The sequence below is a fragment of the Orbicella faveolata genome, unplaced genomic scaffold (assembly GCF_042242905.1).
Source record: "Orbicella faveolata isolate gen_17 unplaced genomic scaffold, um_ofav_v1 contig_24, whole genome shotgun sequence".
NCBI lineage: Eukaryota > Metazoa > Cnidaria > Anthozoa > Scleractinia > Merulinidae > Orbicella > Orbicella faveolata.
The window spans coordinates 4,637,755-4,780,000 of record NW_028301552.1 but is presented as its reverse complement, the minus strand read 5'-3'; the positions used below and the strand labels follow the sequence as shown (position 1 = coordinate 4,780,000).

Sequence of the window (142,246 nt, the reverse complement as noted above, 5' to 3'; positions counted from 1 at the left end):
TAAGTGGCCACTCTTCCACCTTTCATGCTAGTCATGATTTCTCGGTACACCGAGGGAGTCACTCTCACTTGAGACAGGAACAATCTCACTTTCACGTCAGCTTCAGTCAGTCTGAGAGTATCGGCACCGGCCCATCGGATGGTCCACATATCTGGGGTATTGAAGTATATGTCAATCTGGATCTGCACGCCAGGTACAAGTAACTTGCTGAGATGAAACACTTCCAGGTAAGGTTTGAACCTCAAAGTCAGGGCTTCTCCATCTAGAAACTGGGCTCGTCCCAGGACTATGTTCTTGAGATCTTGTGGTAAAGCAGTATAATCATTGTGAGGAGTACCAAAATCAAGCTTATTGGCCGTCAATTCATCAGCGTCTCCGTCGTCGGGTACACCGAGACAGTTGTATCAACCATGAGGTGTCAGGATCGTTTCACCGTCGTCTCGGTCGTGGTTCAACAGTGTCTCTATGTAGGCTTTGAGGTGGTAAGTGTCAGTCTGTGGGCTGATGAGAGTACCATTCAATCTCACATTGATCTGTTTGAAGAGGGTGTGGGCCAGATTATTGGCGAGTCCAATGACATCCGCTGTCAGCAGATTCGTGTTGTTACTTTTCTTGACAGCAATTCCACTTCGAAGAAACTCTCGTTCAAGTCGATAAAGTCTTCTTGAGGATCGACTTGGAAGGTCACTGGGTTGATCCCCGTATTGAACGGATTGATTCTCACCACACGTCGAGACGACATGCTGACATCCGTGGGAGGGGTGCTGAACATGTTCAGGCGAGGGTTACGAACCCCCGCCGACCTGGCATGAGCCACAATGTCCGTCATCGTCGTCTACGTCGTCGTCTTCGTCTCCTTCTCAGTGCGGACTGCACCCAACGATAGTTTGGACGTTTTGATGGTGTTGGGAAGATCGAACCGTCTTTATACGTTCGTCGTATTGGGATACGTCTCACGCGCCCCGAGTAAATGGGAATCATACTCCAAATAGGTCTTTTCTCACTCTTTTTGACAACGCGCGTTTAATCTCTTGCGTCGCTTTACGTTTCACGGCTCGTGTCGCTCCTCTCTTGACCCCGGCGAGTCCACCTCTCCAATTGGGCTTTTTCCTTTGCCGCCCGCATTTAAACCTTTCAGACCCTCCATGGCCGTCTCGGTCATAACGTCTCTGAGAATGCCTGGACCTCGTTTCTTGATACCTCTCCAGGCCGCACCGAATCCGTCTCCGGATTGATTAATTTTATCGGGATGAAATCGTACTAGCGTTCCGCCGATCATGATTTCTTAAAGTGTAACGTCAAGATCGTATTGCCGGCTCCAAATGTCGTCAGTTCTCCAGTTGTCTCAGCCACTTGCACTTCTATAATGTCTATGAGGTCTTTGCGCACGGAAATATATTGAATGTGGTAAGGTTCGAAATACTGAACACCAGCACCTCTTCGAATCAAGTTGACCTCTCTCAGTAAATCCGTGACTTGATTCCCCACCACGCTACTTCCTCCCACGTCGGAGTAGACGAACAAGGAACGCGAACTGCTTCCCACCACCACCTCGAAAGCTTTGTTCAGGTTCAGAAATCTCCAATTGCAGTAGATGCTGAGTTTCAAGAAAGAGTATCCAGATGAATATTCGGAGACAGTCCAAAAAACAGGTAATCCATCCTTGTCATGTATGTCCGCGAGGACGCTAATGTCAGGAATTTCATCTTTGAATAATTCGAGCTGCAAGTTAGGTCCCAGTTCGTAACCACTATCATTCTTCTTGATCCACCCCATTTTCGTAGCTAGGTCGGAATTGATGTGTAATGCCGGGAAATCCTTGATAGGACGTAAGGTGTCTTCGTTGTTTGTGACCAATTCTTCACCTTCCCACTTGAAATCGATGTAGGTTCTTTTACCAGCATCCGTGACATATTTTGCGCCTAGTTTGGGTCCAGAGTCGAAGATGCGTTGTCGCTCGAAAAAGGCGATCATGGATTTCATGAATCCAGCTCCATCCACGTTGTGGAACACCTCTTTGAGATGACCCGTATCAAAGTAAGCTCCTCCAATATCATATCTACCTCCTGCAAGGCGTTGCCATGCGTAATAGGCCCAGGTGATACTTTGATTCACTGTGCTGGTCTTCGTAATTGGAGGAAGCGTCACGTGAGCATCCGGCATGGCGATGCTACTCATTCCCACTTTCCATCCTCCGCCTCTATCCAGACGTATTGGATGGGGTAACCTGATCTTGAAATGGTTCGCCTTGTTCTCCGGAAACTCGCTCTTACTACTGTGATTGGGTAAGCTGACGTAAAAATCACTCATCCTTTCTTTTGAAATGCAACGTGATCGTGGTCACACCCGAAGCAAAGTTCACCAGTTGTCCGTCGTTCTCCGACACTTGTGTCTCAACAATGTCCAAGACGGCTGTGCGCACCGGTAGATATAGGATGTGTCTAGGTTGAAGGTCGACCACCTCCGGATCGTAACGAACTTGTTTCAACAGATCCGTGACTTGATTTCCCGTTGTCATACTCTGTCCCACATTCGAATACACGAACAAAGAACGACGATTGTGACCAAACGCTTCTTCGTAACTACGATCCAGGTCCGTGAAAACCCAATTGATGTAACAACTCAGATGTAATGCGTCCGGGTCGATCTTGTAAAATATCTCGTTCCCAGAAGGAAGGGGTTTGACCAAGTCCAAGGCCGTGGGCACGACTTCCTGGGGATATTCTTTTCTCAAGTTGGGTCCCAAGACGTAACCCTGTTGACCGTTATCCAGCATTCCCATCTTGACCCATTTCATCTTCTTGGCCAATTCGATTCCAATGGACATTTGTGGAAAGACGCGTTTACCGTTGATGTCGAAGGTGCTGCACGTTCTCGAGTTGTCGAGGACGCATTCTCCATTCTCGGCCCGACGCATGACCGTGTACAGCAATTCGGTGGGATCGTCGGGTTTGCTCTTTTTCTTGTACATCGTCGCGTCGACGGACGCTCGTAAACTCATCCTCCACATGTATCGATCTCGTATCATGTTCAGTAACTCGGTACCGGTCCTCGGCGTGAATTCCAAATCGCCTTCTCTTGTCACTCCAGAGACCAGAGAGTATATTTCTAGGGTTGGGTCCACGATCTCGATCCACCAGATTTCAAACAGAATAGAATCTTTCAAGTCCATCTTACGAACAGCGGACGGAAAAGAGAGGTCGCTGATACCCACTTTCCATCCCGATTCTCTCAACTGTAACGGGTTCGGCAAACGATTCTTGAAACTGTTGGCCTTGTTGTCCGGAAACTCGCTCGTGCTGGCGTTGCTCGGCAACTGCACGTAAAAGTCATCGGGAGACTTATTCATCCTTAAAGTGTAATGTCACCGAGGTCACGCCCGATTCAAAGTCTACCAGTCTTCCGTCGTTCTCGGCCAATTGCATCTCCACTATATCCAAAACATTGCTGCGTACAGGTTTATATTGAATCTGAGACGGTTCGTACGTCGTCTTGATAGGGTCGTGGGGTACTTGTCTCAATAGGTCCGTCACTCGATTCCCAGTGATCGTGCTACGACCTACATTCGAATACAAGTACATGGGACTGTGAGGAGGAGGGAGATCCGGATGGCTGCCGACTCCACGATAGACCTTGGCGTATTCCTCGTCCAGGTAACTGAATCGCCAGTTGCAATAGGGACTGAGCTGTAACACCCCGGCGCTGCTCAAATCCCAAAAGTTATGAGTGCGAGTGGCGTCATGGTTGGCCCAGTCTTTCTTGAAATCAGCCGGGACGGTGTCGTTTTGGAACATTTTGATCATATTCATAATTAAGTGAACGGAGTAATACGATTCCTCGTTAATCAAACCCAACGTCTTGACCAGTTTAGGACCAAAAAACACTCTGGGACGATCTCTGTCTCCGGATGCGTTGAGGAACGTGTCGGTGTTGTCCAGAATCAAATCATTCCCCTCCCATCGAAACACGGGGTAGTATTTTTTTCCGTCCGGCGCTCGTAGACTTTCATTCGCGCGATCCATATAATGATACATTCTTTCGTGAAAACGATTGATGAGGTATTGCATGAGAGATCTACCACTCGTCACTTTGTGTCGGTCACGGTTCAGTTCCTTCCCGGTGACTTGAAATGGTACGCGGTAACGCCCCGGAAGCCACGACCCATCGGATTGCCTGAGAAACGTTTCAATGGTCCACTCAAGACCAAACACATAATCGGCATCGTCAAAGTCGTGCGCTTGAGGGACTGGTACTTGATGCGGTCGTGACGGAGGAATCGGGTAAGAAACGCCCGCCAATCCCACTTTCCATTCCTTGTCGGTGTCAAACATGAGAGGGTAAGGCAGACGATTCTTGAAACTGTTGGCCTTGTTGTCCGGGAACTCGCTCGTGCTGGCGTTGCTCAGCAACTGCACGTAAAAGTCTTTCATTTTTTCGTCTTTTTCACGAGCACGTCTTTTTTATCCACCCAACTGTCGTACTTGACTGGCCAACCTTTCCAACGCACCAAGACTTTATCCCCTTTTCGTTTGACGATCTTGTCGATACGGAACAGATCGTCGTCTTCCACGGTCACCTTTTGCAAATCTCGCGCGTAAAACGTGCCATCGACCGACGTCCCATCCCATTCTTCCACTTTGTACGTGGGAACCTTACCAGGACGCACCCTACGTATCACAAACATCTCTTCGGTCCAACCGGGTAAATACCCTTTCTTGAACTGTGTGAACGTCTTGTTCAGTGTCACACGATCACCGACTTTGAGTCGAGGTTTTCTTGATTTTTTCCCTTTTTTCTTCCCGTAAAGAGTCTCCCACACGTCCTCGCTATTGGTCAAAGTCACTTGATCGGGAGCCATCTTGATAATGCGATGATACGATCGATTGTACCCTTTGACCAGATCTTGTAACACGGGTACAAACTTCAACGTATTCTGCACGGTGAAGTACCGGTACAAACGTTCTTTCAAGGTCCGATTGAAACGTTCCACTACACTGGCTTTCGTATCACCATGGGTCGAAAAATGATGAATGCCCTTCTGCTTCATCAAATCCTGAAACGTCTTGTTGTAGAATTCCTTCCCGTCGTCCGTCTGAAGATTGATGGGTTTTCTACCTCCTTTCAAGATCTTAGCCATGGCTTCCGTCACCGCTTTACCCGTCTTGCTTTTCAAGGGTTGGACCCAGGCGTGCTTGCAAAACACGTCCACCACCGTCAAGAGATAACGATACCCTCGATTGTACTTGGCGATATTGATCACCTCGATCAGGTCGGCCGTCCACTGCTCGTCGATTCCGAATACCACGACCGGTACCGTGGGAAACCGACGACGTCTGGGTTTGTGCAACGAGTACCCCAAATCCCGTTGCAAGACCTCGCGAGCACGTCGTACCGAGATCTTATTGGCCTTGGCGAATCGCGTCAGACCACCCAGACTACCGGGTCTGGAAGGATCCCGATACCGTCCCAGTAACGTCCCGGTCGAAAGCGCCTTCTTCTTTTGACTTTTCCTTTTCTTCATAATCGCCAAAGTTTGTAAACGCACTGTCTCCACAACTCGAAACGTTGCTCACGTACATCGAGATACTTCTTAAATGAATCAGGTTGCTGTTTCAACCACAAGATATAAGCGACAAAACGCATCACGTTGGGTTCGACGTCGGTATAGGCAAATACCTCCAAGGGCGATTCACTGAAAGTGTAGGGGATGGGTTCACCTTCACCGTATCGCGCATAGACTCTAGCGCACTTGGAACACAAGGAGATCCAACTCCATCGATCGGCCATGGTCGCACACACTCTCGAGATCAACCAACTCAATGCTTGAGACATAATAAAAAATGATTCAACCCAATTTTATTTCAACTTTCTTATAGTACAAAAACGTCGTGCCTGATTGGTTCTTACGAAAAAACAAATCTGATTGGATATCGAAAAGAAGGCGAAAGACTACTGATTAGTATTACACACTTCGTCGTCCTCGGATGAGAATCCTGACGTGTTGTCAGGCAGTTCCATGTTCTTACAATCTTGGCGATACTCCTCATCATAGTCTTCCTCGAAGGAATCCATGGCATAGTATCTACAATTTTTCCAAAAACAATCCCCTTTACCGGGTCTCCATTTCAGGGCTTCCTCTTCATCTCCCTTCACATAGAATGCCTGACGCATACTCTCTTTACAAACACCACAGAGTTCAGCATCCTCATCAGCGTTAATGGCACGAAAGAAAAACCGATCCTTCCACAGATCACGCTGACGCATGATATCATTGATCAACTCCTCTAACTTCAGACAAGTTTCCTTGTGATCACTCTTGTTGAAAGTCAGTAACGACTTCACCCTGAGACTCTCGTCTGCCTCCAACACCCGTCGTAATATGTCACGAGCGAACCGTAAGGGTTCAAAGAGATCACGGATGGCCTCACTCATCATGTACGTGATGTTATTGGTGGCAATCAAACAGGAACGCTCTGCGTCCAGGGCAGGATCACGACAATGAATAAATCTGAAATGGTTGGTACAACTTCTATACAGCACACGACACCACTCACCAAAGAACAGATACACCCTTTCATTCTTCTTCATTAACTCCAAAATCGTACCACCCCAGTCAGGACGACGTCTCATCAAGAGATCAAAAGACCACGTACATTCGGGTATTTTCCCTAACGGTTCGAAGAGATTGTCAAAAATGTACACGTTCACTTTCGCGTTCGGAATGGCATCGAGATCTCTCAAAGTTTCTACCTTCTCATCCACAGTCCGATTCACTAGTTCCCGAATCTGGTTAGAGTTGCTGTAGTAAGTCATCTGGCCTCGTTGAACTTCTTTCTTTCTTGATACGACAAATCAGGATGGTTCCTTCGCTCGCCCCAATCAATCAAGTGCCTCCGAAGCCTACAGTACAAAGGGGAGACAACGTGTAAATCTAGGTCAAATAGCTTCACATGTAACGGTCTTTCGCCTTCTTCTATTTCCTCCAAAACCTCAGAAGCTCGATTCAAATGATGTCTCAAATCTTGCACGATCTCTGCGACACTTCTATCATTCATAACCCTAATCAGCTGGGTCATCACTGCACCACGAGCAAGTCGAGAATGATTCACCTCGTCAAGCGTGCTCCTTTTATACCCGCGGCGCACCTCCACTTTCACTCAGTACACGTACTTTCACTGATCACGCGTCATTTTTACTCCGCCAATCAGAATGAAGACCATCACATGATCCCATCACACGACACGTCTCCGATTGGTCGTAAAAACCGTCTATAAAGTCGAACCACGCATTCCATCACGAGTCATTTCGCAGGCGCCATGGATTCACTCGTCGAACCCGATAAGAAAAGAAAATTATCCAAAAAGAAGGAGGCTCGTAAGAAACTGAAACTGGTCATCCCCAAGAGAGGAGAAGAAGGTAAACTACAATCCACCTTAGATAGATGGCTATTAAAAAAACCTCGTTCTAGACTACGTTTCAAAGAACGCGTACTCCTCAAAGAGATCACACCGGACTCTGTCAGTTGGACCACCGTACCTCTCAAAGGCTTCTCGGAACCATGGAGCGCCTTTACAATCAAACGTCAAGAATGCCGAAGCGAAATGAAAAGTAACCATCGACGTCGAAGACTAAGACTGACCCCCAAAAACGTGCGAAAAACCAGACACATCCTAGAAACAATGCTACGAGAAAACACGTTGTTGGGATAGTAACTTATCTCTCTTCCTCATAGACTCAAAGTTACCTGCCATTCAAGGCGGATGCCTGACAGTGATAGGAGAATCACCTCCAACCGCCATTCAAGTCCTGGAACCGATAGGACTTGACAAATTCAAGAAAGACAACGTCATAGAATTACCACCTAAAGTGGACGACAAAGGAGAATTCACCGAAGTACAAGTGTTGCATGAATTCGACCCTGATCAGTTCCTGAATCAACTGAAAACACAAGATCACACCTGCCCGCGTTGTTTGGTACCCATGAAATTCGGGAGTGTACAAACCCCCGACGGTAGCACCTGGGAGTATTACCGATGCCCCTCCTCCAGATTCTTCACCAAGTGTTATGTGACCTGTGGTGCTAGTGAAGTGAGCACCTACTTGCAACGCGTCGACGAACAGACCCACCCCTACTACAAAACCATCGACCCAGCCCGTTTCCGATGTCTATGCAACAAGTCCCTGGTCTTAGCCACCTCCCACTCCGCTGCTAACCCAGACAGGCTCTATCTCAAGTGCCCCAAGCGCACCTGCAAGTTCTTTCAATGGATCAACGAACCCCCACGTGGGGTCGCCGAAGCTAAACTGATCAATGGACAGAACCCAAACTAAGAAAGAGACACAGACACATTTTTTTAAAAAAACACTCTGTTATTTATTTTCATATTTTTTTACACGTTGGGTAGTTTATCTTCTGCATCGATCATCGATCGCATTGTTTTTTGAGTACATTGGTTGAAAACGCTATAATAAAAGTTTAGGACATTCATGTAGCGTTTCGCCGTGTTCTTTTGTCTCTGAGTCCAGTGGGTCTGGAACGGCTCAAATTGATAGCAAAACATAAGTCTGTGAAAAGTGATCCTGTCGACAGGCGGCTTCACTTTCAGTTCCCACACAAGGTTCCTTCGAATGGCCAGGATCGCATTGAACAAGGTTCTACCAAACACTTTCTCTATGATGCGGTACTGGCGCTGGCTTCTGGTCCAGTTCTCGCGCTGCTCATCCATAAAGAAGAGGATCTGGTGTAGCATCACCTCCAACTGGCTCGAGTCTTTGAACCGTATAAGCCAACGGCGGCCCGTCAACAAATCCCGGATTGGGAAATTCATATCCTCATAAAATCGAACCCAGTCTTCATCCATTCTATCGATGGCCTCTTCATAGGTGGTCTCAGGCTTTCTCGGCACATGGTTCTGCAGATGAATCTCTCTCAAGGCCATGGTAGCGCTCAATACAAGTTTCAAAAACTCAGAGTGAAGAGCGGACGACGCCGATTCGCTTTATGCAGATCCGTCGAGCCAATCACAGATCAAGCTGAAGTCACGTGTGCCTATAGACCCAGGGGATAGGGGGTATCCCCCTACCACGCCCCTCATGGTCGTAGACTGGACCCCGTTTTACCGGGTGTATAAAACAAGCGAGTCGGACCGTTCACTTTCACTCTGAGTTTTAGTGAAACTTGTATGAGCGCTAACAAAAGACTGTGGTTGTTGCTGTTGATATTGCTGTTGCTGTTGGATTTCAAGTGAGTATAGCATGGAAGTGTTAGAGCGTTGTAATGCAGAGTTGACTACCTTGGGAAAGCGGGTGCGAGAGTGGATGAAGGATGAAGAAGAGAATCGCGAGACCCCTTTGTACAGGGACCTAGAAAACCTTTTAGGTTTCATCGGGGTGGCCCTGGACGAGATAGACTTACTATTCCTAGAAGAGATGATGGAGGTTGCTGAAGAAGACGAGATTAATGATTTAGTAATCGATGTGGACTGGGCTCTCAACGCCTACAAACAACTATTTTAATTTTTAGAATGGAAAATAGCTGTTGTTATGTCTGTAAGCAATCAAGACCATGCTGCCGCAGACCTATCTTAGAATTGGGTAAACAAGGGACCCACGACAACTTCGTCCACACAGTCTCGGGACCGCTGAGAGAAGCCTGGGGACTAGGGTGCGTCTGGGCAACCTGTTGCGGGGCCATCTATTGCATGTACCACAATAAGGAGACCGCCCGTTACGATCCCGTCTTCCTGGGAAACCATTATGAAGAGGCGCTGAACAGAGTCAATCATGTCAAATCTTTTCTTTTTTATGATGAAGAAGAAAAAAAAGAGGGCGCCGGTCATTAGGATCGTGCACACGTCCCACCCTGTAATGAACAAGTGTGGTGTCCAATAAAAAATGTTTTTTTTGTTCTATTTTTCAGACTCATGTCATTTCCTAACCGAAAATGTATGTGGTGTAAGGAAGGATTCACCCCCAATCACAGCATCAACGACTTCTTCCTGACCACGTGTTGCCACCAATTCTATCACGGAAGCTGTAAAGCCCTCCACAATTGGTGGGTGCACCCTACCCAAAGACTCTGCCCTCATTGTAAAACCGTGAATTTCGGAGAACCTCACCATGACATCCCCCAAACCAAGTCCTAAAGAGGTAAGCGCTTCGATGGTCTAATGGTTACGACCTTGAGTTGTCGCCTCAAAGACCCAGGTTCGATTCCTGGTCGGGGCATTCATTTTTTTCATCTCTTTTTCCATAGAGACCCCTGGCCTGTAAAATCTATTTGGACGAACCCCACACAGACGAAGATGTCATGCTCCTCTTCCTCACCCAACATTTTCCCCACCCGTGGTACCTGAGAAGAGACCTCTCCGATGTCTGGCCCTTCCGACGCGTTTTCGAATCCTCCTCAGGCTTTCACGGAGAATTTCTCACCCCCCAGACCACGATGTTATCCCTTGTGCACCTGGGAACCAATGACGTGCAAGCACTCAAGATGATGCAAAAAATCACACAACAAACCATGTACATTCTCTCGTTAAAGGATCTTTATTAGTTTTTGTTACAGGCATTATTAAAAATCTTGTGTTTTTTCACTCTGGTGGTGGTGACGTCATCGTTTTGATAAATGCTTGGTAAGCCAACTCTTCTCTGTTGTCCCAACCGCTCCTCCACTCTTTCCCTCCGGCCTCAAAACTATCCGGCAACCTCTCCAAACACACGGGGTCCTTATCCGACAGAGACTCGTCACCAAGCATCCTCGTAGACATGGCTTGTCTGAACTTAATCACGTCATCGGCCAGCTTCGTCATTTCTTTCTTCAGGATGTAATCCGTACTGTCACTAACGGCGCCTTTCATAATCTTTCCAAGAAGATTATCCTTCACAGCCTTCAACACTCTCGCCGCAAATTGATCTCTCGGAATCTCCACCACCTCCACCGTCGGCGTCTTCTTGTTCTCCTCCGAGGCCATCTTCTTGTCGATCTCGAAACAACAATACCAACTCTACACCCACACCACCTTTTTATTCACACCCGAACCATCTCTCATTGGTTCGCGTCTTATTTGACCAGGCACGTGACGCCCTCGATTTCATGCATTGACTCTCGCCTTATTTGGACATGCGCGCGATGACGTCATACCCCTGCTTCTGCGCATGCGCATTTTCAATGCGCCATCTTGGATTTGAAATTTTAAGAGAATGTATGGGAAATTTCTGGTCACGTGGTATAATCCGTGCACGCTGATTGGTTACGGCCCCTAAGAGCGTCCTTTACTACTTGGTAGCATTGATCGTCGAAATATAACTGAAGTCCTGGAAACTGTTGCCAGCCGCGTTAAGTCAACTTGTTTCTTATACCCCGTTCATACCAACAAGTTAAACATGAACTAAACAAGGTTAAAAATTAGTTGCTCGTACCGTACACATTTCGCAACTTTTAGAAACAAGCTAAAAACCTGCTAAGTGAATAAAGATGGTGAAACCTGTCTGGACAAAAAATGTCAGCAAGGCGGTTTGAAATTTTGTTTTCTCAAAATGACTACAACTAGATCAGATTGGAGAAACTTAAACCTGATTTAGTTAAACTAGTTTAATTGTTGTGAATAGGGTATTAGAGTGTAACACACTCGGTCGTGACAAAATTTAACGCAAATTTCCGCAGGTTCATCTCATTTGTATAACTTACTTATGACACACACAAAGCCGAATCTTCGCACTAACACGCGAATTGTAGATCCTCGGAATAAATCTCTCAAATAGATTGACTTGGTCTTTCACTTCAATCACCTTCGCATTTAAAACATCAGCTACCATCAAGAAGTCTTTTTTACCTGCAAATCAAGAGAGAAAAACAACGTAAACCGTTACTGCCAATATACCACAAAATTCTAATGAGCCCTGGGCTTCTTTGTTATTGAAAAATCATTTTGTAGCCTACGAGTAAGATCTCTTAGAGTACTCTATACTGCAAGAAAACTGGGCTCGGCGTAAGCTACCATTTTCAATGGGCCTATTGGATTTGGAAGGGATTTTAATTTACGTCAGGCTGCTAGCAGTTTGTATTTTCTCGACTGCCGGATCCTAGAACGTTCAATAAGACAAAACAAGTTCTATACCGTTTCTCACTGAGATAACAATTAGATTATGAGTTCGCTATTTTCTTCTAGTGATAGTTGACGTGGGCGCAGCTCGGTAACCTGTCGTTTAGCCCTCAAGTCGATAATTAGCCCCTAACCGTTTAGCCCCTAACCAGGAGGCGATTAGCCCCCAACCAGACTGGTTAAAAACACTGTCTACTTCTCGTTCTTTAAGGGTGAATCGAGGCTAGTCGACTTCTGGTTGGGGGCAAACTGGCCTATTGGGTCTAATCTACTTAGGGGTTAAACGACAGGTAACCCGTAGCCCAAGCCATCTGCGGACTCATCAACTATCGCGCATACAATTTGAGAGCGAATAATCTAATTGTTTAAGTATAAATCTACGTATCTTTCAAAACTTTATCTTAATCCTCTTCACAGAATTTCCAAAACGCAAAGAAGTGACCGTCATATTGTTACTGTTGTAGAGAGTGAGTAGCGTAGCCAATAAGAGCACGGCATTTGTGATAGAACGTTAGTACATTTGTACTAAGGTAGGCGAGATGAGCTCAAAACTTCACGTACAGATGAAAGAGAGTTCAGTGATCTGGTTTCCTTCCTAAGTACAATTTTCATGCAGTCGAAACTCCGGTTGCGAGCACCTCTCGTGAGCGACCACCTTTCCAGAATGCCAAAAGCTTTACTGTCAAATCCCTATATTTGGAACCCTTGTAAGCGACCGCCTCGTAGGCGACCGCGACCACTTTTTAGAGCTATGAGTTTGAAATTTCCTTTTGTTTTTAACCTCCCGTAAGCGACCACTCGACAGATGATAGAGCGTAAATTGGATAAAAAGGTGTTGTAACATTATCGTACTCGTGGGTAGTACAAGAAACGGAGATTTCTTTATAGGAAAAAGCGAATTTTTTTTCTTGAAATTGACTTTTCAAATGAATAAAACATTGCATCGGCATTGACGCATGGGGGAAGTCTATGCAGTTACCGTGTATTCTAATGAGGAAAAATGTTGGCCCAATATGGTCTAAACTCTCGTAAGCGAGCACCTCTCGTAATTAAGGACGTTCGCGCTAATTGTTTCTGCGCGTCCTTACTGCGCACGCAAATTCAAACGCCACGTCATGCATTGAGCGCGCGCGCTAAATACTTAAATGAACAATGATAGGACAGATGGCCATTGCTATAGCTTTGCCTGGATTTAACGATCTTGGATGTTCGGTGACCCCTACTTTTCTTTCCAGAAACAGATTTTATTTACAATTATCTCCACATTATCAAAAATATGAACAAAAAATCAATGTGGGAAGTTAAAAAAAATTCACGATTTCTGTCCACGGGACATCGAATCCTCTCATCTTGCGGCTGGAAGGCGTGTGAAATTATGGTCGCTAAATGCGAACTTGTTCTCTAAGGAACCTGACCAGTTGACTAAATTCACCTAATAGGTCCACTTAAACAATATTTGGTAGAGGACATTTCACTTCAAAGATCTAATTGCAATATTTTTGGGCTTACAGACACTGTGGCCTTATTCGCTAACTAAGCCCGATTTTTTCAGATTTAGGGTGTTCTTCCGGGCATGTTCTCTCCAAAACAAAGTCGGTGACCCCCCATTTTTTTACATGTCTGACATAACTAACTCATCATCGCACAGTGGTAAAAGTCTCAGAAAAAAAAAATCAATGTCGGAAAATTTTCGCGCAAACGTCCTCAAGCGACCACCGAGGTCTGACATTTTGGGTAGTCTCTTACGGGAGTTTGGACTGTAGCTAAGAATGTATTCACTTGCATAATATTCTCTTGCATTCTTCATCATCTACGGGTATAATACAAACTCACAACGTGACCAGTTCCCAGCTGGCTTGATAGCTCAGTTGGTAGAACACTGCACTAGTATCGCAGAGGTCATGGGTTCGAATCTCATTCAAGCATGAATTTATTTTTCAGGCTTGAATTTCACAACTGCTTAAGTTGTGTGTGTAACTGCGATGATCAATGAATCATGTCTTCAGATCTTTCTCCACAGTTCAATTATATGATCTTTCATATATTCACTAGTCAGTCATACCTATCTTACCGTCACTGTCATCATCTAGAACTTGCCACGACAGAGCAACTATGGCCGGACTCCAACGTGGACACACCTCCTTCATTAGAATTAACCACCTGTTCTGGGTGATCACCCACTTCTCGTTACTCCAGACTTTCAACACGTCAAACGCTTGCTTCAGTTGTCTGCGTTTACGGTAAACTGACGCGCCGATTTCAGTTTAATGTGGGTCTGTTTGGCTGACCAAATACTCCTGTAATATCTTAGCCTGAATAGGATGATTCCTCTTACATATAACAACTTTATTTACATCAGACATTTGACCCAAAAGATTCCAAACTGTTGACGTAGCTCTACAGGGATTAATGTCTCCGGTTTCTTAGTACTTAGTTGAAATTTTGTGTACAGGTAACAGCGAATCAAAGGCACTCTGTAGAGCTACCTATATGTCATCAGTGTAGAATTAATGTGTGAGTTAGAATCTCAGACAGGGCTTGGGTCTTGTTTTCTTGGTGCACCTGTAAACTAGCTGGTGAGTCTGGTAGACTACTTATCAAGTCTACGAGACACACCATTATTACCATGGCTGAGTGTGCAACCAAGAAAAATACATAATCTCTGTCTGTTGCTATGTCTATGATTGAAGAATTCAGCTTGCATATACAAATGGCATTTCAATCTGTTTTCTCAGGCTAGTGAATACATACACATGCTTCTCAGCTGTGCTTATGAAACGTGCTAGATACATTGCACACTGTACAAAATGTTTATTGTCAATAATTCATCAAGTTTTAACAAGTGAAATCACGGCCAGAAACAAACGACACCATGACTGTGATGGTGTTTGAATATCTGATCTTAATTAGCATAGGTTCTACGATTTTATTTCTCTATTTTCCTTAGCTTTAATTTGACTGAGAAGATATATCAAACACTCCAGATGGTGTTTGACCACATTTCCAAACGCCTCAAAATGCGTCAAAAATACTACACTGCGCATCGCATTTTCAACTCTCTTCTCGGTGTTTGGAAATCTGGTCATTAACACAGTCTTTCGTGAAATTGATGTTAAGTAACTATTAGATTATGAGCTCGAGATCGAATAATCTAATTGTTTTTGTAGAATTCTAACCTGAATTAATGTAAATAATGGTTTCCAATAATTTTTCGACGTATTACTGAACTTTACGCTTTAACAAAATCGCAAGTATTGAATTGCCCTTAGTAAGTTTGCAGTTGTTTACGCGCGTGTACCGGTTTTTCAATAATTTCAAGTTTTTAAAGTCAAGAATCCGTTTATGTCCTTCTTTTAGTCTTCTCAGGAATTTAAATATCCATTTACATCTAAACTCTCTTCCAAAACTTCGAAAAAACGATAAAAACGTCGCATTTCGTGGACGACCGACAGCTACTGCATTCTAATTAACTATTAGACCCTTCGCCCGCAAGGGCTACGGGTCAATAGCCCGTGAGGCGAAGCCGTTTTAGTATCACCCAACTAGTCGGACAGATAAGGTAATAATAAAGTTAGCAAATGCAAGTTGAAGAAATATTTATTTGGGAATAAAACGAAAGAAAACGTCACGCTCGATGGCGCCAATTTCGCTACTCGAGGACTATTACTAATAGTCCCCTAGTAGCGTAGCCAATCAAAATGCAGGATTTGCATTAGTCCACTAGTTGGGTGATACTAATGGCTGATAGTGTACGAGTAGCTCAGCCAATCAGATTGCAGCATTTGCATTAGTATACTAGTAGAATTGTACTAATATTACTTTCTACAAACATACGTTGTTAACCATTTTAGGAATCCATCAGGTGGGAGGTTTCAACCCAGCGACATGGCTGATTGTTTCTACTTTCTGTTTGAATGATCATTTTGTTTCACACTGTCATTACTCTCAGACATATTGGTCAACAGTTTTTCTTTTTGTTTCACTCCACACTGACAGTCTATTGGAAACTGTTTTGAATATTTCAAGGCACAAGGTGCTTCAAAGAAGGTGAGCTCTTGAGTACAGTAAAAATCCGCGTGTAAGAACCTATATTTTAAGTCTAGCAAAACAGGTTCTTGTATTTTGGGGCAGTTATTGGCAATTTAGGCTAAGTAGGTGCTTAATTAGCGTGTTAATTTCTATTGAGGAGATATGGTTGTTGATTACCAGAAACAATAAATAAACGTGGTATTGGTCCTTGAATATGCGCTATTATTTTATTCACAACTTTAAGTTTATTCTCCTAACTTGGTTGAAATGTTTATCATAATTTAACTGTAATCCACGTATACAAGAACGTGCGTGATCTTGCTTGGCTATGCAGGTTCTTATATTTTTGGGTATTAAAATGGCAGATTTCTGCTAGCAGGTTCTTAAACCACAAGGTTCTTACATGCAGGTTTTTACTGTACTTGAGAGAGGGCAAAATAAGGCTAAAAGGTTGTAAATTGAGGAGAGGTGGGAAAACAATTCTCAAACACAATACCTCTACTTTCAGATAAACATATTAATGGTTTGGCCTCAGAATATTGCATTAACAACTGCGTCGCGAAAATGAAGGTTGAGTGCCTGAGACATCCAGGAGCTTCCACTATTGGCAGCCAGCTCCTAGATGAAGACTGCTCCCACGGCTGGCAAATCCTGGTAACCGAACCATGAGCCCCCACGCGGTAAGAGGAACAGGCACCCGTCACACTGTTGAAACAGTGGAAAGAGTGAGGGAAAGGGGTGGGAGGGGAACTGCCTGGGCAATGAGCTGCCACACTACAAAAAACGCCAGGAAACGCCTCCTGTACGTAGGCCACGCTACGATCCACGAACCCGTGGAATTCCGACACATACGCATATGTGTCGACACCGCAGACTACCAGGGGAGCGCAAGCGCTCTTTGTTGTTAACTCCGTTTAATTGCATTTAACTGCATTCATTCTTTCTTTTATACTTTACTACAGGGTTGTGGAGGTGGTTGATTCAGTGAAGGCGAGACTAACTGATCCGTGTATTACATGCCATTGGAGCAGTGTCGGCTTTGATACAACTACATTAGCGACTATTCACATCACATCTCCAGAGGTTGGACATCTTGCAAGGTTGGAAGTCTCTTGGGACCATATTAGTTGAACTCAGCTCTGGTTAAAACACTCATTATTAATTAACTAACTGCACTCCACATATTAAGATGATTTCCTGCAGAACAATAATGGCAAACATAAAGTTACCAAAAAAACCACATAGCATGGTAATGTTTTGAATAAAGGTAAGAAGAATTTATCGAGACTTAAGCTCTCAAGCTGATCCCGCGAGAAAATTGAACTTGAAGTTATCTATAATTTATTTCAATTGAAACAGACGTCTCGCGTTAGTTGAAAACACAATAACACACGCATTAAGCATTCTTACGAGGTTTGACATGAACTTTTTCGAGAATGCTTGAGAATTTAATTGCGGGGTCACTAGGAGAAATTAATTAAAGTGAGATGTTTTAGATAGTATTCAAAAAGTTACCGCGCTATGAGTAGATTTTAAGTAAATAATTTTTGCACTTTTATTGCTCGAACTTTGAGCGGAATCCATCTTAACCTGGGTTCCCAGCCAACACAACATACATACTTCATCACACCTTCTCAATGGGGCTTTTCAAGAACAGTATTTACTATAAGAAAGGGATAATTTAACTTTTTACATGAACTTAAGTATTTAAAAGAAGTTAAAAAGGTGAAAAATATTTCCATTTGGTTAATTGAAAACCTAGAATACAGGACTTTATAAAGGAAATCAGTCCTAAATGAAATAAAAATTGAGATGATTAGAGTTATTCTTCTAAGAACTTTCAATTCAATTTGCCACAATTTTGCAGAGTTTTCAAGTAGACTCTAAAGAGTTCCAGAAATTAACATTTCGATTTTAAGAAGTTCCCGTTGTCTTCCATGTCTTAAAAATATATATATATATTTGGATACGAAGAAAAGCAGACTAGAGAACAAACCCTCTGCTGTTAGCCTACAAGTCGAATAACATAGGCTTTGTTAGGTATCTACTATTTGGTCATCCTTTATCACATTAAATTACCTCTAAAGAAGGCTTTAAGTGACAGTTAACTCCTCCAACTTGAAGTTGATAGTTAACTCATTGTCTTCACTTGTCGCCGACACAAGACACCTAATCCACTGATCTCGCTATAACAGAGGTCAGCTGCAAAACAAAACAAAACATTAATGCAAAATGATGGAAACCCAGGAAGAGCAAAGGTAACTCTGCCTCTGATTAAGAATAAAATTCTCCTAAAGGAATTAGAAAAGATGTAAGAAACACAGTGTCGAGAATCTTGATGTTAATCAAAGGATGTGATTTGTTATTAACAGATCATCATTTCAGCTGCATGTGGGAGTACGAGATATACATGTTGTCAATGGTGATGGCGAGAGTTTGGACTTGTCCACTCACGCTCAAGATTTCGAAGATTTCATTCTTAGTCAGGTGCGCTTAAAACATTTATCTTGGCTTTAGAACTGGTAATCATTGGTCAACATAATCTTTCACTACTAGAAGTCATTATATTGTTGTTTGTGGACTGAACTCACGTGAGATTTTCATAATTCTGATTTTACAGGTCTGCTATCATCGCTTGTCAGTAGCACACTCGCTGGTACAGGGCCTGGGCTGGCACGTGATCCACTATTGGTAGTTTTCAGTGTCACGCAATTCAAAATAGATCAAAATAAAAATCAAAACCGGTCAATAGATAAAGTCCAGAACCTGGGAAATGAAAGAAGGTAAATATGCAAAGACTCTCGCCAAAATTCTGGTCACAGCAATTTTTCTTATGTGAGATATGCGGAGAAATTTTTTACCCAAATTTATAGAGATTTGTATGGAGACGCCATGTTGGTGCCCATCCGTATGGGCACCAACATTGCGGCCGGAAACCAACAGAAACATCTGTCACTGAGTTTTGCTACAAAAGCGTGAATTTATCCCCCGTGGAACTCTAAAACATTAAAATAAGACGTTTTCTAAGACATGAACCGTTCAGATTGCCAAGTTCCCCGAAATAAGTAACTTTTTTAACCATCATGACAGCTCTCTAGGCCGTCATGTAAATTCCGCGTCACGCAAAAGCTTAGAAATTCAAGCGTAGTGTATCACAAAACCAAGAACCCATTCGGAGCGAAAATTTGTATGAATATTAGTTTTCAACTGCTCTAGTACATCATTTAAGTAAAATCTCAGGAAGATCAATAGTTTTGTAGTTCGAATTTTGGTGACGTCATGTGAAAACCAGCTATAGCCGTCACGTGGGCACTGGACCAAAAGAACGGCAGGGTCACGTGGGTGGATTGATGGTCAAATCTCCAAATGGCTCCAAGTAAGAATGAAATAAGTTTAACCATTTTTTTAGTCATGTATTTGACAAATAAACCGTTCCCGCATTCCAACAAACAATGGGGCCCAGTCGAGGCTAAGGGTGGACAAAAATACAACAAAAAAATGTCCATTCTAACCTCGCTCTGATGCTATTGTTCTTATGCACTGAAGTGGATTGCTGGAAAGGTCTATTTAGCTTACATGTTCTTTCACTTGTCATGATCAGTAAGGTATACCAGACGGTTTCTTTCTGTCTACTTGTGGGACCCTCCTATATTAAATATGCGCATTCTGGTCAGGCGCCCTCAAGTCCCTCATGGAGTGGCGCCAGAGTTACTAGGGAGCATGAACTGGGAGAGCTTAGGTGAAGATTTCATTGAAGTACACTGGTCTAAAATGCCAGGAAGAACCTTTGTACAGAAACTGTTTTTATTGTTGGCAATAGAAATGTACTGATCACACTTGTGAGGAATATCTCCTCTCTATGTGTGATAAAATAATGCTACAACAAGAAGAAGAAGAAGAAGAATGACTACAGGTTTAATGCTGTAAATCGTTAGACACATAACGGATAGCTGGAAACATACATGTACAACACGCACACATAAACACACTTCCTGTCGAGCGCAAAATACGTGCTGCGCGAGAAAACACGCGTGACTCACTCGTAACCCGCGTGACGTGCCTAAAGGCTCCCAATGGTAAAGATGAAGATTGGTGAGTTTATAATCTTCCTGGAGCAAAACAGTAATGCTATCACATGTATTTTTATATTAAATTATAGGAAAAAGAAGTCATTAAATTTATCGAAATATTGTCTGAATTTCGTAGTTGTTTTAACTGCACAATTCCAGTGTCCAGCTTGATCCGTCTGTTCTAATTGTACAGGATTCTTGAAATGGGGTTACCCTGGCAGCAATACACGTGGTTGGAGAGGAATTGTGACACGGTTTAAAGTGTCTTGCCCAAGAAAACAGTTTGGTTTGTAGACAAACACACTGTGAGGCGACCTCGCCATCCGCATTGGAGTGCTAAACCGAAACCTGTAATGTAACAGAAATAAGTACCGTATCGTAATTTTCTCAGGTTTTACGGGAGTTTTTCGATTTGCTAAAAATAGTGTGTATTGCTCATTTTACACTCCTCAACCTCGACCCCAGGGCTTTTCCCTCACCCTCTAGGGAAAAGCCCTGGGGACGAGGTTGACATTTCCTTGGAAAAAAAATCGTTCATGGACTACAGCCAAAAATTATATCAAAGACACTCGTAGTTGTGTGAGAAAACAAAAACAAAGGTAAAAATGGCTTTCGCATGTCCAGAGGTATTTTTCAGGTGAAATTTTGTCTCAATTATAAAACTGGTTATTTACAGCTGAATATTGATCAGTTACCTTGCAAGTTTCTAACACAGTTTTTAGATTCAAAATTACAGTATTCTTTATCGAGGTTCCAACGTAGATATTGCGGGATGCGGGATGAGAGTAAAAATGGATGCGGGACGCAGGATGGAAAACCGAGAATCACACAGGGAACACGAAGAACCTTCACTCCAATCAGGCGGGATCGTGATGAACATCCTGAGTGGGGCGGGATTGCGGAATTGATCCCAAAATACTGGCGAGATGCGGGATTCAAAAAGTTATTTTGTACCCACCTTTGTCGTTTTACCTTTTTAGATGAACTTTTTTTAGATGAACCGCGCTTTATCAGCCGTGACAACGTTTAGGTCTCACACGGAGGGAACCTCTTGCGTAGCATTAGCCAAAAACAAAGCCATTAAAGCCCAATTCTCGACGCTTAACTCCGGTTTCTGCAGCATGAAGTGGATAGGAACATTGCGTTTCAACCTGGATGGGACGCTAGTTCATGGCAGGTTAACTCTTTCTTCAACGCCCTTCCCCCCAGCATTTGAAACACTGTAAGAGTAAAGCGTTTCGCGCAAGAACACAATACAACAGCCTGGGTCCCCGTAAAACTGCTCTTGCGCTGTATTACTGGTACTTTTTAAAGGATGAGCGTTTAGTTTCCACTCAACATTAATGATAGCAAGACTTTGGTAATGTCCAATTAGACATTGAAAAATATGAACTTGTTGGTTTTGCACTGAGACGCCATTGCTCTCTTCTGGACATGGAGGGCCGGAGGGTAGTACTGATGAAAAAAATTCATTTTATCATATTTCTAACTCTGGATTTTGAATATGCGGCCCAAACAAAAATCTAAAACCGTACATGCTGAAAATCAAGTGAAATCTAAAAACCAACCGCTAAAACAGAAATCAGTCTTAAATCTAACTACCAAAAACTGTGTGAAATGCAGAAACTGAAATCTATAGCTGCATGCCGAAACTGAAATCCAAAACCTAAATGTGTAAATAAAAACATTGTCCAAGGCGATAAAACAAAACCGAATCAAAGCTGAGGATGTTCTATAACTTCCACTTGGCCGGAGAAGAACACTGATTGCTTAGTAATCGCTCACAGAGTTTGAGAGACTTCAACAGAAAGAGTCGACGATAAAAACTTTGTTAAAGTAAGTCATATTTTAATAAGCTGTTATTATAATATTGGTAATACATTGCTCACCAATGGCAGAAGAATTGAAACGTATGTCATTAGGTGTTGTGTGATACAGCATGTCCATTGTTATCGGTGCAGAAAGCCGAATGTTAATCATAGAACCGGATTTTGGAACTTATAAACGAAAGTTACAATGCAAGTTAGGGTGTAATTACTAATAATTAATTAAATTTTAGCCTGATGGAATTCGGTTGAATAAAGCTTCCACTTGATTTCAAAGCTCCCACTTTAATGAGTGGACACATCGAAGGCCATATTTATCATCTAACTCAGATCCACTACGGTTAAGCAAAGGGGAGACCTGGTAACGTTGGATTGCGAATATGCACAAGGGCATGTAGCGTTGGACACATCTTTGTGTGAGATAAGGCCCCTGCTAATCAAAAAAGTTTGTTAATCTGGAGTGAGGTATATTAATCACTACAAAACCGTCGCTAAATGGATCGTGTTTCTCAGTTTAGTTATTTTGACCATTCTCACCTTATGCTTTTTTGACTGCAAATAAGATAACAGTTCTTCATCTGGCTCAATATAAATATGATTGAATTTTGGACGGCAGTTGGCTTTATCAACATACTAGTGATACTACAACATTGCTATGGAAAATTGACCTTTTTTAAGTTGAACAAAATATATGACACGACCAAAACACAGCAGCTCGGTCCGTCAATTCTTGTTTTTTATTGCAAGAAGTCAGTGTTTATTAGCGCAGTAGCCAGACGCGGTCAGTGACACAGTAATCAGTTTCACCAGACGTTTTTAGCAGCCCGGCGTTTTTTGGTGTTGGAAAAGTTAGCTTGTTGCATGAGTTCGGTTAGTTGAGGATCAGCGCAGAAAAACAACGAGAGAAAATGTGGGTGGGGTGTGGAACGCGGGGAAAGCATACCCCTCCCTCATCTCTAGGCGTTTTTGCGCTGCTCCCCAAATAATTTAACCGAACCGTCTAGAGCAGCTTCTTATAAAACTTGCTCGATCCAGTTATAGAAATATCAACCGAGCTCATTAATGTACCTCAGCACCATGTGCAGCTAAAGAGAAGAACATTTCTTTTTGTGCCTCGTGCTTGTTCACACAATGTATTTATTTCTATCAGTTGAACAGAGGGAAGAAAGGAGAGACTTTATATTCGCTGGAGATTATTTACCCAGCTACACTAGCTTGAAGGTGAGTGAGTAGTTTCTGTCAGTCTATTGGATAGCGATAGATATAGCGCTATATGAATAAAGTATTAATTTTATTGTTATTATTATTATTATTTATATTATTATTATTACTATTGTTATTATTATTATTATTATTAAAGAGATTAAGCATGACGTTACGTCAAACGGCAAACGGCAAAAATGAAACTTTTGCCGTCTGTCTTCAGCTGTCTGTACAGGAGAGTGAAAATATTTGTATTTGCGGTGAATAGTAGGAGGCATTTTTCTATTTTTGTGTGCTTTATTTAAGGATTACAAGAAAAGAATAAAAAATCAGAGGTAATCTTTGCCGTTTGCCGTTTGACGTAACGTCATGCTTAATCTCTCTATTATTATTATTATTATTTTTAAAATTCAACAGAAAAGTTGCTTTCAAAGCAATATCATAGAGGAAAACAATAAACACGCTATTTTATATATTTTCCGTTGTTGGTCGGTCCGTTTTGCGAAAAACTGTGTCCTCGGTCTGATTACGGCCCGAGACCGCAAGGCGAGGGCCGTATTCAAAACCTGGGGCACAGATTTTCCCAATGCAGAACTCCCGGCCGGCAAATAACATATAAGTATCTCTACGTCATGTTCACGCGATATATCATTTCCATCTCAGAGAGAAGACGAAAGCAAATACTGCATTTGCTCAAGATTCATTACCCGTGAACACCAGTTTAAAGGTGAGTGAGTAGTCTCTCTTAGTTTAGCAACTGAGAAATGACTATTTATTGATTGAAGTTATGAAAACATGACCTAATGACTGAGGTGTTGGACTGTGAATTGCAATGAATTAACGTGTCAGTTCAGTTATGTTTAAAAGAACTGATTGCGAACAGTCAAAATCTTATTACGAAATCTCGAAAACGAAAGTTACGAAGCTCGCCAAAAATTGATATCCTAAAATTTGTATCTTTTAATAATCCTGACGAGGAAAAGAAGGAAGCCATTCATAATGGTCACGAAAAGACGTGAATCAAGTCAGAAACAGAAAGAAAATTAGCAACCGAAAGATAACTCACGGTCTCTTCTGACAGTCAACAGCATTCAATCATTCAATATGTAAAGAATTGTAACTCAAAGGAAATTTCTAGAATATCTTTTTTTATACAAGTCTGGAAAGTTTTATATTCCCTAACCCAAACATATGTTTTATTACCGGAGTTCACTCAGCTCGCAGTTATACTTTTAATCTCGCGTACTCTGAATAAATTCTGGATAAGTCTCCGTGGAGTGTCAGTTCTGTACAAAAAACCTGGAGCATCCGAGATTTGAACACGCTACACCCCAGGCTAGTCAATGTTTTTACCTCTGGCTACAAAATCGCTCATATTATAGGTTAAAATATCCCCATCAAATGAAGCGTTAGGCGGAGAAATGTGAGATAAACCAGGCCGGATCAGGAAAATGATTCCGAGTAGGACACATGCGCGTGGTACCGAAATTGTTATAGTGCGGGATACGGGCCAGTTGAAAATCCTAGTTTAATTTGGACGGTTCATAAATCAGTTTTTTTCCATATCTGATTTTCAGCAAGACCTACTATTGGCGGTTTACCTAGAAACACCGAGACTCAGTCAATGATTTCGCTGTCTGAAAAAATAATATAACAGCGAAAACAATTTCATGAATTTTAGTAATATTTGAACTTCTTGTTGAATAGCAGACTGATTAAGGATCCGCTTATTCAGTGGATAATACTATTTTTTTGCGCGATACTGCATGGTAGAGAATTATTAACATGAATGAGGCTTAGGCCTGAAAAGTTTAGGCCAGTGTTACAAATTATATATAGCAGGATTATATTGGAGATATTTCTACCCTGCGGTGCAGAAAGCCGTCGGGGAAAATTCGGGACAATAATTCTTCCTGTATTATATACAACATAGATTTCCTTAAGTTTTGGACCGCTTGGAAGATTGTCCTTTGCCTAGCTAAACTGGAAAATTAATTGATTTATTTTTACAAACAAATATTAATGAATATTAGTGAATATTAATGAATATTACTCACAGCAGCTAAAGACATGCATTTTTGCTGTTACACCAGTCAGTCAAATTGTTGTGTTAATATCGAACTGCAATGCTTGAACGTAACCGAACCTAATTCCTTTCAAAAGCTTAAAATTTAACAATTACAGATGACCTGACTTATAACAAGAACTGACTTTTTGCCAGTTTCGATATATTAAAATTCAGCCTAACCCAATAGACCTCAGCACGAGGCTCTGGGCCGATAAACCCCACAAACTCTGTATTCATTCCCATGCGGAGCCTCGTATTGAGGTCTATTGTTTTAGGCTGAATTTTAATATACCGAAATTAGTCTATTACCTAACTATTATTCCATTTTCTAGTATTTCGGCTACTAGTTAGCTTTTGAAATAAATCCTGCATCATCTGAAAATCTTACCGATCGCATAAGGAGCGTGCGAATGGCGAAAACAAAATACATCTCTACAGTGCAATACTGGCTCTTATCTATAGACAGGAGCTTTTCCCTTGAAAATGCACTACTCGTAAAATTCACACGAATTTTCCATTTCCTCACTAGTAGAAAATAATCTATTAGTGAGGATATCACGCCTTTGCATTGCGCGGCCACTCGGCCAAACTTTGCCAAATACTGGTGTAAAGATGGTGAGCGATAGAGATGCTAAAATCACGGAAGCCGACATAAAACCGTTCACTAATTAAGGAGCACGAGAATGCCAAAAATGCCAAAATGAAGAAAGAAACTTCATGTGGTTTAAAACTGTTCAAGGAGTTTCTTCAAAGTAAACCAAAGGAGAGATATTCGAGATTTTACGGCCGCCAAGCTGCAGTCCACATACGGTTTGTGCTTTCGATTCGCTTCTGCAGTTTTTGTCTATATATTAAAAGAAACATTACACGTGGGAACAAAGATATGAATTTTATGTTCCTGTGACAAAAGCAAATGAAAATTATTTTTCTTTTTGCCACTTGAAAATAAAATTCATATCCGTCTCGCTATTAGAATAATATATGATAATGTATGCTGTTTGGTAAGCTGCTCCTTCGTACTGGTTGACTTTGCTGACGCAATAGCGTTTTGGTTTGTGCGTAGCCATGTGTTATGTTGTTCTGTTTCGTTCATCACTACGTGATACACATGATACAGTTGTTTGATTAGCTATTCCTAAAGTCAGTGGTCTTGTAGTGCTGTAAACGGATCCTTTAATCACTCGCCACCGTGTAATATCCTCTACACTATTTTGCGCGTTCTCTTCACCTAAAATGGTAAAAGTGGCATCATAGTGGAATAATATAAAATATGTGAAATTTCGTGTTTCTTGAAAAGACGAACCTTTTGTCAAAAGTTATAATTAATTATGAAATCTGGAAAATGAAAGTTCCAAGTTGGCTAAAAATGATACGCTAAAATTTAAGTCTTTTGGTACTAATGGGAAAAAAAGGACAAGCTGAATTAAGCGTTCACGGTATTTACGAAAATATACAAATGCAGGAGCTCATTAGTAATGGGCTCCTGACAAATGCATACAGATCCCCCAGATGTCGAAAAACCGAATCTTAATGGCTGAAAGGAAGAAAGAAAGGAATTACCAACCTTGAGTTACTATATACCCTCTTCTAATTTTGAATAGTGTTAAAAAATTATACACCATCTCGAAGGGAATTTGGTCACTGTTTTCTTTTAGAAAGTTGGAAAGTTTATTGGTTACTCCGTAGCGACACAATTTCTACCATAAAAGGACCTTTTGCAGAACAGCGTTCTTGCGGAGAATCTGAAAGAAAACGTGTTTCACTTGCCATGCTTTCGACCAGTTACTCAGCTCACGGTTTTCAAGCACTCTGTATAAATTCTACGTTATTCTTCGTGGAATTAAGGTGGCTCGATCGGATGTTTCAGTAATGATACCGTTCAACTTTGAATGACTAGAACACCAGCGTTATTAATCAGAAACTCGAACGCTATTAGTGTGCTAGAGAAAGAGGAAAGTTTCAAATGACTTACGTTTTACCATGATCTGAGGTACCATGCCAACGGTATGACGTCATATCCTATTTTACATGAGACCGAAGAATTTATCATTAAGAGATAATTTTGGATATAAGACGTCAGGATTTACGACCTGACATAGTTGTCTAAACGATCGCAAAATTTTAAAAACATTTATGACAGAGTTTTTGGAAAAACTGCGGGTGGAGTTTCAAGGTGTCAAAATACATCAAACACAAATTTGTTTTAAGTTTTATGGCGAACTATATAGCTACAAGACTTGAATAAAAGGCAACTCGGCCTTAATTGAGTCTCACAAGATCCAATTGCCTCGAGTGAACATCCCAGACAAATCACCATGACTGATTTTTAGAACCATTGGCTGGATATCAACTGGTGTGGTCGACCCTAGAATTGCTAAATAGGGCGGGACTTGAAAAATAAAAGTCGACCAATATTTTGTTAAACTTGGCCTTTGATGAGGTCAATCAACATTCAAGGTAATCCCTGGGGCTTTAAATTTTTTGAAACATTGAAAGACCGCTAATTTCAATCCTCGACTTAGGAAAATGTACATTGGGCTAATTTTCACTCATGTTGTTTGTTGTCTGGGTCACCTTTTTTTGTCTCGAATCACGATGCCACTGTACAGTTCTTTATAATATGAACTCATAGAGCGCGTGATGGCTTTTCGACGACTTTCCATAGGCCAGCTAAAATCTAGGTGGCGAGATAACAAGATTGCCAGGCTTTCAGGTGACAAAAGTTTAAGGCTCTTACTCCTAATTGTAACGATATGAGAAAGTAAGATTCTTAGGTAAGGTTGTAAAGTTGCAAGGAAAACCAGTAAGGCTGCCTGCTGTAATGATTTTCAGCCGCTATAAATACGCAAGGCTGTAATGTGTGGCTGTGAAGTGCACGGCTATAATTTTATAAATCTGTAACGTTAGAAGCTGTAACGTGAAATGCTTTAACTATGCAAGAATGCAAGGCTGAATAACTGATAACCTGTCAGGGCTCTAACATTGATATACTGTATATATGAGGGACTGTATGCGCTGCTGCAAGGCTTTCCTATATTAAAGGTACAAGATCTCAAAAGTGCATACTAAGCTAGTTGTTCAATTTTTGACTTTAAATCGTACAGAAATGGAAGCAAGAACAACCGATGCAATAAATCACCAACTGCGACATCTTAGCATTGCTGAAGAGATGAGGGACAGGGCTGCAGAAGGACGTGCCTATAACAATCTTGGAATTGCTTATCGCAGCATCGGTGATTTCAAACAAGCCATAGAGTACCACATGCTCCATCTTACCATTGCCAAAGAAGTGGGAGACAGGGCTGGAGAAGGAGGTGTCTACGGCAATCTTGGCAATGCTTATCAAAGTCTCGGTGATTTCAAACAAGCCATAGAGTACCACATGCTCCATCTTACCATTGCCAAAGAAGTGGGAGACAGGGCTGGAGAAGGACGTGCCTACGGCAATCTTGGCAATGCTTATCGCTGTCTCGGTGATTTCAAACAAGCCATAGAGTACCACATGCTCCGTCTTACCATTGCCAAAGAAGTGGGAGACAGGGCTGGAGAAGGAGGTGCCTACGGCAATCTTGGCAATGCTTATCGCTGTCTCGGTGATTTCAAACAAGCCATAGAGTACCACATGCTCGATCTTACCATTGCCAAAGAAGTGGGAGACAGGGCTGGAGAAGGAGGTGCCTACGGCAATCTTGGCAATGCTTATCAAAGTCTCGGTGATTTCAAACAAGCCATAGAGTACCACATGCTCCATCTTACCATTGCCAAAGAAGTGGGAGACAGGGCTGGAGAAGGAGGTGCCTACGGCAATCTTGGCAATGCTTATCGCTGTCTCGGTGATTTCAAACAAGCCATAGAGTACCACATGCTCCGTCTTACCATTGCCAAAGAAGTGGGAGACAGGGCTGGAGAAGGAGGTGCCTACGGCAATCTTGGCAATGCTTATCAAAGTCTCAGTGATTTCAAACAAGCCATAGAGTACCACATGCTCCATCTTACCATTGCCAAAGAAGTGGGAGACAGGGCTGGAGAAGGACGTGCCTACGGCAATCTTGGCAATGCTTATCAAAGTCTCGGTGATTTCAAACAAGCCATAGAGTACCACATGCTCGATCTTACCATTGCCAAAGAAGTGGGAGACAGGGCTGGAGAAGGACGTGCCTACGGCAATCTTGGCAATGCTTATGACAGTCTCGGTGATTTCAAACAAGCCATAGAGTACCACATGCTCCATCTTACCATTGCCAAAGAAGTGGGAGACAGGGCTGGAGAAGGAGGTGCCTACGGCAATCTTGGCAATGCTTATCAAAGTCTCGGTGATTTCAAACAAGCCATAGAGTACCACATGCTCGATCTTACCATTGCCAAAGAAGTGGGAGACAGGGCTGGAGAAGGAGGTGCCTACGGCAATCTTGGCAATGCTTATCGCTGTCTCGGTGATTTCAAACAAGCCATAGAGTACCACATGCTCCGTCTTACCATTGCCAAAGAAGTGGGAGACAGGGCTGGAGAAGGACGTGCCTACGGCAATCTTGGCAATGCTTATGACAGTCTCGGTGATTTCAAACAAGCCATAGAGTACCACATGCTCGATCTTACCATTGCCAAAGAAGTGGGAGACAGGGCTGGAGAAGGAGGTGCCTACGGCAATCTTGGCAATGCTTATCGCTGTCTCGGTGATTTCAAACAAGCCATAGAGTACCACATGCTCCGTCTTACCATTGCCAAAGAAGTGGGAGACAGGGCTGGAGAAGGACGTGCCTACGGCAATCTTGGCAATGCTTATGACAGTCTCGGTGATTTCAAACAAGCCATAGAGTACCACATGCTCCATCTTACCATTGCCAAAGAAGTGGGAGACAGGGCTGGAGAAGGAGGTGCCTACGGCAATCTTGGCAATGCTTATCAAAGTCTCGGTGATTTCAAACAAGCCATAGAGTTCCACATGCTCCATCTTACCATTGCCAAAGAAGTGGGAGACAGGGCTGGAGAAGGAGGTGCCTACGGCAATCTTGGCAATGCTTATCGCTGTCTCGGTGATTTCAAACAAGCCATAGAGTACCACATGCTCCGTCTTACCATTGCCAAAGAAGTGGGAGACAGGGCTGGAGAAGGACGTGCCTACGGCAATCTTGGCAATGCTTATCAAAGTCTCGGTGATTTCAAACAAGCCATAGAGTACCACATGCTCGATCTTACCATTGCCAAAGAAGTGGGAGACAGGGCTGGAGAAGGAGGTGCCTACGGCAATCTTGGCAATGCTTATCGCTGTCTCGGTGATTTCAAACAAGCCATAGAGTACCACATGCTCCGTCTTACCATTGCCAAAGAAGTGGGAGACAGGGCTGGAGAAGGACGTGCCTACGGCAATCTTGGCAATGCTTATGACAGTCTCGGTGATTTCAAACAAGCCATAGAGTACCACATGCTCCATCTTACCATTGCCAAAGAAGTGGGAGACAGGGCTGGAGAAGGAGGTGCCTACGGCAATCTTGGCAATGCTTATCAAAGTCTCGGTGATTTCAAACAAGCCATAGAGTTCCACATGCTCCATCTTACCATTGCCAAAGAAGTGGGAGACAGGGCTGGAGAAGGAGGTGCCTACGGCAATCTTGGCAATGCTTATGACAGTCTCGGTGATTTCAAACAAGCCATAGAGTACCACATGCTCGATCTTACCATTGCCAAAGAAGTGGGAGACAGGGCTGGAGAAGGAGGTGCCTACTATAACCTCGCCACTGCTTACACAAGTCTCTGTAATTTCAGAAAAGCTACGGAGTATTGTATGCAATTTCTTCACATCTCAAAAGAAGCTGGAAATAAGCATTCAGAAGGAACTGCATACGACCTTCTTGGCTCAATTCGCTTAGGTCTCGGTGATTTGAAAGGAAGCGTAAATTACTGCCTTCAATCTCTGAGTATCGCTGAAGAAGTTGGTGACAAGATTGGAGAGGGATGTTCGTGTTGTAAACTTGGTACTGCTTATCGACGAATGGGTAGTATAAAGCTTGGTGTAGAATACCACAAGCGGCATCTTAACATTGCTAAGGAAGTTGGAGACAGATGCGGAGAGGCATGTGCGTGTTACGCGCTCGGTTGTGACTATGAGGTTTCAGGTTGTTTGCACGAGGCTCTGGATTTTTATCGTTCCAGTGTAAAGGTTTATAACAATGTGAGACATCTTCAAGTCGAAGATAATTTCAAATTGAGCTTCCGCGATACGCACCAACATCCGTACACCGCCCTGTACAAAGCTCTGGTGAGGCTTTCGAAGATTGATGAGGCTTTGTGTGCCGCCGAGCAAAGAAGAGCACAGGCCTTACTAGATCTTATGAAGTTACGCTTTGGCCTGCAATCACCATCTTCGGAGATTCCTGATGCTAGAGAAGTTATTTCAGGCGTGATAAGCTGCTTGTCTACTAATATGGTTTTTGTGTCACTTGAACACAACACGATCAGTCTATGGGCGCTCTCTAAAGGAAACAATGTTCAGTTTAGACAAACGCTTGTACAAAATAAAAATGCAGTCCGCTTTGTAGAGCGGTTAAGGCAAGATTGTCTGAAAGAAAATCACATTGGTGGCCGTTGTGTGAATAAGCTGAGAGTGGAATTGCCACCCCGCAGTGAATCTGATGAAATGGGACAGTCAGCGCGTTGTACAAATAGTTCTTTGAGGCTTTTGTACAGTTGCATTTTTGGACCCATTGAGAGTGTGCTAGATGGTGATGAAGTGCTCATTGTCCCCGATGGTCCACTGTGGCTTGCTCCGTTTGCTGCTTTTGTGGATAAAGCTGGAAGGTACCTAAGTGAATCTACCAGGATCCGTTTAATTCCCTCGCTGACAAGTTTAAAGCTCCTCGAAGACCTTGGTGAATGCTACCACAGTACGACTGGGGCGTTGCTCGTGGGAGATCCATGTTTGGAGCAAGTTACAAACATCTTTGGTAAACCCATTTTACCACAGCTACCACACGCCATAGAAGAGGTAAAGATGGTTGGCGAGATTCTAAACACTGCACCTCTAACGGGAAGGGAAGCAACTAAGGAGGAGGTGCTAAAAAGAATCACTTCTGTTGCTTTGGTAAGTAAATGAGTGAGTGGGAGAGTGAGTAATTGAGTAAAGTCTTTAGTGAAAGAGGGTTTACACTAAGTAGCCAAAGTTAATAAATTTGTGGCCCTCTACAATACTCGTAATACAATTCTCAATTACATTAAGCAGAAAATACCATACAATAAATATACAAGATATACCCACATATCAGCCGAAATCTAAACTTATTATTACAGTAAAAGAATGTATTAAGCGGACACCCTCTATTGGGCGGACAGCAGCGCAAGTCCCATTTTTCTCCTGCCAGATTTACCCTGAATAAACACCTGTATTCAATGGACACCTCTATTAAGCGGTCGTGGACACCTAAAACTTAACTTTCATGGTCATTTCTCTTGTTAAAAACTTTCTTAAACGGACCATGGAAAAAGAATACATGTTACTTGTCCACGAATAAATAGATCGGCCATTTAACTTTGCCAACAGAAGAACTGTTAGATCTAAAACAAAGGAAATGCTGTCTCTCATCTGTTTCAACAAAGGGTGATCAAATTAGTACTACGTACGTAACCACACCGACAAAACATTTATGTGGCAAACAGGAAATTCGTATTTGTACCTAAAGTCTGTAAAACTAATGACCTAATAAATCCTTCATTCATCAAATGATCACATACAGTTACTTGTCATTGTTTATGGAAATGCGGTACCATAGAAGTCCGAAAGTAACGGTACCCGTTGCTTTCGGATTTACCGGGGAAAAGGGCCGCTACTTTCGGGTAACCGTTACTTTCCGATGGTTAAAAAACGTTTGTATGTTTTAGACAAAGTGGACACGTAACATGAAATTAAAAGTTCCGTTTATGTATGTTACTAAATTTACCCATATAAACAAAGTAGACTGTATAACGAAAACGGCCCTCAATAATGGTATTGTAGGGCAAAAGTACAATGGTCGCATCTATATCATAATGTCGTACTGTATCATTTGTGACCCTGCTACCAAACAAGAACAGCTTATAATCAGAGTTTCAAGATAGATTCGGATGAAATTCGATATAAAACCACAAATTAATAACTCTTTAAGTTGTTCAGCCTTGCAGTCAGGCGGATCCATTGGCTGGATCCATTGGTTGATCTCTATTGCGCATGAGATCAGAGTTTCTCTTCCAGTGACTTCTTTAAAGGGCCGCTACTTTCAGGTGCGCCGTTACTTTTAGGGTTCAATAGGAAGGTAAAAAAATAACGTTACTTTCGGGGAGCCGTTATTTTTGGGGGCCGTTACTTTAAGAATTCTACGGTAGGTAAAGTCTGCATACGAGCCAGTGGCCCACCAGGCCCGAGCTTATCCCGGTTTCCGTAGCATGAAGCGACTAGGAGTATTTCTACTCCCCCCCTGGATGGAATGCTAGTCCATCGCAGGGTTACCCCCAGCATTAAGTTCGCCTTTACCCATTTATACATCTGGGTGGAGAGAGGCACTGTGAGAGTAAAGTGCCTTGCCCAAGAACACAACACAATGTCCCCCGCCAGGGCTCGAACCCGGATCGCTCGATCTGGAGACGAGCTCACTAACCATGAGGCCACCGCGCCTCCCTTTTTTTTACTTTAGAAATTTTACGGTATTCCAAAGTTATTGTACGTTTAGGGCAATGGTATTTGACCCTTTCAGTATTAATATATTAATATCACCCTTTTAAGACGAATGCTTAAGGAACCTGTCTTCAGCGGACTCACTGTATTAAGTGGACACTAGCAAGGATCCCCAAAGTGTCTGCTCAATACAGGTTTGACTGTAGTAAAAATAACGAAATGACATTGTCTATTTGAAATAGTTGAGCGAGTCCCTTTGTCTTAAAAAGGGTGGTAAACTGTTCCACGTTTTACATGTCCCGGTGGAAACCTCAGACTGGCGATTAAATATCGGGGCAATGAAATTAACATTAGAATACCAAGTCTGTCTAGAGTGAACATGCTGTTTAACGTAAGTAAATCGTTAAATTACATGGGCACTTCAACTCTCCATCACCTCGTAGTCGCTTATAAGCAATGATACACTTAGATATCAAAGTGTCTTTATAGAATGACAACCATTTCAGGTCCACATCGCAGCACATGGCGATAGCGAACATGGTGAAATTGCTTTAGCTCCAAATTCAACACAGAAGTATATCAGTCCAGCGGAGTACGAGAAGCATCACATGCTGAAAATAGCCGACGTGCAAGCTGTTCAGGTACGAGCAAGGCTTGTTGTTCTTAGCTGTTGCCATAGTGGCCAAGGAGAGATCAAAGCTGAGGGTGTGGTCGGTATCGCTCGGGCTTTCCTGGGTGCTGGAGCTCGTTCTGTTCTAGTGTCTCTCTGGGCAATAGATGACGAGGCCACTATGATGTTTATGAAAATCTTCTACCGACACCTGAGTAAAGGGAGAAGCGCCAGCGTGTCTCTTAACCGAGCTATGAAATTTCTTCGAGAGTCTACAAAGTTTAGTGCGGTGAAGTATTGGGCCCCTTTTGTACTAATTGGCGATGACGTTACACTGGATTTAGGAGCACTGTAAGTGAAAACATTTGAACGTTTAAGTACTCTTAACCCCATTTATTAGAAACATGCATTTTTTTCTTTATTCGAAACTAGAATGCGAATGCCTTGATTTAATAACACATAACGTCCTCCAAGTTGGACGTTTTGAACATTTCGGTTTACATGTTTACTAATACATTGCTGATCTAGTTGTTAGATGGATGTACATGTGTAAGTGACCATACCGCACATAAACAATGCGGTGATTACTCTTTTTCTTTGGCCATCGTAGCTTAATAACAAATAACACGCGCGCAAACTGCGGTGATAAACATGGCATTAAAACGCATGTTGAAAAACAAAGTTCATTTACTCGACGTTTCGTATGTTTCAACATACATCTTCAGAAGTGACCGTTAGGAATAGAAGTAACACCTAAATTTCAATTTAAAATAAGTAACTAATTAACAATAACAATGACAGAAGCTGAGAAAAATTTGCATATAAACAATGCAAACTAATAAAGATAAAGCTTTTCGCTACTTACATTATCATTTAGGGCGGGTCTTAATTCCGTTATTAGCAGAGTCTCTTTTATCTTACAATGTGTATCTGTTCGACCTTTTGCTAATATATCAAAGTGGTTCCATTTGAAGTTGTGACCAGTTGACGTGACGTGGTCTGCAATAGCAGAAACATGACAGCTACTCGTGATCGATTTAAACTGTTCAGTTTTTCTGTCATGCAATCTACGTTTTGTTTTTCCAATGTAGAAATCCTGGTAGTCCCAACAACTAGCCTTATACACAACTTTTGACAGTTGGGAACGGTTGATCCTATCTTTGTAGGGAAATAAAGACTTAATGCGATAAGCGCTTTGCAAAATAACCCTAAGATTAATGCAGCCATAAAACTTATTAATACAGGTCTTCAGTTGTTTGGTAACAATTTTGCTTTGTACCCCTAAATAAGGTAGAACTAAGATTATTTCCCTTTTAGGGACTGTGGTGGTTGGATTCATCGGTTTGCGTTGCTGCCTGTTCAGAACATCATTAATGTTGTAATTGATAACACCCGCAGGGTATCCATTTTGTAACAACAACTTCCTCAGTTCATTCAAACAAGAGCGCAGAAGAGAAGGTGACGAACAGATGCGGAAACAACGAAAAGTGAGAGTTCGGATGAGATTTACTTTGTATTTCCTAGGTGTGAAGGAGTCCCATTTTGTGTACAGGCCAGTAAAGGTCTTCTTTCGGTAAATAGATGTTGAAAAAGTATGACTGTGGCGTTTGATGAGAATGTCCAGGAAAGGGATTCGCAAACTGAAGAAGGATAAAATCATTGATGATGCCATCCTCCATAAGATACTACCATGTGGTTCTACCCCTGGTGTCCTCTATGGCCTTCCTTAGGTTCATAAACTTGGTTGCCCTTTTCGCCCGATTGTTTCCTCAATTAACACTTACAACTACAATTTGGCATCATATTTTGTGCGCATACTTCAACCCATCTCCACGAATGAATTCACTATCAAGGACTCTTTTAGTTTTGTGGACGGGGCCAAGACGTATAACCATAACAATGAAATGATGTGCTCGTTTGACGTTAGTTCATTGTTTACAAACGTTCCACTTGATGAGACAATACAAATTTGTCTTGACAAATTGTATGCCCTCCCCGATCCACCAACACTGCCCCGCTCAGTCTTGAAAGTTCTGTTGGAGTTTGCCGCAAAGAAGAGTCATTTCATATTTGATGGCCAATACTATGACCAAATTGATGGTGTGGCTATGGGCCATTCTCCTTTAGGTCCTGTCAGTTGGCCAATATCTTTATGTGCCATTTTGAAGAAAAATGGGTTCGTAATAACAACGCTCGCCCTTCCATTTGGTTTCGATACGTTGACGATACTTTCACCTTGTTCGACAGTAAAAACACAGCAATTCAGTTTCTACACTACCTCAATAACTGTCACGCAAATATTACATTCCCCGTTGAATTTGAAGATAACAGTACAATCTCTTTCCTGGACATTCTCATCAAACGCCACAGTCATACTTTCTCAACATCTATTTACCGAAAGAAGACCTTTACTGGCCTGTACACAAAATGGGACTCCTTCACACCTAGGAAATACAAAGTAAATCTCATCCGAACTCTCACTTTTCGTTGTTTCCGCATCTGTTCGTCACCTTCTCTTCTGCGCTCTTGTTTGAATGAACTGAGGAAGTTGTTGTTACAAAATGGATACCCTGCGGGTGTTATCAATTACAACATTAATGATGTTCTGAACAGGCAGCAACGCAAACCGATGAATCCAACCACCACAGTCCCTAAAAGGGAAATAATCTTAGTTCTACCTTATTTAGGGGTACAAAGCAAAATTGTTACCAAACAACTGAAGACCTGTATTAATAAGTTTTATGGCTGCATTAATCTTAGGGTTATTTTGCAAAGCGCTTATCGCATTAAGTCTTTATTTCCCTACAAAGATAGGATCAACCGTTCCCAACTGTCAAAAGTTGTGTATAAGGCTAGTTGTTGGGACTACCAGGATTTCTACATTGGAAAAACAAAACGTAGATTGCATGACAGAAAAACTGAACAGTTTAAATCGATCTCGAGTAGCTGTCATGCTTCTGCTATTGCAGACCACGTCACGTCAACTGGTCACAACTTCAAATGGAACCACTTTGATATATTAGCAAAAGGTCGAACAGATACACATTGTAAGATAAAAGAGACTCTGCTAATAACGGAATTAAGACCCGCCCTAAATGATAATGTAAGCAGCGAAAAGCTTTATCTTTATTAGTTTGCATTGTTTATATGCAAATTTTTCTCAGCTTCTGTCATTGTTATTGTTAATTAGTTACTTATTTTAAATTGAAATTTAGATGTTACTTCTATTCCTAACGGTCACTTCTGAAGATGTATGTTGAAACATACAAAACGTCAAGTAAATGAACTTTGTTTTTTAACACACGTTTTAATGCCATGTTTATCACCGCAGTTTGCGTGTTATTTCTTATGTGTAAGTGAGGTGAGGTACGCAGATTTTCATAAGAGAGAACAAACTTGCTTTGAGGCTCTCTTTTTCAACCCGTTTCTCTGTTTTTCAATCCGTTTCTCTGTTTTTCAACCCGTTTCTCTCTTTTTCAACCCGTTTTTCTCTCAAGCACACCGTGTGATGTAATTATGACTCGAAATATGTTGTATATAAGCCTTGACTTTATTTCCGAAAGTCAACAGATTCAGCATATAAAGAGAGGATGTACTTGCTAAGCTTTCGCAATTATGGATTTCAAAATATTGGCTCAGTTACTTTGAAAAATGGCAAATTGTAGGAAATGAGTTTCAGTTCTATTCAGAGCTATCTTTACACTTTTTAAAATGAGCCATTTCAGAGTTGCTCCTACCTCTGTTTCAACACGAATCTTGGTGCACAACCTTTCATATTGAAATGAGTTTTTTTTGCCAGTAGATCGTCTTGCAGATTCCATTTCCATTTGAAAGGTTGTGCATCACGGTGACTCGAAATACTCCTTTTGAGCTAAAATTGTGCAAGGTCTGAATTTAAATTGAATGTAAAACACTCCCACTCACTCATTCGTTTTTATGTTTGCAGACGATAAATCCGAGCAGTACAGGGGAAGTATTGAAGAAGCACACTCAGGAATAAACACTGCCTTCAAACATGCATGTATTTCTACCTTCAGTAATTCTTATTAATCCTTTGGACCGTACTTCTTATATTTAATTTCTAGTGAAACATTAATCTTTATTTTACACCAACTGGTGCTTCGTTTCCAAGAAAAAAATAATTTTACGAGATTAGGATAGTTTCAGGATGCGCGAGAGTGCTGTAAGCAGAAGAAAACACTACAAGTTTCTTTTTTAATCAAGTATACTAGAAAAACTATATGCATTATAATTAAGTGAGCTTTGACTGAATAGACGTTTTTAAAAAGTGAATTATTCTTTACCAATTAACAGCTGAAACAAATGAACCACATTATGGGTTTTTTCAATTTTGTTTCTTCGATACAAAATTCTTGTCTATAAGCCGTATTCTACCCGTAGTAGAGCAGAAATGACACGAGGGATTTGAAACGTTTTTGACCTAAATGAACTTAAATTGCCATGAAGGAATGGATACAAAACTTTTTTGCTCGCCTTATCGGCGTTTCAGTGAAGTGATCATACCTTGAAGGGCTGTTTTACCCAATTTGCTTTCTTTCTTCAATTTTCGGATTTCACATGAGAGAGGTTTTGTCCCCTAGTTTTAGAGATTTCTTCACAGAAAATATTTTAATAATATTTTAACTGTCGTCTTGCTTGAACCAATTTAACTAAACCACATGTCAAGTGAAATTGTTATGCCTCCCAAATCAAATACGTTTTCCGATTGGAGGAGAACGTGTCACGTGTCGTGGGTCAAAACTCACTAACTCCCCAGGGAAACAACAATTTGAACTTTCGTCGACCCGCACGTTATCAGGTCGTGCACCATGAAACCGCCGCAAATTTGTTGCGTCTACCGGCTTCAAGTAAATAATTTTTTCGCAGTTTTCTTTCATTTGAGTTGGGAAGTATTACAAAACACTCAATGACAGGCCCCACGGCAAACAGTGAGTTCTGTCTCCCCTCGATCTGGAGACATTGAGGGCTCGGGGAAACAAAACTCACTGTTTCCCTTGGAGCCAGTCATTAAGTGCTCATCATTCTTTAGAATGCTTAATACAGCACTATGTAAATGTCATTAAAAACACCTTACTTTTGGAGATACAGGACAGGACACTTTCTTTCTTGTCCAGTTTTGGGAAACTCCAAAACGCCCTTGCGGCATATAGTATAAATCACATCCTCGGATTTAAGAGTAGAAATGGCACAACTGGTCATTTATTTATCATATTTTACAGTCAAAAGGTTACTCAGTAAGCCAGTATCTCCTTACCGCTATCACGAGCTTGAGTAAAGGCATAGCTTAGTTGCTCATATTTTTCGTCGAAATAGTTTCATTCTTTTCTCGTGCGCATTGTTGAGCATAAATATTGCAAAATACTTACACGTAGTATTTTTTCCCTTGAATATGTTGATGGTTTATTTGGTCTATACAAGAGCTATCCATATGTTTATACAGGATAACTAAGAAAATACAAACAATGTAAAAACAATAGTAATGCTGCATTTTGCTCAATGATTTTTACGAGTTTTCTTCTATTCATTCTTACGGAGATAGGTTTGTAAGTAATCAATATATAACAAACGTTGTTCTTCTTTTTGTATCCAAACTTATGACGGGGTATTTCCTTTGTCAGTCCTGGCCATGGTCAGCTTGAGCTATATCATGTGACCAATTTGAATAAAGGGCTATCCTGGATTAAAACGTTGACGTTGACTTATTGTTAGTTAATGTTTGTTAGTTTTCGCTCGACCATATGAAAATATTAGTACGGAAAAGGCCGTTGAACAATTGAACAACTAATGGTAACTGAGAGAATTGAGAAAGCAAGTTTTCAGTGCATTAGGCAAAAACTTTTCAATACGGGCAGATATTTTTGCAAGTTAGTTTTCATTTTTGTTTCTCTCGTAAAATTGGAGGGTCAAAATACAGTGTCGAAACTTAGTCGTTAATTCTTTGGGTAGGAACTATTCTCAAAGCATCTGAAAATTAGACAGAAAGAGATGAATTCATCATTCACGTTAAAATGACACAAACAATGACTGTAAATGTCCCACACTGCACCTATCAGAGCTCCCAAGCTTAACTGTTCGATGAGCAGCGAGGAGAAGTTTCGAGATGAAAAAAGGTGCGAAATCTACTTGCTTTTGGCTTTCCGATAACTGGTTTTTCGGTACACTGATATTGAATGAGCGCAATAAAGTGAGTGCGAAGCCACTAGATATACTCAAGTCTGACAGTGGTACGAACTGTATTTGATTTGTTACAAGTATTGCAAAGTAGTTTAAAGCATTGATATATTTAGCAAGTATTGCATTACTATCTTACTTCAAGAACTAACTGGTTTGAGCTGTAAGCGTAAAAACTGTCACACTTGACTTATTGGATGCATTTGCTTGGGAGGTGGTCATGGTCATCAAAATGGACTAAACTACCGTTTCATCCGTCAACCGGCCGTTGAGCGGAGGAAACTTACAGCCATTTGATTACAACAGCCACAGGGAACAAACAACACACAATAATGTCCCACAACAACTCCAGCGTTAACAAAGCCTCATTGCAGGTCAGAGCACCACGTGAATTATCAGCTTTAAATTTCCCAGTCTCCATGGAGAGAGAGATTGAGGACTTTGTCTAGTCTCCCTCGCAGCCGTTTACAGGGTCGTCACGCAACACTCCTCCCCACAAACGGCTGTTCACATGCGAACACATTCCTTTATTCCCTTTCAGCCGATCACCATTCGGGTTACATTTTCCGAGAACTGTGCACGCTAAAGTAATCTAACTAAAGGACACCCTAAGGACACTCATAGCTACAACACCAAAGCTACAACCAAGTATAACCTAGTTATTCCAAGGTGCAAGAGAGTTTCAGGTCAGGACTTTCCATACAAGCGCAACTCGCCTTTGGAATAATGTTGATGTTCCCGTTCGTGATATTACATCGCACAAACAATTCGCAGGAAAAGTACGCCAGAAGCTACTGAAACAAAATGCTACACTAGAACACTTTGTAATTAGTAGCACTTTCTAGATCTTATTTGTATTAAGTTAATTTAAATTTTAATCACTATTCATAAGTATATAATACGTAAATGATTTTATGTAAAATTAGGGAGGGTCATATTGTAAACTACTGGGCAACCAGTAAATTATGTTACCTTCGTTAAATAAAGTCTTTTTGTTTTTTGTTTGTTCTAACCGATCATATTTCGTGTTTCATGTTGAAGTATGGCGACCCTTGAAGAAGAGTGTAATGTTGTAAGTAAGACATTTCGAATTTATTTAGTCGGAGTATAAGAACTTCCTTGTTGGCTAATCACGGTAGAATTGGCTACGGTATCAAAGAGGTACAAGTGGCAAGCGCCCTATTACTCGGAAACCGTAAACACACTTCGCGGCTTTCCCAGGGCACGTTTCTGCGGTTTTCCCATTGTTGTCTTCGCTCAATAAGCGCTTCGTTGTCGGAACTTTGCGATCCTTGTAGATTAATATTCCCTTCAACTTCTGTGTAAGCTCTTCAAGGTGATCAGATGCTTTTTTGAACTTGATAAGGCGTCTATGATGGCAAGATTTGCAAATTGACGACTCGCTAGTATCTGAATAACTGCTCACATTAACATCGAGACAGGATCTAGTAATCGCTGAGAAATCGAAAGAACTTTTCCCAGATAGGTAGAATGTTTCTTTTTTCTCAACTGCAACGGAACAAAGAAAACAAAGATCGATTTGCAAAACCTTTTTCAGTTTGCTCAGTTGTAGGTTCGCGGGAAAAACGATGTTGATTACATTCTCCTTTGCTCTGATTGGTCACATCAGAAACAATGTTAGTGATCTCATTGGCGCAAAAGGAAAGGAATGCTGTTCTAATGTGAATGGCCGTTTGTAAGGAGGAGCGTTGCGTGACGACACTGAAAAAGGCTGCGAGGAAGACTAAACTTTGTCCAGATCTATATTTCTTTTTGCGACGTTTTATATTTGAAGAACTGAGGACTTCTGCCTGAGTGACTTGTTCATTGACTACAGCCAAAGCGGTGAACTTTGTGAATATCTTTGATTCAGTTTTGTTATTGATATACTTAGCAAATGATTGTTTAGCTTTTTTAATGTGGAGATGTTTGTGTACGAGATCTACCACACAGCAAAGATTCAAGGAACGAGCAACCTTAATAGAATCCTTCCCATAATGTGACAACGTTGTTTTCGTGCCGCTTTTTAAAGATTGTTGTAAATTTCTGGAGACAATTTTTTGAATGCTTAGACATTTGGAGTAGTTATTCGAGAAATGTTCACAGCACGATAATAAAGAGATCAATGTGCAAGGTTAATTATTAGGAAATAAAAATCACTTAGATCCGATTGAAGCTTTAAACGAACGTATATTAAAAGCTTATGGCTGTTTTACGAGATATGGTCCACTCTCTAACTCTTGGGTGTGGCTTTCACATTTTAACAGTCTTACCCCCTACTTAGGCTCTCTCGTCCGCCAAAATCCTACCTAGACGTTTGTCATAGAAATACGCTGGGAGAGGTGAGTGCAGGCACAAAAGTCGCAAGATCCATTTTACCCCTGCTCGCGCATCGCTCAGCAGATTTTCCCCATACAGAGAGATCCCCTTTGAGCCTTTGCGGGATATTCAAACGTCAAATTACAGGTGACAGATGCTTTTTAGAGTAGCTCTATAGCTTGCTTGAATGAGTACATTGCCTTTCAAACTTGGAAGTTTAACTTACCTTCGGACGTACAAGCAAATTCACACCCCCAGCGTGGTATAAGGGGGGTGGGGGGGAGGGGTGAATGAAACCCCTTCCTTGCGTTTTCGTTTTGTTAAGACAGCGAAATTAATTTACACTGCCTAGATATCCCTGAGCTTGCTCTACAAGATGACACAAGATGATGTTGGTTATGACGTCAGAAATAACTGAAATTAATACAAAATCAAGCAAGTATGCCTATAGAATGTACACAATTTATGGATTTCTGCAATTTGATGAGGAACACTTAATAACTGGAAAAAAATAGAGAATTGTGTTAAAAAATTTGATTTTTGACTAGACTTTCATGAAATTTGCGGTTGCCATGGCAACGTTAAAAATCATGGACACAAAATTGACATACATAAATATCCGCGGAAGATGAATAAACAGCTCTTGAAAGTTTCAGCCTCTTAGAGTAAATCGTCTTTTCAAAAATTTGAAAAAAATATAAACGCCACTCATTTTAAGAGATCCATAAACACGCAAAACCAGAACGAGGCCAAAAGCTGCCCTGGCCAGAGAAGCTTAGACAATAACGGAATTATTCTATGGCATAAGTGTCACCTTTTTCCGCGGTAAACAGCTGGCAATCCCGAGCAGGCAAGATAACTCCATTTTGCCCGCTTGAGTAGTCAATCAAAGTGGAGTGTTTGGTTGACTTTGCCCGCGCACAGAGCTAGCCGTATAATACCTCGAGTTGGCTTGAAATAAGCGGCGGTATTTGTTAAACTTTAACATTGCTGGATCAACTCCTAAAATACGAATATCACAAAAAATGGACTTTATTATTCCAAAATTAAACTGTTTATCTAATCTGATTCCCATTTAAATTGCCTTATAGAGCTTAAGAGAATTACCTCTTTAGTAAATTTACATATCTTAATTCATCTTCATAGTTTTCTGTAACATATTTTTTGATCAAATTCTGTTATAAACTTTCAGAGTAAAAATATTTATTTTAGTTATCTCAATTACTTTGTTAAAAATCTTCCAACTCGATTATTCTCGACAAAAAATGTACTTGCTTTAATCTGATAGGGCGTCTTTCAATGGAGTGTCAAAACCAAAACCAAAGTTATCAGTCTGGACAAAGGTCACAGACAATCTGGTAAACCAATCAAAACGAAGCGCGGGAAACGTGTGCAAGCGAGTTACTGTGCGGTTTGGTTGCACTTCTGGCCCCGGTCGTTCGAAAGGTGGTTAACGCTACCTACCGGATAAATCGCTATTCAGTGGATAGCATGGCTTGTTTTGTTAACACTTATCCACTGGATAGCGATTTATCCGGTGGATAGCATTATCCAGCCTTCGAATAACTGGGGCCTGATTGGATGACAAAGCGGCGCGAGTTTTTTTAAGCCAATCGCTTAGCGCGGTAACGCAGAACCAAAGCAAAAGCGAATAGTCCATTTTACAGTTGTCTACTCAGTGACCTGGCCTTTTGATTGCAGCGAGGCTGGAGTTGATCTTGTCTGGATACAGACCTCGCTGCTTTTGCCATGTAAATGCACCTAGTTAGAACAATTTGTTTTACACAACAAAAGCAGTGAGGTCTGTATCAAAACAAGGTCAACTCCAGCCTCGCTGCCATCCAAAGGCCAGGTCACTTAGTAGACAACTGTAAAATGGTCTATTGTTTTCGACACACAAGTGAAAGATGCTCCAATTCAGTTGCTTTCATAATGCCCTGAATAAGGTCCACGAACAGGTCAACAGGGCCTTTCCAAAACACTGTTAAGTGACCTTATCAATTGTACAACATAACCGTTAAACGCCGTGAAACGAAATGGATATTTAGAAAATGGAAAGAGAATGACAAAAGGGAGAAAGATTGCTCATTTCAGACCATTGATGGCTATATGATATTTTTCATGGTGGCTTGAAAGTTTGGAACTTTAGAGGATTTGTACGGCTCTGCCATCACGAAACACTTTTTTCAACACAAATCTTCATTATTTTGAAAAATTAAAATCCACCATAAAAAATTATTTATTATTTGACATCAATGGCCTTGAAAAAAACGACAGCCTTACACATTTCATCCAATACTTCCATTTCGTGTGAAAAGATCACATGATGGTGAAGAAAATTCAACACGCTTCACACCATAGAGGGGAATGATTATGAAGCTCGACATGGGGCAAACAAAGATGCCAAGATTAGTGTTGGAAAGTCCACGACAATACACCATCTTTTGTTTCGCGCTCATACACCATGAATGAATTAAGTACCCGAAACTTTTCTATTGGTTAATTCCTCAGTCAGTAGTAAACAACTATTGCGTTTTGTGCACGGTCAAGGCCAAAAATGCGAACAAAAACATACAACAACAAAGAAGTTTGTCGGGTTTCATAACCATTCCCCTCTATTAACTATGCTTAAAAGAAAATATGGCGACCGGAAATAGAAGTCAGGCTACGTGACCGGTGCGACTGGAAGAGCACGTCAATTTGCGTCAACAGTGAGGAAAGTAAGTTTTCTTCCGGATCGTTCATTTATAAGCTCTTCTTCTTCCAGTTCATCTAAGTCGTCTAAATCTTTGGGTCCAATGTCATCCTCTTCTAGCTCATCCTCGAACATATCCTGCAGTAGGACATCGGCGTTTTTCTTCTGTTGTTTCGGCATCTTGAATCTTAAACCAGTGTCCATCGCAAGATGTTCCACGGAGGTAAACCCACCGTTGCCCACTGCTTCGCTGACGTCATCGGTGGACAGCAAAGACGCTGCTCTTTCTCTTACAGGACACCTAGAAATATAATAGGTGTGCTGCGGTATAGGGGCTTTTTTTTTTAATACGATTATCAGTTGAGTAAGGCGTGACGGAAGTTTGGTAACCAGGTTTTAATGTTCAACTTGCGTTGTTGTCACGGGCAGCTGGTTCCGTTTCCAGTGGCAACATGTCGGCCTTTGACGTCATTAGCAGCAAAGCGCGCGGAATTGGAGGCGGCGACGATATTGTTACCATTGGAAACGAGGAAAGTTGCCCGTGGCAACGCCGCTCGATTCCGCGCTCACGGCTACGCCCCTCGCAGTTGTGCCCCAACGCGAGCCTGCTCGCAGACTATCACGAAACCTCCGTCGCGCCTTACTAAACTAATAATCGAAGTAAAAGGCTACCATAAAATTATTGTTAGTGAGGCCTAGAGAACAAAAAGAAAATAAACTAATACCCATGCATTTGTTCAACTTAGATGGCTTGAGTGGTCTAAACCTTTTACGCAGAATTTCAATCTATCGAAGCTCATTTTGAAAACGAGGCAGCATGGGCGGAATATTTGCGTAACTGTTTTATTTTTGGAAAGGGGGGGGGGGGGTAATGGTACAATAAACAGCCACAAAGGAATGGAACGCGGGGAGGAACGGACCTGGAGCTGGAGTTGCCTCGGCAAGACAATCAACAAATTGATGACGACATTTTCTGGAGCAGTTTTTCTCGTAATATATCGATGTGTGCATTGTGTATTATGTCAAACTTGAGAGATTGTGTTTTATCACATTTCCGACGACCATCGAAGTGTTGGGAAATTTGGTAAAACACCGTCTCAATCGAAGCTAACAACAGGGGAAAACGGAGAAGTAATCACGGTTATATGATTTCCTTTATTTATGAATTATTATTAAGTTTGAGAAACTCACATTCCTACACCGATGCCTTTCTCTTCTATTTTCTTGCTGATTACTGTCTCTATCTTTCCATGCGTGAAAGAATACTCCAGCATAAAGGCTTCTAAAATGAACGCTACAAATATGCTGAAAGAGAACGAGATAGACAGAGAGAAGAAGGTTAACTCAGTGTGGAATCTGTGGGGACGAGAAGAAGCCTTGAAGATTTAGCTCACGAGAAAAAAAACACTATAACTGGTAAACATATACAACTAAACAAGTACATTGAACAAATCAATCTTTGATTCTGATTGGGCAAAGTATGGTTATCAAAGGCCAGTAAAAAGCTTGGGCAACAAAAAGCAGATATAATTTTTTTGCAAGAAACTTATTCCTCGCTCGATACTATCGGAAGATGGGAGACGGAATGGGGAGGCAAAATCGTATCTAGCCACGGTTCGTCTCATAGCTGAGGAGTTATGATTCTTTTTAAACCACGGCTTGACATAAACATTGGAAAAATTGCCTCAGATGATCACGGGAGATATATTTTAGCAGAGATTGTTATTGATAATACTAAAGTTGTACTGGTTAATGTTTATGCACCAAACGATCCAAACCAACAGGTTGTATTCCTAAGGGGGCTTTCAAATAATATCCTCGGTAAATATGGAAATGAAAACCTTGTGTTGGGTGGCGATTTTAATTGCGTAATCGGCACTTTAGACAAAAGAGGTGGCAAACCTGTTGACATTAGAAAAGCATCGACTATTGAACTCAAGGCTTTGATTAAAACGCATAATCTGCTCGATACCTGGCGCTACAAAAACCCGGACTCATTTGGCCCTACGTGGGCGAACCCCTAGATGAAAATACAATGTAGACTAGATCACCTCTTCATTTCAAATCAACTGAGTAATCGAATTTGCGAGAGCAAGATAATTCCAAATATTTATTCTGACCACTCTGCAGTCCTGCTCTCTATATCTTTCACCGAACACGAACCCCCTCGTGGGCCCGGCTTCTGGAAATTTAACAACTCGTTGTTGTCGGACACGAAATATGTAGAATTATTGAATTTCTTAATTCCAGAGTTCGCCAAAAAGCATCAGAGAACTGAGGACAAGGGTTTGTTCTGGGAAATGATTAAAATGGAAATCAGAGCATTTACAATAAAATTTTCGAAAAAAAAAGCAAAAAGCAAGCGTGACGAAGAGTCTGCCCTTTTGTCGGAGATGATCAGGCTGCAGTGCAAGCTCCGACAGCGTACAGCGATTCCCTAAGGAGCGAAATAGAAAGAGTAAAAACCAAGCTTTCAAAAATAGCAAGCGTTAAGACGCGTGGCACGATTATACGAAGCAGAGCGCGCTGGTATGAACATGGCGAGAAAAACAGTAAGTATTTCTACAATTTAGAAAAAACAAACCAAAGGAAAAAACATATAACGGCCTTAAAAGTCAATGATCACGCAAAATTAACCGACCCGAGGGAGATTCTTGAAGAGGAAGAGCGCTTTTTTAAACAGATATATACATCAAAAAACACGAATCCGAACGGCTCGGAGTTTATCGAATTCTTTAATACGGAAAATGTATTGTCAGAAGAAACTGCAAAAATGTGCGAAGGCATTATGTCTATCGATGAATGTAAACGAGCGCTTATGACGATGGAAAGCAATAAAACACCAGGTACAGATGGCCTCACTTCAGAGTTCTGTCGCTTTTTTTGGAACGCTGTTGGTAAATTCATGGTGGAAAGTTTTAATTATGCATTTCAACACGGATCACTTTCTATCTCTCAACGACAAGGTATTATCTCTTTAATCCCAAAAAAGAACAAGAACGCGGAATATTTAACAAATTGGAGACCAGTTTCGCTACTTAATGTTGACTACAAAATTGCGACCAAAACTATCGCTCTTCGCTTGGAAAAGATCTTGCCAAGCGTAATACATCCTTGTCAGTCCGGCTACGTAAAGGGTAGATTCATTGGAGAAAGTATCAGACTAATAGCAGACACAATGGACTTCACTAAAATCAAAAATATACCAGGTATAGCTGTTTTCTTAGATTTCGAGAAAGCTTTTGATTCAATTGAATGGGACTTTATCCAAAAATGCCTTGAATCTTTCAACTTTGGACCAAATCTCCGGCAATGGGTCAGCGTGTTCTATAAAGACATCTCTAGTTGTGTCATTAACAATGGCGTTGCCTCTAAACACTTCTACTTAGAAGGCGGTGTCCGTCAGGGTTGTCCCCTTTCAGGCATACTCTTTGTTATCGCTATGGAGCTTCTTGCCCAAAGTATAAAACGGTCAAAAGACATCAAGGGCATACATATCCAGGGAAATGAAGAGGTCAAGCTCACACAGTATGCTGACGACACAACTACCCTTCTTGCTGATGTCCAGTCAGTTTCTAATTTATTTTACTTACTCTCACTGTTTGAAAAGTGCTCTGGCCTAAAAATAAATCAGGCAAAATCAGAAATGCTATGGCTTGGCTCCATGCGCCATAGGAAAGACGCAATTTGCAACCTCCAAATCAGCGATGATCCCGTTTACGCGCTCGGTGTGCATTTTACCTATAATATTGAATTGTCTCATAAGAAAAATTTCTTTGAAAAATTAGCATCCCTAAAGAAAACCTTAAGTGTCTGGTCCCGAAGAGACTTATCTATATACGGTAGAATAAATATTGTTAAAACGTTAGCCCTCTCCAAACTTGTATTCATCTCCAGTGTTAGGGAGACTCCAAAAAACTTTGCAACAGAGGTCAATAAAATAGTGTTCGATTTTATCTGGAAGCAAAAACCCGCCAAAATAAAAAAGACAACCCTCATCAAGAAGAAATCGGATGGCGGTCTTGGCATGAAAGATTTTGTACTTTTCGATAAGGCTTTGAAACTAACTTGGGTAAAACGGCTGTGCTCAGACTCAGATGCACCGTGGAAGTATATTCCAAAATCGTTTCTCTCTACTGTCGGCGGTACTGACATCTTTCAATGTAATTATGACTACAACTTTCTTGATCTTAATGGCCATCTTCCTGAATTTTACAAACAAATTATTCATCATTGGCAAGAAATCGTGTCCACGACACCTCACAGCAAGACCGAGATACTGTCTCAGACAATCTGGAACAACAAATTCATTACGATTGACAAAAAAATGGTATATCTACCTCATTGGCACCGAGCAGGTATAAAGCAAATTTCAGACCTTTCTGACGAGCGTGAAAATTGCTTCCTGCCTTTCCTTTCCTTGCGCAATAGATACATGCTAAATTGCAACTTTTTACAATATTATAGTCTTTTATCTGCGATCCCTCAAAGTTGGAAGAAGCTCCTTCACGTTAATTCTGGCGACTCTACTACACCTCCGCCGCCAATCTGTAATATAACGTGCAAGATGTTATACGACAAACTGTTAACCTTAGAAAATCTTCCTCCTCCCACTTCAGAAAAAAAACTCTTATCATACGGCATCGCAAAAGAGAATCTAAATAAAATTTATCTTCTGCCTTTCACAGCCACAAAAGAAGTTAAATTGGCAATGTTTCAGCACAAAATTATACACAACATTTTAGCCACGAACAGTATATTATACAAAATGAACAAGGTTGCCTCCCCATCCTGCCCTTTCTGTCCCTCTGATAGTCAAAACATACGTCATTTGTTTATTAGCTGTCCGCAAGCGTCTTCCTTTTGGTATAAGTTCCAAAGTTGGTATTCTACTGTAAGTAACGCGAGTTTACTTCTCTCCGAGCCAGAGGTATTATTTGGAATTACTCGTCCTTGTACTCACCGTTTGACCCTCAACCACCTCATAATACTAGGGAAATATTTTCTTTATATCAACGCTCTAAATAATACTATGTTCGTTTTCAGCGACTTCATCTCATTAGTGCAGGATAAAATCGAGATAGAAAAATATATTGCTGCCACGTCGAATGGCGAAAGGGAATTTCAACAGAAGTGGAAATTCCTTCTCACCATTTAAGGCGTTTCCCTTAGTAATTAGTTGCAAGGTCTTTGTTTCTCTTTGTTTTGTTTGTTTTGTTGTTGTTGTTGCTGTTTTTTTCTATAATTAAGTAATTACATTGTATTGTAACTCCTTAAGTAACGTAATGTGTAAGTCATAATAAGCAATCAATGTGTATGGTAAGTAAGTAACGTAATGCCAAGTATTGTAAATAGGTGTTTTTTTTATGTATTGTAAGTGACGTTTGTAAGACGGTAAAAGCATTAGAAATAATAATAATAATAATAGTGATGATGATGATAACAACAATAATGTAGTGTATTGTAAGTAGGTTAGTTATTGTTGTGAGTAGAGTAAGGCAATGTAAGTAATTATGTGTTTAGCAATAATAATAAAAAAAAATAATAAAGAAATAAATAAAAGAAAAAAAGAAACCCCCCCCCCCCAAAAAAAAAAAAGCTTGGGCGAGTGGAAACGACACCAGCTATAACTTGCTTGGAATAAATGGATGGTAAATGACACAACTAGAAATGTACTTACTTTAGAACCACAATAACACAGAGGAGATGAAATGAGAGAAAGTAGAGCCTGGCAAACTTGTTTGTGACCCGAACATAGCCTTGAGTAATGACTGAATAGGTGTTAAAGCCAAAGACAATAAACCTTGAAGTATAAATAAAAGTTATCTACTTAGCCGAGAGGATGAGGTTGATTGATGTGAAATTAGAGAGCTTAAGCAATGACGACGGCGGTCTCGAGGACAACGCCAAGTAAAAAATGAATTTCCATTCTACCTTAGAATTTCTCATTTAACTAGATCTTTTCAGTGCGTCTATTGCTCTCAAAACTTGCTCAAGCTAAATATGTAACGCCAGCGTTCAATTCCAAATGAAAATACGAAAAATTAGCCGCCGTCGTTCGTGTTCTCCAAAATACACAGAACTTGGTCATTTCATGTGGTTGTTTTGCAGAGGACGGCTAAGAAATGTACCAAGAATTATAACGCACCTGCACGGATACTGTTCTTCTCGTTAAACCTTTTGTTTGGTGACGTTCTCGTTAATGTTGCCGTCGTGGTTTGCTTAAGCTCTACAATTGGGACTTGAGGGAAGACGTAGGGGAGGGAGGGGGGGGGGGGCAGGGAGAGCGCATGACAAGACTCAAAATATTATAACCTCCTTGATAAACTATTCTGGATACCTTGCTAGCTGGGGAAATAACAGCTCGAGATTTGGACTCGTACATTATCAGATCCTGCGTCAATAGACCGCTGTAAAAGTAGATACATCTATTTCAAATTTAAAGGATACTATGCCATTGATTTACAACCATCAAGTCAAATAACACCTTAAACGATCTCATGATGTTATTAAAGTTGTTATTACAGTAGCGATCTGCATAGAAGTCAGAATCTTTTAGCTTAATGTTCCCACAAAACGCTGTGGCTGTTAGATTTCCTCCATCGCTCACGTTACTGTTTGTGGACGGGTAACTTCCCTCCGCCTTGATTAAATTACCAAACAGCTCCATTCCCATGATGGCGTAAATATAGTATAATACCTAAAATAAAATGCAAAAGAACGAACAAAAAAAAGCGAAAAAGTGAAGTTTAAGCAGGATTTTTAGCCAAGAAAAAGTCTGACCTCCAGTACAATCCACTATCACAAAATCGAACAGTTTGTTTAGTCTCAGAGTGCAAGCAGGCCCCGGGGCTCCCATTAAAAAAGGACGGGGAAGTTCGTCGGAAATTTTGAAAAGAACCCCTGAGAGGTATATGTACCAAACTCCTGTTCTGTGGGCGTGGCTTGAAAAGTTTTTCACCTCTAAGAGGTAAAAATAGAAACAACACATGATCTCTTGTGATATTATTTGAACTCAATACCCTAAAAGGCACCGCAACAACCTCGTTCCCAGGGTCTTTTCCCTGGCTTGGGCGCCCAAGCTAGGGAAAAGACCCTGGGAACGAGGTTGGCACCGCAAAAGCTTCCGCTGGGAACCTCTTGAGGCTGAACACCATTAGGGGTACCAAAACCGCGTTTTTAACCCCTAAAAGGTACGACAAGCACCCCCGTACTTTTATACGTGAGTCCCCTCCCCGGGGGAACAATCACATCTTTGACTGCGTTGAGTCTCACACTCGCGAGAGGCGAAGAGCCAGTCCCCTGGCGAAGCGATCCGGCGGGGAGGAGTCTGGTGAACAGGCCCCAACAATGTGAAAAAGATTGAAAATTTTTCCAAGAAATCTGAGCTGCCAAACTTCACACTTCCGGTAAAATTTAATTGGCTTATTTTTTCTGCGGTTTCCGGGTGGAAATGAAAAATTTGCAGAGATCAGAGCAGACTCACTTTCTACATTACAGCCTCATAACAAATAAATATGTTTTCCACGCGTAATGATTAAAGTGCACCTAACCTTCAATTTTTTTTTTCGCTAAAACGAATCTACTTGTTATTTGAAATAGTTCTGCGAAAAAATTTTTGGATTCCGTTAAATCCTCGATTTTCTGTGCCCCGACGAAATCTCGAAAATAGCTCCAAAGCACCGCTGTCACAGTGATATGTGTATCCCCGTGATATGTGTATCCCCGCACACATATCACTAGTGATATGTGTATCCACCGTGGGGATACACAAAACACTGATACTCGCCTAGGCATTCAACGAACAAAATGGCGGCTCGCTGTAAAGAGTAGGAGAAACCAGAAATTAATTCGCGCCCAATTGGGCAGCTTAGGATTTCTGGAGTTTGGTTGAGTTCTAACCGACTCGATTGTATATCTGACTAAAACTTCGAACAGCGGATAAACATATCACTAATTATTTCATGGCGCAGTGATCTGTGTATCCCCTAAACACAGCCGTTACATTGGCTTTCTACCTAATCGAGAAAAGGGCCTATTAGTATAGGTAATCATACGGTTTCGAGTTCAATTTGGAATTAATTTGCACGAGTGAGTTTTTCAAAAAGCTGAAATTGCACGAGCCGCTTCGGCGAGTGTAATTTCAGCTTTTTGAAAAACTCACAAGTGCAAATTAACTCCAAATTGAACGAGAAAAACCGTATGATTACTTATTAATAATATAAACATGAAAAAATTCGCGCGGAGGAAGTGCCAGAAGATCTTTCTTGGAGCCATTTTTTCTTATTTGAGAAAACTTTTTTCAAAGTTTCAACACAAAATTTTCGTCATCATTTTACCTGATATCATTTTCTTAGAAAAATTCCTATTATCTTTCAGCCAATCATAATCCAGAATTTTGATGTGTAATTTGCACTGGTGTTACACTTTTTACACTGATGTTACACTTTTTGCACTGGTGTTACACTTGAACTGCACTGCTCTTAGCCAATCAGAATCGAGTAATTTTTTCATGTGTATTATTATTGCCGAAATATGCTGGCTGCCTACTCGCGACGACGTTTATACCAAGGTTGAGGTTTGCGGAGTTTCCAACTCGAATGTCTAAATATCTAAGCTGAAATCGCGTGCAGGGGATACACGTATCACTAATTATTTCATGGCGCAGTGATATGTGTATCCCCATAAGCACAACTGTTATAATATAGCGCATCAACCTTGTCAAAACTGCAGGCAATATTAGTACCCGACATTTTTACACGGCTTGGGTTTACTGGAGTTTGAAACTCGATTATTCCACTAAAACGCGTGCACGCGTGCACGAGATAATAAGGGATACACATATCACTGATTATTTCATGAACTAGTGATATGTGTATCCCTATGGACACAGCTGTTATATTGGCTTTCTACCCAAGAAGAAAAATGCCTATTACATTTGCATTGTCAAAACTGACTAGCTAGAAATATTCACACCCGGCATTTATTCATAGCTTGGGATTTCTGGAGTTTCACTGACCTCGGTTGTAGAAGACTGCATACAGGGGATACACATATCACTAATTATTACATGGCGCAGTGATATGTGTATCCCCTGAAGACAGCCGTCATCTACGCTATCTACCGAAGAATAAACGTCGATTATTATGAAACTTGCCAGCAAATTGCTAGTAATTTACCGCGCAATTAATATCGTCCTAGAAATCCCGTGCCGTGAAACTTAAATTGAAATATATCTAGATCCATTTGGTGTTCAACTTTAAATTCATTGTATCCTGCTCGCAGAAAACCAGTTAGGATAAGAACACAATTCCAGCAGCAGATACGTAAGCTTTTTCAACTACAAAAATTGAGATTTGCGTTTTAAGTCTATTTGGGTTAGTCGTTCCTCCAGTAAGGGACCGGACGACGAGAGCGCTCTCAAGGAAGATATTGCTATTTAAAGTAGAGGGGAGGGGGGTGGGGGATACACATATCACTGGCCGCCATTTTGGAGGGGATACACATATCACTAGTGATATGTGTGCGGGGATACACATATCACGGGGATACACATATCACTGTGACACCGCCATTTTGTTTCACGACCGAGTTTGAGGAGAATGGGTCCAGCGGCTCTTGTGACGTCTATCCAGGAAGGTTGGATATCTCACGTCCTCTCATTTCCTTCAGGATGGTGCAATACACATTCGAAAAGTGCGCAGAAACGCCTTCCAGAGGTGCTATCGGCTGTTGCAGCAATATTCCAGATTTAAAGAAAGATATACTGTACAATTTACTGACGATGATCGGCTAATGGTGCAATAAAGACGTAAACGATGGTTGATTTTGTCGAACCGAAACAAGCGAACTGAATCTGTGAGAACCATTGAAGAACTCTCACTGGAATTTGTTCCGCAGACTTTCGAACGCTATTTTCATAAATTTTCTGCTTAAAGCCAACCAGCAATTTGTAGAAATACTACCGACAACCTATATCTTCCAATCCCGCAGTATTTATAACATAACCGGCAAAGTTGTGTGATCCGATCATGATCAAGAAGCGTTATACTGATATGTAAATAGATCGCAACTGTACGCCGCTAATCAACACTTATTTCTCTTTCGATTTAGACGAAAGTCGAAGATTAATCCTTTAGAATTACATGATAACAAAATTGTTAGATTCACAAAGTTTTTCGAAGGTTTGGAAATCAGCAGTGCGACAAAGATTCTGTGCAATAGCGTCGAAAATATGACCGAGTAACATTATCTGCGGACCGCTTAGGGAACACATCCTTTTCGCTTATCCGACGAATTTCACTGCAAACTTTGAGAACAATTTACATTGGTTATTTGGAGTTACGACTTAAAACGTGTGACAATGTGAAATCGGTAATTGTGTGAAATGTTTCCTTCCGCCTTGTTTTCCGCAGCTTCAAAAATACAGGTCCAAACAATACGATTTTCGATCGATCGAAGCCAATGTTTTGGAGGTCATCCAGTCTCGAAAACTGCAACACGTACGTCGCTCTTATAAACATGAAGCATTCAACTGAAAGTAAAACACAAGCTGGATTGAACAGAACAATCACACCTTGACAAAATACATTCTCGCTTAGGACAAATGTAAACGGGCTATAAACACGCGTGGGAATCTTATGTTTCGTTGACGAAATTACCATCCAAAGCAGTCCTGAGTTTTCTTTCCTGCTTTTCGTTTGCCTGCACCTCCACTTCGTATCTAGCTTTCCATTCCTAATATACAAGCAGCTCGTCCACAAAGAAGTCTTATCCTTCGTCACTTGAAATATTGTAAATTGCTCTCAAAGTTCTAAGAAGTGAGTTCACAGTTGTCGAACGTGCTCGATCGAAGTTTATTTCGCAGTCTTCCGAATCGAAACTTAACTCTGACTCCAGTGACGAAAAGTAAATGATTCTGAGACAAAACTTGGACGTTTTAGTCCCAAAACACATCGGAACGATTAGTTTTGGTGTTCCATTTTCTCGAGCAAATACAGAGAGGTGACTGAGGCGCTATTGTGTTTGGTTCCTGGGTAGACGTCATCAGCAACCGCCGCCCCAGACTCCCTAAAACGCGGTCGTGAAACACTTCAAGCGCGACTTTGAAAGGGCATAGAAAATCGAGGATTCAACCAAATTCAAAAATTTCTTCGCCCAAATGCTTCAAATAAAGTGCTAGATTCGTTTTAGCGAAAAAAATTTTGGGGTTAGGTACACTTTAAAGGCGACAAACAAACAAGATTAACTTTGAAAACCAGCCAGGCAGTTTTTCAAAAACACATATCGCTATCGTCACAATCTTCTTAAATTTCAGTCCACCCGTACCTTATTTGTTGTCACGTTATTGTTTTATTGAAATGTTCCTGTAAATTTTTAAGTGGTTATTTCTATTTTACACTTAATTTGGTGGCCATTTTCTTATGTCTAAATTTGGCAAAATTCCGTGACACACACAAAGAAGTCGCTCTTAGGGAGCCAAAGCATTTCACCTCGAACGTTTGAGACTGGACCTGAAACATTCCGCACTGATGACGTAGCTCTACAAAAATCCGTCTTTGATTGGTTGTAGCAATGTTTGGTGTTAAATTTTCGCGCGAAATTAAAGACCAATCAGAAACACTTAAGAGTAAATGTCAGTAAAAATCAAAGAAAATTCTAAGAATGTGGCCACGGTCGAAAAATCGATTTTGCTCATAATTTGCCAGTTTGAAGGCCTAGGTAAGTAACTAAAGGAAATCAAGTTAGTTTTTTGAAATATCCAATATAACGGCAGAAATTCACGAAAAACGGTTATCGCACCGAAAGCTCAGATTTCAGTTCGCGATAATCCGAAATTTTACACTTTTCAGCTTCTTGCTACACAGTCGTTTACATCGCTGTGAAACGTTCTCAACTTTAAATGTATACATTGATTCTTCCTTAATCAAGAGATAGTGATTGTTTTTATTTCTTGTGTTTTCTGGCCGAACTGAGCCCCGATTAAGTAGACATACTTTTCTAATTAAAACAAAACTGAAAAGTTATGCAAATTCAGTGAGGAAAAACGCTGACCGGTAGTGCTTCAAATTGTCTGATATTCTAGCAAAAGACAGTTCAGCCAATGAATTGTAGGCCTACAGTTTCATTTTTGTGGGATCTACTAGCAATTTTGCATGAACGCCGATCAAAAATCGAGAAAATTGCAATTTAGCCCCTTTGAAATTTGCAATGTAACGCAATACGCTAAAATAGGTAAGACCATTTTTGTTGGCTTGAGACGGGACAATCAAAGCCTATTAATGTCTTTTACATTTGAAAAGCTTTAAAAGTAGTATTTAACTTAAAAAAAATCGCCGACAAGAGTTTTAAAAAAAGCGAAAAAGAAACACCAAACTTTTAAATCACACTCTCCATCTTCTCGCTGCCCAGTGTCACGCTCGAGCGATTTTTCAAGGGAAACAAATTTGAAACCATTTTTTCATCGTTCAAAATGAGTCAAATTTTAATAACAAGATCTTTGTTGTCGATGTGCGAAATCATGCATTAATAAGAGAAGATTGCCCAGTTAACCCGCATATTGGAACGATGTTAGGGATTACAAGCTTTATGCCGTCGCCAGCCAGTAGGAGGCTATCTATTCCCACGAAAAGTTAATGTTGTATCGATAACCAAACAAACAACGCACTTATCAAAGAAGAATCGAAGTAAGCTGGATGAGTTAAAGACGCCCCGCGCGAGTTCGTTCTTCAATACGGTGGAATTTGTGCCGGCACGCAGTTACGGTCATACCGCTCATACAGTGTAACAAGGATATCAAAAGCTACTAAAAGTCCTTCAGATTTTATCGCATTGAGACATACGTGAAGAATATTTTTGGCGAATGTGTGCGTTTCGAGAAACCGAGAAACTTCTTGGAATCGACAATCTCATTGATTAGGTCAGGAGCCCATGACCGGCTCCTGATTAGGTACAGGTCTAGAAGTTGATTCATGTCACTCAAGGATCTGTGGAAATTACACACACGGCAAATGGAAATTTATTCAAGTCCGTGAATTTACTAGAAGATTCAGAACAGTTCTTCCCTGTGGGCTCAGGCGCGCCAGTGACGACTGAAGTCTTTGATGAACAGAGAACCAGAAACTCTCCTCAATGATAACAACACATATTCCTCCTTGACTTGCACCTGCTGGCTTGTACTTTAAAATCAGTCTGACCAGATAAAAAGCAACACGCCAATCCTTGTGCTAAAAGTTTTCATCATTGAAGGAAGTCGAGGTAAGCAAATACTTTAGGAATAATAAATAAATAATTTTCGTAGTTTTAACGGTCACACCCTCAATGATTATCCAGAAGCAAGGTAGTCCTGTTCTGGCCCTCTCCTTGTCACGCAACGTCGAGAGGGAGGGTCCCTCTCTCTCGGCTCTCTCCCGACGTTTCGTGACAGAGGAAGGGCCAGAACTGGACTAGAAGCAAGGAAAAAAAATTGACCCGCGCAAGAATGTCACCAATGTTGCACACACGCAATTTGCTTAATTACGTTTGGCCACCTTGTTGCAACATCCAACATCTTACAGGATACTTGTGTTTTCGAATTATTTCTTGTTAATTTATTTGAACTGAAAAGCATGTTAAACCAGGGTCGAAGAAAGGCTCGTCAACTGAATGAGGCAGTAGTTGGTGGTATAAAACGATCCACAAGACTACATGATAAAGCATGATAAAGAGTAGGTAGCACTAATTTTTTCAGAAGTGTAAACCAGAACGTAGGTTAAAGATATACCGACATGTCATTGGCTACAAAAATGCTTCATGCTTCAGTGCTAAATAGCAATGAAAACCAACTGTGGCGTCACAAATTTGGTTTGTAAACAAGGCAATTTTTATCAGGAGTTTTCTCTCATCCCCACCCCAGCGTTATCAATGCAATTCAACTCTTTTCTCTTCCTTTCTCGCCCTGCAAGTTGATTATGAAACTGATACTGACGTCTCTTTTCCCACCCCGATCAATGAGCTGAATGCAAAGGTAGGCTTTTTGTACTGGACGAAGCTTCAAAGGAAAGCAAACTGATAGCTGAATATCGCATAATTTGAAAAAGCGATTGAAGGTTGAGTTCTGGAGAAAGCTCCATCATCTTCTACAGATTTGACGCATCTTCCAAGTCCGTCACGTACTCGCTGCATAGTAGCACCGTGGATTGCAGTGTAAAGCTCTAGTACACGTTGTTATTTGAGAAAGCTGAACAGTGCGTTTTAGCCGTCCCAAATATCCTTGCTCCTGCAGATTTGAATTGCTTCTGGTAGGAGTTATCTAAACGCAAAGGGAATCTAAGAGCAACTGGTGGGGAAATACTTTGAACGCTTCAAACACTCCGTCACTTATCCCGAAGCTGCATAAATTACTTGACCTTCGCCACACATTGTCATTTCCAAGATTGTAGCATCGGCCAAGTGTATCATGCGTGACACAAAACAGGGAGAGCCAGGGAGCGATTAAGTTTGGTTCTACTCGTGTTTTTTCGCTAATACAGGCAATTTCTAAGTTAAATATTATTTCTAAGGCGTTTCAAACGTTAAAGACATTAATAGGCTTTGATTGTCCTGTCTCAAGCCAACAAAAGATTTTTACCTATTCTAGCGTGTTGCGTTACATTGCAAATTTCAAAGGGGCTAAATTACAATTTTCTCGATTTTTGATCGGCGTTCATGCAAAACTGCTTGTAGATCCCAAAAAAATGAATCCGTAAGCCTAAAATTCATCGACTGAACTATCTTTTGCTAGAATATTAGACGATTTGAAGCACTACCGGTCAGCTTTTTTCCTCACTAAATTTGCAAAACTTTTGAGTTTTGTTTCAATTAGAAAAGTATGTCTACTTAATCGGGGCTCAGTTCGGCCAGAAAACACAAGAAATAAAAATAATCACTATCTCTTGATTAAGGAAGAATCAATGCATACATTTAAAGTTGAGAACGTTTCACAGCGATGTAAACGACTGTGTAGCAAAAAGCTGAAAAGTGTAAAATTTCGGATTATCGCGAAGTGAAATCTAAGCTTTCGGTGCGATAACCGTTTTTCGTGAATTTCTGCCGTTATATTGGATATTTCAAAAAACTAACTTGATTTCCTTCAGTTACTTACCTAGGCCTTCAAACTGGCAAATTATGAGCAAAATCGATTTTTCGACCGTGGCCACGATTTCTTTGATTTTTAGTGGCAATTACTCTTAAAGTTTTCGCGGAGGATGAAAGTGCTTGAAAAGCCGACATCGGGCTGTGTGCATGTGTGTCAGGATCAGTTATTTCTAGACCGGTCTGGGATTTCTGAGGGCAGCAGCGGTTATTTAGACACCCATATCTTAGCGAGTTTGTGAAATAACCTAGTAAATTAACAGATGACGCTGGCTTCTTCTCCGATTTCAAATATTAATTACGACCTTTTCAATGTACCCGTTTTTGCTTCGAATGGTAAATTTGAGCACGCACAGTGTGATAGAATGACCATAACTAGGAACTAACCAATCAAACTAGCAGATTTGCCTAGAAAAAAATATCAAACGAACCAGCCAGAAGTCACGGCATGTCAATTTCCTTCGCACATTGCTCACGCGATGATTCAGTAAGACACCACCCATCACATGTTTATTTCAACCCAGCTAATTTTTACGCTTGCCTTGAAAGTTGTACAAGATATGTACAAATCCATTGTTGCCAATATATCTTGTGAATAGATAATAAATGATATAAATTCAGCTCCTTGCGAAAATTTTACTTTCTACGTAATGCGACTGATACCTTCGCGTCCGCTAAAGGTGATGTAAAGAAATTCGAATGAAGCTTCCCCTCGAAACTGTCGAGAAACTTAGCCTTAAAACTAGCCAAAACCTTGCAGGCTTCTGGAAAGTTAGCCTCCTGCTTACACGCTGTTTAGACCCGTCATGCAATCTTCCTCTTCAACTGGGGAGAGCAAGATTGCGTGACGGGCCCAAAGAGCGTCTGCGTATAAGGCTACTAGAAAGTCAGCGTTGTGAGAGCACAAGCGTTAAAGACGTAAAAGGCGTGATAACTGACTCGGGAAGGGGGCGGGGTAAGCTTTCGTTGCCATGATCGAGGATGTAATGAATGGTGATGTAGGTCGTTTTGGGTATCGGTGGCTTTGTAGTGAGTGCACAGTACGAGCGGCAGTCCAAACCGAGCTTTCTTTCCAAAACGACACGATAACAGTCTTTTTCTTCGCAGCCAAGAAACCTAAAGATAATGCTTGTTATGCTTAATTGGAGCTTTCTGGGATTAATTTGACGAGGAACAACATATTTTGTTCAGAAGAACAAAACTGTTATCCTACTATACCTGGCAACACTCGACGAACTCAGAGCGAGATGCAGAACGTCGGTGAACCATTTTTATCGCTAAAACACAAAATATTTTATACCTTTTACTTTTTGCAATGAATTTGCGGGAGATATGGTGTCCTGTTAATTTTTGGCCTAAATATCTCGTATTCCGTTAATTCCAATTTCAAAACTTAATTATTTTCCTACTCGATATCCCCGAATATCTGTTCTTAATGTGTCATATACCATGTCGCATTAATTTCCCCCCAAATATCCCGTATCCCGTTCATTTTTTTTACCTAAATATCCCGAATCCGGCAAAACCTTGACAGAGCCTCTCGCATTAAAATTAGGAATTGAATGTGAAACATTGTTTTTTACTTCCACTTGGGATGGACTATAGATGAAGTAATTCTTTCTGTATAAGGTGTAGTCATGGTTACGAAGCCCGGTAAACATCAACGGAGCAAAGAAAGATGCCAAGATTTATGATTGCGTTCATACACTATGTATATGAATTACGTAAACAGCGCGTCTCCATTGGTTGGTTCCTCAATACGGAGTAAACAACTATTGTGTTTTGTGCGCGGTTAAGGCCAAAAAAGCGAACGAAAACGTACAACAGGTAAGTTTGTCAGGTTTCAGAACTACTCCCCTCTATTAATTATGGTACAACTCAGACTGTTTTCTTTGTGTGTCAAAAGAGGCGGACTCGTCAATCAAATGTCCACTTCCACCTTATTTATAAGCAATTTCCAAGTATAATACCTATGACATCAAGGTCAACAACGCTGCTGTCTGAATGAATAAATTAATTCGCCGCTTGTTTCGAGAGAGTTCATTTGCCGGCATTTTACATTGGCCGGTACGAGTGCCATACACCTCTCTCTGAATATCGGCTTGCGGCAGCACCACAGTGCTATATTCGACAGTCAATGGCAGTCAGGTAAGTCAGTTGAGGTGTTCTTAAGCTTGCAGTGGCTTTTTGAGATCACTATCCTACCGGCATGGTTGAGTTCTTTACACACAGCGTTAAGTCTCCACGCATGAGGCTGTCCAGTCATATCAACTACTCTTTAAACACGTTAAATACGGTCGATAGAAATTGTACTGTTGACTTAAGTGCTTCTTACACTATCAAAAATGCAATTTTGATTTTCAGTTGATAGCCACGAGTGACCTCTTTCTGGCGTTTGGAACGTCCATGCAGATATGGCTCATATCTCTCAGATATACGATCTATATATGGTCAGTCGTATATAGCTCGCTCGCTGGTCTTATTTCCAATTGAAGACTTACCGAACCACCATAATATATATACGCTAGGCCGTACAGTTGCACTTAGCTACATTTTCATTTTTATTAACGCAAAGAAGCGAAAATTTCATTGAAAATTTCAGAGAAACGAGCCAAAAGAAGCTTTCTCGCTCAAACGAGACCACATGAGACCATTGTGGCGTGTTTTTAATCGGCCAATAGGATCCTTTGTTTTTTCTTCACCGTGCATTATGGGAAGTACTTTAGCAGAGTAATATAAGGCCAACATAATACACATAATATAATATTTTATTTAAAGACGGAAGTATGAACGTTTTACAGTTATAGTGCTTCAAAGAATAAATAATTTCCCACCTAAAAATAACTTTTTTATCGTAAACTAAGAAGCAAAGGATACAAGGAATAATATCCAGTTGAAATGGCAGAAGACAATCTTCGCAGCAATTTTCAAATACTATCTCCGAGACGCAGCCTTCAATCCCCATGGTAGGTGAAGTTGTTTTACGAGTTATACCGAGAAACTCGAGTAATACTCTTTAACACGTTAAACACAGTCGGTATAAATTGTTCTGACTGACCGAAGTGCGGCAGAATTCAGGAAAATCGTCGATCAAGTACGACAGCAAGTTATTGAGGCCAAAATTTCAGTGGCTTTTTTGCCGGAAATTCTTCTAGAAGAACTTGCCTAAAGGCATCAGTTTTATCACATAGATAAATGATAATTTACGTTATTATAATCAATTTTTTTTCTTTCGCAGCAGTTATTAAAGCTCAAGCCAGCTTTGTAAACAATAAGGTTACGTTGTCATCTAAGCTTCGTGGCAAGACTTCATCTCCATGTGTTTCTTCACTGTCACGCAATGAAAAAATAAATCGAAAACCATCCAGTGGAAAAGCTAAGAAATTTTGATGTTCAGAGAAGATAGCTAAATAAGATACTTCTCCAAGGCTTAGGCCTCTGCGTTTCCCGCGGCAAACTTCAGAAAACGCCATGTTGGTGTACATCGGTGGACACCAATGTGACGGCCGGAAAATAGCGTAAACATCTGGAACTTACTTTGGCTATCTAGGCGACTGATTATTAGTACTTAACAAACAAGCATTTACATAAGCTTCTTTCCTAATGCTCTAACTTTTAAAAAGGCTTAAAATCATGAGATAAGTATATTTTTCAACAAACTCGATCGTAGCCTTGTGTCACGCAACCTCCATAACCCTGAAATTCAAAATGCGCTGGTTTCCAAACGAAGCGCGCTATTGAGCTGTAAAATTGTAAACAAATATGAATGTATCGCCTCTTATGCCTGATGGGGATAAAAACTTTGGTGGCTCTCTAGTTTTGGATTTTAGACAGTGATGGCGTGACGTGAAAACGATCTATAGTGAGCGTCATGGAATTCTCAAATGGAACTACCTACATTCGTCTTTGCAGATTTTTCTCATCAAGCCTAACTCAAAGTTAAGTTTGTTAACTCGATTTTTTCATGTTCTCAAGTTGTGTCGTAAATTCTGTTTGTTGTTGAAACCATTCTGTTCAATTAAAGAGAGAAATCACTGCACTAGTTTTGTTTGTTTCTATAATTTACTCGTGTCGACATCGGCAACATTTCTACCGGAATTTAAAATGGTTTCCTATGACAAAGTGTTGCATCTTTAGTGCTTTTCGGTATCGTATTCTCTTTGTCATGACATTTATTTTAGTTAAATTGTATTTTAATTTTAAAGTTATATCAACGCAGAACTTATAAGCGATAATCAAGATTTAGTTTACTTTCTTTACCATTAATTGGTGGAAGACAAACTTCTAAAGCAATTGAACACATTACAGGAAATCCGAGGGGTACAGTAAACAGCCGCATAAAAGAACACACGATTTCGGAGGTCAGGCTGATTGAGTCACGTAGGGGCCAAACCACCCCTCCAATGTTTCATGAAGGCTATATTTGCTTGGTTTATTTATTTCTGAACCAAGTTTGGCAGATGAGCTTTCTTTGTTCTCCAGATTATTTTAATTTGGAAGTTGCGACAAAATGTCAAATTATGACGTCACAATTGATGACGTCACCAAAACGTGCTATGATTTTTCGTAAAATCTGATAAAAAGATTATGTCATTGGAAAGGCCTTGACTTGAGGAGTAAAATGCCGGAAACCGTTTTTGGCTATGATGATTATTTTTCGAGATATGGTAAGTTAAATATTTTTTTGTCGTTCCCCCCGGAATTTGCTTAACCATACTGTCCTTCTTAAGTCAGTCTCTCTGGTTTATTTTTTTCAGTTTTATTCTAGGAAGGCTAATAATCTAGAAAAATAGAAAGCTTGATGTTGTAAAAAATCGTATGGTTTTAGAAATTTGATTTTCGGCTTTGTTAGGATGGTATTAACAGTAAAAAAACGGGTGACGTTACAGGTTATGACGTAACAAAACTAATTTTAACGCAATAACACTAGAGAGATAATTTTTTATTCCGATTTTCTTCTTTATTTTTGCTTTAGTCATCTGGCACATCACATGTGCAACATAGGTGCATTTGCTGAAACAAAATTACGGCTCCAATTTGGGGATTTTTCTCAAGGGGGGCACCCCATATTTTGCAGAATTTTTTTTTCATATTTAAAAATGCCATATTTCATTTAATTTTTGTGATATGGACAAAATTTTTTCAGGTTTCAACTCCCCTTGATGTGCTCTTTCGAACACATTGTAAAAAATATGCATGTTAAAAACTTCCAAAGTGGCAAAAACATGACGTCATCACTGTGACGTCACAACTTTGACATTTACTGACATTTTTCACGTAAATATAATTGTCAATAGGTCTCCTGCTCATCTGCCAAGTTTGGTGTAGAAAGAGTCAATACTATTTAAGTAATGCGAAATAATGTAAAATACCCAAGAACTGACGAAACATTTAGGCCTCACGGAATGGTATGCAGTACATCAGCAGGAAAAAATTTATGACATGCGCAGTCGAACGGTTTCTCGGAAACACTTGCTCCAGTCAAATTATTGTAAACTTCTTGGCTGAATATCGTCTTCCAACGCGAAGTTTTTGGCCCATAGACGTGAAAAGAAGGAAGAATGGGGCACAGCTGAAAGTTCTACCGTTTTAATTTTTTCTCTTTCGTCGCGCAAGTGGCAGAAATACGTATTTTTTTACTTTTTTGCCGTCCTCAGCGGGCAGAGGCGGTGATATCGAAAAACCGAAACGGTGAAATTCGAGATTTGCCTTCTAGTTTCCTGGATAATGAAGGTCTAGAGGCCTAGACTGATTGCTCTTGAAGTTATTTCAACTTTTTCCCCGCGCGCCCAAGATATTGTAGTGGAATAAATATCGAATGCACTAAGCGCACGGAGACAGCTTGGGAGATGTTAAATTCGAGGCTACGAGAGGTGAGTTCACGCACCATTCTTTCAGGTAAATGCAAATAGTTACCCCCTGCTAGTATTGATTAGTAAGCCACAAAAACTGTTTGGTATTCCAGTAATGATTTTTTTCCAACATAATAGGCACTTTCATTTTTAATGATCTGAATAAAGGTGGTCTTGTTTAGACATCCCGCTGTTGATAATATTTTCATGAAATTTTGGGAGGGAATTAAATTATTCAGTCTATTGTGCGTTTTATCAGTTACATCAGGTTTTAATAAACACTGCTCTGCTTTACATTCCACTATATTAAGTTACTTTCGATTCCTTTCAACCTTGTTACTGTGAAAATTATGCGGCTTACTTATCATGCTAGTTTTAAACAACTGCCCCATATGAATGATAATGAAAAACAATTATGTATGTTCAAATTCATTGTAAACTGCCGACTGTACAACTTTACAGCAATCATGCATTATAATCACTCAGAAGTATTTTTATATTCACATTCACTGAAAACTGCTGACTGTACAACTCTACAGTAATCATGTATTACATTATAATCACTCAGAAGTATTTTGATATTTATGATCACTATTATTTACACTGCAATAATTTGTATTTTACAAATAGCTAAGACTCCTCACGAACTAATTACTTTACCTGAATCTCAGATAGAACATAGTTGAAGCACATTTATTTAGTATGAAATTCTTACAACTAAAAATAATCTTTTTACAAAAATACATTTTTAGAAAGAGCCACCCCATATTTGACTTTCATTCTTCTTGCATAGGTAACTGGGTGGTATTCATGTCCAAAGTGGATAAAGGTCAATGTTCAAAGACTGTACAATGTTGTCAAACTGTTACCAAGGACATATGCCCTGGGTTTATTGATCTCTGGGCACCAGTTGTGGACACTTACAATGTGCTGCTCTTCGCCAGCTTTGTTGGAGTCATCACTCCATACATGGAAATCATATTTGCTACTTGCAAATCTTTTGCATAATATCAGTTTATTAGCCTCCCCCTATAGGATATATCAGTCTGCCAGTGTGGATGGCGAGACAACAACATTTGTTGGGGGGCTACAGTTGAATAAAATACTGAAAATTAGATGTAATGCAATGGGTGCCTTTTGGCTAGAAAGCAAACATGCATGCTGTAAACATCTCATGCAGGCCATAAACATGACTGTTCTATGATTTGTTCCATTTTTGCCATGAGAAAATGTATCCACAAGGGAATACCTAGGTTTCTTTACATTTTCATCATTTTCCTTTACTTGTCTTTTCAGCTTTGTGGAAGCAGATTTTGTCCCTCGTAGTTTGTTACCGACTTGTTTCGTTTTCAATTCAGTAGACTTCAAAGTTCTTTCATGCTTCTTTGCTTCACTTTGTAACTTCAAGACATCTTTCCTTAGGTCATTGTTAATTCTTCTCAAAAATACTGTAAATATGAAAATGTCATTATTAAAAACTGTTCCTTACTATGATAAATAGGGCCTTACAAGTTTTATGAGAGTACAAACTTGTATTTTGTGTTATTTAAATAATAAATTTAAGGATAGAAAAACTTAAGTATACAGTGTATTTGTGTGGATTTCTGAAAGTTACTGTTTCCTCAGCGGTCCGCTTATATCGAGTCGAGATGTTGACTTGCTAATTTACAAAACGAAAGGCAGGCAAACCCTTTGGGGGAAAATGCATTCTCACAAAATTTACGACTAGACTAAAATTTGTCGGTCGCTTTTGGTTAAAAGGCTGTTTTTTTTTTTAACATGAACCTACGAAAGTACCTGAAGTACTGGCGTAATATAAAATTAAAAATAACCTAAATATCTATCTAATTTTGAACATTTTGCAATGGTTCGAGCACGCAGACTTTTTCAAAAGAGCATTTAGCTGCGATTCAAATCTTGTTTACTGCGTACCCAGCTATGAAGGAGCCTTTTTTTTGTGAAGCGCTGATATCCAGTCCAGAGTATGTTATTAAATTTTTGTCTACCTCGGAACTAAACGTCCAACTCGATCGCCAAAATCGCCGCTTCAAGTTTGGTATTTTGACACAGCCGTGTCCTATGTGACCATACCATTTAGTTTGCTTCATTTTACAAACTTTTTAAAACTATTTTCCTTTTAAGTATTCCTTGACCCCTTGTGGTGGTAATATATTATTACGTTAAATAAGTTTGAATTTAAAAATTTTAGTGACAACATCGAAACTCGCATTAATTGACATCGCCACGAATTTTTAATGTGTTTGTGGGAAAGCGGCTTTTACTGGCAATTCAAAAACTTTAAGAACCACTTTTTAGGAGATTTATAGACGGCTTGATGACTACTTGAGCAGACACTCACCTATACTTCGTCGTAGAGTTTGTATTGTCCTCTTCAGGCCGGGCACTTTCACACTGTAGGCGTTTACAGCCTCGCTCGAGTTTGTCGATTTTTTCCTCGCTCGACAGGGTTTTCAATTCTACTTGGACACTGCTTGCAGCTATTTTTTTCACGTTTTCATTGGTAATTTAATTCTTTCTTCTTCTTTACTGATGGTTGATTTAACCGGGAAAAATGACTGCCGTGAACTCTTTTTCGTCCCATCAGCTCGACATTTTGTTGCAATTTTAAAATAATTTGCTTGACTGAGCTTGAATGTAAACATTAGCGAGTTGAGCCCGCGTATCCCTAAGAACAGCAGTTTCCCAAAAGAAAGTACTCTGCGCATGTCTCAAAAAATTGGGCATCAGGGGTCCAAGGGGGAGGATACCGTTCCGTGAGGCCTAACATTTGGGGGGTGGTTTGGCCCCCATGTGAGTTCTTATTTATCGGGTGCTTAGTGACAAATCAGGTTCAAAATGTTCTTAAAATGTTCCTAAATTTTTATTCAGTAATACTATCCAAAACATGGTGCTAGAGGTACAATTAGCATATTTTAGGAAACTGAAATAAATAATTATTCTGTAATTTTATTATATTGCTGTGTCTCACAAGGACTGGGAACTACCGAATTCACGAATTTGATTGGCTGAAATCGATATTGACCGCGGTCTAGATTTTCCCATCTAGACCGGCATCTGTAGACCGGTTTCATTTTGCGTTGAAAAAGTAGCAAACTAAAATACAAAATGTTCAACATTTTCTTTTATTTTCTTCTCAATCATTTATGGAAGTGCCAAAAAGCCTGATGACAAAAAAAGAGGTAAAGGGGATGAGCAAATTTCGGTAGGTTTAAGTTAAGCTCAACGCCGTTCGCTAGCAAAATGTCAGCAAACCAGTTACATTAAAAGAATTAAAGTTTTCTTCTTTGCCATATAATAAACATCTTATTAACCGAGCTAAGGCGGTTTGTATGGGAGAATCTTGACCTCGGTCGTGTGTACAGACCTCACTGCGTTCGGTCTGTACTCACGACCTCGGTCAAGATTCTCCCATACAGACCTCCTGCTCGGTTAATAAGAGCTAAATATTAACAAATGAACGCAATCAATAGATGTATTGTATGTAGTTATCTGACAGCAAACATAAACTTACATGTTTTGTAATTATGACACTTTTTCCATTTTATAAGAACATGTTACAATTTTCAGGCTGATCTTGTTCTTATAAAAATGGGGCTTTATTGGCCAAATTTCAGCCTGGTGTTCTTAATCCATTTGTTTTTATATGCAGGTGTTCACTGTACTCCCCTATATTGGCTATATAGGTATGTGTGGCCCCAAAGAGTATGGTATTTTAGCCTTTTTTGGTCAGAAATAGGGTCGATTTTGACCATTTCGGTCTCAAATAGATAATGGGTTTTGCACTCCAGTCTTGAATTGGTTATGTGTAATAGAAAAAGCTATCCTACCTAAAAAAAGCCTATAAACATTGCTGAACTGGGGAAGTAATTATAAAGCAGGCCTTAAACAGGGTATGAATTTAAGGGTCAGGTCTTAAATAGGGCAGGAAAAATCGACGATTTTTGTCTTCAATAAGTTATAGGTTTTGGGAAGTCTGCCGCACACCCCTACACGATTTTTCTTGGAGTATCCCCTCTGGAAATCAAGAAACAACCCTGAGTATGGTGAACAAGTATACATCTATCTGAACATAACCTTTCCCTGTGTATTTCCGCTGGTGAAGAGCCGAGAAAAACGCAGAAACTGGTGAAAGATTGACACGGCAGTTTTAAATACAACAAGCCGGTTTTCCAAAACATCCACTCACATGGTTAGCAATATCCACTATGATATTTGAACGAAATATTAAATTCTTTTGTAACGTGTAATTTTATTCTTGTCGATCGCGCATAAGTAACTAAGCAACCATCAAGCGCATACACATTGCCTTCTGCAAAAGATGATTGACAGAATATTCGTTTCTGAAGAATACTGCAAACATCATGAAAACCATTTAACAGATCTCATGTCTATCAATCTCTCTTATGATGCCTTATATCAATAAATCTAGAATTTGAAGAAAATCATGTTGAGGCGCAGCACAATATCAGAAAAAAGAAATATCGTTAAAATATTTTTGGCTTCGTTGTCACATGTTCAATATTATGTGTCCTCACGCGAGCTATGAAAAGTGGATTTATTATATGGCTAGCTCCGTAAGCGGGCAAGACTCTGAATCAAATCCTGCGCTGTGATTGGCTACCCGAACGGGCAAGATGGAGCTATCTTGCCCGCTCTGGACTCGTAAGAAAAACGTCCCGCAAGAAAAATGTCCGCGAAAGCCATATAATAAATCCTTTATTGACCAAGCTTGCTCAAGATGGCTTGATATTGGCCTCGTTCTTTTTTTTGCGAGCTTATGAACCTCGACTCCGTCTCGGTCCGTACTGACACGCAAAAGAAGAACTTGGCCAATATCCAGCCATCTTGACCTTACACTTGCTCAATAACCCATACTTATCTCACTGATTTCAAGATGGTACGTTTTATGCACAAAAAGTGTTTCAGACTGGCAGTTTTGATGAAATGCTTGCGACGTCAGGTCGTTACTGATGCTTGAAATATTTCATTGTTATGCATCATGCACACAATTAAGCTTAATTAGCTAGCCAGGTGTGTATACTGAATATATTTGATTTTGTTTTTTGTCAGATTTAATGTTTCAAGTTTAGCTGAAACCTTGGACAGAAGCAAGGATTCTACACCGATCACGACACGAGTTTTGTTTTCCACCATGAGTTTGATATATACACTGTTGATGGCAGCCCTTGATTTGGCAGGAATCATCTTCAACATGCAAATGCTACGGAGCTGCTTCAAGGACAAAACAAAGTACACGTTTCTTCAAAAATGCAGAGCATTAACAATTTGTCAGTGTGCTTGCCAGGTTACCATTCTCCTGACGGACGCTGCAGAGTCGTGGAAAGGATTGGAAACTCAACCCAGAGAATACTGCAATGTCTTCAGAGCTCTGTCAAGTTCTACGCTGTTTTTCCAGGGCTGCAACTTAATAGCGATTTTGATCATTTATTTCGACCAACCTACATCGCATGGAACCTCCGAGTTATGCTCTAAACTCAAGATTTTAGCAGCATTGTCTCTGGGTTTGATTGGCTCTGCGATCATTTGGTGGAACAGCTATTTTTGCCAAGACTTACATATTTTTCAAATGGCCGCATTGCCGGTTCTGTTTGTTGTAAGCGTAGCGTTTACTCTTCTCCTGTGGGATGCGAAGAATTTTATTCACGAACAAGCGGAGCCGGATGACCCGCAGGAAGCGTCAATGGAAACATGTTCTCTGCTGTGGAAAGTTCTCCAAGAATACCGCAGACCGGTGCTTTTCATATTCTTATTACTGGTGTGTTTATTAGTAATCTTAAGCGGCTCACCTCGTTCTGCCGAATACGAGGCCCTGAAGGATGCTCTTTATTCAATCATAAGCAGGTTTGTTGTTGGAATCGTTCTACCAGTAACGTTCACTGACTTGATTGAATCAAGCAAGCAAGACGAAAACGGATTAAAAACTGTAGTCATTTAGAGTAGGACTGAATCCTGAAATGGGAAAACAAAATTCCTCGATCGATTATTTTCCGGGTTAGTTTTTGGGATCGATTTCAGTGAGATGCATGCAGCTCCTTTAATTTGAATAATAAGCACTTAATGACGGGCCCCAAGGGAAACAGTGAGTTTTGTTTCCCGAGGCTTCGCATTGAGGTCGAGGAAAACAAAACTCAGTGTTTCCCTTGGAGCCAGTTATTAAGTGTTTTGTTACGTTATACCTCCCAACTCAAAAATAGAAAAAAACTGCGAAGAAATCGATTGCTTGACGCGGGCTGGCTCACAAATTTGCCGCGGTTTCAAGGAGCATGTCCTGATTACGTGCGAGTCGAAAGTTCATATTGTTGTTTCCCTAGGGAGTTAGTGAGTTTTGTTCGCGCTAGGGAGTCAGTGAGTTTTGACTCACGACACGTGACACGTTCTCCTCTAATCGGAAAACGTATTTGAGTTGGGAGGCATAACAATACTATTTGAAAATACACCATTTTGCTAATGCCAGCTCCAGTCCCTTGTGGGGACAAAATTTGATCTATTTAATGAATTAATGAGACCATTTTTGGCCGAGTGATCACTTCTTGTCCCCCGGCAAGGGAATGGAACTGGGAAATATTTACATGAGCAAAATGGCCTCTATTTGAAAGCAAGAATTATTCTCAAGAGTATCGGCACATGGCCAGCAACAAACCGCCCAAGCCAAAAAGGTCGATATCTAAAGTAAGTCAGTTAACAGGAAATCAACCATTCGGTTGTTATTAGGCTCTGGTATTGGCTAAGTTTACCTATTGTTATTGTTTTTGACCAAGTGTGACTCAGTTAAATGTTGGCTGGATTTGTTGGCGGATCAAGATCTTACGTCTACACTACGCCAGAGAAATTTGAAAATGGCATTTTTCACTCCAAAAACGCATCAAATGTTTTCCATCCACTACGCCGGAGAAATGTGAAAACGCAGCCATCACCGTCGGCAGCCGGAAAAGCTTGAGTGCACTCTTGAGGGTGAGGATGATTATCAAGACGTCATCGCTTTGGAAAACCTCCGTTTTTAAAATGGTTTCTGCGGTCTGCACTAAAACACAGGGCAGGCATTTTCAAATTCCTCCGGTTTGAAGAGTTTTTTCGAAATGCTCCGTTTTCTGTCCGGATTAGTGTGGACTGTTGGCCTAACCGTAGAAATAAAGTCGCATTTTCGAATTTCTCCGGCGTAGTGTGGACAAGACCTCAGTGTTTTTGCTCGGACCGAGAAAACAGTCGAGGCCCGGTATACAAGTTCACGGACGGAGAGCGAGTCCAGTATTTTCCGAAACGGAAATGGAGAAAGTTTATTTATCATTTGATGGGTCTTTTAAAAGTCTGTTAATAAATTGTATAGTTCGAGCTCGCGATCCATTCTCAGTAAACGGGCGCACCAAATTTTAGAATCAATTTTCAAAATCGTTCCCTAAAATGAAATTGCCCGCCAAACACGGAGAAAAAAGATTGTTACTTAACAACATTTTTTCTTGTTCAAGTTATAGGTCAGTTATAGATACAAGTTTAGGTAGATAAATTCAAGTTTCTCACGGCTTGTGTAAATACGCTTAGCTATAAGACAGTGAGCTGCCAAACCCGAGACTTGAGGTGTCACAGTCTGTGACAGCTCGCTGCTTGTTTGCAGATATTACACATATAAAAACACAAATATTATACAGCAAAACCCTCGTGTAAGAGCCTACATTTTATGAAGTTTGGCAAAGTAGGTTCTTGTATGTTGAGGTAGTTAGTGGCAATTTAGGCTAAGCGGGATAACTTTACGAAATAAATTACATTGAAAAACTACAAAATAGAGCAGCCCGTGTTTTGACCTACTCAAACTAGTAGATGCTGGTCACCTGTTCAAACTTCTCGGGTGGAGAAATCTAACAAGCCAGCCGCAAATTCAGAACGCTACGATGGTCTATAAGTCTCTGCTCGGGTTGGCTTCAGAAGACCTATAAAGTTCTAAATTCGAGAGGCGAGAAACCACATATAATCCGAGGGACTCTGAGAATAAACTAAATGTTCCATTGCCGCGCACAAACTATTATAAAAATAGCTTTAGCTATAGTGGCGCCATTCTTTGGAACAGTCTTCCCTGTGACTTAAAGGAAGAAGAGTCCCTGAGGCAGTTTAAACGCCTACTCAAAAGAGATGTACAAGGCGCGGCATTCGTGGAAAGCAGCTTTTTTCAGGATTTAATTTTTCATTTTTATTATTAGCTATTAGTAGTTTTAGCTGACGAAATTTTAACCGTGTTTAAGTAAAGATTAACTATCTTATCTAGTAGGCGCTTATTAGGTTCAATCCTCGGCTATAAAGGAGATATAGTCGCTGATTACCAGAAAAAATAAATAAACTTGAGTACGGTCCTTAAATATACAGTGTTTGTTAACAACTGTCAGATTATGATAAGCCTAACACCAACTGACTACAGAATGCGATCTATGTAGCGTTGCCTCTATAACAAGAGTTCAGAATTTAATTGTACCCCGCATGTAAAAACCTGCCTCATCTTATTGTTTGGGGTGTCAAATTGGCAAATTTCTGCCAGCAGGTTCTCAAACCACTAGGTTTTTACCCGCTGGTTTTTACTGCATAGCTAAATTAACATCATATCAGTGTGAAAATTTTATGAATAATAAACTCCTGTGCTGTCGTGAAAAGTCATAACGTCGTGACTTGCAATAACTGTTGTGAATTTTAACCTGACGTGTCGCGTAATGTAACAACTCACCTATTGTAAATGGCTATAACAAGCTGTCGTAATTTGTAATAATCCGAGCTGTCGTAAGCTGTAATAACCCATTGTCGTGTTTTGTAAAAAAGTCTTTTAGATGACAAAGAGTAGTTATCCAAATGTTGCATTTACCCTTAACTGGGAAAAACAGTATTCTATTTTTCAAGCTGTAGTTGTTGGGCGAAATTCACTACTTCACGGCACCCTCACCTTCTGTAAAACATTTCGTACATCTGCTGACCAGTGTATAAGGTTCCGCACGCTAGCTTGCGCTCTGAGCCGTCCTGAAGATTAGGGTGTTCGAGATGGTTTCGAGGCACCGGTGAAATGATTCCCTCTGCGAGTGTTGGCAATGTTTCTCATTTGTTCTTTGCTTTTCTGAGGCAAGTACCGAATATCAGACCACAGAAATAATCCACATGAAAAAATCTACAGACAGACGTCTCAACAGAACGTTCTCCTGAAGGTGTCAACTTAGATATACAGATTAGTCTCTACACTGACTGTACTCGAGGTCCGAAAAAGAAGAGGTTAATAATGAGTATGATACTGACCACCTTAATCACGAGACGTTTTAGAGGCCACAAAGGGGTGTTAAGGCCGTTGTTGTACTTTGTGCTGTGTGTTGGTTACCACCAAGACGAAAAGGACTTAAACAAATGCTCATGCCCCAATCTTCAAAAAGGCCCAATTCGCAAGGTAGTCCGTCTCAAGTTATTCTTATGGTATGCAGAACTCCGATGAATATTGTTAATTGCCATTCGCGTTGCATTGAAGTTTTCGCGGAGGATGAAAGTGCTTGTAAAGGCGACATCGGGCTGTGTGCATGTGTGTCAGGATCAGTTATTTCTAGACCCGTCTGGGGTTTCTGAGGGCAGCAGTGGGTATTTAGACACCCATATCTTAGCGAGTTTGTGAAATAGCTTGGTAAATTAAGAGATGACGCTGGCTTCTTCTCCGATTTCAAATTACGACCCTTTCAATGTACCCGTTTTTGCTTCGAATGGCAAATTTGAGCACGCACAGTGTGATAAAATGACCATAACTAGGAACTAACCACTCAAACTAGCAGATTTGCCTAGAAAAAATATCAAACGAACCAGCCAGAAGTCACGGCATGTCAGTTTCCTTCGCACATTGCTCACGCGATGATTCAGTAAGACAACACCCATCACATGTTTATTTCAACCCAGCTAATTTTTACGCTTGCCTTGAAAGTTGTACAAGATATGTACAAATCCATTGTTGCCAATATATCTTGTGAATAAATAATAAATGATATAAATTCAGCGCCTTGCGAAATTTTAGTTTCTACGTAATGCGACTGATACCTTCGCGTCCGCTAAAGGTGATGTAAAGAAATTCGAATGAAGCTTCCCCTCGAAACTGTCGAGAAACTTAGCCTTAAAACTAGCCAAAACCTTGCAGGCTTCTGGAAAGTTAGCCTCCTGCTTACACGCTGTTTAGACCCGTCATGCAATCTTCCTCTTCAACTGGGGAGAGCAAGATTGCGTGACGGGCCCAAAGAGCGTCTGCGTATAAGGCTACTAGAAAGTCAGCGTTGTGAGAGCACAAGCGTTAAAGACGTAAAAGGCGTGATAACTGACTCGGGAAGGGGGCGGGGTAAGCTTTCGTTGCCATGATCGAGGATGTAATGAATGGTGATGTAGGTCGTTTTGGGTATCGGTGGCTTTGTAGTGAGTGCACAGTACGAGCGGCAGTCCAAACCGAGCTTTCTTTCCAAAACGACACGATAACAGTCTTTTTCTTCGCAGCCAAGAAACCTAAAGATAATGCTTGTTATGCTTAATTGGAGCTTTCTGGGATTAATTTGACGAGGAACAACATATTTTGTTCAGAAGAACAAAACTGTTATCCTACTATACCTGGCAACACTCGACGAACTCAGAGCGAGATGCAGAACGTCGGTGAACCATTTTTGTCGCTAAAACACAACATATTTTATACCTTTTACTTTTTGCAATGAATTTGCAGGAGATATGGTGTCCTGTTAATTTTTGGCCTAAATATCTCGTATTCCGTTAATTCCAGTTTCAAAACTTAATTATTTTCCTACTCGATATCCCAGAATATCTGTTCTTAATGTGTCATATACCATGTGGCATTAATTTCCCCCCAAATATCCCGTATTCGGTTCATTTTTTTTTACCTAAATATCCCGAATCCGGCAAAACCTTGACAGAGCCTCTCGCATTAAAATTAGGAATTGAATGTGAAACATTTTTTTTACTTCCACTTGGGATGGCCTATAGATGAAGTAATTCTTTCTGTATAAGGTGCAGCCATGGTTACGAAGCCCGGTAAACATCAAAGGAGCAAAGAAAGATGCCAAGATTTATGATTGCGTTCATACACTATGTATATGAATTACGTAAACAGCGCGTCTCCATTGGTTGGTTCCTCAGTACGGAGTAAACAACTATTGTGTTTTGTGCGCGGTCAAGGCCAAAAAAGCGAACGAAAACGTACAACAAGTAAGTTTGTCAGGTTTCAGAACTACTCCCCTCTATTAATTATGGTACAACTCAGACTGTTTTCTTTGTGTGTCAAAAGAGGCGGACTCGTCAATCAAATGCCCACTTCCACCTTATTTATAAGCAATTTCCAAGTATAATACCTATGACATCAAGGTCAACAACGCTGCTATCTGAATGAATAAATTAATTCGCCGCTTGTTTCGAGAGAGTTCATTTGCCGGCATTTTACATTGGCCGGTACGAGTGCGATACACCTCTCTCTGAATATCGGCTTGCGGCAGCACCACAGTGCTATATTCGACAGTCAATGGCAGTCAGGTAAGTCAGTTGAGATGTTCTTAAGCTTGCAGTGGCTTTTTGAGATCACTATCCTACCGGCATGGTTGAGTTCTTTACACACAGCGTTAAGTCTCCACGCATGAGGCTGTCCAGTCATATCAACTACTCTTTAAACACGTTAAATACGGTCGATAGAAATTGTACTGTTGACTTAAGTGCTTCTTACACTATCAAAAATGCAATTTTGATTTTCAGTTGATAGCCACGAGTGACCTCTTTGTGGCGTTTGGAACGTCCATGCAGATATGGCTCATATCTCTCAGATATACGATCTATATATGGTCAGTCATATATAGCTCGCTCGCTGGTCTTATTTTCCAATTGAAGAGTTACCGAACCACCATAATATATATACGCTAGGCCGTACAGTTGCACTTAGCTACATTTTCATTTTTATTAACGCAAAGAAGCGAAAATTTCATTGAAAATTTCAGAGAAACGAGCCAAAAGAAGCGTTCTCGCTCAAACAAGACCACATGAGACCATTGTGGCGTGTTTTTAATCGGCCAATAGGATCCTTTGTTTTTTCTTCACCGTGCATTATGGGAAGTACTTTAGCAGAGTAATATAAGGCCAACATAATACACATAATATAATATTTTATTTAAAGACTGAAGTATGAACTTTTTACAGTTATAGTGCTTCAAAGAATAAATAATTTCCCACCTAAAAATAACTTTTTTATCGTATACTAAGAAGCAAAAGATACAAGGAATAATATCCAGTTGAAATGGCAGAAGACAATCTTCGCAGCAATTTTCAAATACTATATCCGAGACGCAGCCTTCAATCCCCATGGTAGGTGAAGTTGTTTTACGAGTTATACCGAGAAACTCGAGTAATACTCTTTAACACGTTAAACACAGTCGGTATAAATTGTTCTGACTGACCGAAGTGCGGCAGAATTGAGGAAAATCGTCGATCAAGTACGACAGCAAGTTATTGAGGTCAAAATTTCAGTGGCTTTTTTGCCGGAAATTCTTCTAGAAGAACTTGCCTAAAGGCATCAGTTTTATCACATAGATAAATGATAATTTACGTTATTATAATCAATTTTTTTTTCTTTCGTAGCAATTATTAAAGCTCAAGCCAGCTTTGTAAACAATAAGGTTACGTTGTCATCTAAGCTTCGTGGCAAGACTTCATCTCCATGTTTCTTCACTGTCACGCAATGAAAAAATAAATCGAAAATCATCCAGTGGAAAAAGCTAAGAAATTTTGATGTTCAGAGAAGATAGCTAAATAAGATACTTTTCCAAGGCTTAGGCCTCTGCGTTTCCCGCGGTAAACTTCAGAAAACGCCATGTTGGTGTACATCCGTGGACACCAATATGACGGCCGGAAAATAGCGTAAACATCTGGAACTTACTTTGGCTATCTAGGCGACTGATTATTAGTACTTAACAAACAAGCATTTACATAAGCTTTTTTTCCTAATGCTCTAACTTTTAAAAAGGCTTAAAATCATGAGATAAGTATATTTTTCAACAAACTCGATCGTAGCCTTGTGTCACGCAACCTCAGTCCATAGCCCTGAAATTCAAAATGCACTGGTTTCCAAACGAAGCACGCTATTGAGCTGTAAAATTGTAAACAAATATGAATATATCGCCTCTTATGCCTGATGAGGATAAAAACTTTGGTGGCTCTCTAGTTTTGGATTTTAGACAGTGATGGCGTGACGTGGAAACGATCTATAGTGAGCGTCATGGAATTCTCAAATGGAACTACCTACATTCGTCTTTGCAGATTTTTCGCATCAAGCCTAGCTCAAATTTAGTTTTTTATCTCGATTTTTTCATCTTGTCAAGTTCTGTTGTAAATTCTGTTTGTTGTTGAAACCATTCTGTTCAATTAACGAGAGAAATTACTGCACTAGTTTTGTTTGTTTCTTTAATTTACTTGTGTCGACATCGGCAACATTTCTACCGGAATTTAAAATGGTTTCCTATGACAAAGTGTTGCATCTTTAGTGCTTTTCAGTATTGTATTCTCTTTGTCATGACATTTATTTTAGTTAAATTGTATTTAATTTTAAAGTGCCCTAACCCCCCCAAATTTTTTTCGCTAATATAAATTTCCTTTTTCTCCTGATCGCCACTGCGAAAAAATTATTGTTTTAGCTATTTTCGTTAATTCTCTATGGATTTTTGAAGTTTGTAAATTTGCCCTTGTCCATGTTCACGACCGAGGAATAGCGGAGAATGGGACGAGTTGGCTTTTGACGTCACTTCGGGAATAACAATATTTTGTTTCTAAGAAGAATGTATGCGCACATACGATAGTGTGTGTCAAAATCGTTGCAGAATGCAAAGAAGATATGTTGTTGGAGGCTGTCGCAATACAGGATGCGTAGAATAGAGTATTCCTCTTCATTCAATACCTCTATGTCGATGAAACTCTACCAGAAACGAGAAAAAGACCAAAGAAGTGGGCTGCTCTGTGCGAAGCTAAAGGCGAGGAGCCATTGAGGATTTCTTCGATCTCGGGTTCGCCGCTACTGTAAAAAGTAGAGATTTTCATGGCCTGTATATTCTTCTCTACCTCTAGTGCAAAGCTTGAAATTGTCAAGGTACTGCATAAGATATGAATTTGGGATAAGCTGGAAGCCATCTGACTATTTCGAGCGCAAACGATCCTCCGACGCGAGTCCCAGACGAAACTATATATAGGTGACGAAATTACACTCTAAATTAAACGCATCGCGTTTCGAAATAGAGACTTGTCGAATAGTAAACTAAACCTACGTTCTACAACGACGCGAAGAAGATTGTCGACGCTTCGAACTGGTGAACTAGCTATGTATTTGTGGATTTTGATGAAAACACACGCACGCCGGATCGCCGGAGGTCGCCTGTCATGTAATCTGGCCGTGTTTCTCAATGGCCATTCCGAATACAAACTTGTTTTGTTCTTTGAGTTTCGTCTTTGAGGAACGAAATACATCTAAATTACAAACTTAGAATGGATCAAGCATTTATAAATATATGAGGAAAGTGAAACAAACGATTAAAATTCGACCTTATTGCTACCGACGGAGATTGTTGTGCTGAAAGAAGAATGCGCTTGTCCACCGAAACGCAAACAATTAAGTCGAGGACTCCCAGGTTATTAGCGTGCGTAAAATGGACATTTCATTCAAAATAACAGTGAAGTAGAAATGTATTCATTTAACTGAAAGTATACTGAACCTCTTTTCAAGATCTTGTCAAAGGATTTTCCATGATTTCACTAGTACGGAAAATGCAAATTTGCGTAGCTTCTGTTCGTACACAGTACAGTGGAACCTCGATTTAACGAACCTCTATTTAACGAAGTCCCCGATATAACGAACGATATTCTATATCCCGGCCAAAGTTACAGTAAAATGTATGGAATAGAACCTCGATATAACGACCCTCGATATAACGAACATAATCCGGAAGCCCAAACGCAAAATCTACCTCGATATAACGAATTACAATGTCAACACGCGACAGAAGATAAACGCTGAACAGATCAACAGTCAACAAATCCGTGTAATCCTTATGGTAAAGAGACAGCAATCTTTCAGTCAACGGCTTATTATATGTCATAGACATTGGCACTATAGTATTTCGACATCAATGAATGAGTTGCCAGTAATCGGATACCCGTGTTTACGCAAAGAACTCTGGGATCGTCAGGGGGCAAACATTGGAAGTCGCTAGAAGGAAATGTATGGCGAAAAAGTTGTTTCGACGCCCAAAAACATGGTTTTGGGGAGAGATCAACGTTTTTTTGCCGTTGTTTTATCGCGAATGGATTTTGGCAATGTTGATACATCGAAAATGGAAGTTTTTGTTTGAATAACCGTGAAATAAGTGATAAAATGTACCGATAAACTCCCTTTTGCTTGCGTGAGGTTTATTGTGAAATACATTGAAGAGAATATTGAAAATTTCAATACACACCTGATCTCGAGAGGCTACCCGGAGCAAATGGTAGAAAAGACCCTCCGAGAAGTTAAATATAATGACAGAAAAGAAGCTCTAAAACAGAAATCGAAAATTGCAGGAGGAACTACTACCCTTTGTGTCGGGCAATTTCACTCAACTGTCAATACCAAACTTTGGAAAGCATAATCACGCACAGATGGCACTTTTAAATACAAATGCTCAGAGATATATTCAAGGAGCCACCCTTGATCTGTTATAGAAAAGGAAAATCACTGAAATACGTGCTTGTAAAAGCAAAACAAAGGCTTTGAGCAACACAGTAGCCACACAGCATGAGTCGCGCGGACTCATTTGTCATTAAATCAACCCCAGACAGTACAGTGATCGCCACCGGGCTTATTTCCAGTGTTATTTGTATGATTGAGCTCTCAAATAAGCCAAAAGTAGCCTGTCCACGACTTAAAAGGCTTTACTGGGTTATTTCCTCTCGATTTATATCTAATTAACTTTGTAATATTTTCAGACCATTACGCGATGTAAGTTTCACAATAAACCTCACGCAAGCAACGGAGTTTATCGGTAGATTTTGTCACATATTTCACGGTTATTCAAACAAAAACTTACATATTCCACATATCAACATTGTCCAAATCCATTCGCGATAAAAACGACGGCGAAAAAGCGTTGATCTCTCTCAAAAGTCGTTTTCTTGTACCTCGAAACAACTTTTCGCCATACATTTCCTTCTAGCGACTAGCAATGTTTGCCCCCTGACGATCCCAGAGTTCTTCGCGCAAACACGGGTATCCGATTACTGGCAACTCATTCATTAACTTCTGCTCTATCTCGTTTGAAATCCGGAAATGTTGGGTAGTGCAACCTAACAACACTAAACCCGTTTCCTTGTTTACATAGACAATTTTCTGTATAACCTCTATGTTGCAACATTTTTAAATCGCTACTCTGAAAGTGTCGTTTTTTTGTAAACAAAAGCTGCGCGCCTGCTCAAAAGTGAAAATAATTGATACTGAAAGCCACCATGCTTAATGAATTGCATCTCAAAACGCGGCACTTCTGGATGACGAAAATTGCTTTGAATTGCGTGACAGAAGTCACCTGTGTTACAAATCAATCATTAACTATGACCTCGATATAACGAACATTTTGATCGTTTCCCCTCAAATTCGTTATATCGAGGTTTTCGATATAACGAACCCTCGATTTAACGAACAAATTTGGCCGGTCCCCAGCGACTTCGTTAAATCGAGGTTCCACTGTAATTGAATATGCATATACTACGGTCGGTCGACAATAACGAAGCGAAAAGTTATCTCACCTTCGAATATTGTTTGCCAACATCTCTGCCTATCTCTTATGTTAAAACTATTTTCAATCATTGATCTGGAGAAGTAGGCAGGAGTGGAGTGCGACTGCATCGCATTTTAACTTGTATTTCGGGGGAAATTAATATTTGAATGTAAAAGTGTTTTGTCACTCCGAAATTTGCACGTTCCGTAAAGTCAAATTACCAACTCTTCGTGTTCATTGACATCCTTATAACTCTTTAAGAGCTGTAAGCTAACTCTTCAGTCATTGTTTGTACCTATATAACCCAAATGGATCGGCAAATTGTCGATCCCGGCCTAAATAAAATATAACAAGAAGATCTGTTAGATCTTATAACCGCGCTTTTAAAATTTAACTGTTTGCTTAGCACTACCGTCGGAACGCAGTACACATTCCAAAGCAGTCATTGATGATTCTTTTCTTTCTGTAGACATCACATCACTTGATCAACACAAACTGTATTATTGCACCATCAGTGGTAGCCATTGACAAATCTCCGATGACGTAATGGCCTTAATCTTTGTAGAACTTTCTTCGGGATATGTATGGGCATGAACGATATAAATGACACGATAATAACACTATTAACAACAGCTTTCTTTCTTAAAAGTCATGATTAAATTTAATTGGTGTTTTCCACGAGTAAAGGGCTAGCAAAGTAGTCACACAAGTCATATAATTTAATAATAAAACTCTATCCCGACCGATGTATCGATTTTGGTCACTCCAGTGACCACAGATTGAAAACGTGACAGAAAATTGGCGTTACTTTCGATTCTCACCAAATTTGGACAGTGGGATGATCTCATCGTTAGCCAATTACAGGCCATTTTACAGCTCTTTTCGTCATATCCCCCCCACGGGAGAATTTTGTCAAGTTAGCTAATTTAGTATGCAAGCCACCGTAATGGCGGTCACCGTCGACGAAATGTTTATTTGCTCAAAATTGGGGCAAAATCTTTCGGAGATGGAAGTCAGGACATTTGTAAGGAAAGAGAAAGTAATTTGAGGCCGGTTGCTGGCTTCTAAGGCTGAATTTATCCAGAAGTAAGCTGTATTTTCGTTTTCGTGCCGAAAGCCATGCGATGAAATGTTATCGGCTTGTTCTGCTGTCTTGTTCTGTTCTTCTCTTGGTGTTTCTTGTAGCCCGCCGAGGCCAGTCTTTCGTCTAAATCAGTTGAAAAAAGTTCGAAAAAGATGTTCCCATTCAAGTTTAAGCTCTCAGGCGATAATTCTGGAGATTTTTGGCCGAAACGTTCGGCTTTGTTATGTTTATGTTTTTCGGTTGCTATGGGCGACCGTTGCTTCCTTTGTTAGGTCAAGTCTGGGGAGTGAGGTCACAAAAAAATTCTAATCAATTCTGGTTTTGTTCGATTTCGCTGAAATTTTAACACGATAAGGCTGGATTGTTAAGGAATAGATTTACCGCCTGCCGATGTGTGGTAGCTATTAACGCTGAATTGTTATATCGCTTCGAAGTCAGGGTTTTGAAGAGATTTTTTTGCAACATGTGGGTTCGGCGTGATTTTGTAATCGGAGGTTTTTGTTGACCCCGAAGGAAAAAATATCCGGAAAAGGTCATTTCATCGACGATTCAAAGGAATATAAATATGTATATGTTCCGAACTAAATTTCTGCTGAAAAAATATAATTTTTGACGAACGCTGGGTTTTTAATTTTTTCCCGCGAAAGTCAGTATCGGAGATGAGATTTATTAATGTTTCAACAGCTTTTGGCGAGTAAACATCACAGGTTGCGTGACTAAAAATTTGGCCGAGTGGAAGCGTGGGTCTGGTCGCAGACAAAACTGCGAAAAACAAGAAGATCTGTTAGATCTTATAACCGCGCTTTTAAAATTTAACTGTTTTCTTAGCACTACAGTCGCAACGCAGTGTACATTCCAAAAGCAATCCTTGATGATTCATTGATTACTGTAGACACCACATTACTTGATCAACACAAACTGTATTATTGCACCATCAGTCGTAACCGGTGTGAAATCTCCGATGACGTAATAGTCTTAATCTGGAACTTTCTTCGGGATACGTATGGGCATGAAGATACGAACACTATTAACAACAGCTTTCTTTCTTAAAAATCACGATTAAATTAAATTGTTTTTTCCCTTGAGTAAAGGGCTAGCAAAGAAGTCACACAAGTCACATAATTCAAGAATTGCGTTATCCACGGCTTTCATTAGTACGGTGGTTATTTCCCTACCAATGACGTAATCCTTGCACGTTCTGACAAGTTCGTTGCTTGGCTTGCAAATATTTAATTTTCCTTCCGATCTATGAACTGGCTGCGATGAAACCGTCAAAGGATTTACTTCATTTGCGTAAAACCACAAGAAATACTCACAAAATTACAAATAAATTAATGACCGTCGCTTCTGCCGAAATAAACTTGCAAAGTAAACACGATCGTATTTGTCACATAGCGAAAGTGAAAGCTGCAACGTCAGGCTGACGTAATACCTTTTTTTAGCGTATTTATTATTCCCTTTAAATCCAACGCTTTGATAAAACGAAAAGAAAATATATTTTACCCACAAAAAAGAAAACAATATCCGTAAAATTGTCCGTGTATTTATGTTTTAACAGCTTCTGGCGGAAAAACATCACACATTGCGTGACTCAAAGTTTGGCCGAGCGGAGGTCTGCGTCTGGTCACCGACAAAAAAAAAATAAACAAGAAGATCTGTTAGATCTTATAACCGCGCTTTTAAAATTTAACTGTTCGCTTAGCACTACCGTCGGAACGCAGTGCACATTCCAAAGCAGTCATTGATGATTCTTTTCTTACTGTAGACATCACATCACTTGATCAACACAAACTGTATTATTGCACCATCAGTGGTAGCCGTTGACAAATCTCCGATGACTTAATGGTCTCAATCTAGAACTTTCTTCGGGATATGTATGGGCATGAACGATATCAACGACACAATAATAACACTATTAACAACAGCTTTCTTTCTTAAAAGTCATGATTAAATTTAATTGGTGTTTTCCACGAGTAAAGGGCTAGCAAAGTAGTCACACAAGTCATAAAAAAACCCTATCCCGACCGATGTATCGATTTTGGTCACTCCAGTGACCACAGATTGAAAACGTGACAGAAAATTGGCGTTACTTTTGATTCTCACCAAATTTGTCGTATCCCCCCCCCCTCGGGAGAATTTTGTTAAGTTCGCTAATTTAGTATGCAAGCCACCGTAATGGCGGTCGCCGCCGGCGAAATGTTTATTTGCTCAAAATTGGGGCAAAATCTTTCGGAGATGGAAATCAGGACATTTGTAAGGATACAGAAAGTAATTTGGGACCGGTTGCTGGCTTCTAAGGCTGAATTTATCCAGAAGTAAGCTGTATTTTCGTTTTCGTGTCGAAAGCCACGCGATGAAATATTATCGTCTTGTTCTGCTGTCTTGTTCTGTTTTTTCTCTTTGTCGTTTTTGTAGCCCGCCGAGGCCAGTCTTTCGTCTAAATCAGTTGAAAAAGGTTCGAAAAAGATGTTCCCATTCAAGTTTAAACTCTCAGGCGATAATTGTGGAGTTTTTTGGCCGAAACGTCGGCTTTGTTATGTTGGTGCTTTTCGGTTGCTATGGGCGACCGTTGCTTCCTTTGTTAGGAGAAGTCTGGGAAGTGAGGTCACAAAAAAATTCTAATTAATTCTGGTTTTGTTCGATTTCGCTGAAATTTTAACACGATAAAGCTGGATTGTTAAGGAATAGATTTACCGCCTGCCGATGTGTGGTAGCTATTAACGCTGAAGTGTTATATCGCTTCGAAGTCAGGGTTTTGAAGAGATTTTTTTGCAACATGTGGGTTCGGCGTGATTTTGTAATCTGAGGTTTCGGTTGACCCCGAAGGAAAAAATATCCGGAAAAGGTCATTTCATCGACGATTCAAACAAATATAAATATGTATATGTTCCGAGCTAAATTTCTGGTGAAAAAATATAATTTTTGACGAGCGCTGGGTTTTTAATTTATTCCCGCGAAAGATGAGATTTATTGTTTCAACAGCTTTTGGCGAGTAAACATCACAGGTTGCGTGACTCCAAATTTGGCCGAGTGGAAGCTTGGGTCTGCTCGCACCGAAGTCGAAAAAAAACAAGAAGATCTGTTAGATCTTATAACCGCGCTTTTAAAATTTAACTGTTCGCTTAGCACTACCGTCGGAACGCAGTGCACATTCCAAAGCAGTCATTGATGATTCTTTTCTTACTGTAGACATCACATCACTTGATCAACACAAACTGTATTATTGCACCATCAGTGGTAGCCGTTGACAAATCTCCGATGACTTAATGGTCTCAATCTAGAACTTTCTTCGGGATATGTATGGGCATGAACGATATCAACGACACAATAATAACACTATTAACAACAGCTTTCTTTCTTAAAAGTCATGATTAAATTTAATTGGTGTTTTCCACGAGTAAAGGGCTAGCAAAGTAGTCACACAAGTCATAAAAAAACCCTATCCCGACCGATGTATCGATTTTGGTCACTCCAGTGACCACAGATTGAAAACGTGACAGAAAATTGGCGTTACTTTTGATTCTCACCAAATTTGTCGTATCCCCCCCCTCGGGAGAATTTTGTTAAGTTAGCTAATTTAGTATGCAAGCCATCGTAATGGCGGTCGCCGCCGGCGAAATGTTTATTTGCTCAAAATTGGGGCAAAATCTTTCGGAGATGGAAATCAGGACATTTGTAAGGATACAGAAAGTAATTTGGGACCGGTTGCTGGCTTCTAAGGCTGAATTTATCCAGAAGTAAGCTGTATTTTCGTTTTCGTGTCGAAAGCCACGCGATGAAATATTATCGTCTTGTTCTGCTGTCTTGTTCTGTTTTTTCTCTTTGTCGTTTTTGTAGCCCGCCGAGGCCAGTCTTTCGTCTAAATCAGTTGAAAAAGGTTCGAAAAAGATGTTCCCATTCACGTTTAAACTCTCAGGCGATAATTGTGGAGTTTTTTGGCCGAAACGTCGGCTTTGTTATGTTGGTGTTTTTCGGTTGCTATGGGCGACCGTTGCTTCCTTTGTTAGGAGAAGTCTGGGAAGTGAGGTCACAAAAAAATTCTAATTAATTCTGGTTTTGTTCGATTTCGCTGAAATTTTAACACGATAAAGCTGGATTGTTAAGGAATAGATTTACCGCCTGCCGATGTGTGGTAGCTATTAACGCTGAAGTGTTATATCGCTTCGAAGTCAGGGTTTTGAAGAGATTTTTTTGCAACATGTGGGTTCGGCGTGATTTTGTAATCTGAGGTTTCGGTTGACCCCGAAGGAAAAAATATCCGGAAAAGGTCATTTCATCGACGATTCAAACAAATATAAATATGTATATGTTCCGAGCTAAATTTCTGGTGAAAAAATATAATTTTTGACGAGCGCTGGGTTTTTAATTTATTCCCGCGAAAGATGAGATTTATTGTTTCAACAGCTTTTGGCGAGTAAACATCACAGGTTGCGTGACTCCAAATTTGGCCGAGTGGAAGCTTGGGTCTGCTCGCACCGAAGTCGAAAAAAAACAAGAAGATCTGTTAGATCTTATAACCGCGCTTTTAAAATTTAACTGTTCGCTTAGCACTACCGTCGGAACGCAGTGCACATTCCAAAGCAGTCATTGATGATTCTTTTCTTACTGTAGACATCACATCACTTGATCAACACAAACTGTATTATTGCACCATCAGTGGTAGCCGTTGACAAATCTCCGATGACTTAATGGTCTCAATCTAGAACTTTCTTCGGGATATGTATGGGCATGAACGATATCAACGACACAATAATAACACTATTAACAACAGCTTTCTTTCTTAAAAGTCATGATTAAATTTAATTGGTATTTTCCACGAGTAAAGGGCTAGCAAAGTAGTCACACAAGTCATAAAAAAACCCTATCCCGACCGATGTATCGATTTTGGTCACTCCAGTGACCACAGATTGAAAACGTGACAGAAAATTGGCGTTACTTTTGATTCTCACCAAATTTGTCGTATCCCCCCCCTCGGGAGAATTTTGTTAAGTTAGCTAATTTAGTATGCAAGCCACCGTAATGGCGGTCGCCGCCGGCGAAATGTTTATTTGCTCAAAATTGGGGCAAAATCTTTCGGAGATGGAAATCAGGACATTTGTAAGGATACAGAAAGTAATTTGGAACCGGTTGCTGGCTTCTAAGGCTGAATTTATCCAGAAGTAAGCTGTATTTTCGTTTTCGTGTCGAAAGCCACGCGATGAAATATTATCGGCTTGTTCTGCTGTCTTGTTCTGTTTTTTCTCTTTGTCGTTTTTGTAGCCCGCCGAGGCCAGTCTTTCGTCTAAATCAGTTGAAAAAGGTTCGAAAAAGATGTTCCCATTCAAGTTTAAACTCTCAGGCGATAATTGTGGAGTTTTTTGGCCGAAACGTCGGCTTTGTTATGTTGGTGTTTTTCGGTTGCTATGGGCGACCGTTGCTTCCTTTGTTAGGAGAAGTCTGGGAAGTGAGGTCACAAAAAAATTCTAATTAATTCTGGTTTTGTTCGATTTCGCTGAAATTTTAACACGATAAAGCTGGATTGTTAAGGAATAGATTTACCGCCTGCCGATGTGTGGTAGCTATTAACGCTGAAGTGTTATATCGCTTCGAAGTCAGGGTTTTGAAGAGATTTTTTTGCAACATGTGGGTTCGGCGTGATTTTGTAATCTGAGGTTTCGGTTGACCCCGAAGGAAAAAATATCCGGAAAAGGTCATTTCATCGACGATTCAAACAAATATAAATATGTATATGTTCCGAGCTAAATTTCTGGTGAAAAAATATAATTTTTGACGAGCGCTGGGTTTTTAATTTATTCCCGCGAAAGATGAGATTTATTGTTTCAACAGCTTTTGGCGAGTAAACATCACAGGTTGCGTGACTCCAAATTTAGCCGAGTGGAAGCTTGGGTCTGCTCGCACCGAAGTCGAAAAAAAACAAGAAGATCTGTTAGATCTTATAACCGCGCTTTTAAAATTTAACTGTTCGCTTAGCACTACCGTCGGAACGCAGTGCACATTCCAAAGCAGTCATTGATGATTCTTTTCTTACTGTAGACATCACATCACTTGATCAACACAAACTGTATTATTGCACCATCAGTGGTAGCCGTTGACAAATCTCCGATGACTTAATGGTCTTAATCTAGAACTTTCTTCGGGATATGTATGGGCATGAACGATATCAACGACACAATAATAACACTATTAACAACAGCTTTCTTTCTTAAAAGTCATGATTAAATTTAATTGGTATTTTCCACGAGTAAAGGGCTAGCAAAGTAGTCACACAAGTCATAAAAAAACCCTATCCCGACCGATGTATCGATTTTGGTCACTCCAGTGACCACAGATTGAAAACGTGACAGAAAATTGGCGTTACTTTTGATTCTCACCAAATTTGTCGTATCCCCCCCCTCGGGAGAATTTTGTTAAGTTAGCTAATTTAGTATGCAAGCCACCGTAATGGCGGTCGCCGCCGGCGAAATGTTTATTTGCTCAAAATTGGGGCAAAATCTTTCGGAGATGGAAATCAGGACATTTGTAAGGATACAGAAAGTAATTTGGGACCGGTTGCTGGCTTCTAAGGCTGAATTTATCCAGAAGTAAGCTGTATTTTCGTTTTCGTGTCGAAAGCCACGCGATGAAATATTATCGGCTTGTTCTGCTGTCTTGTTCTGTTTTTTCTCTTTGTCGTTTTTGTAGCCCGCCGAGGCCAGTCTTTCGTCTAAATCAGTTGAAAAAGGTTCGAAAAAGATGTTCCCATTCAAGTTTAAACTCTCAGGCGATAATTGTGGAGTTTTTTGGCCGAAACGTCGGCTTTGTTATGTTGGTGTTTTTCGGTTGCTATGGGCGACCGTTGCTTCCTTTGTTAGGAGAAGTCTGGGAAGTGAGGTCACAAAAAAATTCTAATTAATTCTGGTTTTGTTCGATTTCGCTGAAATTTTAACACGATAAAGCTGGATTGTTAAGGAATAGATTTACCGCCTGCCGATGTGTGGTAGCTATTAACGCTGAAGTGTTATATCGCTTCGAAGTCAGGGTTTTGAAGAGATTTTTTTGCAACATGTGGGTTCGGCGTGATTTTGTAATCTGAGGTTTCGGTTGACCCCGAAGGAAAAAATATCCGGAAAAGGTCATTTCATCGACGATTCAAACAAATATAAATATGTATATGTTCCGAGCTAAATTTCTGGTGAAAAAATATAATTTTTGACGAGCGCTGGGTTTTTAATTTATTCCCGCGAAAGATGAGATTTATTGTTTCAACAGCTTTTGGCGAGTAAACATCACAGGTTGCGTGACTCAAAATTTAGCCGAGTGGAAGCTTGGGTCTGCTCGCACCGAAGTCGAAAAAAAAAAAACCACGGGTAAACCATGAACCGCGCTCGGCCCATGGCCGCGCGGTTAAAAAACCACGGGTAAACCATGAACCGCGCTCGGCCCATGGCCGCGCGGTTAATAAACCACGGGTAAACCTAGAACCGCGCTCGACCCATGGCCGCGCGGTTAATTATACAACGCGACGATCTCGACTGTCGACCGGCACTTCGAAATGGAAAAAAAATATGTACTTCGCAGCCGTCGAAATCGTAGCTAGACTCCGAATTGTAATGCTAGATGATACAGTTCTTTCACTTAAAGTTCTTGTCCAGTTTTGATAAAATATGAATCACAAATAACCCGAAAATGTTTTGACTACCCTCGAAACTCAGTCAAAAGTCTCTTGAGTGCTTTAGCCCGGTTCCCGAAGTGACGTCACTAGTGGCCCGACCCAGATCCCACTTTGCGCGGTCGTCAACATAGAAATTACATGTTTAAACGCCTGTGGAAACGCAGGGATTTTATCAATCGAGATAATTTTTTCGCTGAAGTAATCAGGGAAACTAGTAGATTTTATTAAATGAAAAAATTTTTTGGAGTTAGTGGCACTTTAAAGTTATATCAACGCAGAACTTATAAGCGATAATCAAGATTTAGTTTACTTTCTTTACTATTAATTGGTGGAAGACAAACTTCCAAAGGCAATTGAACACATTACAGGAAATCCGAGGGGTACAGTAAACACCTGCATATCAGAACACACGATTTCGGAGGTCAGGCTGATTGAGTTCTTATTTATCGGGTGCTTAGTGACAAATCAGGTTCAAAATGTTCTTAAAATGTTCCTAAATTTTTATTTAGTAATACTATCCAAAACATGGTGCTAGAGGTATAATTAGCATATTTTAGGAAAATAAAATAAATAATTATTCCGTAATTATATTAACAAATGAACACAGTCAATAGATGTATTGTATGTAGTTATCTGACAGCAAACATTAACTTACATGTTTTGTAATTATGACACTTTTTCCATTTTATAAGAACATGTTACAATTTTCAGGCTGATCTTGTTCTTATAAAAATGGGGCTTTATTGGCCAAATTTCAGTCTGGTGTTCTTAATCCATTTGTTTTTATATGCAGGTGTTCACTGTACTCCCCTATATTGGCTATATAGGTATGTGTGGCCCCAAAGAGTATGGTATTTTAGCCTTTTTTGGTCAGAAATAAGATCGATTTTGACCATTTTGGTCTCAAATAGATAATGGGTTTTGCACTCCAGTCTTGAATTGGTTATAGTGTAATAGAAGAAGCTATCCTACCTAAAAAAAACCTATAAACATTGCTGAACTGGGGAAGTAATTATAAAGCAGGCCTGAAACAGGGCATGGATTCAAGGGTCAGGTCTTAAATAGGGCAGGGAAAATCGACGACCTTTGTCTTCAATAAGTTATAGGTTTTGGGAAGCCTGCCGCACACCCTTACACGATTTTTCTTGAAGTATCCCCTCTGGAAATCAAGAAACAACCCTGAGTATGGTGAACAAGTATACATGTATCTCAACATAACCTTTCCCTCTGCATTTCCGCTAATGAAGAGCCGAGAAAAAAGCAGAAACTGGTGAAAGATTTACACAGCAGTTTTAAACATTTTTAACATTCACGCACATGGTTAGCAATATCCACTATGTTTGAAAGAAATATTAAATTCTTTTGTAACGTGTAATTTTATTCTTGTCGATCGCGCATAAGTAACTAAGCAACCATCAAGCGCATATATATTGCCTTCTGCAAAAGATGATTGACAGAATATTCGTTTCTGAAGAATACTGCAAACATCGTGAAAACCATTTAACAGATCTCATGTCTATCAATCTCTTTTATGATGCCTCATATCAATAAATCTAGAATTTTGATGTTGTCACGTGAAAATGATCATGTTGAGGCGCAGCACAAAATCAAAATAAATAAATAAATAAACAAATCGTTAAAATATTTTTGGTTTCGTTGTCACATGTTCAATATTATGTGTCCTCACGCGAGCTATAAAAAGTGGATTTATCTCACTGATTTCAAGATGGTACGTTTTTTGCACAAAAAGTGTTTCAGACTGGCAGTTTTGATGAAATGCTTGCGACTTCAGGTCGTTACTAACGCTTGAAATATTTCATTGTCATGATCATGCACACAATTAAGCTTAATTAGCTAGCCAGATGTGTATACTGAATATATTTCGTTTTATGTTTTGTCAGATTTAATATTTCAAGTTTAGCTGAAACCTTGGTCAGAAGCAAGGATTCTACACTGATCACGACACGAGTTTTGTTTTCCACCATGAGTTTGATATATACACTGTTGATGGCAGCCCTTGATTTGGCAGGAATCATCTTCAACCTGCAAATGCTACGTAGCTGCTTCAAGGACAAAACAAAGTACACGTTTCTTCAAAAATGCAGAGCATTAGCAATTTGCCAGTGTGCTTGCCAAGTTACCATTCTCGTGGCGGATGCTGTAGAGTCGTGGAAAGGATTGGAAACTCAACCCAGAGAATACTGCAATGTCTTCAGAGCTCTGTCAAGTTCTACGCTGTTTTTCCAGGGCTACAACTTAATAGCGATTTTGATCATTTATTTTGACCAACCCACAGCGCATGGAACCCTCGAGTTATGCTCTAAACTCAAGATTTCAGCAGCGTCGACTCTGGGTTTGATTGGCTCTGCGATCATTTGGTGGAACAGCTATTTTTGCCAAGACTTACATATTTTTCAAATAGCCCCATTGCCGGTTCTGTTTGTTGTAAGCGTAGCGTTTACCCTTCTCCTGTTCGCGTGGGATGCGAAGAATTTCATTCACGAACAAGTCGAGGATGACACGCAGGAAACATGTTCTTTGCTGTGGAAAGTTCTCCAAGAATACCGCACTCCGGTGCTTTTCATCTTCTTATTACTTGTGTGTTTATTAGTAATCTTAAGCTGGTCACTTCGTTCAGCCGAAAACGAGGCTCTGAAGGATGCACTTTATTCAGTCATCACCAGGTTTGTTGTTGGAATCGTTTTACCAGTAACGTTCACTGATTTGATTGAATCGAGCAAGCAAGACGAAAGCGGATTAAAAACTGTAGTCATTTAGAGTGGGACTGAATCCTGAAATGGGAAAACAAAATTCCTCGATCGATTATTTTCCGGGTTAGTTTTTGGGATCGATTTCAGTGAGATGCATGCAGCTCCTTTAATTTGAATAATAAGCACTTAATGACGGGCCCCAAGGGAAACAGCGAGTTTTGTTTCCCCGAGGCTTCGCATTGAGGGTCTCGGGGAAACAAAACTCACCGTTTCCCTTGGGGCCCGTCATTAAGTGTTTTGTTATACCTCCCAAATCAAAAATAGAAAAAAACTGCGAAGAAATCGTTTGCTTGCCGCGGGCCGGCTCACAAGTTTGCCGCGGTTTCAAGGAGCATGTCCTGATCACGTGCGAGTCGAAAGTTCATGTTGTTGTTTCCCGAGGGAGTTAGTGAGTTTTGTTCGCGCTAGGGAGTCAGTGAGTTTTGACTCACGACACGTGACATGTTCTCCTCTAATCGGAAAACGTATTTGAGTTGGGAGGCATAACAATACTATTTGAAAATACCCATTTTGCTAATGCCAGCTCCAGTCCCTTGTGGGGACAAAATTTGATCTATTTAATGAATTAATGAGACCATTTTTGGCCGAGTGATCACTTCTTGTCCCCCGGCAAGGGAATGGAACTGGGAAATATTTACATGAGCAAAATGGCCTCTATTTGAAAGCAAGAATTATTCTCAAGAGTATCGGCACATGGTCAGCAACAAACCGCCCAAGTCAAAAAGGTCGATATCTAAAGTAAGTCAGTTAACAGGAAATCAACCATTCGGTTGTTGTTAGGCTTAGGCCGAAACGGAAATGGAGAAAGTTTATTTATCATTTGATGGGTCTTTTAAAAGTCTGTTGATAAATTGTATAGTTCGAGCTCGCGATCCATTCTCAGTAAACGGGCCCACCAAATTTTAGAATCAATTTTCAAAATCTTTCCCTAAAATGAAATTGCCCGCCAAACACGGAGAAAAAAGATTGTTACTTAACAACATTTTTTCTTGTTCAAGTTATAGGTCAGTTACAGATACAAGTTTAGGTAGATAAATTCAAGTTTCTCACGGCTTGTGTAAATACGCTTAGCTATAAGACAGTGAGCTGCCAAACCCGAGACTTGAGGTGTCACAGTCTGTGACAGCTCGCTGCTTGTTTGCAGATATTACACATATAAAAATACAAATATTATACAGCAAAACCCTCGTGTAAGAGCCTACATTTTATGAAGTCTGGCAAAGTAGGTTCTTGTATTTTGAGGTAGTTAGTGGCAATTTAGGCTAAGCGGGATAACTTTACGAAATAAATTACATTGAAAAACTACAAAATAGAGCAGCCCGTGTTTTGACCTACTCAAACTAGTAGATGCTGGTCACCTGTTCAAACTTCTCGGGTGGAGAAATCTAACAAGCCAGCCGCAAATTCAGAACGCTACGATGGTCTATAAGTCTCTGCTCGGGTTGGCTTCGGAATGTCTAAGTTCTAAATTCGAGAGGCGAGAAACCACATATAATCCGAGGGACTCTGACAATAAGCTAAATGCTCCATTGCCGCGCACAAACTATTTAACAATTAGACCCGTAGCCCGCAAGGGCTACGGGTTAGTAGCCCATGAGGCGAAGCCGAATGGGCTATTGACCCGTGGCCCTTGAGGGCGAAGGGTCTAATTGTTTTAGTATCACCCAACTAGTCGGACAGAAAAGGTAATAATAAAGTTAGCAAATGCAAGTTGAAGGAATATTTATTTGGGAATAAAACGAAAGAAAGCGTCACGCTCGATGGCGCCAATTTCGCTACTCGATAACTATTAGTAATAGTCCCCTAGTAGCGTAGCCAATCAAAATGCAGGATTTGCATTAGTCCACTAGTTGGGTGATACTAATATAAAAATAGCTTTAGCTATAGTGGCGCCATTCTTTGGAACAGTCTTCCTTGTGACTTAAGGGAAGTGGATTATGATAAACCTAACACAACTGAATACAGAATGTATATTTAGTGTTGCCTCTATAACAAGAGTTCAGAATTTCATTGTAACCCGCATGTAAAAACCTGCCTTATCTTACTTTTTGGGGTGTCAAATTGGCAAATTTCTGCCAGCAGGTTCTCAAACCACTAGGTTTTTACAAGCGGGTTTTTACTGCATAGCTAAATTAACATCATATCAGTGTGAAAATTTTATGAATAATTGCTGTCGTGAAAAGTAATAACGTCGTGACTTGCAATAACTGTTGTGAATTTTAACCTGACGTGTCGCGTATTGTAACAACTCACCTATTGTAAATGGCTATAACACGTTGTCGTAATTTGTAATAATCCGAGCTTTCGTAAGCTGTAATAACCCATTGTCGTGTTTTGTAAAAAAGTCTTTTAAATGACAAAGAGTAGTTATCCAAATGTTGCATTTATCCTTAACTGGGAAAAATAGTATGTTATTTTTCAAGCTGTAGTTGTTGGGCGAAATTCACTCCTTCACGGCACCCTCACCTTCTGTAAAACATTTCGTACATCTGCTGACCAGTGTATAAGGTTCCGCACGCTAGCTTGCGCTCTGAGCCGTCCTGAAGATTAGGGTGTTCGAGATGGTTTCGAGGCACCGGTGAAATGATTCCCTCTGCGAGTGTTGGCAATGTTTCTCATTTGTTCTTTGCTTTTCTGAGGCAAGTACCCAATATCAGACCACAGAAATAATCCACATGAAAAAATCTACAGACAGACGTCTCAACAGAGCGTTCTCCTGAAGGTGTCAGCTTAGATATACAGGTTAGTCTCTACACTGACTGTACTCGAGTTCCGAAAAAGAAGAGATTAATAATGAGTATAATAGTGACCGCCTTAATCACGAGACGTTTTAGAGGCCACAAAGGGGTGTTAAGGCCGTTGTTGTACTTTGTGCTGTGTGTGGGTTACCACCAAGACGAAAAGGACTTAAACAAATGCTCATGCCCCAATCTTCAAAAAGGCCCAATTCGCAAGGTAGTCCGTCTCAAGTTATTCTTATGGTATGCAGAACTCCGATGAATATTGTTAATTGCCATTCGCGTTGCATTGAAGTTTTCGCGGAGGATGAAAGTGCTTGGAAAGGCGACATCGGGCTGTGTGCATGTGTGTCAGGATCAGTTATTTCTAGACCCGTCTGGGGTTTCTGAGGGCAGCAGTGGGTATTTAGACACCCATATCTTAGCGAGTTTGTGAAATAGCTTGGTAAATTAAGAGATGATGCTGGCTTCTTCTCCGATTTCAAATTACGACCCTTTCAATGTACCCGTTTTTGCTTCGAATGGCAAATTTGAGCACGCACAGTGTGATAGAATGACCATAACTAGGAACTAACCACTCAAACTAGCAGATTTGCCTAGAAAAAATATCAAACGAACCAGCCAGAAGTCACGGCATGTCAGTTTTCTTTCGCACATTGCTCACGCGATGATTCAGTAAGACACCACCCATCACACGTTTATTTCAACCTAATTTTTACGCTTGCCTTAAAAATTGTACAAGATATGTACAAATCCATTGTTGCCAATATATCTTGTGAATAAATAATAAATGATATAAATTCAGCTCCTTTCGAAAATTTTACTTTCTACGTGATGCAACTGATACCTTCGCGTCCGCTAAAGGTGATGTAAAGAAATTAGATCATTTTCCTAAAACTGACGAGTTTGTTGAAGATTTTATCTAGACTAAGGAAACCAGGAATTGCCACTCAAAAATATAAAAAAATCAAATAGGCGAGTTTAAATTTACGCAGATCAGCCGCAATAGTGTCGATAGATGGGGGGATTTGGGGAGTTTACTCTAGTATAGGGTAGCAAAATTCAGCTGAACTAGCTCTGGTGTAGGCTAAGGGTTCCAGGGTCCCAGCGGCACATCCCCACCCAGAAATTCCCAAAGTACCCCCCGGGCTTCCCCTCGAAACTGTCGAGAAACTTAGCCTTAAAACTAGTCAAAACCTTGCAATTTCCGACAAATAAGTTTTGCTCATGGGCAAGCTAAGAAGAACTACTAATACAGTGGTAACTACAGTACTATTCTGATGGCCAACTCAAATACTCTTACTCATTGACTCCCTTGCCGCCCGTAACCGGCCGTGACGAGCGTTGGCCTTTGTTCCACTTCTGGCGTCGTCACCTTTGACCAAAATTGGTATCATCTGTACTCAAGTTCTGCAGGAGGAAAAGATCTTTCCAATGAAATATACACGAAAATGCTTAGAAATGCAAGTGAAAAACTCGCAGCAAAATTTTCTGCGACTACGCTGAGCTGACTCCATGGTTAAAATTGCCGACGACCGTTTCTCACAAATGTTTCAACTGGAAACAATTAAGCCCAGTTGAAGGTCAATCACCGCAGCAAAAAGATGAGAAAAGGAGGAAAACGGAAGGCGAAAAAAAAAAATCAAAAAAACGAAACCCTAAAGACGTAGGTCACTTTCTCGTCCAAATCGTCCTCCCTGCCGCTAGATGGATTTGTGTTTGGTGGTACCACAGGGCGCTTTTTATTCAACCAAATGACAAATGGTCTGGAAATTACCTTGGAAAGTTTTCGGATGATCCGAAAATGAATCAATTTCCAAAACTTCCCCAGAATCCAAGAGGAAAATGAAATCAAATGGAAATTCCCGGAGAGACATTTTCTACATATATACCGCCATTAAGGGTCTTTTTACCAATATTTTTAACATTTACTTGTAGACATTTTCTACAACCTAGGTATCCTCTCGAGGTCACCCTTTTTTCTGAGAATTCTGGGAAATGCTGTTCCATTCTGAAGTGGAAATTTTCCAATAGAAAGCCATTCCAAACTTAAGTCCTCAATGCATTGTAAATACTGGCCAACTGGTCAGCCTCGCAACTTAACTGTAGATTTGATACGCAACAAGTTTCTGTTCAATTTACAATCATATTTCTTTGCTTATTTCAGTGTCCTCAATAAATACGACAGTGCTAAACACTTTTGGTTCGACCCTAGCTAAGCAACCAGTACCACAATTCATGTGGTACACGAACGCACGGATTTGTAGGGGTATCGAATGATCTTTGCGAGCATTTGCGAGCATGCGGGCAGTGCGATAGATTTGCGAGCACGAGCAGTGATCAAATTTGTCTTGCGAGCAGCGAGCACTTCAGAAAATGCAGATGGCGAGCAACGAGAACTTCGTAAATTTTCCGCTAGCTGGAATCTCTCTTTTATTGAAAGGAAACGTTGTTTTGCCTCCAAAACAGGACACATTAAGATCTTATCGCGGTTCAACCGATCCCAGCAGTTTACAGACAATTATTATGTAATTATGCATTGTTTTACGCCACGTAGCTTCACGTGAGTCAGTGGCTTTCTAACCCGACGTTGTGAACACACCACGAGAAGAAATTATAAGCTAGTAGATCCCAACTCTTACCTAAGGATTCACGTTAATTTCCAACGATCGAGCACATTTTAGCGAGAATGCGAGCGTCCTAGCAGTTGCAAACATTTTGCGAGAACGAGCAAGCGAGCACTCATCTAATTTTTGGGAGCAATTCGAGCAAAGGCGAAATTTTGCGAGTAATTTTAAATTAAATGAGACCAATCAATACCCCTATATGTGTGTTGGCATTAATCCTTTTTTGCGTGTTTTATGTGGCCCTCGACTGTTTCAGTTCTCGCTCCAAAAACAGATCTCGGCCAATATCATATCTAGCTTTCTTACAACCTGACGCTTGGTCAATAACTCATGATAAATTTCCACCTATGAATATCCTTATCAAAGAGAATTACAGTAGAAACTCCCTATCTCGAACTCCCTGCATATCGAACTACTTTTCGTTTCACGAACGCATGTTTAACAGATTTTTAAAGCACAAGCAACATACTCGGCTCAGTAAAAATACATGCTGATAATTAATAGCGCCTTTTCAGTGTTCAGAAACTTTCCGAGAGGTGTTACTTAGCAGCACGTTACTGCTTTAAGATATGTTGCTGATTATTATGTTTATGCGCTAAGTGAAAACCAGCGCACGGTTAAGAGATCGAGTTAGCTGGTTCGACTGTATCATTATAAATGGCTGGCTTTCTGTTTAACTTATTTTGTAAACTAGAGTTGGTTCAACTTTTCTAAACTCAACAATGTATAATTTCCTCAAATACATTTTTGACATTCTACAGTATGCGAACAAATTGATATTGCAACACGTTCTAACATCAAATTAACATCATCCCGATATTTTTGAAGGAACAAAACAATACGAAGAAAGTCAATTCAGTCCTACTCTAAATGTATGCAGTTTTCAATCCGTTTTCGTCGCGCTTGCTTGATTCAATCAAGTCAGTGAACGTTACTGGTAGAACGATTCCAACAACAAACCTGGTGATGACTGAATAAAGAGCATCCTTCAGAGCCTCGTTTTCGGCTGAACAAAGTGACCAGCTTAAGATTACTATTAAACACACAAGTAATAAGAAAATGATAAGCACTGGTCTGCGGTATTCTTGGAGAACTTTCCACAGCAAAGAACATGTTTCCATCGACGCTTCCTCCGTGTCATCCTCGACTTGTCCGTGAATAAAATTCTTCGCATCCCAAGCGAACAGGAAAAGAGTAAACGCTACGCTTACAACAAACAGAACCGGCAATGCGGCCATTTGAAAAATATGCATGTCTTGGGAAAAATAGCTGTTCCACCAAATGATCGCAGAGCCAATCAAACCCAGAGTCGACGCTGCTGAAATCTTGAGTTTAGAGCATAACTCGGAGGTTCCATGCGATGTAGGTTGGTCTGACTCAATATAAATGATAAAAATCGCTATTAAGTTGTAGCCCTGGAAAAACAGACAGAGCTCTGAAGACATTGCAGGATTCTCTGGGTTGAGTTTCCAATCCTTTCCACGACTCTACAGCATTCGCCACGAGAATGGTAACTTGGCAAGCACACTGGCAAATTGCTAATGCTCTGCATTTTTGAAGAAACGTGTACTTTGTTTTGTCCTTGAAGCAGCTCCGTAACATTCGCATGTTGAAGATGATTCCTGCCAAATCAAGGGCTGCCATCAACAGTGTATATATCAAACTCATGGTGGAAAACAAAACTCGTGTCGTGACCGACGTAGAATCCGCGCTTCTGACCAAGTGCTCAGCTAGACTCGAAACAAATAAATTTTTCAAACAATGGAATTAATTCAAAATAAAAGGTTGCCATGCCATCATACGCCTAATTAAGCATAATTGAGGCGCAAGAATTTGTTTTGATCATTATTTAGCGACGGAAGTAACGAACATTTCATCAAAACAATCAGTTCAAATAGCGTTTTTGCCAAAAAAATGTATCATCCAGAAAAGAGGTCAGACAAATCCACTTTTTAGAGGTACTTGAGATATTGTACCAATTAGAAATTTTACGATATTGTGCAACGGCCCCTTAGGCACTCAGCTGCATCAGGTAATTTCTCGTGATGTGATATCAGGCGACTCGGACTCCATTGATGAAAGTGACAGCGCGGAACCATTAAAATCATGCAAATTACTTATCAGGTTTTTCAAATTACATGCGAACCTCCACAACGGCCACCAGTCGGCAACGGCCTCTGTTTTAGTCCCGACGGACAGTCCATACAGTCGAAAGTGACGTCAATAATTTTAATCTGGTGTGCTTGCTATTGTAAAAGGTCCAACCTCGTACCCAGAGTCCTCGTTCCCTTTGATCAGTAGTCTGGAAACGAGCTATATCCAACAAAAAGGTCCGAATTTTGAAGTCCGAAAATAGCGCCCTTCCGAGTCACCAAACTTGATCCATACCGGGCAACGTTCGACTGTTTCTGTTTTTATTCCTGTGTATTTTTTTTTATTTTATTGCGAATATATATGCTACAATGAGCATTTTTTAAAATAAAAATGTTAAACTCTTCCCTCGAAAAATAGGTGCCATGGTGCCATATTACACCCCTACCTGCCCGCCATAACGGTCACCTCTCTTCAACGGCCACTTTCCTCCGTCCCCAAGGTGGCCGTTGTGAGGAGGTTCGACTGTATCGTGCTGGTCCCTGTGTGGAGGGGGTGGCTCCCATGTGAACATTTAATTTCAATCTCTAAAGGAGAACAATCTGGCCGCGGGTAGAGCTTTATTTGATACCACTCGTTTTTGTATATTATTTCTTTGAGTAAGTTCTTGATGATACTTTCATCGTTACATTGTGTAACAGCGACCTTTCGACTGAGCACACGTAAAACCAAAATCCGTGATTTACAGCCCTAATTGAGACGATGTACGTATGGGAGTCTTCCTTCCCCCCCCCCACCCCCCCCCCCGGGGGAAGGAGATACGATCAGACGTCATCGTCTATAAGTCCCCAGGTGTCACCAGGACTTTGCCGCCCACTTCGGTGGACAGCTTCTGCGCCTTCTCCCAACTCTTCCATCCCAACACTTCTCCTACTCATTGAAGCCAGTTCAATGCATCCTCAAAACATGGCTAATATATTCATTGCCTCTTCTTTACTTCCTTGCTGACTGAGGGAACTCCAGACCTCCCGTATAGCCCTTCCTTTGTGAAACACTCTGGCCACATCACTTCCAAGATCCATATCTGACACCTGTTCTGAAATATGTCCAACATCGTTTTCTCCTTCTCGTTTATTTCCTAGAATCTACAAAAAATTTCAAACGGTTATTTTCGGACACTTCTTATAGCCTGATTTCGGACAAGTTTCAGAATAAAAATTTCGGGCACATTGCTGGACTAAACTTACGCCTATACAAAACACGAATTAGACTGAAACAACATCTGTGATAATGATAGTCTTACTGCACCCTCAAGGTTTTTCAGATACATGCACCGACGAGAAAATAACACGTACAAACAACAAGCCATTAAGTACCTCAAGCAGTGCCTCAACTGGAGTTCCCTTCTTTAAGGAAACTAAGAGCTTTGAGCTACGCAAAAGTTCTATGCTATACTAGTATGTTCATAGTTGTTCCTCTGATAGCTAGTTAATTGTTCTTTGTAATTTTACATCACGCCATCTTGTGCAATAGGAAATTCTATTAAAATAGATAATTAAAACCCAGCTAAAACTCACCTTTTCCGTCATGCGTATTTATCATAGTTGTTTTTATCATTGTAAGTTTACTTTTAGTTGTAATTTAAGCTTTTTAAAATCATTGTAAGTTTACTTTTAATTGTAATTTTAGCTTTTTAGCCTTTTTATTCTGTTTTTAATCTTGTCATACGCCTCTGAACATTTTATGAAATTTGGGCATTATAAATGTTATTATTATTGTTGTTATTATTATTATTATTATTATTATTATTATTATTATTATTATTATTAAACACCATGCCACAACATGATGTTAAATTTGTTTTCTTTTCAAGAAGCATTGTAATATTTTCTATTCAACAATTTGATTATGAGCTCGAGATTTCTCGCCCTCGTCAATTATTACGCATAAAAATCGAGAGCGAATAATCTAATTGTTTTAGTATAAATCTAGTAGGCGTTCAAAACGTGATCTAAATCCTCTTTAGAGACACCTCGAAAACGCAAAGAAGCGGCCGTCATTTTCGTTAACAGGCAGACACTGCTACGCTACTCACTATCTACAACAGAATAGATAGTGAGTGGTGTAGCCAATCAGAGAACGGAGTTCGTGATAGAACGCTAAGTAAATTTATACTAATTAATATTTTCAGCAGATTTCTAAAGAACAGTCTTAGCCAATCTCAGGAACTATACTACTTCTACACAGAAACCGAGCTTATGTGACCTCCATTTGAAGGCTCTCTTCTAATTAAACAACTACCTTTTCTTGTAATTCTTTTTCGTTTTCATAGCTCGAGTCAATCAAATCACTGAAGGTTACAGGTAAAACGATTCCAAAGACAAACCTCGAGATAAATGAATAAATAACCTCCTTAAAGACCTCGGTTAGTGAGCAGCTTAAAATGACTAAACACATTAGTAATAAAGTTATAAAGGATGCAAGTTTCTTATTTTGTATGAAAACTTCGCGCAGCAAAGAAAATTTGTTCGTCGAAGCTTCTGCAATAGTGTCCTCGAGTTCGACTTGATTGTTCCACGCGTCGGCGGCAAACACGAGAACAACAAACGCTGCAGTCACGATAAACATAATCATAACGATAATTATGAGCGCTATATAGTGAGAATACATCTCCTGTGAAAAACAAGTGTACCACCAAATCATAGCGGAACCAATGAATCCCAGAGACAATGCTGCTGAAACCTTGAGTTTAGAAAACAACCCGCGAGTTCCACACGAAGTAGGTTGGTCAAAATAAGTCATCAAAATCGCCACCAAGTTGCAGCCCTGGAAAAACAGCGTAGAATTTAACAGAATTCTGAAAACATTGCAGGATTCTCTGGGTTGAGTTTCCAATCCTTTGCACGATTCTATAGCATCTACCACGAGAATGGTAACTTGGCAAACACACTGACAAACGGTTAATGTTCTGCATTTTTGAAGAAACGTGTTCTTCGTTTTGTCTTTGAAGCAGCTTCGCAGCATTCGCAAGTTAAATAGGAACCCTGCCATCAAAAGCACAAATATCCCACTCATGATAAAAGATAGGGTTGATTTAAATATTTTTTCGTTGTAACGAGACCGTTAGCAAAGCTTGGTGTATCTTACTCTTTGCGCTTTTGATGGTTTTGTGTGTGAGAAAACCCCACCTGTTCAGCTGGTGCAACTCGCCCAGTTTCTGTTTGATGTATAAATTGACTTCAACTGAATAGAAACTTCAGAAACAGAAGTTTATTTACGTGCACAAAGACAAGAGACGATGACAAAGACAACACATAGAGACTATACTAAAATAAAACACATGTAGTTGCGCGTTAATAGTTGAAAAGGAGAATGTCATTAAAAATTGAATGCTGGCTTAAAATTGTAAAGAACTTGTTAATTAGCTCTTATTGGCGCTTCCACTTTTTTTAGCGGGGGGTTGGTAAGTGGATAGAGTAGCTGTAAAGTGACCGAGACAGGTTTGGGTGCGTTTGTTTGAGATCCGGGTCAGGATCAGTGATCCAAGATCACTCGGATCATGGTACATCAAAGGAACCGATGGTCATGGATTTATCGGTTTCTTTGATGCACCATGATCTGAGTGATCTTGGATCACTGAACCTGATTCAGATCATCCCAAAGAAACGCACCGTAGGTGTCAAACAGATGATAATTACAATATTTTTAGCTTACATACTCAAAGCCTGCTCAAAGACGCCTTGCAAACAATTTTTTTCTGGAGCCTTACGTAATAAGAAAGTCTCGCAAATCTATGAGAAGAGACTGGACAACTGAATAGTCAGCAATAAATAAGTTCAGTGGAAATATGCTTCATCAGTGACCGGATTTAGACGCTATACCTTTCTCGCATGGGCAAAGTTTAGTCTAGTTCGTCATGAAGTGTTTTGTGTCTCAGTTCAGCCTACATCTTACTACTTGCTTCGTAGGTCACGTGTTATTCACAGAAAATACTTGGGGCTCTTTCCCCGAACTCGACCAATATTTCATAATCCGTATTGTTTTTTCTCCGTTTGGGAATTATACCCACGGGGGCACAAGCACTTTCCCTATAGACCCATTGCATAAATTTAAATAACAATACTTTGTACATCGTTAGCCTCGTACTCATGTTTCCAGACAAAGGATTTTTAACGTGAATGTGAGTCTTAGGACGTATAAGTATTGTTATTCAACTATCGGCGCATTTATGCAAAGGATCTATTGTTGGATTTTATTTATTTCTAGTTGTCATTCCTACTTTTGACTTGATAAGGACTTGATAAAGACCCTGCTGAAACGTAGCTAAAGTAAATTTACGGCCTACAAAACACAAATTTCTATCTCTCAAGCAGAGTCTCATCTAGAGTTGGCTCCATAACGGAGACTAACAAGAAGTTAGGGTAACCCTAGTACTATAGGGTTGCCCTCGAAAGAGGGTCAAAGATAGCCCGCGTTCACTAGTAAAATTTTTCAGGTAGGGTTACCCTACTACCCGGGACAACTCTGGCCAGTCACGCTTTATTTAACCTGATAAATAAAACACGCAATGGATAATAATTTTATTACCAAAACCTATTTTCACTTGAATTACAAACATTATTTCGAAACTTTCCTCACTAAAACGCTAAAAATCGTCACAAATTGTCACGATGTTAATACGATGTTTCTTAATAAGTCACAATTCGTTTGTTTTAGCGGGATTTTTTTAAAATCATATTTTGATTCTTGAAGCCAAAATAAAGTTTCCCGGCTAGGCGCGAAGGTGAGTTGTCCCTAGCAGAGCGTTTACAAGGCGGGTAGGGTAACCCTGGCGCTTGGACAACCCTAGTGCTCAGCTAGGGTTACCCTAATGCCAGGGTAACCCTAACTACTTTGTAAATACGTCTGTGAAAAGAAGAATTTCGGAAGTGCCCCTGAGGGTAACCCTATAAATTAGAAAAAAAAAAAAAAGAGGAAATGTGGGAGTGCTAGGGTAACCCTCATCACGAGGGCTAGGGAAACCCTAGCACTAGGGTAACTCTACTTACACAGGGCCTAAGAGCTTTAGAGCTACTTAAAATTTTTTGCACTGTTAATGTTCTGTAAATATTTTGGACAGTTCGATTTTCGGATGCGTCCGCGTACCCTGTCGACCCTGGGAACGAGAAAAGTTTGTGACGTCACGGATTTTGCTTCCTTCGACCTTTGTCGGAGAGTTCAAGGAAAAGTCATTGCACGAGGTCATGAGTTTGACATATTGGCTTGTCATAGCAGCTCTTGATTTGGCAGGGGTCATCTTCAGTGCACGAATGTTACGGAGATGCTTCCAAGACAAAATGAAGAACACGTTTCTTTACAAATATAGAACATTAGCCATTTGTCAGTGTGCTTGCCAAGCTACGTTTGTCGTTACTGATGCTGTGCAATCATGGAAAGGATTTGAAATTCAAGCCAGGGAATCTTGCGATGTGTTTAGAGTACTGTCGATTTCTACGCTGTTTTTTCAAGCTTGCAACATAACGACTATGATGATAGTCTATTCTGATCACGGTAGCCCGGCCAAAAACAACAACAACAACAACAACAACACAGGTTATTCACGCTCGAATTGCTCGCAGGAATCAATCAGACTAATAAGGTCCTCTTTACACGACCCCGGGTTGCTTTTTACCCCGGATTGAATCACGGCGGGTAACCCTTTTGCAGTCGAATGTTATAAGCGTTTACATGAAAACAGTTGTCAAGCCGGGTCAGCCCCCTGCCGGGTAACCCTTGTCGAGACTCGGGTTGACCCGGCGAGAAGGATTGACATTTCTTCAGTTCTTACATGTAAACAGTAGGCCAAAAGCTAACCTGGGTTGGTAATTTTAGTCAAATAACCATGTTGTTTGTTTTTTGGGGGGTTTGTACATCAGGACCTCCCACCATTCAGTTATACTTTGTAGGTTTTTTGTTTGTCCTCTTTCTAGCCCATGATTTCAGTTTTTGATCGGTAGAAAGGCTGGCCCGGGTCAGGCTCGAAGCAAACCACACGCTATGGCAAACTGACAACCCAGGTTGGTGTAAAGTGTTTATTTTTAGCACTCTCTGCGGTGATTCAACCCCGTCGTGTAAAGAGGGCCTAGGTTTACACTTGAGGAGATTTTTCCGCATTCATAATGTTTTCGGATTCATCAATATTAGAGTACACGGATTCGTAGGCGTTAACACTGTAAGGATATTCGGATTCCTAACCGTTTACACACGACGACAACTCCGGGAATATTCTAATCTCCTTCGCAGCCGTTATTAGGGTCGTCACGCAACGCTTCTCCCGCAAGTGTTGCGTGACGATCCTAATAACGGCTGCGAACGAGCCCAGGAACATTCATGATGGAGTGGTTAACAAGCTGTTTTTTGCCTCGACAACGAGAAGCAAACTGCCGCCAAAATGTACCCGTCTAGATTTTGTTCCAACCAGCTTTGCTGCGGCAAAAAGTCTGGTTTCATTATATTCAACATTACAACTAAATACATTCAAAGGCTAAACAAGAAATACAAATAATTTATTAATAATCTACATGGCGTTCACACTAATAGGAAAGCGTACTGAAAGTTTTGTCAATTCCACCTGGAGACTGTTCAGTACATTTGCTTTTTACTTCAGTTTTGTCTGTCTTTATTCTTAACTCCAACTCTTTCTTTACTTTCCTTTGTAACTAGCTACGTGTTTTCCTTTTCTTTAGTTGTTTCATTTTTTCCAGTTTTTGTTTTGTTTTCTTCTTGGGTGTCTCATGTTTTTTTTTTCTTCTTTGTGTCAGTTTTATCCCTACAAAGTGGTTTGTTTGTTGTCGTCTTCGAATGTGTTTCATGTTTTAAACTTTTGCCTTTTCTTGTCTTGCTAACTTCGCTTCGTTTCTTTTTTGTTTCATCCTTCCTAAATTTTTGTTTTCTTTTCTTCTTTGTCTTTGCTTCATCTTTACTAGAGATTTCTTTTCTTTTCTTCCCTGTCTTTGCTTCATCTTTACTAGAGTTTTCTTTTCTTTTCTTCTTTGTCGTCATTTCATCTTTACAAGGTTTTTCTCTCCTTTTCTTATTTGTTTTTGTAGCAAATTTACCACTTTCTTTAATTTTCTTTGGTTTGTTTGTTAAATCTCTACTAGTTTCTTCCTTTCGTTTCTTCTTTGCGGGTATCTCATCTTTATCAGCTTTTCTGAGTTTTCTTTTCTCTTTTGTGCATGTTTCACCAGTTTTAGGTTTTTCCTTTCTTGTCTCCTTTGCGTGGGTGGAATCTCTACTTTTCTCTTCCTTTCTCTTCTTCTTTGTCTTTGCTGCATCTCTGCTACTTTTCTTTATTGCTTTCTTCTTTGAGTGTGTTTTCTTGTCACCAGTTGCTATTCTTTTCTTCTTTGTGAATACACTCTCTCTGCTAGACATTTTCCTTTGTTTCTTCTTTGTAAATGAAGCGTCTATGCTTGCTTCTTGCCTTCTTTGTGTTTTCTTCAGCGCTCGTTGTGCGAGCTTCTTACGCAATTTTCTTTCAATGGAAAGCTTCCATGTCTTATTGCCGAAAATGTGTATTGTTGTACAAGAATGTCTGCAAAGGCCGCCCCTGATCAGAAACCGTTTTAACTCCGTAGCTAATTTCTTTATGGGTGTACTCGAAAGCTCACCATCTAAGACCTTTGTCGCTTTTCTCTTCTTTGGGCTCGTGGAATCATTGCTGTTACCTTGTGGAGAACGCTCTTGATTGTGCAGCTCTACAGGATTCTCTGGAAACAATTTCGTTTTGAAGTTGGAGATGTCATCTGCAATCAGCGCACCCGAGGACTTGAGGAAAGAGAAAAAAATTGGACGTCAATGAAATTCTGTCTCGGTTAACTATGATTTACAAGCCTCTGCTTTCCCTATATTTGCCTTAATGATTTCACCATGCATGACCTGTGATCATGCATTCATACAGAGAAATGTGTTACCAAAGCAGGAACTCAATATACCACGGGAAGGTTGTAAAGAGAGCAGTGCGGATGATGCTATTAAAACATTTAAGAACAACCATCCGCATCTTACGAGGGACCTGATAATCAGTGACCATCAATCTAGTTTGTACATGCTCTAAGTAAAAAAAATTCCCTGTTTACATCGAAAATCTTTCACAGTCACCATTGTAAAGTCCTTTTAGTTCCCTAAGCGGTCCGAATTTTGCAATTTTTTCTTTTTACGGACCGCTAAGATGGACCGCTCACGAATTGATTTCGACAAATTACATTTTCAATTCATCGCACATTATGAACAGGTTTTTCGAGTCTTAAGTAGAAATCTTTTTACCTTCATGTTTGGAGGACAATTTCAGTTAAATGTTCACAAAAGCGACGTGAGAAACATAAATAAATGCGTTTAACGAGAATGGCTCGCGGAGACTTAGCAGATCAAAAGCAGATCAACAAGAGCCATTATAATAAATACTTTATTGAACTAACTTGTTCGGTCCGTATTGGAGAATATTGGTCGAGTTGCATTTTTTCAGGTTGTTGAACCTCGCCTGAGGCCCGGTCCTTAAACCTGAAAAAAATAAAACACTCTTCTCCGTATAATAAATAGAGGATATTACACGGTGGCGAGAAGATATGAATTTTATGTTCGAGTGGCAAGAACAATATCTCACGAGTGAGCGAAGCGAACGAGTGAGATATTGTTCTTGCCAGGAGAACATAAAATTCATATCTTCTCGCCACCGTGTAATATCCTCTATATATATCTCACCTGCGATGGTCTGTTGATATCATCAGGCACAAACGATTCTCCAAGGTCACAAGGTTCCGTCAAAGATTCGGCGTTTGCTGGTAAAAACCTTGGTGAAGTATCTGAAAAATTATGAGTAAAGAAACCTTTAGTCACTCAGACAGGCAGCCTGGCTGTCTGAAACTACAACTTTACTATAGAACTTAGTGCAAACTCCCAAACTAGTCTTGAGAGTCAGGGATATTGTTTGCATGTAGCACTTAGTTCTACTTGTTCAACAAAAGGTAATGTCGAACTTCAGACGCAATAACATTGAGATATTTAACGTTCCATCTTTGAAACAAACGCTACAGTACCTTCAGGTTTTTGTCTTGGTGTGGATGCAAACAATTTATCCAAAGTTCCCGGTGTTAACGTCCTTGCAGGAGTCACAGATGTGCTGCACAGACACAGGAGAAATGTTAGGATGTCCCTAAACCCTATCCTTTTCCAGAGTGGTTTGTTTTGGTAGTGGCTGCACAATTGCATTGATCTGATAGAGGGCCGGGAATGGACCACTCCTGTGTAAGGAGACGCTTACAAAGGGAAAGGCCCTTAAACCGGTCTGGCGTCAGGCTAGATCCATTTCGGGTCAGTGCGATCAGAAACTATCATAGGGGTGAAAGTTACATGCAAATGGAAATCTAAAACCGATGAACAACCAATCAAATAACTCTAATCAAATTTCTGTGCACTGACTGTAATGACATCATTATGGACCAGTTCAGTCCAGTCTCTTGGGGAGGCTGTGAATTGTGAGGAGAAACGTCCGTTCACTCCTTAACAAACCTAAGAAACCAATGAATAAGTATTTATTTCAGCACTGATCAACTCTACCTGTTAGAGGTTTTGTTTAAGTCTTCATTATCCAATGGTTTAAGCCAAATTTTGAGACTTTTAGGAAGATCCTTTGCCTCAGTATTTTCCATCTGAAAAACAATTAAAGCAATGGTTACTACAATGTAATGTTGGCAGCGAAAAGTGCGTTGTGAGGCAGGCCACTTATTCAACATGCACGGCTCATTTATTTTTCCTTTCCCACACTACAAGTACAAACTTGAAATTTAGTTTGACATTTTATCTTTGCAAACGAAACTGAGGTTTTGCAATTGTGTTCGGAAAAAATCTTAAGACCATAAGGCCCATGAAATTTGACACAAATCCTGAGAGACACACCATTTGCTACTTCTAATTCATTCTCAAATCCAAACTAAACTTCACTTAATTCCTTGTTCCGTTCTTAAAAATGTGTGAAAGGCATTAGCAACACTCCAAGTTGGGCCATAATTTGGACACTGGAATTAGACACTGGCTTGAGGAACCTGTAATAAAAAGAGTAATAGTAACCTTCTGCGTATCCTCTGACAGATTCAACCATGGAAAAATGATGTCATAGCATTCTGCTACAGCGTACAAAAAGTCCTTTAAAAACACCCTGAAATGTAGAAATGAAATGACAAAAATTACATTGCAGGTGATGGTATAGACCTTCCAGCTTGTAGAGAGTGTATAGCTTCTCGTTATCGTAGAGTATTGCATTGATACAATACTTACTACTTTTACTCTATTATTTTGGTTGGTCTTGACTTACAACATGCACTCAAAATATCAACGGAACTGTTTGTATGTGCATGTTGAACAAAGTGACCCAGCATGTTCATGTGGTAGCAGACAAGTAAAATCCCACAGTTAATAATGGCAGTTATGTCAACATGCAGCAATAATGGACAATCAATACGTCATGATGACTGGTAATGCAGTCTACAGAATTTACTACTCCAGATAACATATATGTAACCATCAACAAATTAAACCCGCGATATATGGTTTATTTCTGTCACTAATACTTTGAGACATGAGTCAAGCAACAAGCTTCTTATTTTTTGTCTCAGGAGTGCAGTTTTGATAGTGTTGAGAAGAGTGTTGTAACAAGGATGATGCAAAGCAACTTAACAATCAAACTGAGGGGTTCAACTCAAGAGACAATTTTAAGTGCCAGTGAAAGTTTGCACTTGGCTCTAATATACTGTGGAGCCCGCCTTATTGCTATCCCGTTAATAAGGCCACCCCGTTAATATGGCCACCCCGTTAATATGGCCACCCCGTTAATATGGCCACCCCGTTAATATGGCCACCCCGTTAATATGGCCACCCCGTTAATATGGCCACCCCGTTAATATGGCCACCCCATTAATATGGCCACCCTGCTAATATGGCCACCCCGTTAATACGGCCACCTCCTTATTACGGCCACTTTATTCTGGTGCGTACAAACGCTAAGTCGGTTATGTTCTTATTTAAAGCACCCATTTAATACAGCCAACCATTAATACAACCAGATTTTTGTGGCTTGTTGGTGACTGGATTGATGGGTTCCACTGTGCTCAAATGACTGATAGATGATGACGATCATGTGATGTGTGATGATGATTATGATGATGATGATGAATAAATATTATATTAAATAATAGTAATAAGTCTGTATGTGAGTGTTCTCCACTGAGCCAGGTCTTTTAACAAGAAATTTATGTAAGAAATTTCTCCTCTTGTAATTGACATCATACTTACCACACCCTGCTCAAACTTGACACAAGAGTCAAATGAAATGTCAAGAAATATCCACTAACCAACTCTGAACATGAAAATCTGAGAACAGTTAAGGGCTTATTTGTTTTCAGCTGCTGGTATGGTGCATGACTAACATGCTAAATTACTACATGTAGGTAAGGATTACCAGATGTCAGCTACATGTACATTCATGAATGATCAACTGTAGGAGATGATGATGAGCTGAGTGAGACAGTAGGAGTGAAGAGCACGTACTAGACAGATCAACCACTTGTAAATGATTCAAGTTGAAAAGGATACTTAAATGTTTCTTGGCAAAACGATAACACCTGTGGAAGGAGACCAGTTACAATAATTGTACAATCCATATTTTGAAAATAAAAAAGCATGCAACACACAGTGTAATTTACTGTGAAATATTGTCTATAACTTATTGTCTGTCACAGTAAGGGGTCTACAATACCTGTAGTATAATCTGAGCTGCTCCTGTCAGACATCCAAGAATGTTGACAATCAGTCCAACTGAAGGATAGTTTGGTGGTATTTCAGCAATGAGTCCATGCTTGGGCAAGCTGCCAAAAATAAGCAGAGTTAAGTCAATCTAATGAAAGACATTCTGTATTTGCACCTTACATGTGTTTATTGGTCATTTCCATTCTGTTGCTGGTTTTCAGTGTCACACCATTCAAAATAGATCAAAATAAAAATCAAAACCGTTCAATAGATAAAGTCCAGAATCTAGAAAATAAAAGAAGGTAAATATGCAAAGACTCTCGCCAAGATGCGAAAATTTTTTTTACCCAAATTTAGAGATTTGTAGAGCTTTGTATGGAGACGCCCTGCTGGTGCCCATCCATATGGGCACCAACATGGTGGCCAGAAACCAACAGAAACAAAACTGAGTTTTGCTACAAAAGTGTGAATTTATCCCTCGAGGAACTCTAAAACATTAAAATAATACTTTTTCTGGAATAAAAAAATACTTTTTTTGAACTGTTCAGATAGCCAAATTCCCCAAATAAGTCACTTTTTTAATCATCATGTAAATGCCACGTCACACAAAAACTTAGAAATTCAAGCGTAGTGTATCACAAAACCAAGAACCCATTCGGAACAAAAATTTGTATGAATATTAGTTTTCAGCTGCTCTTATATATCATTAAAGTAAAATCTCAAGAAGATCAATAGTTTTGTAGTTTGCATTTTAGTGACGTCATGTGGAAACCACCGATATCGTTCTAATAATTATAAAGACATTACTGTTCATTGGGTTTCTTGACCATGGTTTTTGGCAGGATTTGAAAAGTGGCCAGATCTCTCAGCTGGAATCAGCAGACACAAGACCACATGTACATACCTGGGAAAGCTATTTCTTACATCAGCCAACTTTTTAGAAATTCCTATTTCTTGTAGTCTATTTAGATTCTTGACAATCTGAAAAAATTACACGCATTTACATGTACCATTTACAAGGGGTAAAAAGTAAAAACCTTCTTAGAGTCACAACATTATATTTTGTATGAAATGTTTATCTCTAAAATCTATTAGTAAAATTTCTTGTTACTACATTTACAATGTAGGAAAGTTTGGCTAAAGAAGGAAATTTTGGTACTCATTTAACAGTGTCTGATCTAGAGCGCGCCATTGTGGGATTGGCGCAGTTCGATGGAAGATGTCCCCCAAATATTCGTCACATGGGTCACTTGGCACAGCAAACATCTGCAGCTACTGACTTGTAATTTTCCTTCATTTCCTAAGTTTTTTTAAAAAAAAAAACAACAACATAGAATTGACAATATAAAACAGCGTAAGTTTTACGAATGTCTACGACACAGACCAATAAAAATGGCTGCCAGAGGTTGAGATGAGATTCCTGGGAACAAGTAGAATAATTCTTATAGGCGGGTCAATTTATAAAAATGCACATGCTCATTGCAAACCCCTTTCTTTTCACGCTTGATTGATGAAACACGACGTGTTATTTCGGTTATTTTCTTTGTCATTCTGCTATATTATTGTCATGTCAAAGCAGAAACGAATACTATCATTCTTTGGTCGAGAAAAGAAAAGAGAACAACACAGACCGCAAATGGAAACCAGCAGAATCGACAACGTTGACGAAGATAAATTGAGTGATACTAATGCACATGAACCTTTTGGCGAACCGAAAGCCAAAGCAGCAAGGAGAAACTTGGTTGCTATACAAAAAGCAGTGTGTCCCCCAAAAAACTGGAATGTCCGCTAGAAAATTGTTGACTGGGACAGAATGTCCCCCTAAAGTGAAATCCTAGATCAGACACTGTTTAATCAGCACTTTGTTCCATGAGAAGAACATGTTAAAATGTTCAGTGGCTGCCTTGGGTAAATAAACATTTCTCTTTTATTGTCACTAACAATAGCGGAAATTTTTAGGCTTTTGCTTTAAAAACCTTTTCAGACATTATGAAACCTTTTCACACATATACCAGAAATTAATAACATAATGTCATCGAGTCTGAAGAGTAGAGCTTTGATTTAAAGTTAGAGCTAGTGACTTTCAAGGTCAAATTTGTAGTATTTGGATGTCGTTTATGCAAGCAAACGGGTTTTGTGACATTCATGAAAACCACCAAGAATGAATGAGTTGCCAGTAATCGGATACCCGTGTTTGCGCGAAGAACTCTGGGATCGTCAGGGGGCAAACATTGCTAGTCGCTAGAAGGAAATGTATGGCGAAAAGTTGTTTCGAGGTACAAGAAAACGACTTTTGAGAGAGATCAACGCTTTTTCGCCGTTGTTTTTATCGCGAATGGATTTGGACAATGTTGATATGTGGAATATGTAAGTTTTTGTTTGAATAACCGTGAAATATGTGACAAAATCTACCGATAAACTCTGTTGCTTGCGTGAGGTTTATTGTGAAACTTACATCGCGTAATGGTCTGAAAATATTACAAAGTTAATTAGATATAAATCGAGAGGAAATAACCCAGTAAAGCCTTTTAAGTCGTGGACAGGCTACTTTTGGCTTATTTGAGAGCTCAATCATACAAATAATACTGGAAATAAGCCCGGTGGCGATCACTGTACTGTCTGGGGTTGATTTAATGACAAATGAGTCCGCGCGACTCATGCTGTGTGGCTACTGTGTTGCTCAAAGCCTTTGTTTTGCTTTTACAAGCACGTATTTCAGTGATTTTCCTTTTCTATAACAGATCAAGGGTGGCTCCTTGAATATATCTCTGAGCATTTGTATTTAAAAGTGCCATCTGTGCGTGATTATGCTTTCCAAGGTTTGGTATTGACAGTTGAGTGAAATTGCCCGACACAAAGGGTAGTAGTTCCTCCTGCAATTTTCGATTTCTGTTTTAGAGCTTCTTTTCTCTCATTATATTTAACTTCTCGGAGGGTCTTTTCTACCATTTGCTCCGGGTAGCCTCTCGAGATCAGGCGTGTATTGAAATTTTCAATATTCTCTTCAATGTATTTCACAATAAACCTCACGCAAGCAAAAGGGAGTTTATCGGTACATTTTATCACTTATTTCACGGTTATTCAAACAAAAACTTCCATTTTCGATGTATCAACATTGCCAAAATCCGTTCGCGATAAAACAACGGCAAAAAAACGTTGATCTCTCCCCAAAACCATGTTTTTGGGCGTCGAAACAACTTTTTCGCCATACATTTCCTTCTAGCGACTTCCAATGTTTGCCCCCTGACGATCCCAGAGTTCTTTGCGTAAACACGGGTATCCGATTACTGGCAACTCATTCATTCTGCTCTATTTTGAAAACCATCAATGGTTATGATTGATTTAACGCGTCATACCCTTCTTAGTCCATGAAAATAAAACTGCTTTCTGTGCTGATTTCCATTTTTGTAGATAATTCTCTTGATGATGGCAATTTCTGACCAAAGTTGAGTCTGTCTCAGTTTAATGTGAAGTAAGGCAAGGCTGTTAACGGTGTCTTTTAGGACATCTGCAAATGAAAACCGTGCAAGAAAATCAATTTAATACCTTAATTTTTAAGTAGCCTGTTCGGGACAAAATCATTTCAATCAAAGCAGAATGAGAGAGAATACCTTCATCCACTCTCTGTTTATAAATATCTGTCTTTGGACATGCCTGCCACGATGTCAAAAGTCCTCTGTGATTCCAAAATCCAAAAGCAGCCTCTGCAGACGCCATCTTGTTTTGATTCTTCTTCATCAAGTTACCGCTGGTCAACGGCAGACCCTAGTGGTCCCCAGTCTCCGGTCGTTTCCGCGGTCTCAGCGTAAGAAACGCAATACTCGCACTGTACACGACCACGGAGAGTAGAAGTGAAGCGCGAGTCTAGAGAGGGCGTTAGAAATCGAGAGCTCTAAAATGTTTTTCATTACCCAATGGGGAATCTTTTTTGAGATGCTGGTTCTTCCCAAAGCCGCGCACGCGCTCTTCAAAGTCTATCTGTTCTTCCAAGGAGACCACATATTGCGGGATTGCCAAAGCCAGTTAGTTGTTTTTACCAAAACTCCATAGAATATTATACAATCGAAACACAGAAGATCTTTGTATATATTTGCTGTTGGTGTTACAGGTTCGAATGTTTAATTTGCTCTCGCGGAATGACGACATTCTCTGGAGCCAGATTGATGACTCTTTAATTTGACGTCACGTGTCACAAACACGCGTGCTGAGCAGCTCCTGGCATAATATACTAGCTGATGTTTTGATAAATTTCCGGGGAATGCCAAGATACCGAATTTTGCTGCGTTAAAAGTTTTCAATGGTGAAGGCAGAGCTCTGCCCTAATGGTGAGCGGTGGATGTGATTCTTAATTCAGAGATAAATTACATGAATAGGCCGATTACTGATAATATTCTTGTTTACGCATATGTTTTGCAGTTTAACTTCCGAGGGATTCAACTCCACAGAAAAGAACTTTACCCTTTGTTATCACTACTTTTGGGCACATTTCTTTTCGGTGCATTAGTTAACGACTTTGTTTCAATTATTAACGTGGAGATGCCTGAGAATTCGACTCACGAATTCACGTTTACCGTCCTGGTTAGTACAATATATGCTATATGTATCCGATAGAATGCGCACAAATAGCGATATTTGATGGCTGTTGCTATTTCATTTGAGGACGGAAAATATGTCAGTTACTGTGCTAGCTTAAGTTCCTATTCACCAGTGATGTGACACGCTCCGCTCTCGAAATCGATTTCGAGAAATGTTTTCGAGAAACTTTTCGACCAGGGAAAGAAAATCGATTGCTTCCAGTACAAAACCTGATGAATAAGAGAAGCCGTAACTATTCCCAACAGCTGGGACTTTGCAACAGATAGATCCAATTTAGTTTCTTTTCGTTTGCGTTCTTTTGTTCGGCCCTTCTCAAACTCCAATGTCAACTGCACTGAATTATGTTATGACAAGAGAATAGGATCACAATCTCTTGGTTATGATTTAGATGGAAAGAAAGATCACATCGGTCGCAATAAAATAATTGATTTAAATCGCAAATTTTCTCTGTTGTCTTTCTAGTTACTCCACTGTGCATCCTTCGTACTGGCTATCCTTGGATTTATATACAACAGTCTGGCAGAAAAGGAAATTGGGACTGGATTAGGAAAAGTTTCAGCAGGTAAGTGCGACTTGTCATTCAAAGATGGCATCACTATGGAAACAACACTTGATATCGCTTCATTCAGTTCTTTGTGCGAAACGTTTTCTTTCTCCGTTTCTTTTCAGCTTTTAACATGGGTTTATTTATTTCACGAATAATTCTCGAATTAGCCTTCATCGAATTCCGACCAGAAGAAATGCCAACAACAACGTGATGTGGACACCAATGAATAATCATCGTTAGGTATGAAAAGTCACCTATTTTTTGTTGTTGGTTTTTTGTGGTTTTGGCATCTGTCACACCTATTGAATACACTGAAGCAAGCGCTGCTCAACTGCTTTCAGAAGAAGGGGAAAACGGATCGAAGCCATTGTTTAGTACACCTTCCATTCTCGGCAAAATCTGCACAACGAGAACTTTTCTGTTAACTTAATTGGCGTGCTCATTTTGCTGCTCTGTTAACTCCCTCTCGAACCGTGCACAGGGACTTCTCGCTACAGGCGGTACCTCATCACCCGCCTTTTAGATTTTTTTTGTTTTTTTGCTGAAATTTCTTGAGCCAGTACACTTACCTGTACTGTTCAAAGAGTGTTTCAAAGTGGGTACTGTCGCATTCGTCGTTTCCCATTAAAACGTGGACAATGATAATCATGTATTTTGAAAACTCTAACGTCGCGATGATCACGTGTATCGCGGACTTGAAAACTCTGTGCATATCAAATACGGACACATTATATGCGTTTATCTTTCGTTTTAGAGGTTTCGCGCGGGACAGTATTAAAAAAAAAAATTGAAAATCTAAAACCTAAGTGTAGACGGAGGGACAATGAATTGGCACTTAGCTTCCAAGTGCTATTATTTAATGAGAAAAATATTCCCTTGAACTTTTAACAACTTCTGTGGTTATAATTTTGCCAGGTTCAGTGCTAAGCTCTTTGAGCTTCTTGTTTAAAACCCAGCAAATTGCGAGTGTATGTAATTAATAACCTATGCTTCTTTCCCTACAGGTTAAAACAAGTAGTTAGCAATTATTTTAAGCGGTAAAAAATGTCAATCAACACAAGAACCCCCTGGTTGAAGGAATTTGAAGGAGATTAACACGACAATATGTCTGGTTCACCGTGATTCAAGTGGACGACTCAAACGCAACATAGCAAATGTCAATGAGTGCGTTTATTATGAATGATTTATCATCACGTGATCATGCTCAAGCGAAATTACGACGCAATGTGTCTGAGAAAGTAAAAGCCCTGATAAAATTTATGGTTTATTGAGGACGCGAATTCATTCTTTGCTACTGCTTGTTCACATGAATGTTGTCTTGTATTTGAGTTTTATGAGTAGAAATAGTTAGAAATTAAAGATTTATACAATCATTAAAGAAAAAAAAAAAACTGGAATTGGTCCACAGAATCAAGTGCGTGTTGACTGATAGTTTAAACTAATCTCGTTCAGTATCACTTGGCGAGTTCACTGTCATGCAGATCTCACCAAACAAAAGCTGACGTGAAGCTAGAGGTGCGAAAGCTGGTGCGCCTGATTCCCTAAAGGAGCTCAGTCAACTTATTTCGAGTTATTTTGGCCACGTACAAAAGGAAAACTGAAAATAGTAGTTTACTAAGATAAAAAGACACCAAAGAGATAATAATAACCATAAAGGAACAAGGATGGCTAAGGATGGAAAAGATTGACACGGGTTGCAAACAACACCTTGATAAATTTAGGCTAAACTTTTCAAAATGTGCAAACCGTGACGCAGCTTTGACCACGTAAGGTCGGTAACAACGGCGTCATCAATGATGACAACCTAGAGACGGCCGTTCACACTGGTGCACCATGATCGCCAGTAGTCACTAGTGTGAACGCAGAAATTGCTTAATATTTGAAAGCGAAAATTTGCTATGCAATCCTGAGGGAGCAGAGGGTGCATTGGCTTGATGGTCAGTGCGCAGGACTCCGAATCAAGGGGTCTTGGATCGAGTCCTGGCCGGGATCATTGTGTTCGTGGGCAACTGCACTTTAGAGCCTCTCTCCACCACCCAAGAATATAAATGGGTACCAGCGAATTGGCCACAGTTGGGGTAACAGCTACTGTTTTTAGAAACTTCGTCGAAGACCTCGTCGTCAACGAGTTGGGTGGAAGTAAGTTGCTAACCAACTGAAGTTTGGAAAGTGAGTTTGGAAACTCCAGTTTAACAACTTCGATGCCAAAACCTTGGGATGTCGGAGACAGGAATTCCCTAATTTAATCGAGTATAGCTTTGACTACAAATGATAAAAAAGGCAACTCTTGTACTTGTTTTTAATCTTGGGGGTGTGGAGGGGGGTGCTATACAACTGCCCAAAAGAGGCCTTTGAAAGACTATCAGGAGCCCTCCTGAGACTATCCATCTTTCCAGTTGAAAAAACTTAAGAACATTTTCCGCCACCTCTCAATGTTAAAAACGTAAGGCTTTCCGTTAATATTGAGAACCAATCAATGTTTTTAGTAGAGCTTGGAGCCTTTCAATGTACAGTTGAACCCCGCTGTTTCGAACAGGGGAGGCGAAAAATAGTTCGAAATATATAGCGGGTATTCCAAATAGCCGATAGGAACTTACTGAAGGGAAATGGTATTGAGTTCGGAATAACGGGGAATTCGAAATAACCGAGTTCGAATTAGCGGGGTCCAATTGTATAAAGTTCATCGCAGTTACGTTCCTACCTTAAAAAGTACATCTATGAAAACAAGTTTTAAAATTCACAATATTAAGGTGGCCTCCAATAGTTTCCAGCAGGTAAATTTTGACGCATCAATTCTACCACTCTTAATCAAGTGATGTTTACAATATTATCATCACACAAAAGCCCAATCATTGGTGAACAAGTTGTGGTCATCGTTATGGCATAATAGGTTACCATAGAAACAATACAACCTGGTAAAAAAGCCCATAATTTTGACGATGATTGATGATGGTACAGATGGAAACAGATCACAATTGGGGATCACATTGGGGATGGGAACGGATATGTATAAGTTCCACCCTATGGAAAAATCCTGTCTGCAAACAACATCAGCCGGATCACACGGTTTCGGCAACAACGGCGATTTCCTAAAAGCAGCACCTGTTTCCAGACTAAATAGCAAAAGTAAAAATATTGAAAACGCTGGGCTGCGATACGTTTCCAAGCTTGGCTCAGATTCCTTAATTTTTTCAAATTGGTACTGCACGCCGATCGTCTGACTACTTGCTGTTTCACTCGTAGACGAAGACATTTCTTTAGAGTTACACCACGTGACATTTCTTCCGGCCTTTAATGTTATGTATTGCTTTTGTTTTACATGTAAATCTTACACTATATCCGAGGGATAGTTCATCTTTTCATTTCTAGTTCTTTAAAAGATTCTCATTTTCCTAAAAGGGAGGGGAATGGGAGGAGGGGGGGGGGTGAGTGAGGGGGGGGGGGGGTGAGTGAGCAGGAGGTTTTTAAAATAAGTTCTAAATCCCTGCGGAACTCTCTTCAACAAGGACCGTACGAGATACGAAGTTACAATATTTACGGATCGCAATTTCCTCTTGCGCAAATATACAAAATCAAAAGTAGTCTGAGTATTCTATTGTGAAGAGACGGAAAGCGAAATAAAACTCTTCCATTTCTGGGTGTGCTGGTTTTTGTTCATTCTTGAAGTCCTTTGATATCGATCCAAGCGTTAGCGATGCTGTAGATTCACGCGTTGTCCATTTTTCCACCTCTGACTCTTATATTGGGATTCGCCATGGGATCCAGAAAAGGGTCTTTATCGGCCATTCCTCGTCCAACACGCGTAAATAGAACGACTATGGTGGTAAAGGCGAGGACGAGCAGAATCAACATGACGGTTGTCCGTTTTAAGGAGGCGTTGGGATCCTCGGGTCCAGGCTTTTTTGGTCTTCGAGACCTGAAGCAAAAATAACAACAATCCATGATGGTGTTTAATTACAGTCTCTATCCAAAGAAAACAACTACTAGGGTTGGGCAGGACAGCGCAGAGTAGGGCAGCGTAGGAGAGGGTAGGGTAGGGTGTGGCAAGGTAGGTAAAGTCTGCATACCAGCCAAGTGGCCATCAGGTCGGTGCTTTCCCGGTTTTTGAATCATGAAGCGACTAGGAGTATTTCTACTCCACCCTGGATGGGATGCTAGTCCATAGCAGAGTTACCCCTCGTCATTAAATTCGCTGGTACCCATTTATACACCTGGGTGGAGAGAGGCACTGTGAGAGTAAAGTGCCTTGCCCAAGAACACAACACAATGCCCCCAGTCAAGGCTCGAGCCCGGACCGCTCGCTCCTGAGGCGAGCGTACTAACCAAGAGGCCAGTGCGCCTCCACATATCTATTGTGAAGATTGTCAATTGAACCACAACCAGTCAGTTTGCCTGGTTCCCGGCCCTTAACTGCTGCGAATATAAAGCACTTGGTAGAGCTGGGTAGGGTTAGTTAGGAGTGTCCCAAAGCATGCCACTGTAACCTCAGCCTGTGCTGTTGATCTGAATTCTAGTTCTTTTAACAGTACACCAAGATCTAATCTTGTGATAAAAGATCCAATTAACAAAGTCAGCCATACCGATTATCAACATTTTTTGACGCTGATCAATAAGGCATGCCCTAAAAGTCTCCAAGCCAGTTCAACAGGCCCAAATAAGAATACCAGTAAGGAGTAAATGTGTGTTGCTCACCAGAACCATCTTGTGAACCAGTCTATAGCACCTCTTCTTTGGTATTTATTCTCATCATGGTCATAAGGAATACTGTCCACAGCCTCCCGAGTGTTGAATATCTTCCTTGAAACTGTGCCTGGATGATAAACAAACAAACAAATGAATGACACATGTAAAAACAAAAAAATTCCCATTTAGAAAAAAAACAGCAACAAAACAAATACAAAGTGCTAACAATCTATGCTCAACAGACCACCAAAACCATTTGCTTTCATTTTGTATTGACTTTGAAAGTCGGCTTGGGGCTTTAACCCCTAATAAAAACCTGGACCAACTATTATTCTGGCCCTAGTTGTTCAAAGGCTGGATAACACTATCCACCGGATAAATTCCTTTCCAGTGGACAAGTGTTAACAAAACAAACCACACTATCAGTTGGATAATGATTTATCCAGTGGATAGAGTTATCCACCTTTCAAACAACCCCGGCCTGAATCACATTGTTAAATGTCACTGATATCTTGAAGGTCTCAAACTTACTTGGTTTGTCTGAGCGAGCATGAGCCTGCTGCGGGGGTGGTACCACCGTATTCTGTTGTCGCACGTCCACTACGTGGTCTCTGGCTGATCTGAGCTCTGTTTTGGTACTTAGTGGGGTGGACGTATAAGGAGGGGGTTGACTAGAAGCCTGGGTGACTGAGTATGAGTCACTGTGTCCGTTTGTAGCTGTTTTCCTGTGACTGTCTGCCACTTGAGAGACTGATGAGAAAACATACGTGTAACAATAATTGAAAATTTCTCAAGGAAAAATGCAGCTGACCATTTTTCACCTGCTAGTTTCTGACAGGTGTAGTGGTCAATGGTTAGCGTGTTTGCCTCTAGATTAAGGAGCCTGGGTGTTCAAGCCTTGGTTTGCTTTGTGTTGTGTTTTAGGCAATAAATATACAGTACAAATATACATGTACGCTTCAGAGCCTGCGATAAGCCCTGCCTCATTGGTAGACTTAAATTGTTAGGTAACTTTTACATATTTTGTAACCCAAGGTTTAAAATCAATACTTGCATACCTGTATACACAAGGCAACTTGCGTACATACACTTGCAACTTGTGTAAAACATTTTCATGCGGAGTTGTATGATACCAATACTTCAGTTTCAACAGCTTACAAAATGCAGTAATTTTATATTCACTTGCTTACCAACATCAGCTTCATGTCTAGACACACTGCTTTCAGATACTGCTGAGCTGGACGAGCTTGAGGCTGGCACCTGACAAATGAAAACTGAATTTAATCACAATTCCTAGTCAGCGGTGATCCAAAACACTTTTTGCAAGACCTTCTTTAAACAACAACAACCATTTTGTTTTGTATAATACAGAGAAAATCATACAGCAAAAGAATACATTAAACTTAAATAAGCAAAAAAACTACTCTTTAAAGCATTTTTACAACATAGCAGACAAAGTCATGCTATCAATCTCAGTATCAGGGTTGTCTCTAAGTGCCGGCTGAAGCTGGATTTTGGTCGACAATCACATTACTACTGTGGGTCAATAAGCTGCAAATACTCCCCTTCTTTAAGATAGCTAAATGAAAATCTCAGACACATAGCATTTTCTTAGCTACCACCCAGCAGTATACATACACACACATCATAATCCAATTATTTCCAGGCCTCTGGCAAGAGCAAAGATCAATTCAAAACTTCCTTTTGCCATGTCTATTGGCAATGTTATAAAACAATTATTGACTCAGACTTTTATCAGTGCATCATCAAGTTATGATGTCCTTTGAAAGCTTGGAGAGCACTACAGAAGCTACATGTAGAGTTGCTCTTGGCTGAACCTCAAACAATTCCTACGATTCCCTCCCTTCTTTTATGCTCCCTTTGTGCATCATAACTCGATGGTGGATTCTAAAGTATGAATAAATTGTTAAGTAGCAGCTGTAACATACTCACCACTGGGAGCCCAAGACCCACACGGGCCCATGGTGCACTGGCTAGCATCTGTCTCAATTGGTCTGCAACAGGAGAAACTTGCTTCTCTGGAGGAAACACTGGTGACTAAAAATACCAACAAATTGAAGTTAACCCCATTTCCAAATCACTAACTTCACCAGTTTTCTTACATTCTAAGTAGCCCAAGACAAAATAAGATGGCTCTTGTGAAACCAGTTACATGTACATCCATCCAGTCTCAATTTTCCCTTTTAGGGAACGTGAAGTTCACCAAAGGAAGTTGATGAAATTAGAGTTGAGAAAAAGATAAGAAAGACCTGTACTACTCAATATATTATTTCTATTTTAACTTTGTACATGTATGTCACACTACATCGCAACTCCTTTACGAGAGGAAGCTCTCAGGATGGTCACAGAGCAAATCGACCAGTTGTGAGCACGACTTTGTTTCTTGCTTCAAGCACATCAACATGTACCACAGGGATTTTTTTCAGTATAAAGTTGTATTCAAAATTATTGCCTGTCTTTGGGAACTAATATTGCCTTCCTGCTCAGTGACAACCTAAATAAACTGATCCCATTACGTCTAAAGACAAATAAGATTTAATCACACACCTTGCAGTTGGGACAAGTGTAACCTGCAGGAGCTGTGTTAGTTGGAAGACTTGCTGCATAACTGTTTAGACAACCCCAATGAAATACATCTGAAAAAAAAAAAAAGGAAAAAAGATAATATATTCTTTGTACAGGATTTTTGCAAAAACAGTGGGACTTGAGTTATTGTTAGTCCAACTGACATGATCTTGGGTAGAAATAACCTGCCATTGACTAAAATCCCATTTATGGGGAGTGCCTCCTGACTCAGCAAGCCATTTAATAAACTACAGTATCATTTGATCAATTTTTCCTTCCTTTTCATTGGGCGAGAGCCCACGATGTGACCTGCAAATAACTGCCCACAAATAATGGTCAGTTCACCTGTAGCACCATTTAAGGTAATTCCCCTGAAATAAAACTGCCAATAGATTTTTGTTCAAACTTTGTCCACTGAATAGTTATCATATGAGAACTCTAATTATAAAATAAAAAGGGAGGTGCCCATGCACGTTAAGGAGCAGTGAGGCATTAAAATGTCCCATTTTAGCATTATTTAATGCTTATTACGAGAACATTTTCCAAGTTATTGTAATGCAAATGTGAGGAATCACCTTAAATGTGTTTCGCTGCAAATACTATTCTCCTCATGCGTAATTGTAACCATGCTCTTGTATGGAAAATAACAGATCGATTCCCTGAGCCGACAGAGAGTGATTTAAATACTCATGAAAACTAACTTGGCTATCGAATGAAAACAGAAATGTCATGATTTGTCAGTATTTCACAGATCAATTATTTGCCACAGCATTTGACTTCGACAGATAATTGATCTCCTCACCACTAACAAATCACAATAATTTGCTCAACCTTGTCCACTAATTGTTAATTATTCGACCACAAATTACTCCACAAAGACGCACATATCAATGTTACAAGAAATTTTAGCAAATTAATGCACAGAAAACTGGTACCTTACCGAAGCAAATTAGCCTGACAACATCTCCTTCAGCTAAACTTCCATTACATAAAGTACAAACTGGATTGTAGTCACTGTCTTGAAGCCAGTGTAGATAAGATTTAACTATACACTAAAGAAAAGAATGAAAGTTATTAATATTATTATACTTACATCAGTATACTTACAGCATGTAACCAAGGATTTACAAAATGTAGTTACCTGCACAATGTGTTGCTTGTGCCTGCATTTAGCAAAACATTGTCATGAACAGCTCTTGCATGAACTCTTAGATCTCATAATGTACTCAACTAATACATGAAGAAAAGTATATGTAGAAAGAATTATTTTTCAAAATTTAAACTTTTACTTTCTCCTGCACAACATGTCAATTTCAATACCTGAATTAGGTTTCTTTTTGGTTTTACTTTTTTGTCTTCCTTCAACTAAACTGTAAACTGTATATATCTTCCCTGTCTTTCAAATTAACATAACTAGGCAGGAGGCTAACTCGAAAACCTAATGGTACATTGAACCTCCAGATAGATTAAAATTCAGCCTAAAACAATAGACCTCAGTGCAAGGCTCTAACTACAGAGTTTGTGGGGTTTATTTCCCAGAGCCTCGTGCTGAGGGCTATTGTGTTAGGCTGAATTTTAATATATCGAAATTGGTCTATTGTCACCTAACTGTAACGTACTAAATATAAAAAAATATATATAAATAAATGAAGATAAATAAAGATGAATAAAGATGTTGTTGTCGTTCGGAGAGCAGACCAGATGAGCAGGTTTTGTTTAACATTCCCTGTGGTTTTTTAAAATTCTTCGATTTGCTGCAGTGTTTACATGTTTGTAATGTTTACTTAAAGGGAATCTACGCCTCCATTCTTGAACACTGATCTCCCGGTTTGGATTGAAAATTTCTAGGCCTTAACGTTGTGCAGGATTACAGGTCTACAGCCAATACCATTTAAAAACACCAATATTTAAAAACGATTCTAACCGCCTCACAAACAAGTACATGTACATGTAATCTTTCAAAACGCAAATAGCTTGGACAGTTTATCATTAAAATTAAAATCATTGGTTTATAAACCAGTTTCATGAACATTTCATTCCAAAGAGATTAAAGAGTAAAACATAACGAAGTAATAGTTTCACATCACTTACTTTTGGGTGGTTTGAAACCAGGCAGTGTTCACAAACATTCACACGATGTTCGAAGCAAAACTGTGTAGTGACCTTCTTCTTAGGACATTTACACAATCCCATGATTGTTCTCCTTCAATGAAACGCTTACATGTACCCTGAAAAAGGTCAGAATCGGACAAATTTTTCATTCGACTTCCTTCAGTCTTCTTGCCACGTCGCCATAGTTTACGACCGACTCGGTACTCGGTCGGATAGTATAGCTTTGTAACCTGGCCTTTCAAACTTTACTCGTTTCAGTCTTAAATTTAATTAGTCGCGGGTCCTGGAATTCCCGCGATATTCTGTGTGCCCTGAACGCAACGTATTTATTTATTTATTTATTTATTTATTAAAAAACCGTGATGCATGAAAATAATTCCAGGCTTTAATTGAATAAATAGTTCTTTCAGAGGGTAGTAATAGCGCTCCGCACCCGATAAATTAATTTTAACACTGGTAGTGAGTACGTAGTCAAAAAATGTAATGCTTCAGGATTAACTACACCACAGCCAGAGGACACAATCTTGTTGAGTAGGAAGGGAGTAAATAAAGGAATGAAAAGAACGAATAGTTTACCTTTGTCTCCTGTCATCTATTACGCGACGTTACAGGGAAAACCGCTGCCTAAAATTCCTGTGAAACACTGCAGCGCTAAACTCGTACCTAGGCCTTTTCGCGCTGTGAAATGTTTTTTTTTTTGGTTTACATGAGGTTTACCAAGGGAATTTGATAATAATCTCTTGGGTTACCATAGAATATTGACAAGGGAGGCAACTCTTTACCCAAAAATTTTGAACGCAATCTGAAAATTCACTCGAATCTCTAAATTTCGTTGCTTCCACGAAACCAATCAAACACAACACAATGTCGAAACTGATTTTTTACAACTTGGCCGAATTTGTTTTCGAATGCTTTTACGACAGTTGGAGAATTTTAGCGTCTTTTCGGCAAAATTTTTCCTTAAATTTTTTTTCGCAACATGATCGTTCCGCTATACTGGTATCAAACGCGTCATCCAGCGCGCACTCGAGCTCCCCTCCATTTCCCACACATGTTTTTTGACACGACAAATCTTCACAAAATCCTTCCCCAGCTCCCAAATTGTAATCGTGGAATCTCGCTAAAACACTTCAGGTATTAACTCGCGACATCTTGTTTCTGTGCGGAGATCGGGCGACTTCGGACGCGCAAAAAGTTAAACTGCGAACCGGGGGATTGTAAAATATTGTAAAGTGTAAGCAAACATAGTAACTATGTTAACAAAAGTCATCTTGGACTTGGTATTTGTTTTTAATTTATTGAATACAACTAGGATACCATGATTCACTGCTGGTGTGTCTCGTAGAGGGAATTGAGATCTACTAACCATGAGACGCGATGGACTCATGGTTAGTGCACTCGTCTCCGGATCAAGCGGTTCGGGTTGGAGCCCTGGCCAGCGACATTGTTTTGTGTTCCTGGGCAAGACACTTCGCTCTTAGAGTGCCTCTATCCACCAAGGTATATAAATCGGTACCGGCAAATTTAATGCCGGGGTTAAACCTGCGATGGACTATCATCCCATCCAGGTGGGAGTAGAAATACTCCTATTGTCGCTTCATGCTAGGCAAACCCGGCTGGTAAGCTCCGGCCTTATGGGCCACTTGGCTGGTATTCAGACTTACTTTACTTTACCAGCTACAAACCCATGCCGTCAATTAGCAGGAAAAAGACTTTGGTTCCGCTCAGAAAGTGCATGTCTATAGATCAACCTCGTTCCAGGGCGCTTTTCTCATCAAGTCGTTTGAGATCGAGGGTTAAGATCCCTAGCTAGAATTCAGGTTTTCACTGAGCTGAAGTTTGCTAAGTCTTGATGAGAGCTCTATCATGAAGAGAAATTAATGGCTTTAGGGGTTCCGAGAGACATAACTATAAGGATCCAGCAGGAGTTAATTCGGCATCTGAAAACGAGAATTTACTTTTTTGTCTGAGTCACGGTTTAATAAGGCAAAAATTAGGATCCAAGATCCAAAGTAACAATATCAAGGTCACAGGACTCCACTGAAATATATCTGTGGGTCTTGCACCTTTTTGCTCCCCGTTACAAATGCACAAACTGCAGTTCGGCTTAAAACTTCTCACCATGCTAATCACCAATCCCACATTCAGACAAAACACCACATGAAATTGTATTTTTGAAAGATAATAAATATTTATTTTCTTTGAGCTGTGACAGCCCTTTCGAGCATTCGCCTCGATATTAATAATATTTGCAATGTAATAAATTATTAATATTCACATCAATAAATAAATATTTTATATATAACTGTACAATATAATTGTTCCACTGGGAACTGACTCGACTGTGTACACAGTACTTTAATTTATACACTTCATGTTTGTGTCCATAAAGCGTTCTTGTTCGTGCTTTATAAGCTGCAATTTAAAACTTAATTCCGTCTGTGGCAATATATATAAGTGCTTCAGGCTAATCTGTCCTTTTAGCTACAGGCGTTTAAAACAGCCACGTGATAAAGAAACATGCAATGAAGACGAGCAGGTTTGGTAGTAAGCCATAAGCTGATCCCACCGGCTTTATCTCAACATCTGGGTTGGAACAGCCCATCCAGTAGGATGCTACATCTCTTGGGTATGGATTCACACTGTCTTCAAGGACCTTCACTTTGTCATCATCGAAAGCGTAGTATTGGCTTCCCTTGAAGAAGTAAGACCTGCCATTTTTCCATTGAAACACTGCATCGATATCATTGGGAATTCCCTTCCAAACTGATATAGACCTGGGATATCCATCATCGATCTTGCCCCGCGTTCTGTCGTACCGCCAATAATAGGAACCTTTAAAGAAGTAAGTTTTGCCATTTCGTTTCCATTCCAGCGCCGCGTCAATATTGGCGAGCTCCTCGGGCAGTCCGAGTTGCGAGATGTCAGCGGGACCATACTGTTTTTCTTTGTTGTGGTACACCCAGAACCTGAGCAACAAAAAGAAAAGTTCGATTAGAAACGTCGACGTGCAATGATCTTGAACTTTTGAGGATGCGATTTCGTTTGCGATTTAATTACAAGTCCTTTAAAACTGGATAGTATCTTACCTATTTCCTTTATGGAATAACGTCTGTCCAAAGGACCTGATTGTGTATGCAGCATCCATGTTCTCTTCTAAGTCAGGCCAGTAATCTTTGATCTCATATGGACCTGAGGCGCCGCCCGTGTCCTTGATTTCCCAGAAATGCTTGCCACTAAAGGCGTATGTTTTCTGGTCGGCGGTTGTGACCACTGCGTCCGGTTTGACGTCACTGCAAGTCTTGGGGGTGGGGTTGGGCGATGGAGTCTCTGGTTCGACACCTGGGAGACCTGTGTAATTAAAGACGAAAATTGTTTATTTAGTCATTGATGGATGAACTGAGAAAGAAATGCAGCTTATTATAATTAAAAAGTAAAGTGGTTGCAACGAATGGAAATTCGGTACACATGCAAAATTAATGACAAGATCCTTTCTACAGAAGCTGATATTTTTGTGATCATGATAGAGGCAAGACTTAGGACTCCGTTTAGCCAAGCGTGTCTATTCAGTCGGGTGTAAGGATACTAATAGGAATGCTAATCTTACCGTATAAGCGTTGCACTCCTTGTATATCGTCACTATCCAGCTTCAAGTCGGGTTTATATCCCGTGTAATAAGCAAACATAACCGAATCAGGGTGATATGTGTGGTCAAGACCAAGACTGTGTCCCAGTTCATGCACGACCAGCCACAGCAGATCAATACCACTCCCGCCTTTAACAGCAAAGGTGTCGTCATCGTCAATATGTACGTCGCCAGCCAGGTCTTCATCATCGGCCCCAGGGAAGAAAGCATGTGCTAGTTCGGCACCAGGACCATCCGCTGGTCTGGTGTCGCCATGGAAACCTCTCACGAAGTGAATTCTGATGTCCGCGTGCATGTGTGGGTTGTCCTCCCGCTTGATAGTGAGACCGCTGGCACTCGACCACATATCAATGGCTTTTGCGATTGTATTGTCCACTTCTTCCGCTGGGATATCGGATGTGTAGTTTTCGACTCTGTAAGTGAGTTCCTGCGAAAATTGAAAGTAGAAATCATTGTTAATTGGTTCGTATATGACTGAAAGTTCCCTGAGTAGAATTAACGGAATTCCCCTCAGATCTTAGTGAGGAAGAGAGCAGATACGAAAGTTAAAAGACCAACAAAGGCCAAGCAACTTTGTAACTTTAACTGAGAACTAAATTAAATGGAACGAAGCACACACAAACCAGGTGACTTACATTTTTCCTCCAGTATGTTCCTTGCAAGGCGTATCTTCGCTTACGTCGTGCATTATCAGATGGTCCTAAGTCAGACACTCCACATCTGTTCGCTTTCACTAGCGCTAACGTTCTGGGATCAGAAAAGTCTCCCGTCTCATTTAAACCCGCGTAGCGTTGCATTCTTCTAACAGCGGCTTTGAATTCCTCCATTGTGGTGACTTTTCCGATTCTGTGATTGGGGTTGCCGAGATAGCCGTACTTGATGAGATAATCCTGTTGGCAAAAATTAAATACCCTTGAGCTCCTCTCTCCTAGCTTTGTCAAAGTTATACCAGCAATAATCGATTAAATTGGGAGGGAATATAATCTTTGATTATTATTATGCTTAAAATCGAGGAGAACATGAAGATCAGTGACATCCGAAAGAAATTGAACTTGAAGTTCTTCTGACAATCAAGTGAAACACACCCATCGCCTCGTAGTGGTGTCATGTAAATCATTGCACGTAAATTAACGAATCACCCTCGTATGTTCCGGAATGACTTAAACACCTTAAGTCCGTCACGCGTAAACAGAAACGTAATCGTTGTAATCCTCAACTTCCCGTATTTGTTAACATTTTGGATTAATAAGATTTCTTAACCAAAAGCTCGTATCCATATCCTGTGAACTTGATATGTAAGAAACGTACAACGATGAAGACGCAATATGTGATAAATGATGATCACTGCCGCGAACACTGAGTTCAATGACCGCGCACTTTTTGGGGTCAACGTCCCGCTGCATACGTTTTTTTTTTTTTTTTTTTTGGACTCAAGAGAAGCTGTTTTTGACACATGCAACGAAAGTGCGCATTGACCATCTGTTTACAGTCGGAACACCCTACTGTTCAAAGAACCATGTCGTGATCTGCCGTGCCTGACTCAGTGCGTGATCACCTCAAGTGCGTGAATAATTACTACAACCTCATAAGTTATTGCATTGAAAGACTTATCACTTATGCCTTTACTCACCATAAGCTCAGATTCCCTTGCTGGTTCCACGTCAGGGTCAACGGGCACTTGAAAAATCGGTTTTCCATTTGCAAAGTTTACAGCGGCGACTGTTAGTAACAGCATAATAATTCTTACTTCCATGCTTGAGGCTTTCAAATAGGTTAAGAAGTTCCAGTCAGTTAACTTTCTCCTTTCTGTTCAGTTAGTTGTTCTAACTGTGGATCTTGGAAGAACTGTTGAAGTCGCGTTGATCGCACTCCTTTTATACCTTAAAACCTGGTGTTGATTAGATCTTCTGACGTCAGCAATGACGGCACAGGGCTTGTCTCAGGAATTCCGTAAACACGTTGTTCCGACCCATTTCCTCTGCAACACAATTCACAACTTGCAAATTAAGCCATGAAAATTCACCGCAAATGTGTTCCTTTATTTTACATTCATTTTGAAAAGTACTTTTTTGGTAAGAATCACAGCTCTCCAGAAAATGCGATAATTTCTGGACCTCCGAGTAAGCAACAAACACTTGTGTGCACGGCCAACATATGGAGATTAGTTGCTAGGGTACAAAAACACTCCGATTATATAAATAGTGCGTCAAAGTCTTGGTTATGGAAATTAGCCGTCACTCAGTGGCAAATGTCGCCAGTTTTCTATCATCAAAACAGCCCATCCAGTCAAAACAAACTGTTAAAGGGCAGCCGGTGTTTATCTAGTAAAATCGTTTAATAATACGGTAAAATACTCAAAGCAATCCTTGTTTGTCTTATTCAAATGTGTGGGTGAGCGTGACATATTTGAAATGTGGGAAATGCAGTTGTCTTTATTGTCAAAGGTGTTACGGGCTTGGCTTTCTATTCCATGATAATCAATTTGTACAGTCTTGTGTCTAAGACTGCTTCAAAGGGAAGTAGTAAGCGTCGGTTTTGCAGAACAGTTGGGGCGAAAGACGCGCTTAGTTGCGCTAAGACTGCCCTCGTGCGGTTGCAAACTGGTTACGCAACAATTAGTGAGTCACGACTTCTCTAACCCCGCCAGCTGCTCAATCCGGTTGTCCTCTTAAGGGATTTTAGGAACTATTTGGTTTGTTTAATAGATCGCTGCATCATTTCCTGATTTGCTTTTCACTACAAATGCAAAGCAGCAAAAGATACCACTTTAATTGTAATTTCACCCAGCGGCTTCTCGATATTTCGACGTTGATTGTGCGAATCATAACTACATATGAACAAACTTTTGTCTTATGGTCAATCAGCCGTCAAAAGAATTCCACGCGGCCTGAAAGAATAGCTGCTTACAGTTCAATACGTGACATGACATCGATCTTATAACATACGATATATTTTATCCCTTTTTTTCCAGTCATATGCCAACTTGCAATGGCTGGGCCACAAAAATGCAAATATCTACAGCAAAACACAACAACAAAAGGAGCGGATTTGTTGTTTTTGTCGGCTTCAAGTTTTCAGCTAGATCAGTTCTGCACGTTAGACAGATTTCGCAAGATATACCTCTACTTTGAGAGCCAACCTCTTTAATTCCATTTCGAACTGAGCATAAAAAAAAAAACAACATGGAAAGGAAAAAATGTGCTCCAGATACCCTATGATATTAGGTTGGCGGGAAAAGATTATTAGAACGTACGTGTCTCAAGAGTAGCCACAGCGTATTAAATCTGTCAGGTGACTGGTCGCGACAAAGAAACCACGTAAGAGGCAAATAACAAATTAACCTTTCTACTTGATCTTTTTGGGCAAAGACAACTACCCTATTAACACCACACCGAACCATAACTGGCTCATTAAAACCGATCAAATTTACGTCGAGATGTGTTTAGTACCTTGGTTTTTCCCTTACGCGGGACGCAGGTTTACAAAATTACTTGATTATCGCATCACTCGATATCTAGAAATCACTTGGTCACGTTCTCTGGATGTACATGTCCTTTTGGCGTGAACAACATTCTTGTAAATTCAAAGTATTAGGTCTCAACACGTTTCACTGAGGCCAGTGACACGAAAGGAAAGTGATACTGTGCGGTCACGCTTGAGGCCTGCGCCATTTAATTTTTCAAAGAGTTCCATTTCCCAGCGAACAATATTTCGGAAACAGTCTACTTGTCTCTCAAATGAGAGGTTTTGGCAAAGTGAGTTTGAAAATACAGCGTAAACTTCCGTAGAATGAATGGAATTCTTCAGATGAAATTGTAGGGCTGTCGGTTTTAATAGATTTTCAAACTTGCTTACGAGAAATCTTTACGTATTTTCGAGGGTGTGTTCGGGTATAAAACCTCCACGAAATGTAAAAGCGATACTTATAAAAGCAAGACACCTCATCATGTAAACTTGTCTAGCCATGTTTGGTCACCATTACAATGAAAATCGCACGAACATTTGAACATTGTTTTCAACTGGTATAGGAGTGGTACAGTCGCTAAGCTGCTATGGTGGCTTAGTTAATTTGTTATTTTCAGATTTTCATTAACTTGCCAAAGAGTTGAACAATTATATTTGATCTCCTGGTTTCCAACAGTGGCACACCCAGTTCAGTTCATGATAGCGTGAGGGAGCCTTCGGACTATCTTGTATTCACAGATAGTCTTAATTGCATTAATCCAGTTGCGTTTTAATCCTGTTTGTTTACCACGAAGTAATGCGATTTAAATTTGCCATTCTATTCTATCTGTTACTGATATGCCGTGACAAAGCATGAGCTTCTAATCCCATTCCCAAAGTGATTGATGGGCCGATCAACCGTTTTCAAGTTTTGGCAGTTACGTTCTTAATGCGGAATTCCTGGTTTTTCAAATTAACAGAGAAACTGGCTCATTAATTTCAAGCCATCTAGCATTTTTTCTATGTATTGAAAATTTTTTTGTGTGGTAATATTCGCCTCAAGACTTTGCACACGTAAGCCTCTCGTGCTTCGGAGTTCAAGTACTAGGTACTTTAGACGGGTTTATCATATCTGACAGATTTTGTCAACAGATTTATATATTGGCTACTGCGACCAGGTGGCTCAATTCCACGTAGGCAATATTGGTACAAACTTATGCTTGCTGAGTTTCACTGATAACCAGGACGAAATACCAATATGCGTGGGTCGTGTAGCAACGGCTACACGAAAATAAGCCTCATGAGGTGGAAGCCACTGACTCAAGAAACACTGAACGTTGTTAGAAGAATCAGTCTGAAGCGTACATCGGCCTTTCTTGGTAGACACCTTAACCGCCTTAAAATTTCCTTTTGTTAGTTTCTGTGGCACATTTCGCAAAATGATTAACCCAAGGCTGAGGAGTGAATCGAGAAGAACTCGATACGTTCTCTGTCCACTTCCCAAGAATGCACCCTGTGATTATGTTCAACTGAACACTTCTACACGATTATAAAGGCGTTTCTTGGATGAGCTAATTAATTTAGTAAGCTGGCTAATACAAAGATATCACGGTTACTGCTGTCGCAAAAAAGTAGCCGAAAACCTTTAAAGGGTACGGCATGTTATTGTGAAGGAGTTCCAATTCCCAGTTATATAAAATGATTATTACACGAACGATACGCAATTACAACAAGGACATCACTTTAATGTTAGGTCAAGAGTTTCGTGCAGGGGCGATACTGATTTAAGAATTGATGACACTTCTTGTTAAGACTAGCTTTAGATTAAAATATATCAGACCTTTCTTTCCAGATACATCCTATTTGCCGAAAATGATATCATAGTTTAATATAGATGCAGGTTTTTCGGTTCTTCGCGAATCTTTTGACAGCGAGTAATTTTGTGTGGGTGAACCATCTGAACCAAGATTAAGTTTAATTACTTTCGAGGCCGTTCACGGCCGGGTAAAAGTTGCCAAATGAATGTGCCAGAAAAAATAAATTGACTCATACGAGTATCTAGTAAACAGCCTACTTTGTCATGCACCATCAGTTTAGGCTTAATCACGAAAATTCGGCGTTGACTATGTCAAGCCTATAACTGCCTCGGCGAAATGTCTCGACAATTCGTAGCTATACGAATATTAGTGATGTATGCAGTAATCAAAATCAAAATTTTCTGGACCTTGAAACTAATTCTTTCACAATATTTACAACGTCTGTGTTATTGGTAATGCATGTAATGTAAGCGACATCTGAGCTGATTTCCGCCGTTCTGCGATTTCATCCCGACTTTCACAACAAAACCTCTTGAAGTGAAGTTGGTGATTACAGCCGACAAAGATTCACTCCGCGCTGAAATTAAAATTACAGTTTAAGAAATCGGGCTGAAATTTTCAGCCTAGTCAAACGAGTTTTTCTACTGAACTGGAATGAGATTTTAGCCTGGGTTGAAAGACGATCAGGGCATGATATGTGTATATTGTGATTGTGTTTTCACGAAACTCGGAGATATAGCGTGAATTTTGAAATTCATCATGTAATGGCAACAAAATTCCTGTCCCCTTTTCGGGCTGAAATAACAACAGTTCTCGATCATCAAGCATGTCCCTACACAAGGCCACGTTGATTTTAATCACCCTATAAAATGCCATTATTGCCACTACAACTGAATTCCCTTCACGTGCACTGAAATGAGAAACCAAATGAGTTATTATTTTTGGCCCATATTAGTTCAAAGTTTATTAGCAGTCGACCTCTGACGGACAGAATCAACAACTACTGCTTTCTTAAACAACAGACTGAAGCACATTTTCTTTTCCTGTATTCACAAGGTTTCAAAGAGAGGTCACTGATGATGAAACTGACGTGTAATGCCAACTCGCTTTTAACTTTCACTTTGTAGACTTCGTAAGATACTTACAACAGAAAGAATCTCGCAAATTTCAGTTCTGATTTAAAATTACATTGGGTGACCAATATGAGGCGAATGATATCAGTTCTGCAGAAATACTGAGCGGGCTGCCTGTGAGAGCAGGGTGTATCTCCTAAAAAAGATCCGAATGATCAAGAAAATTCTATGAGCTGGACTTTCAGCCTGTTGTCTTTATTGGCTGGAAAGAGAATACTTTTCTTTGCTAGATAAACAATTTACAGAATTCAACGTCGATGATGTAAGTATTACTCAACTGATTTTTCACTGCGTCATACCAACAGAACAAAACAGAATGTACCTATTTCGCGATGACAGATCATCGTCCAATGATCGAGTGACTACATTGCGTCAATCCGAAATTGTTTTTATTTCATTGTTCCTGCGTCAAACACATTCCTAGTTTTGAGTGAAGACCTGAAGCTGATATTGATCGACCATCCGGTCTCTTGGTGTTGAAATAAGGATTAGAACAACTTCTGCAGTTGTTGTCCGTTGAAATTGACGTCAAAGAAGACATAGTTACAATGAGTTTTCCTTTCTGGCGGGATGACAACATTCCTTTACGAAATTTCATTCGAATTCTTTATTCAATAATGCAGTATGACAAACAGAGCAGAAGATACCTATTTATTTATTTATTTATTTTTTTGAAAAACGTTGAAACTCGAGGTTAGACAATCAGGTTGCCCAGGCAACCGGGATGGCAGTGTTGAAAAGCTGGTTTCGGCCAACGGTAAAAGTAACAAAAGCAATATAATGGGCGTGAAGATCTAAAGCGGAGCATGTTGTAATGGGATTAATATAATAACGCCGATGGCCCTTTTTGTTTTCAGTCATACTATTTACTGACATCTGACGACCAACAAATTGGTCCATAATCTGTCGCCAAATAAATACCGAAACTCATCAACTATTTCCTTTACCCTGTGGTTAGTTCCTGTAGACCTTTCGTCCCGAATGTCAAATAACTAGAGATAATTGTGATGAATTCGGCCTGACTCGGGATCGGAATGCGAGAATATGGCGCATTTTTGAACACTAAAGAATAGCGTTTGTTTTTCAAGCTGATTGTAGTTCTTCCTTCGCATCAAGTCTCCTAAGGTTAGCTAACACTGCACTGATGAAGGAATCAAGGAAAACTGAGATGCGCCCGGTAACAGAGGGCAAACACTCTACGAGCAAAACGGTCTCTAGTCCACAAGTTCCGCCCTTTCTTAACCAGATTCTCTGCTTGCGTCGTTGCATGATCTGCGTCCTCACTATAAGCTGAAGAAATTTGAAATCACTGACAGCTTTATTTCTACGGTTAGGCCTACCGTCCACACTAATCCGGACCGAAAACGGAGCTTTTCGAAAACGTTCTTCAAATCGGAAGAACTTGAAAACGCTGGCTATGCGTTATGTTTTAGTTTGGACGGAAAACATTTTGAAAACCGCGGCGAAGCTTTTCGATCACAATGACGCCACGATAATCATGCGATTTTCCTGCACGAAGTTCTCTCAAACTTAAATCCAAAATGACCAGCGATTATTGTGTTTTCAAATTTCTCCGGCATAGTGTGGACGGGGCCAAAGTGAATGCAAGTGTACAAACTGAAAATGGCGAGAAAAGTTTCCGCTGAACGAAGTCTTGCCCGTGTGAAAGGAAAAATAATAACGTTAAACTGAATAGCAATTGCCAGTTTGTTATCTTTAGAGGAATGCGGTGGTCAAAAAGGAACCTAATTTTAGACGCCATACACTAAAATTAAACATTGCATTTAAAAATTGCTCTGCCCAAGCTTACAATGAAAACAAACCACAAAAAAAGTTTAAATTTAGCCTTGCACATTGTTAAGTTGCCAGAGAAATGAGATGCTGGGAACAATTACGAAGATCTTATGATGAACCAAACCTCTCTTCTCTGTCTTTTTGCGTCGACAGAGTTCAGTAGATATGACATTTGAATATTATCTTGAAAAGAAGTTTATACACAAATCTCTGAAACATTTCGAAGATCCATTTTCCTTTCGCAATCGTTTTCATCCCATTAAAAGCCAGCCAAAAGCGCATTCAGCAGATCCAGCACATTTTACAGTGAAGGAATTTCGATGTTTTCCGCTAAGCTAATAAAAATAGACATTAATGAAAATTTCAATTCGTTACTGATTAAACAACAAAACAATGACATATCTTTCTTTAATTTTACACAACAGCAAATTTACATATTGTTATTCATCACTTTAATATCTCTCTTCTCAGTTGCGGTTTTCAAAAGATGTTCACACACAAGAGTTAATAATAGTGGCATTAAAATTCTTTTGGGTAGACATATGCTCCCGGAAAAGACTTCTAATTCTATTTTATGCCACAAACAATCAAAGAAATTATCTTTAAATGTTTATTCAGCTCCTCCTTATATTCTTTGGTGCCAGAGGGATGAAATGAGTTTAAGAGCATTGTAAACAGGAAGCTGGCAATAATGGAAAAAAAAAGAGGCGTGCTTTCGGTTTTGACCAAAGTAGAACGGAATTACACTGGAATTTCGGAAAAACCCAAATTCCTTCATCAAGAATTCGTACAAACTGAAAATCTACTTTCAGCTCATCTCGTAAATTGAATTTTTTTGAAGGTATGTCCTCAAGGATTTCGTTCTCTCATGACGATGAAAACTGACAGCAGTATATAAATGTACGCAAGAGATGCTTCTACGAGTGGAAGTAAATCAAAACCCTTTTCCCTGCAGAATTTTAAGGAAGCGAGGAATTGACGCGGGGAACCCATCTGGCAAAACGCTAATTTTCATGGGACAAAATGTATTAATTTTCTGCTACAGCGAACAAAAATAACTTTCAGTTCATTCATCATTGTCAATCCAGCTGTCCATTAGTCCAGTCCACTTTTATTCCATGACCAGCACTCGACGCCCAAGAGGCTCTAAGACAGGAAACTTATGAGCCTCAAATAGATAAGCAAAGCACACAAGGGAAAAATGGATGGCACGATGGTCAGTTGTTATGAAATTGCCCGCTCTTTAGTCGAAAGAATTGCACTTCCGGGTAAACAATGTTCAACATATCTAATGATGCGACAGTTAATGGTGTCCGCACCAAAATGAGTCCAATGGCTCGAATATCATCCGATTTCCGAAATGTCGTTGGTTTCCACAAATGTTTAACTCTCTTCCTTTTAGGTTAATGCTCCTACTAAAGCCTATTAGACAATCGATGTCCCTTCACCCTGCGCCAGAGGGGCTCATAAGGCCAGAGACAACCGATGTGTCATCGTTTAAATGCTTCAGCAAACATTTCCTTATTGTTTTGCTCTAAGAATGTGCGGGCTGCCGGAACTGAAGGTTTGATCGCAAATGTGTTTCAAAACAGGAAATGTGTGGTAAAGATTTCTTTG

General features: G+C 40.2%; 13 protein-coding genes and 1 pseudogene across 14 annotated transcripts; 5 read left to right on the top strand and 9 right to left on the bottom strand.

Moving 5' to 3' along the window:
- Positions 1-2,302: 2,302 nt before the first annotated feature.
- On the bottom strand, positions 2,303-3,290 carry LOC149110046 (uncharacterized). The gene has a single exon (XM_089291532.1). It carries the CDS (start codon positions 3,170-3,172, stop codon positions 2,303-2,305), a length of 870 nt encoding a protein of 289 aa, XP_089147658.1. The 5' UTR covers positions 3,173-3,290.
- Positions 3,291-3,341: 51 nt separating this feature from the next.
- On the bottom strand, positions 3,342-5,822 carry LOC149110045 (uncharacterized). The gene is made up of 2 exons (XM_089292460.1): positions 4,940-5,822; positions 3,342-4,313 (listed from the first exon to the last, which is right to left on the bottom strand). Exons 1-2 carry the CDS (start codon positions 5,519-5,521, stop codon positions 3,342-3,344), a joined length of 1,554 nt encoding a protein of 517 aa, XP_089148586.1. The 5' UTR covers positions 5,522-5,822.
- Positions 5,823-14,811: 8,989 nt separating this feature from the next.
- On the top strand, positions 14,812-19,011 carry LOC149110044 (mediator of RNA polymerase II transcription subunit 17-like). Its single transcript, XM_089291528.1, has 5 exons — positions 14,812-14,836; positions 15,953-16,148; positions 17,093-17,230; positions 18,503-18,617; positions 18,751-19,011. The coding sequence occupies exons 1-5, from the start codon at positions 14,812-14,814 to the stop codon at positions 18,823-18,825; spliced, it is 549 nt and encodes a 182-aa protein (XP_089147654.1). The 3' UTR covers positions 18,826-19,011.
- Positions 19,012-28,448: 9,437 nt separating this feature from the next.
- On the top strand, positions 28,449-34,903 carry LOC149110043 (uncharacterized). Its single transcript, XM_089292027.1, has 3 exons — positions 28,449-31,044; positions 31,165-32,375; positions 34,445-34,903. The coding sequence occupies exons 1-3, from the start codon at positions 28,467-28,469 to the stop codon at positions 34,901-34,903; spliced, it is 4,248 nt and encodes a 1,415-aa protein (XP_089148153.1). The 5' UTR covers positions 28,449-28,466.
- A 10,377-nt stretch (positions 34,904-45,280) lies between these two features.
- LOC149110042 (uncharacterized) lies at positions 45,281-52,471 on the bottom strand. Its single transcript, XM_089291999.1, has 4 exons — positions 52,205-52,471; positions 51,435-51,525; positions 46,946-47,059; positions 45,281-46,055 (listed from the first exon to the last, which is right to left on the bottom strand). The coding sequence occupies exons 1-4, from the start codon at positions 52,428-52,430 to the stop codon at positions 45,755-45,757; spliced, it is 732 nt and encodes a 243-aa protein (XP_089148125.1). The 5' UTR covers positions 52,431-52,471; the 3' UTR covers positions 45,281-45,754.
- A 14,489-nt stretch (positions 52,472-66,960) lies between these two features.
- Positions 66,961-68,425, bottom strand: LOC149110041 (uncharacterized). Its single transcript, XM_089291527.1, is given in 2 exon segments — positions 66,961-68,201; positions 68,407-68,425. Coding segments are annotated over 2 exon segments (666 nt in total). The 3' UTR covers positions 66,961-67,554.
- Positions 68,426-71,785: 3,360 nt separating this feature from the next.
- Positions 71,786-75,392, top strand: LOC149110040 (uncharacterized). Its single transcript, XM_089292536.1, has one exon. It carries the CDS (start codon positions 71,891-71,893, stop codon positions 72,692-72,694), a length of 804 nt encoding a protein of 267 aa, XP_089148662.1. The 5' UTR covers positions 71,786-71,890; the 3' UTR covers positions 72,695-75,392.
- Positions 75,393-78,169: 2,777 nt separating this feature from the next.
- LOC149110039 (uncharacterized) lies at positions 78,170-95,180 on the top strand. Its single transcript, XM_089292652.1, has 2 exons — positions 78,170-78,282; positions 94,165-95,180. Exons 1-2 carry the CDS (start codon positions 78,272-78,274, stop codon positions 95,039-95,041), a joined length of 888 nt encoding a protein of 295 aa, XP_089148778.1. The 5' UTR covers positions 78,170-78,271; the 3' UTR covers positions 95,042-95,180.
- A 4,686-nt stretch (positions 95,181-99,866) lies between these two features.
- Positions 99,867-102,602, bottom strand: LOC149110038 (uncharacterized; annotated as a pseudogene).
- An 847-nt stretch (positions 102,603-103,449) lies between these two features.
- LOC149110037 (uncharacterized) lies at positions 103,450-105,565 on the bottom strand. Its single transcript, XM_089291526.1, has 2 exons — positions 104,792-105,565; positions 103,450-103,635 (listed from the first exon to the last, which is right to left on the bottom strand). Exons 1-2 carry the CDS (start codon positions 105,563-105,565, stop codon positions 103,450-103,452), a joined length of 960 nt encoding a protein of 319 aa, XP_089147652.1.
- Positions 105,566-108,935: 3,370 nt separating this feature from the next.
- Positions 108,936-118,012, bottom strand: LOC110056324 (uncharacterized). The gene is made up of 11 exons (XM_089291995.1): positions 117,883-118,012; positions 117,628-117,779; positions 115,176-115,252; positions 114,282-114,390; positions 114,119-114,147; positions 113,819-113,896; positions 112,598-112,685; positions 112,088-112,179; positions 111,568-111,650; positions 111,233-111,333; positions 108,936-110,299 (listed from the first exon to the last, which is right to left on the bottom strand). The coding sequence occupies exons 1-11, from the start codon at positions 118,007-118,009 to the stop codon at positions 109,262-109,264; spliced, it is 1,974 nt and encodes a 657-aa protein (XP_089148121.1). The 5' UTR covers positions 118,010-118,012; the 3' UTR covers positions 108,936-109,261.
- Positions 118,013-118,279: 267 nt separating this feature from the next.
- Positions 118,280-120,896, top strand: LOC110056380 (uncharacterized). 2 transcript variants are annotated; one of them, XM_089292488.1, is made up of 5 exons: positions 118,280-118,596; positions 118,688-118,849; positions 119,330-119,429; positions 119,537-119,654; positions 120,419-120,895. In XM_089292488.1, the coding sequence occupies exons 1-4, from the start codon at positions 118,594-118,596 to the stop codon at positions 119,623-119,625; spliced, it is 354 nt and encodes a 117-aa protein (XP_089148614.1). In that variant the 5' UTR covers positions 118,280-118,593; the 3' UTR covers positions 119,626-119,654; positions 120,419-120,895. The 2 variants fall into 2 exon arrangements, with proteins under 2 accessions (XP_089148614.1, XP_089148612.1); XM_089292486.1 differs by lacking the exon at positions 118,280-118,596 and having other exon boundaries at positions 118,637-118,849; positions 120,419-120,896.
- A 1,791-nt stretch (positions 120,897-122,687) lies between these two features.
- On the bottom strand, positions 122,688-129,018 carry LOC110056379 (zinc finger protein-like 1 homolog). The gene is made up of 8 exons (XM_020762847.2): positions 128,775-129,018; positions 127,624-127,735; positions 126,666-126,754; positions 126,051-126,155; positions 125,288-125,357; positions 124,629-124,847; positions 124,107-124,224; positions 122,688-123,330 (listed from the first exon to the last, which is right to left on the bottom strand). Exons 1-8 carry the CDS (start codon positions 128,874-128,876, stop codon positions 123,120-123,122), a joined length of 1,026 nt encoding a protein of 341 aa, XP_020618506.2. The 5' UTR covers positions 128,877-129,018; the 3' UTR covers positions 122,688-123,119.
- Positions 129,019-130,961: 1,943 nt separating this feature from the next.
- On the bottom strand, positions 130,962-134,321 carry LOC110056369 (collagenase 3-like). The gene is made up of 5 exons (XM_020762837.2): positions 134,072-134,321; positions 133,077-133,331; positions 132,403-132,868; positions 131,885-132,146; positions 130,962-131,764 (listed from the first exon to the last, which is right to left on the bottom strand). Exons 1-5 carry the CDS (start codon positions 134,192-134,194, stop codon positions 131,290-131,292), a joined length of 1,581 nt encoding a protein of 526 aa, XP_020618496.2. The 5' UTR covers positions 134,195-134,321; the 3' UTR covers positions 130,962-131,289.
- Positions 134,322-142,246: the final 7,925 nt, after the last annotated feature.

What these genes read in the sequence shown, in the direction of transcription:
- LOC149110046 (XM_089291532.1), bottom strand. Translation starts at nt 3,172, where the DNA reads ATGGACTTGAAAGATTCTATTCTGTTTGAAATCTGGTGGATCGAGATC.
- LOC149110045 (XM_089292460.1), bottom strand. Translation starts at nt 5,521, where the DNA reads ATGAAGAAAAGGAAAAGTCAAAAGAAGAAGGCGCTTTCGACCGGGACG. An exon ending in GTTTGTACCGGTACTTCACC is followed by an intron (nt 4,314 to 4,939) that starts GTGCAGAATACG and finishes GACACCGACAAG; the next exon opens with GAATGGAAAGTGGGATTGGC.
- LOC149110044 (XM_089291528.1), top strand. Translation starts at nt 14,812, where the DNA reads ATGGCATTTCAATCTGTTTTCTCAG. An exon ending in ATTTCAATCTGTTTTCTCAG is followed by an intron (nt 14,837 to 15,952) that starts GCTAGTGAATAC and finishes TAACCATTTTAG; the next exon opens with GAATCCATCAGGTGGGAGGT. An exon ending in AAGATTTCATTCTTAGTCAG is followed by an intron (nt 18,618 to 18,750) that starts GTGCGCTTAAAA and finishes CTGATTTTACAG; the next exon opens with GTCTGCTATCATCGCTTGTC.
- LOC149110043 (XM_089292027.1), top strand. Translation starts at nt 28,467, where the DNA reads ATGAGGGACAGGGCTGCAGAAGGACGTGCCTATAACAATCTTGGAATT. An exon ending in CCTCGCCACTGCTTACACAA is followed by an intron (nt 31,045 to 31,164) that starts GTCTCTGTAATT and finishes CAATTCGCTTAG; the next exon opens with GTCTCGGTGATTTGAAAGGA. An exon ending in GAATCACTTCTGTTGCTTTG is followed by an intron (nt 32,376 to 34,444) that starts GTAAGTAAATGA and finishes CAACCATTTCAG; the next exon opens with GTCCACATCGCAGCACATGG.
- LOC149110042 (XM_089291999.1), bottom strand. Translation starts at nt 52,430, where the DNA reads ATGGGAATGGAGCTGTTTGGTAATTTAATCAAGGCGGAGGGAAGTTAC. An exon ending in GGTTGTAAATCAATGGCATA is followed by an intron (nt 51,526 to 52,204) that starts GTATCCTTTAAA and finishes ACACCTATTCAG; the next exon opens with TCATTACTCAAGGCTATGTT. An exon ending in TGTGTTATTGTGGTTCTAAA is followed by an intron (nt 47,060 to 51,434) that starts GTAAGTACATTT and finishes GTTCTCTTTCAG; the next exon opens with CATATTTGTAGCGTTCATTT.
- LOC149110040 (XM_089292536.1), top strand. Translation starts at nt 71,891, where the DNA reads ATGAGTTTGATATATACACTGTTGATGGCAGCCCTTGATTTGGCAGGA.
- LOC149110037 (XM_089291526.1), bottom strand. Translation starts at nt 105,565, where the DNA reads ATGAGTGGGATATTTGTGCTTTTGATGGCAGGGTTCCTATTTAACTTG. An exon ending in AAAAAGAATTACAAGAAAAG is followed by an intron (nt 103,636 to 104,791) that starts GTAGTTGTTTAA and finishes AATTTTTTGTAG; the next exon opens with ATTCTAGGAAATAAACGAGA.
- LOC110056324 (XM_089291995.1), bottom strand. Translation starts at nt 118,009, where the DNA reads ATGAAGAAGAATCAAAACAAGATGGCGTCTGCAGAGGCTGCTTTTGGA. An exon ending in ATTTTCATGGACTAAGAAGG is followed by an intron (nt 115,253 to 117,627) that starts GTATGACGCGTT and finishes TAATTTTTTCAG; the next exon opens with ATTGTCAAGAATCTAAATAG. An exon ending in GTAAGAAATAGCTTTCCCAG is followed by an intron (nt 114,391 to 115,175) that starts GTATGTACATGT and finishes TATTTTTGGCAG; the next exon opens with CTTGCCCAAGCATGGACTCA.
- LOC110056380 (XM_089292486.1), top strand. Translation starts at nt 118,637, where the DNA reads ATGAATAGGCCGATTACTGATAATATTCTTGTTTACGCATATGTTTTG. An exon ending in AATTCACGTTTACCGTCCTG is followed by an intron (nt 118,850 to 119,329) that starts GTTAGTACAATA and finishes TTGTCTTTCTAG; the next exon opens with TTACTCCACTGTGCATCCTT. An exon ending in ATTAGGAAAAGTTTCAGCAG is followed by an intron (nt 119,430 to 119,536) that starts GTAAGTGCGACT and finishes GTTTCTTTTCAG; the next exon opens with CTTTTAACATGGGTTTATTT.
- LOC110056379 (XM_020762847.2), bottom strand. Translation starts at nt 128,876, where the DNA reads ATGGGATTGTGTAAATGTCCTAAGAAGAAGGTCACTACACAGTTTTGC. An exon ending in TGGTTTCAAACCACCCAAAA is followed by an intron (nt 127,736 to 128,774) that starts GTAAGTGATGTG and finishes TCTTTTCTTTAG; the next exon opens with TGTATAGTTAAATCTTATCT. An exon ending in TGGGTCTTGGGCTCCCAGTG is followed by an intron (nt 125,358 to 126,050) that starts GTGAGTATGTTA and finishes TTCATTTGTCAG; the next exon opens with GTGCCAGCCTCAAGCTCGTC.
- LOC110056369 (XM_020762837.2), bottom strand. Translation starts at nt 134,194, where the DNA reads ATGGAAGTAAGAATTATTATGCTGTTACTAACAGTCGCCGCTGTAAAC. An exon ending in GAACATACTGGAGGAAAAAT is followed by an intron (nt 132,869 to 133,076) that starts GTAAGTCACCTG and finishes CAATTTTCGCAG; the next exon opens with GAACTCACTTACAGAGTCGA. An exon ending in AGGAGTGCAACGCTTATACG is followed by an intron (nt 132,147 to 132,402) that starts GTAAGATTAGCA and finishes TTAATTACACAG; the next exon opens with GTCTCCCAGGTGTCGAACCA.